Source organism: Anopheles merus, chromosome X (genome assembly GCF_017562075.2).
Source record: "Anopheles merus strain MAF chromosome X, AmerM5.1, whole genome shotgun sequence".
Lineage (NCBI taxonomy): Eukaryota > Metazoa > Arthropoda > Insecta > Diptera > Culicidae > Anopheles > Anopheles merus.
The window spans coordinates 10,081,282-10,206,396 of NC_054081.1; the positions used below are offsets into that span (position 1 = coordinate 10,081,282).

General features: G+C 47.0%; 1 long non-coding RNA gene and 1 pseudogene across 1 annotated transcript; both read left to right on the plus strand.

Moving 5' to 3' along the window:
* Nucleotides 1-686: 686 nt before the first annotated feature.
* On the plus strand, nucleotides 687-8,806 carry LOC121589847 (annotated as a pseudogene).
* Nucleotides 8,807-43,267: 34,461 nt separating this feature from the next.
* Nucleotides 43,268-120,383, plus strand: LOC121597325. The gene is made up of 3 exons (XR_006005403.1): nucleotides 43,268-43,376; nucleotides 45,621-47,795; nucleotides 119,722-120,383. It is a non-coding gene; the product is annotated as an uncharacterized LOC121597325 (long non-coding RNA).
* Nucleotides 120,384-125,115: the final 4,732 nt, after the last annotated feature.

Here is a 125,115-nt window from a genome sequence, read left to right on the forward strand (position 1 = left end):
TCTCGCTCTCTCGCTCTTGTCGGGCAGTTGGGAGAGTACGTTGTCGTGTTTACACCCTGTACAAAAAAAACCCCAAACCAACCCAAGGAAAAAAAAAAGAAATAAACTCCCAACGCCGGTTCGTTGTTTCGTGCAGGTCAGGATCGAAAACCACGCACGCATTAACATGCTACTGCACTCGCCGCCCGATGCCACTCGCCACCGTGCTCGGCACCCCATTTTCCGGCCGCCGGGTGTCCCCAAAAGGTTTGACATAAAGGTTTTGCAAACAAAAAAAAAAAACAAAAAAACGGCAGAACACGCAGCCGAATGTCTAACCGAAGCACGGATGGAGCCAAAACAACTGCAGGCTAGAGAAGAAAATGCGCGAGCTAGAGAATGAAGAGAATGATAAGGGAAGAGCAAGAGTGTGTGTGTGTGAGAGAGAGAGAGAGAGAGAGAGTAAGGTAGAGAAAGTAAAAAGGACCAAAAAAAAGAATAATTGAAGCAAAGCAATAAACAGCCGAACGCTCACGTTTCAGTCGCACCAGACACCAGACCGCAGGCCTGCAGACACGCACGCATACACACACGTACACACTCACACACACATACACTTGTAAAGCACACGATGGAGCCAAATGAGGTGGCTATGGAGTAGTATCTGGCCCCGAAAAAAAAGGAATAAAACCCATTAACAAAAAAAAAAAGAAAGAACACGAGTAAAACACAGAAGGAAATGCCTTCAGTCTTTCTCTTTCTCGCTTCCTTCCTGGAGTATTTGCATCCTTGTTTTTTTTTTGGTCCAATTTTCTTTTTCTGTTCTTTCCCCCCCTTCTCTCTCTCTCTCTCTCTTTTTCTCGTTTCGTCTCTTGTCTCGAGTGGGCTTAGTATTTTTTCGCCCCGCTTGACGGAAAAGCCAGGCTTTTTTCCTCCCTTTTCCCTCCAGTGACGAGCATATGTGTGTGTGTGTGTGTGTGTGTGTGTGCACAACAACAACAAAAATGAATGGCAACGACGCCGCCGCCGCCGTCCAGCCACCCAAACACCTTCATGCTCGGGGCGGCCCGCCCCAAGGACCCGAAAAAAGCGCCCAGACGAAATTATTGATTTGTGCGTTCGCATCGTTACAACGCGCGCACCCGCACCCGAGTGCAACGAACGGAAAATTCACAACCCACCCGGATCCCCCTCCACATGGGGGGGCTCTTGTATCCCCATTCTTGCCTGTGGGAGGGGGGGGGTGTTCTTTTTGGCCCCTTTTTTTGCTGTTGTTGGCTGGTTGGGGGGCGAAAAGGATCCCCCGTTCGCTCGCAGCACGGGAAAAAAGCCAAACACCCAAAAATGTTTCTGCCTTCAGGCGGCGTGGGCGGGAGGCAGCAAATACGTTGTAAAAATGCGTCTGGACCCTTCCAGCACACTGCCTCCCCACACCTCCCACACACGTTTGGGAGGGGGAGAAGTATTTTTGGAACCGCTCGTTGGACTTTGGACAACGCCAACGTGTCCCCGGCGAAGGACCCAAGCGACCTGTGCGAGGGGTAGGAGAAGGGAAGGGTTCGTCTGACTGTAACGTATGTGGGGGAGGGGGGGGAGGGGTGACGGCAGGAAGCACAAGTGGTTACGCCGGGCTGTTGTTGTGTCTGGGAGGCCTGCAACGGGGCAAGTGTGTGCGACCTAGACGAGGATCCAAGTTTTTCGTGTTTTTGTGTGTGTGTGTGTTTTTTTTTTGCGTTTAGTAGGATTGGGCTGAGGATTTTGTTGCGTTTAAAACTGAGAGTGAGAAAGAGAGGGAGAGAGAGAGAGAGAGCGAAATGGAGAGTGTAAGCGAGATGGTTAAAGGTGGAGCGTAGTAACGAGACTTCTGGGTGGGCCTGGGCCAGTGTCCGATGCAGCCAGACAGGCCGGTGACCCTCTAGACTTTTGTTCGGTGCTGGGCGATACTTTCCTCCCGGCCCCAGCCGCACCGCGCATTGCATGCCGATGCGCAATTCCGATCCAAGCGGCAGCTAATCGGTAGGATTCGATCTGCCCTCCGGGGGAGCAGCAAGAGGGGATGGAATGGGTGGAAGGGTAAGCGTGACCACGCATCAATTGCGATTTTTTTTCCCCCTTCTTTCTGTTTTTGCTCGTCTGAGTCGGCAGTTTGTAGGAGTGGAAATTGGAAAGTTTGGCGCAAGAATTGGATAACAGCATTTTGGGGTAAGAACATGCCAGAGACTGAGGTCACTCAACGGGTGATAGAAATGATGCCTTGGACTTGGTTTAAACAGCGTGTTTTCTATTATTAAACAAACCAAAAATGGGGGTATCTGTCACAAAAAGTAAGGTTACTGTCACGAACTATTTGCAGACTTATCGAGGACTTGAATTCTGGAAAGTAAAGTTTGCATGGAGGTAGTGCCATTGAAATCTTAGGTGACGTATCTACGAATGTTTTGAAGCGTCTATTTGTATCTTTCCCTTTCTCTCTCTAACTGTCAGAGAGTGAGCTCTTAAATCCATATAAGACATCTGTCAAACGTATAGAACAAAAACTGATCCTGAGAGCTGTCAAAACATAGTCATCTGTCAATAATAATCAGTTCAGTTGTCTACCAAGTAGCTGTCTATCGTCTATAAAATAATATGACAATCATGGCTCTGATTGTGGCTCTGTTAACTTAACAGAAGAAGAAGAAGAAGTCTATCATGTTACAAGTTGTAGTGCACACAAAAATGCATACCATTGCACAACCTTCAACCCAGCCACATAAACCAAGCCCGCAAAATTTCTCAATTTCTCAATTTCCATTTTCATTAACACGCAATAAACACGACCTAGCAGCATTCCATTGCCGACAATTTAATCCTGGGCATCCAAAACCCCTGGGGAGACATTATTCTAAGTAAATGACATGCATTGATGACAGCTGTCAAGATGAAGCAAATTTCACAATTCTCACAACGCACCAATCTATCTATCCATGAGATTCGCTACTCAGTAATACCTTAACCTGGTGATATAGGTTTGACGAAGAGCCTAAGAGCAACAGAAAGATGGCACCACGAAAAGTAGATTTCCAAATCTGCTCTAGACCGACACAAAGAAACCTCTGATAATATCGCCAAACCAACATAGCAGGACTACACTATAGCCCCAAAGAAGAAGTTGTAGAAGAAGAAATAGAAGAAAAATAAGAAGGAGAATAAGAAGAAGAAGAAGAAGAAAAATAATAAAAAGAACAAGAAAGAGAAAAATAAGAAATAAACAAGAATAAGAACAATAAGAATAAGAAGAAGAAAAACAAGAACAATAACAATAATAACAAAAACAAGAAGAAGAACAAGAAGATTTATAAGGAGAAAAAGAATAAGAAGAATATGAAGAAGAAAAAGAAGATCAAGAAGGAGAAAAATAATAAGAAGAATATGAAGAAGAAAAAGAAGAAGAAAAAGAAGAAGAGAAAGAAGAAGAAGAAGAAGAAGAAGAAGAAGACGAAGACGAAGACGAAGAAGAAGAAGAAGAAGAAGAAGAAGAAGAAGAAGAAGAAGAAGAAGAAGACGAAGACGAAACGAAGAAGAAGAAGAAGAAGAAGAAGAAAAAGAAGAAGAAAAAGAAGAAGAAGAAGAAGAAGTAGAAGAAGAAGAAGAAGAAGAAGACGACGAAGACGAAGACGAAGAAGAAGAAGAAGAAGAAGAAGACGAATAAGAAGAATGAGAAGAAGAATGATAAGAAGAAAAAAAGAAGGAGGAGAAGAAGTAAGTAAACATTTGACGCCCAATTGAAATGCTGACGCCTCTCTGAAGTTCGTTAAATTGTAACAAAACAAATGAAACCCCTTAATTTGATCCGTTTGCTTCATCGAGTTTGAAATTTTGTTCGTGCCTTCATTTACTAAAGTAGTTATACTTTCTCTTCTAATATTATGTTTCTATTTCTTCCAAATTAATCAATGTTTGCCTCCACTTGAACGGTGTTCAAAAGCAGCTTAACATTGGTTATTTGAACTCGCAAACGGTGTATCTTTGCTGCAGGGCGTTGCTTACTTGCCGCTGTCGAGCAGTGGCACCCAAAACTGCTCCAGACGGCCGCCCGCCAATAAAAACCTAAGCAGCCTAGCTCATCCTTCAGCCGCAGCTCTTGCGTCGGGAGCCGGGAGCTTAAAAATATCATTGATTGCAGCCTCATAAACACATGAACCCGTGGCGGCCACCGAGGCTGTCTGGAGCAGGATGCGATAAACTGAGCGAGCGAGCCTTTTTTGTTCACAGGCAATCATCATCGCCACCATCATCCGGGCCGGTTGAACAACCTTCTTCCGCTCCGGCGTCCTCACGCCCGAAAAAGGGTCAATAAAAATCGCCCCCCCCCGCCTTTCTGCTTCTCCCTGCTTGCTAAATCCGGTGGGCCGTGTGCCAAAGCGCTGGATCGAAGGATCTGCGTTGGCAGGGACGGCATTTGCGGCGCGGTTAATCTGTCTCGCCCGAGCAACCGCGAACGCGAACTTCGTCAGCTTTCGCACGAAAAAAAAAGAAAAAGTCAACAGCCAACCCTCCCTCCCCCTCCCCCCTCGTCCACCCAGTGCGCCCGTGTGGCGTGCGTCCTGTCGCGGGCGAAATAAAACGGGATCCGAACCCCGCCAGCCCGCTTCCGACTGACTGACTGGCCTGGCTGACTGAGGTGTGACTGACCTCCGTTGAACCAGGCCCGGTTGGTACGGTTCAGCGGCTAGGGCTCGAAACACGCTGCACAGAGAAGTTCAGAAACCCAAAGTTCAGGCCTGAAAAGTGCAACAACAGAAAAAAGGAAACACACAGACACACACACAAACACATTGCCAAGACATCCACCTGGCACGCGCGTTAGCGCCGGTTAGGGAGAAGTTGGAGCAAAGGAGTTGAAGCCGACAAAAAGCATCGCTGTGTGTGTGGGGGTTTTTTTTTAAGGGTGGGGGAGGCAGCACATTTTCGGCAATGCTCTGCCAGCCTGTGAATGAAACATCCGATGCACGAGAAACGATAGAGAGAGAGAGAGTTATATATGAAGCAAATAGATGGAGAGAAAATGAGCGAACCAAGCCATCAGACGTATTATTATATATTTATCCGGCAAGGCGAAACGAAGCGTTATTTCGACCCACCGGGGAAGATGAAGCCGGCAAAGGACAAAGGTCCTTTTTGTGGAGGGCTTGGGGGGAGGGGAGGTGGGTGAATTTCTGGCCCGGACATGGGTAGGACGTTTTTGGTCCATGCGTTCGGCGCCGGATCAACAGCCTCCAGCAGCTACTGGAAAGGACGGCTGTTGGAGAATGGGGAAGTCGTACGCATCCTTATCGATCTTGGGACGAACGTCCTTACACACACTTGCACTCACAGAGGATACGGCACCAGTAAAACAGAGAGCGAGAGAGAGGGAGCGAAGGTGCAAGGAACCCATTACAACCGAAACTCTCGACCTGCCGTGAACTGTAACAAGCTCGTCCGGAGGTGTTGCTAGAGTTTGGAAATTCGGAATTTTTCGGAAAACAACTTCCAAAAACAGCTCAAATCGAACGATCGCATCCAGATTCGCACTGCACTGGTCAGCAACGCCACTGACAGCTGTCACAACTTGGTGCCCGTGGAGTGGCCGGTGCTTTTCCACAGACTTGTCAAACTTGGACGGCGCTGCCTTGGGAAGCCGCCAAGCGACCAACTTCAGAACATTTTACCCCGACCTAGCACAACGGTGCCCGCGGTCGGTATCGCACGATTTACGCCGCTCTCCCACTCGCTCTCTCTCTCCCTCCTTGCGATTCAGACACCGCTCGTCTCGCCATGCCGTTGCCCCAAAACGGCAACACGAAAGCAGCGCCTGCCCGCCGAGGATGTGAACGGAAAAAAGGCGCGTAGACGCATACTTTGTTGCACGAACGGCGTTCGTTGTCCTGGCTTTTGTTGTTTTCCCGCTCGCTCTCACACACACACACACACACACACACATTCTCGTTCGCTCTCTCGCTCGTGGACGCAGGAACAATCATCTTAAAGGCGAGTCTGGGGCCTTGGGAGGATGCGTGCTTTGCGTTTCTTTGGTCGCGTTTTGTGTGTGTGTGTTTTATGCCTTTTTCGGAGTGGGGGGAGGGATTGTGGCTGTCTGGGATTTTGTTCGTTGTTTTGTTTATGTTTTTTTTAGTTGTTGATGATAGGCGTACGCGAATGCATGCCTGATGCTGATGCCAGACGGGTGGCTTGAGCCGAACGTCGTTTATGACCGGGCGGGCGGGCGGCTGTGGTTTGGCCCCGGTTAAGCCAGCAGGTTCATCGAACCGAGCGATTGGCCATTATTACCGTGCGCCGGGAAATATTCACACGGGCGGCACGGGGTAAGGTAGAACAAAACAACATGCGAAGTGGCTGCCGGCAAGATAAGCGAAACGGCTCCTACTATTTCCAACGCTGCCGAAGACGACGACGACCGAGCGACGATATGAGCTCGAGGCAGTCGCCCGGGCCTCGTAAAGCAGCTTTTTTTTATTGGATGGCTCCTGAAATGGTCTGGCTTTATTTATTTATTTTTTAACTTCATCCTAGACTGCGGAACATGTTTGGGAAAAGATAATTTGGTACATTTATTTAACAAGACATCAATCCCCTTCAAAGGTCTTCAAATGTAATTGTTGGAGTGTTGGAATGCTAAATGGAGTGTTGTATCTCTATCACAACTTCTTATATCTCGTTCAGGACAGTTAGTTCATCATTGAGATACCAAGAATTAGTCATCAAGATACCGATTTTAGTCCTGTAAAAATAAGCATTGAGTTAAATTTGCAGAAGTATGTTTTCTTGAAGCCTAACATTTATAAAATGTGTTTATTTTGACTCAGTGTACATCGAAATAGTAATAAATTTGAAAAATTGAAAAGTGCTTCTCAAGGTACCAATTATGGCTGTTGTGTTCCTATCAATACGCCATAGCTGCACCAATTGTATCTGCAAGCCAATTCTCGAGAATGTTTTACTCCAAAAATCTTTTTGTGACATTTTTTTAACTCAAAACATGCAACAATAAGTTCACTATAGGTAAATACAGACATTGCCGCCAAATGTTGGCTTTAAGGTATCGATTTGAGTAAGTATATGACATGGTAAGCCAAGACACAGGGGCTGCGCAACTAAATTTTCAAGATCCCCTTTACTCTTAAGTAGTGGTCTTCAACCTGAGGTCCATGGCGTTAGTAGATGTGGTCTGTGATAGATTTAATTTTTGAAAAAGAAAAGCTTATTACTTTACACCTCGCGCTTTTTTGCCCCTCAATCAATATAAAATTTTCAACAGGCATATCTAGAATAAGATAAAAAACATATTTTTGTTCAAAAACTTTGTTGGCTCTACAAAATGTATGCCCTCAGTGGATTAATGTTCAACCCAACTCGTGGTCCGCGATCCGGAAAAGGTTGGAGAGCACTGCTCTAAAGAGTACGCCGCAATCAATGGCCCCGAAACCCAATAAAAGGAGGCACTAATGACGACCCCTTGAGAGACCTAAAACTAAAACCAAACCAATACTGGTCCTGACTCCAAAACATTACCTAGCCTGGTTCAAGAATGCCTGTCCTGTACTTGGTCCTGATCTCGTACCGATCCTGAAATAGCTCCAAACGATATTCCGATCCTGGAACTGTACATAGACCTATTCCGGATACGGAACGAGACATGAATCCAGCCCGAGCCGGGAACCGATAAAATTCCATTTCCAGTCGAAAACCCATACCTAGTAGTACATGTGCAGCTTAGGAATTAGCATTGGAATTCAGCGTAGGAAATAGCGTGGGTTTTTAAATAGATTTTGTATAGTGATATTCTACTGATAACACAAGGTGTGTCCGTGCTTATCAGTATATCAGTATGGAAGCTGTTACGTCAGCTTTCAGACACGAGACGCAGAGGACGCGCACAAATCAGGATGGTCGGTTTGAGTCTCTTTAAATGAAGAATTGTCCAAGTATCATGAAGAGCGGGTAACTTACCCTACTTAGGCAACAACCATAGCGCACTTGGCTATACGAATATAGCATAATGGGGCCCTTCACGATTTTAGTCAACTTTTTGTATGGAGTTTGTTGGCACGATATAGGCCACATGTAATTTGACAGGCTAATTGGGATATTTACAGATATTTACAAACATCGAGCTGTCATGTCCCATGAACTCGAATAGGTAGAAAGAATGGCAGCAGATGGCGCCACAGTAAAACAACAGATAAGGATAAAAATATGAGACAGATATATGACCAAGATTAGGACCAATTAGCATAACGTTCGGCAGCGGTCACTAAAAGGGTCAACCAAGTTCATTGCCAAACAGCTGAGCCAGAACAGGGCGCCATCGCGAAACGCAGTGAGTCGCAAATTAGAAAACGGATAGGCAACACCAATTTTAAAACTACGCTGCGAACATCACCAAATGTGAAAGCTAGTTTGTGAATTTTGTCATCCTATCTTTTTTTAAAACTCAAATATAGATTGCTACTCCCGTAGCAACAGAGTTTGACTGTTGGAGTCAGCCTCCATCGTGTAAACACTCCATACAAAACCACACACAAAACTAACCTGCAATTTTCAGTCTAGATTATTAACCTCAAAGCTAGAATTAGATTCGGGTACCTGCTCGAAAAATGTAAAAACCACGCTGTTGTTTACATTTATCCCAAGGTGCATTGAAGAGATCTGGTGATGGAATCCAGAATCAAAGTGTATGTAGTCCAGGTGGTCTCATAGCATGTTTTTTATAACCAAATTTGTATATCTCTTTTTGACAGGATGGGTGAAAGCTTTGGCTCAAACAGGCTTTCTGGAGGCTTGACAAATACACAAAACACTCTTAAAATCTTCATTCAGAAACAGAAGCGATAAAAATCAGCCTTCTAAATTCTAAATTCTAAATTCTATACATTGCAAACAGCTGACAGGCTGAAATTTCAGCCTACGAACTTAAAACGAAAAGGGCCCTAATGACAGATATTTACAACGTACATTATCGGTTTTATTTGCAAAAGAGCAGCGAGAAACCCGACCAAAAAGACAGTTGTAAACAAAGCATCCACGGTATACTTGCAATAATTGGTATGCATCAATGCTTAGGTGTATCAGTAATAGACTAGCGGAGAAGGCACTTTTTCGATTATTTGGTTGTAAATTATAGGATTACTTCAAAACAAAATTATCGCTAGATAATTTAAACCTCTCCTTTCCTACATTGCTGCTCTTAGCAACCATCTTGCCAAAACACATTTTAAAAGAATGATATCTAACAAACGGCAGGGGTCCGCACGGATCTTATGAAGCTCAACATTTAAATACTTTATTTAAAATAAGTCCATTCGTGGTTTCAGAGCGCAAATCTGAAAATATTGTTACCGAGAGCGTTATAATTGATGCTACAGCCACAATTGCTACATTTACCCTATTCGGCTTCCGCGAAAGTCAAACGCTTCTTTCGGCAGATTCCTTGAGAAAATGTCTTGTGTCTTTTGTCGATGAAGGACATTTTAAAGACTTACCAAAACATCTAAAAATAAGACACTTTCATACTGCTAACATTCTAACAAGTGACGGTTACTGTCCCGCCCAGGCCGCCCTTTGGTACGGTGCTAGCGCACCTGCCTCGCAACGGCACGTTTATGACGCTCGAATCAACGTATGCAAAGCACTGTTTTACAGCCACTTACAGCTGATTGAACGTTTTACGGCAGGGACTCGCACACTAAACCGACACTATTGTTTTAATGCCATTGGCAGCGATTAAACGTTTACGGGCAAGGAAGCGAAATCGAACACTCCCCCACCCACCCACACACACACACACATGTTTAATACCATTTCCAGCATATTACCGTTGCTTTATTGGTCAATTTAAATGCGCTTCGTTGAATGCGTGTTTCTTCTGCTTTGGTTTTAGCAGCGAGCGAAAGGAAGCAAAAAACAACTCCCAAAACGCAGCAACATTTAAAAAAAAGCCCCACACGCATGAATGATGTGCGGCGCGTGCACGCTGGCGCTAATGCAGTTCGGTGCTGCAATTTGCAATGCTGCCCTCCCCCTCCCTTTCCACAAACCGCTCCACTGCTTCGTGCGTTCGATTTTCGGTTCGCCGCTGGACACGTTTGCGCTTCATTTGGCCGTGCGCGACCCCAACAACGCGGTGCAAGGACGAAAGGCGGCATGGAGGCTACGGGTAGGATGGTGCACCAACAAAAAAAGGGAGAACAGGCAGCAACACCAAAAAATAACATGAAATAAAACACACACACAGGATGAGCTGGATTGCGCAACATGCATCCGTTGCCGGGGCCGTAAAAATTCCTTCCGTTTTCTTTTCGTGTGTTTTTTTTTTGTTCGCCTGTTTCCTTGTCCGCTCGTGTGTGTGTGTGTGTGTGTGTGTGTGTGTGTGTGTGGTGTGTGTGTGTGTGTATGTGCGAGGGGTTTTCGGTACCTTTATTTTGGGGTTCACGTTTGCCCATTACGCAACCGGGATGGGGGCGAAGAAGCAAAAAAAAACCGAGAATGCATCATACCGCGCTTGGTGCATCGGACCGTGTGCGATGGGCGGTTTTGTTTTTTGTTTTTTGTTTTGTTTTTTTTTTTCTTTTTCGCTGTGCTTCTTGTCCGTTTGATCGTCTTGTTCGATGCACATTTTACTGCACCTACTTGCTGTTTCGGTGTTTGATGGCTCTTCCAACCAGATGGTGTCGTCTTCCAACCCGGTCCAGTGTTGCCCGGTTCGGTTTTGTTTGGCGTGCGTTCTTTTTCCTTTTTTTTTGTTTTGTTGCTGATGTGGTGGTGCTGTTGTTGTTACATTTCAAACGTCAGACCACGTGCCACGGTTGGCAGTGCCCTACAACAGGTATGGAGTACTGTTGGACAAGGGGTGGGAGAGAGAAAAAACGCGCCTTTCTGGTCGCTCAAAGCCTTTGACTGCTTATTTTAATGTGCTGTAACAAATGGTTTGTTTTTCATCAGGTTCTTTTGCAAATGACTGCAAAAAGCAGTCAAATAATAGTCTTTTACATTAATTTGCTGCAGCTAGATGCATTCGGTTTTAGAAGAAATGCCCTTCAACGACTTGTACTGGGTTTGAATTCAAAAAACGGCCTTAAAACATCATAATGTAGGATAGATCACTTTTATGTCATGCTAAAACAGCTTCAACGATTAACCGCATGTCATATGTTAGATATGTTAGATATAGATAACAACATTTTTACACATGAAAAATATTGCAAATCCTTTACGTTTAGGTTTGGGAAAGGAGCAGCTTTCAACGACAAGATTGCACAAACATACTTTTGTGATTTTCAAAGTAAATCGTGTTTTAAAAAGGTTAAAATTAATTTCTTATTTAGATAATTAGTTCAATGTTCAAGGGAGTTATGTCAACAAATATAACCAAAAAAAAGTAAAAAATATCAATTGTGCTTTCCTCAATACTACACGCTGTAAAATGACTTATTATAGCTAACGTTTAAAGATCAAGATGCTATTTGCCCTACTTTGGAAGTTACATGACATTTTGTTAGCATCAGTTTGTAAGAAGTCATATATAAGAGGCAATATTACTTATTGTAATAGTATTCATCATGAAGGGATAACAAGGAACACAGTGAATCTGAATAGTAGGAATGTAAATTGTGAACTTACATAACTGCACTCATATCCATAAGAATTCGAATATGAATTTGTCAAAATATTCGTCTTAGGAAGGACTTACAACAACTGAAAAACATTTTGTCATTATTTTATTTTTTCAATGCATGGATCTTTACAATTATATTCTACTCTACGAAAAGGAAAGCAAATTCACTGTACCAGCACAAGGAAGCTGTTGGAAAAGCGATAAACTATCAAAATTCAACTCATAATGTTAATAATTTGTAGGCACAGGTAGAATAGGAAACATTTTAGATAGAAAATATGAGGATCTATTAACAACCTTATTTTCATTCGGATGTTTGTGTGGGTTGACTCCACTGTGCAATGATAGTTACAACGGTAAGTTAACCCTAATCAAACGTTGAAGGAGTTTTTACAAAAATAATAATACAAATAAAAGTAAGATTAAAAATAATAATAAAAATAGATTGAAATGAAACAAGCTAGATTTAAAAATATATAAGAAATGAAAAAAAACATAAAATAAGATGGGGTAAGTGTACCAAATATGGCTATAATATGTCATCAAGATACCGATTTTACGCCTGTAAAAATAAATATTGGGTGAAATTTCAAACTTCTTTATGTTTTTATGTAGCCTGCAACGTGTAGAACACGAGGATATTTTTTATTTTCATTCATTGCTTATCAAAATACTAGAAAATTTCAATTCAAAATTGCATCTTAAGGTACCGATTAAGGCTATAGTGTTCCTAGCAATTCGCCATAGCTATACCAATTGTGGCTGTATTCTAAAACTCGTGGATATAAACACTAAAAACTACTTTGTGATATTGTTTTAACTGAAATCAAGTAATAATAAGTTCACTGCACCAATATAAGTGTGTAATCACCATTAAATACGTAAAATTAACATTTGAAAATATCCGTTTTCTATCACTGGTTGTATTGATATCCACGCTCAATTAATCGCACAATTGTTGAGGCTAATCCTAAAGAAATTACACACATAAGTTCTGATGACACCGTGCTTGGACACACACCTGACAATCCTGCATATCACCTGGAAGCTACACCGAAACCAGCTACCGGTTCAGCGCGATACGAAGAAAAGCACAAATCAGGGTGGTCTATTTGAGTTTGTTTAAATGAAGAATCGTAGCCATAGGTCAACTATCTTCTGGCCAAGATACTTCCGGGCAAGACTAGCACTAACTATTGATAAGGGAAGAACAAGGGCGTATTTGGCAATAAGGCGACACGAGCGGCTTCAGATTTCACTTTCTTCGTATGAAAGTCATGCAAGACTGCATTATTTTGGTGAAACAGATACGATACGACAATTGTCAACAAAGCATCCATAGCGTACTGCGATATTTGGTACACTGAAGGTTAGTTGTACCAATAATGGACGTACAGGAAAAAGGCATATTTTCGATGAAATGTTGAAATGTTGATAGATTTTGATGTGTAGTCGTTACATAACTAATATTTTGCACCAAAATGATGGGTTTGAGATAAAATTATGGTTGGGTGCTTGAAAATCGCTAATATCCTACAGTGCTGCTCTTGGCAAAATGGTAAGAGATACCAAAAATCTTGGCAACACATTTTAAAAGGGTGATATTTAACAAACGGAAGTGACCAACATGAAACTAATGAAGCACAAATGTGTTAAAATGTTCATAATTGAAATAAAAAAATCCTTCCGTGGTTTTAGAATGCAAAAAAGGCTGTTTTAGAGCGAAAATAGTGTTCGTTATAACCATAATTGGTGCTATAACCACAATTGATACACTTACCCTAAATAAAAAATAAAATAGAATAAGATTAACAAAACTGAATAAAATTAAATAAAAAAAGAAAATCAAACAAAATCAAATGAAGTACAAAAAATAAACATATAATTAAATAAAATAAATAAAACAAAACAAAATTAATTACACAAAAATGAAAATATAATAAAATAAAAGAAAAGAAAATAAAATAAAAATAATTTACTACAAGGCCCTTTTTTTTTAATCCGATGTAACAAACCTTACTCATGGAAGTTTAAAAACGATAATTTGCTCGAGTATTCCTACACAACACACCTATAAGCTACCAAGCGATTCGTGCTCGTCCAAGGATGAGCAAAATTGTCAAAAATAAAATTATTTCAAATGACAAACGACCACTGGTTACATTTCATTTCGTAGCAAAACGACCAACAAGATAATACAATAACGAGCGAACAATCGCTAATTAAAACGATACATTCGTTCAGATTAATGTATCCTTATGAGTCGATGCTATGTTTCTTCCAATCCCATAATTCAAGAAAAATTTTAACATTAATATAACTAACGTTAATAGCTTCTTTTTGTATTGCTTGCATTGTGTAATTGAATTTGCGCAGCGGATACGCAACGGCCCAACACTATGAGCTATTCTTTTTTGTTTTTTTTTTTTGTTTTCTTCCTCTTTTTCTGCAAACCTTCAAACGCTTCAAACGCTCTGCGGGTTGCGCCCTTTTCAGCGAGCCTTAGAAAAGGGGGAGATCAGCGGGAGGGAGGGGGGGGGGAGAAACAAATTTCAGCAAAAGCAGCCCAAAATGCAACGAACTGCAACGCTAACGGCAAATGGCAATAGTTTGAAAAGCCGTAACAAACAAACCAAACGAGGATAAGAAAAAAATACAAGAAACCAGCTTGAATGGAAATAAAACAAAACCCACTCCTCCCTTTAACAAAAAAATAAAAAACAAAAAAAAAGTACGCAGATAAAACGATGCAGATAAATAGAAGGAACCCCTGTTTTTTTTTCTTTTTTGGGTAGATTTTCGGGAGTGCTGTCGTGGTTGTTGTTGCTGCTGTTGCTGCTGCTACTGCTGTTGCTACATAACCTTTGGCCGAAAAAGTTCATCGACCTCGGGGGAGGGCACACACACACACACACACATGGTGCAGCCAACTGACCAAGCCATTGCACCCCTGCACGGGAAACCCGGGTGACTGATGCCCTCCCGAAACCAAACGGACAAGGATGGAGAGGGGTGGAGGGGGGGGGGGCAATAAAACACTCATGCTAACACGCCCCCTCCCCCCCCCCCCCATACTCCCCCTCTACGAATTGCAACCCCTTTTTCTTTCACCGCTTCTTTCTGCCTCGTCTTCCGCTTCCTCGGGTTGCGGGAAAATGCTTTCGCGAGCTCGCGCCATACCTTTAACCCGTGTAATGCATGCGTTTCTTCTTGCATTTTCGGGTGGACCAAATGGTGTGGCGATAGAACGAAATCGCTCACACCCACACACACACTCACACACACCTCTAGAGCCTGGGAAGAGCTAGTTAGGGGCACGCGTACGCCTCCCGATGGGCTTTGACGAGACTTGGCGAGCATGAGAAAAGGCGCTCGACAACAACGAAAAAACAAACATACACAAAAAGGAAGATGAAGTAGAACCCCCCCCCCCCCCCCCCACCAAGCAACAACAACAACTGACCAACTGTTTGTTGTGTCGATTTGTTTTGTCTTAGGCGTGTGTGTTGCAATTTCTTGTGTTGCTTTCGCTCGTTTCTTCCTTTGCTCCTGCTAAAAAAATTCGGTTCGGGTGCTTCCTCACTTGTGCTGCGCCGCTCTGTGTGTGTGTGTCACAAGCAAGGAGTTGATGTGCATTTGTCCCAGCACATGGAAGGCACGGCTCCGGTCAATGAACTGGTGAGCGGTGAGCAAAACATTCCGCTTAACGTTTGACGTTTTGATTAATTTATCTTTTTTTAAATATTTTATTACTTTCGTACACAATGATGAATAAGGACAACTGTACGCGAAGGCAGCAATTTATTCAAAAATAATTTTAAAAAACGACGCCAAACAAGATCCTGCTCCTTACACTAGGTCAGGGACTGTAAGGCGGCCGCACGGTGTCCGTGGGCCGTGAACCTGACCTCAGCGAACAATTCGGCTGCGCGAGCGGCCCAAAGCACGCGGGAGGCTGCGTCGTCCGTGGCTAACATGCGAACGAAGCGCGCTTGGGGAGAACGAGAAGAAAATGCGCAAAAAGCGCAGAGCCACCCCATAAAATCGAACCCTGCGGTTAGGCTTGTTGTAAGGAACCGGTATGTGGATGGGGGGGGGGGGGGGATGCTCGAAGATGCCGAAATGCTCTCGGGCGCCCCATCGTTCGCGATGCAGGCGATGGGGTCATAAAAATTGAAAGTAAAAATAATAAGGAAACCCTCGGCTCGTTCTCTCTCTCCCGCTTCCAGTTCTTCCTTTTTTCTCCGAAAGGAACGCAGCCCGTACGCCCTGAAGCGCTTAGCAAAGGGGTGAAGGGGGGGGGGGGGGGGTGGAGGAGGAGGGAGGGGACAAATTGCAAAGACGAAGGAGGGGGATGGGGTGCATTGAAATTATGCATTTCTTTTGCAGCTTTTGCAAGACGCGGGTCAGAAACTGTACTGAAACTGTTTACTGCTGCTGCTGCCGGGGAGAATGTGGTTTGCGTTGTGAAAAAGGCAGTTTATCTTTTTCCGGGCTCTTCAGTAGTTCCTGTTTTGCTTTTTCCTAACCTTTTTAGCGCTCTTATGGTTAAGAATAATACATGGTTGCTTTGGTATAAGAACTCGGTTTTAGGACGAGCAACAAAAAAACGCCTCATTCGGGGTACTCAGTGACTTTGATGATTTCACTGCGATTGATTTAATCATCTCAAAAGTGAGTAGTGTGTCAAGCTTGTTGGGACTGTTCAGCTGTATTTGGTCAAATCGTACATTAAGCTCTCGGCTTCCAAGGAACATTTTAAATCTTATCATAGTTTGCACAATGATGTTACGGTTATTACCATTAAGTCTTTCCTTTTTATTAAAATGTCTTGTACGATCTAGTTAAACTTCAATAAAACCTGCCTGAGACAGAAAGGGCCCAACTGCAGATCTCTGTTTAAGACTACTAGTTGAAACCATTGCTAGACTTTTAAGATGTGAAACATCAAAATCTACTATCAAAATTCTACCGCCTATTGATTATGGGATATGCTTTTGGGACGAAAATGATAACGTCATAATAACGTCTGAGAATGATTACAAACTGATGTCTCCAAATTTGTTTGTTGAAATCACTCCCGTATAAGCAAAAATTAAAGGCAAGCTTTTGTTATAAATATTTGTTATTAATAATTTATAATAAATTGAAAGATTGCAAAGCTATTAGATGCATCATTTTAGCTTCCATAATATTACGGTTTTAAATGCAGATTTGTTTGAAAGGCTATTGCAAGGCTGTGGCTTTAAGAAGCACTTGAGCAGACTTACAGCTTTAAAGAGTCTCCACGTGTAGTCTCTGAAATACGCGTTTCCTGATAAACGTAGATTCGCGATTTTTACCGAATTTTTTTTTTGAACAATTATACTTATTGGACACCTAATCAGCTATAAACAAAACTATCCTTTCCGTTAAACTTTCGAAATCATTTAAAAGTGACAAAATGCGCTGTTTTTTAGAAATCGTATTTAATAATTGATGCAGTGAATTAAATTACCCTTTTCAACCAAAACAGCACGAAATGTGACTATATCATGATAAAAAACCACGATGTATGACCTGCTCGGAAATTAGACATACTCGGCATTTCCAGGTTAGCGTTAATGTTGTTGTTGTTGTTTTAATATTTAAAGAGGTTTTGGACCTTTTGAGTAACTTGGCCCTTTCTATCATGTTGTGTCAGACTATTCTAAAATATTCCAATCTACAACTTGATTATCTTACAGGGTTTTCCAGGAGTTCCCATAGCTGTGGGACACTTTATTAACTCTTTCTTACGTGAAATGAACTTAATGTAATGGGAATTGGACTCTCTAGCACCCTTGTTGGACAAATGCAATAGAAAATTGCATGGATCCTGTTCAACAGGTGTGCCATAGAGTCAAATTTCCAACACATGAAGTTCCAATAGGAAAGAGTCAAAGAAGTGTCCCACAACTATGAGAACCACTGCAAAACCCTGTATACTTTTGTGTCATATAATTGTTAAATTAAGTTTTATAAATGGGTTCTTTTTTAAAATGGTTATTAGTTTTGTTTAATTCTTTGTGGTTCTCGGATAGAATTTCATCAATATTAAGATTCAGATTACAGGCTTCCTTTAAATTGTTGTATCCGTTGCACTCTGTTAGTATATGTCGGACTGGGATGTGTGTTCGGCAGAATTGCAGAGTGCTGACTGATTCTTATGACTGTGAGTTAGTTTGTGACTGTGAGTTAGTTTGGTATGAGCAATTTGCAGTCTTGATGTTACTTGTTGATAATTATTGTTATGAAGATTTGGCAATGGCTTGATGGTTAATTTGATGGCATGTAGTTCGTTAGATAATTCTTTTTGTCCAGTTTTTGCCAAGAGTGTTATTCTGGAAATTGTGCACTTTTATCGTTTGAGGTTCTACCATCGTTTGCAAGCTTATCAACTTGTTCGTTTCCTGAGATGCCTACATGGCTCGGAATCCAGCATAATGTAATATGGCAGATTACTTCTATAGAAATAATGTGTGGGTCTTTTGTACGTCCATGTTCCAACGGGGGCAGAACGCTTGCAAGTTAGCGTTAATGGCAACCTGTACGTTATGGTCCGAGTCCCCATTATGAGGTCTTAAAATGCGTTTCAATTGATGTTGATGCCCTAGTTTCAAATGAAAAGCCTAAAGACGTGCCTAAGAATACGTTTAAAAGTTGATTAAAGCCAGCTCATCAAAACCCCAGTTTTAATTTTTAGACGTTTAATGTCTTTAAAGACTGTTTAATATCTTCGAACGACATGTCAAAACTATGTGGCTCATCATAATGAAGCGATTTTCAAGATAAGTTTAATTGTAAAAAGAACAGGTAATGTTTCTTGAGAGCTGATATGTTTAAATAAACAGGTATTCTTGGAAATCAACTCTGCGTGTTATACCTAGTACATCATCCTTCAAAGCTGACGTACGTGGAACAAAGAAACGCGTACGTTTAAGGATATCAGCCAGTTAGCTGCCGGAAATCTCCAAAGTGTGTTCGTTATTTGACTCAGTAATTAGTTACCAATAGAGCCTAGCGCTCTATCTTCATATACGGGATTCAACGTTGTTGAATCTTCTCTAAAAAATAATATAGTTGGTATACCCGTATGTGTTATTAATTAATTGTGCTAACGTTATATGCGTTCTTCTGATGTGTCTGCCTGCAAGGTCCTAGCGTGCATGCCAATTTCCAATGAAAATATTCGTAGAGGTGTCGACCAATTCACAAAAAAGGCTCTAGTTTTAGCACACGAAATGTGTGTGACTGTAAGGACATAACGTGCGCAGGAGAGCTGGTTTGCTTTATATTAGAATTTGAATATGTAACTTTGGCGTCTGCTAAAGTTTTTGCATCAGCAAGACTAGCGTCGATCTCCAGATAGAGTCTTTAGACGGCAAGTTGCACAGGCCAAATATTTATAGCAAAAAATCATGCTGACGAGATTGATTAATTGTAAGTGTTTGATATTAGAATTGAATTGTTGAATAAATACAACAAAAATGATAAAGTCTATGCACTTATTCTTACGAGATACGAACTCAAGGCGCTTGTTGCTTATTGGGCAGCTGCCTTTAACAACTATGCCGTTGAGATCATTCTCAAGTGCAACACTTGAAGACGACGACATTCTGTTAATTCAAGCCACATAAAATACATCAGCAATTGAGATAGAGGTAACATCATTTCAATCTACCTAACAGGCCTAAGGCCTAATATATTCTTCACAATTTCGAGACTATTTCCCCTACAGCAGCAGCTGACAGAAACTGTAATTCAATAAGAGGACCTTTTATTTTAACCTTAAAAAAAATCAAAAACATTTAACCATCGGTGCGCGATGGAGTTTGTTTTGTGCTGTACAGTGGTTGGTTTGCTCGCGTTTTTTTTTTTGCCGCAGCAGCCAACCACGAAAAAAAAGAACGAACGAAACAGTCGTGGTGGTGGAGTTGTTGCGGAACCGCGACATGGGCCCCCAGATTGAAACCGAACACTATCGCGCCCGCGCAAATCGCATCGACCCCGGGACGCATCGGTGGTTCTGTGCACGCTGCCCGGTGCGCCAAAGCGATCGTCGTGATCGATCGGTCGTGAACCGTAGGCTCCGTAGTTTTCGATTCCACCCGTTCAGCATGTGCAACAGCAGCAGCAGCAGCAGCCGCATCGCAGCTTAGCGGGCTCCGGTGCTTTATGCTGCCCCGGAGGAGTTGAAGGCGCGCGCGCGCGCGAGTGCACACACGAAGAATAGGACAAATATTGCAAAATCCTTTCTCTCTCTCTCTCTGCCCGGTACGGAACGAAACAATCCATTTACCTTCCAGCGCCCGGAGTGCTGCACATCTTTGCCCACCACCCTCCACGGTTGCATCCCTCGCGCAAGTGGTTAGTCAATGTTCTATATTTCGGTTTGGGGCCTGTTGGGCTGGCGGAAGGCCTTTTTTTGTTGTTTGGTTTAAATATACTTTTCCCTATCTGTTTTTGCTTCCTCCTCTCACAAGAAGGAGTGTGCGAGAGGGGGGAGGGGAGGGCAGAGAGCGTGTACGCGTTGCAAACATGCGCAAAAACATGATCCAAGCCGATTTTGCTGGACCAGGACGCCTTGCGGGAGGCTGTGAAAAGTGAACAGCCCAAGCCGGTGAAGGTGAAAAATCGAGCAAAGTACGGCGGACACACGCGGGCCATTTTTGCCCTCCTCCTTTGCCTCCTGCCCTCCCAACCCTCCCCATCCCACCCTTTTCTGGGTACGAAACAAAAGCAGAGCATCTTCAACGAGGTGGCTGCGTGATTTTCTTTTACCAAGCTTCCCAGCGCGTGTCCTGGCTCACGTTGCGTCCTCGCTTTTATTAATCGTTCGGCTATGATGAAAACTAGTGGAGCTAGTGGGATGGGATGGGAGAAAGACCTACCTATAACCTAGAGACAGTGGAGCGGCGATTGGGGCAAGGGGTTCGGAAGTGTATATGTAACGAAGCGATGCGTTTTGGTTGGATCGTGTTCGGGCGCCCGGTACGAATCCACGGGCCCGCCCGCAACAAACCCTTTTCAGCACCTTTTTTTCCCCCGTCTTTGCTCCCCCTTCCCCTCCGCACACCGCTATTGCACGACTACCACGTCCCCACGGTACAGCTAGCGGAATCCCCACCGCCCTCCCGCCATGCGAATCACGATCGACCGCCCTCAGAGTCTTCGGGGTGTTCGGGGCGTCGATTTTCCCAACCACGGCTCGGCTGGGGTTGCCGACGGGCCGCACGAAACGAAAGTCCTCCCCGTCGGACGATTAATCCCCTAACCCCTGCACCACTCCACAGGAGGAAAACAACCGCGCAAGGGTAACAACTGTTTACCCGGGTAGCGGACGGGCGCAACGGCAAACGATGCCCAAAGGGGTCTTAAAGGGAGAAAATCTATGGCAGCGGAAGGAAGGAGGGAGTCGGAGGGGGAAGAAGAAGAAACCCATGAAAACCCCGCGCCCCATTTGCACGGAAGGTCAACCGAAAGGTGGATCGGCGGGCGTCGTTCCGGGGCCGTGGAACACACGCGCAGCCGTGGCCGTCGCGAGTTTGATCGCGATCTTAATCAAAAATCGTTTATCCCGTTGCGGGGCATAGTACGCGCCCGTTCTGCCCGGTGGGCCCGGTAGGAGGAGGGGGGGAGGAGGTAGGGTACGGGAAGATCCACCGTACGTTCCGGTCAACGTTCGCCGTTTGCTACGTGGACATTATTCGATAGAAAAGAGCACTAACACTTAAATACGCAATATGGCAACAAATAATAGTTTGGAATTATTATTTTTTAAGTTTCCAAGACACAATTTTATGGTGAAGAACTATCTTTCAATATTACCTTACATTATGAAGAATTGAACGGTCTTTAAGGTTGATTTTAAGCGTTTCAGGCCTACGAAACGCCTTAATTGATGCGCCTAGATTTCGCTCTTATATGCATTTTATCGATCTGTTTGCAATCTACGCTATAGCCGAAGCGGCAACGAACTGATGCTAGATTGCTCATGACTTTGGCGGAATGGGTTCAAATCTGAAATCTATGCGCGGGGTATTTAAAGCGTGTGGAAACCAGATAAATGAGACCACAGCTTTGCCCAAACACTTTTCAAAATTCATTCGATGTCATAGGGCGAAACAGGAGATTGCTTCTTTCGTTGAATTTAATTCAATTATTGGAGAAAAGGACTCATGGAAAAAATTAGTAATTGTTCCAAATCCTTAAGTGCGAGAATAGTTTTCGTCCCCGTTAATGTGATCCATGTGCTGGAGAACATTTTAGTAATAATAATCAAAGATCAGTTCACTCTTTACACTGATACCCATGAGCTTCTGGTTCGGGATCAATCAGGCTATAGTTCCCTATATTCACTTCTTTACACTCTTGTTTCTTAAACCTGGTACTTAAACCTGGTGCATATTCGTTAGTGGCTGTGTCTTCTTTGGTCGAACGAGAGCATTTGAAACGATTTCCAGACTCGTTTACTGCTGCTGGCATTAAAACGTTACCGAATTGGGGGGATTGAGCTCAAAATGGTTTAAACATAACCTAACAGAAAAGACCTCAGAGAAAATTGTTTGGGAACACTTTGGGTGTTTCACAAGGTAGTATCCTTGGTCTAATTTTATGTATTATGTGTATAAACGACTTCCAACATGTGTTTCAGCTTTGTAAGATTATTTTATTTGCAGGCAGTATTGTGTATCGCTGATAATAATGTAGAACAAGCAGTTTTTTAATTTGATCTGTAAACCTTAGGTATGTGATGGAAGTAGAAGAAGCTAGCGTAAAGCTTTTTAGCGTTCAACAAAACTAAGAATTTCATATCAGACCTTTATTTACAAACTTTTAAGCAGGGCTTTTGTATGTGGATCGTACTGGATGGCAATAATAGAAGATTTGTTTTGCGAACAATTGAGAAAGCTAGATAATATCCTGTTTGGGTCAGTTTAACTTCAAGTTAGCCGGCTATCTTTTAAGGACCACGTTAAACATTTCTCTATAGTAAAATTCTAGTAAAGGCTAATCAGCGTTACTCTCCAGCGGTAGCTTGGATGATTTTTGTTCAGTTTACATCCATACAATGGCAATCGCTTTGGTTATGGAAAACGCAACGCCGACTTGGTTTTGAGTGTTTCGAGGTGCAAGGAAAGAACGATACAAGTGACAGTCAGAATTCTCTAGTTGCACGTGATTTTTCTTTTGCATGATTTTTCGGGATTTTTTTTATATATTGGCCTTAATTTTTAGCGCCCCCTTAGAAAAAAAAACGTGTCAAAATTTCATTCGATAATCCGCACTCGATTCAAATACGGATTACCGTGCGTGAACTGTATATGAAAATGTCGCGGACACATTTGTACAAAAAAGTAACTATCTTTTAAGGGTAACATACCGCTCATACCGGTAATCACAGGCTTTCGATACTTATTAAGTATAACGCAGCCAGATAGTTAATCTTTGCTTAGGGCGACAGTCCATTCGAGGCTTGAACCCAAGATGGACATGTTTTTAAAAAATTTCAGTAATTTTTTGTAACGAAAAACGTGCCAACTAAAAAGCACAAATTCAACAGTTGGCAGGGAATCGATGCTCAACCAGTGAGCTCAGACGTTGTATGGGATTGGAATCAGTTCCAGCACCAGAACGATTTCTGAAAACAGGGACAGGGTTCTGGATTAGTCCCAGGATCGGTATGAATTTTGAATCGGTATGTTTTAATGCATCCCTTGGAACTAAATGTCACCTGGCATTTGCATTGCCTTTTCAAAAATCCTTAGCACGCACCCTAAAGTTATTAAACACACTCAAAACTATCTTACATAACCCTGTAACTGGGCTAAATTAACTAGTTTTATCAAAAAACAATTCGTATACTAGGCGTTATGTAGCGAGCTGCTAATGACTTTGAAGTTCCGTCTAGATGTGAAATTTCTGTATTTTGTGCAATTATTCGTCCAAGTCCTTCGCTCCAGGAATATACAATAGACAGTCTAACATAGTCCCATGTCGCTGAATGTCCCTTCGTAGCGTGTCAGGTGTTCCTTATTTAAAGGAACTCCACTACAGCATAGGAGTATGATGGCACCGTGCCTATTGGTACAAAAACTTTTTTGTGGTTTTATTGCAGCCCTCGGTACCTTGAAGTATTCTAAGACCCAGAGCATAATAATAATGGTTAAGGTTTGAGATTAAGCAGGGACTCTGCGTATGGACTCTAGATGATGAATTTGGTAATCTGCGTAGTGTCCTCTACCCGTCGATCAAGACGGATGGATGTCAAAAGCGTATACATTAAGCACAACTTATCCGGAAAGTAGGACCACGGTATTTGGATGGATACTCGGCAAACCAGACTATGCATATGGACAAGCAGTCGATAATGATTTTTATCACCAGCCGTATCAGCTGAGCGAGATATTGGTATCTTCGGATCGCTGGCTGTACGGAGGAAGCTTTAGTCTATCTTCTGTAACAGAACATAGGGGATGTGAATCCATAAAGGCTTTTGTTGCAAAAATCTGCAAATATTTGCAAAAATCGTTTCAACAAAACTTGAACATTGACGCACTGTAAAAAGATGAAAAACAAAAGATAAGTCTGTGGTACAGGCAAGCGATCGTGCGCTTCTGCTGTTTTGTGCCAGCTCCGCTGCAAAACCCTAGATCTCGGATCGATCTCGGGAGCTGCTTAGGTTCGCGTTGCAAGAATGTACGCCACACAATTATCGAACGCTCTCGCCCACACCCCAACTCCATTATGCAAGTGGAACGTGGAATCGAACCCGACCGATCGGAGCAGTGCAAGCGAATTAAGCAATAGGCAGGCGGGCCCTCTGCGCCTTCCTGCTGCCTACCCCGCTGCCACAAAAATGTCAGATGCTCCCGTCGCGATGCACCCTGGGAAGATTAGCACCCGCCCCGCTTGTGAGCACGGGTAGTATCGTTGGTCGGGGAAGCGATGCCACCGGGCAGCGCGATGCATCGCGATGCACGAAATTCGCGAAAAATCGTGGTGCGCAGCACAGCACACCTTCACGCCGCACAGGCAGGCAGCGTGATATTTGCCCAAGCCGCCTTCCCCACTCCTCCAACCCGCTCCCCTTGCACGCACGTCGTTCAAAGCCGGGAAGGGTGCCGCAGCATCTCTGCCAGTTGCTGCTTCGCACGAAGGCAGAAAAGCAGCAACCGGGCAGACTGAGACCCAGAGAAGGGGACCTCTGCGGGCATTGCAGGGCCCATAGACCTCCTTCGTGATTACGCCAATCAGACGCCAATTCGCCTCGCAGCGTGCCACACTACCACCACCATCGCCACTGCCAGCTGCTGTCGTGGCCGTTTGCAATTTGCTCCGGACATGCGAAAAATCGCGGACGAGTGCGCGCGCGCGCGCGCTCGCTCGGCTTATTATCGCGCGTGCAGTGCAGAGTCGTAGGCGTGGGTACCTCCAGTTGCTTCCCTGGCGAGGTCCTGCAGCCCACCGCGGACACTTGTTTAAATATTGTGCGGACCCGCCGCCAGTACGGTGAAGTTTTCCTTGCAGCGCTGCGCTGCTAAACGCTATAATTTTCTACGACCTGCGCAAAGGGCGTCCAATTTTGTGATTTTGTGTCCGGCAACACGGCGCGTGTACGCAACGCGATGGACAAGGCAGCTGACGGTACGGCACCGGTTGGCAAGTCCCAAGGTTCCGACACCGACGCCATTAACCTTTCGCCCGGTTTGATGCCCCGATGCCCGTCGGCGCATCTAATCTATCGTAGCTGGGCCGAGCCGAAACCGATCGAGGCCCCCGAACTATGTCCGAAGTAATTGGACAATCTGGACGGGATCTGATTTCCGCCCGAACGATTGCGTTGTTCGCTTGCTAAGGGAGGGGAAAAGCATTAGCAAAGGGGCTTTCTTCGATGGGATTCGATTTAGATCGAGAGGGCGGGAATGGTTTTGGGCACAAAGACCTCCCTAACGGCTGTCAAGCGGATGCGAATGGCGTGTGCGAATGTAACAGCAAACCAGCCAAGGCGTCGTCCATCAATTACGTAACAGTAAAATTAAAATTGCGCCAAACCGTTTTGGAGGGAAAACTTCAAAAACATGAATTTGACGCGCCTACTTTGTTGGAAAAAAAATATATAAACACCATCGAGACCACTGCAATTCCCTATATTGTTTACAAAGAAGGACTAGATGAATAATACTCGGAGCAAATGACCATGGCGCTACAATTAAATCTATGGTCTGAGCATTTTGATTTTAACAAAACTAGTGATACCTTTAAACGTAATTTATCTTTAATTTTTAACTTTGGAGACGGCATAACCTGATAGCGGTACAAATAAGGAAGACGTAATAAAGGAGTAAGTAAGTAATATTGTATAATTTGAATTTTCTCAGCAAATTTGAGTATGACAGATACAGAAATAAAGAGAATGCTGTTTGTTCAGAAACGAAGAGGGTTTGGAAGGAATTGGATTGAAGTTCTCCTTTTTTTTGTGTTACAGTTGAAATTCGTGGTGATTTCTTCAAATCTCGCCTCGAAGTCAGCCGGAGTGGTCCAGTATGTGCCGAAGTCGTCTGGAGTTGGAGTCATCTGGAGTTGGTAGGAGTCGCCCGAACTTGGATTCGTCCGGAGTCGTCCGGAGTCGTCCGGAGTCGTTTGGAGTCATTCGGAGTCGTCCAAAATTGTCAAGAGTAATCCAAAGTCATTCGGCGTCATCCGCAGTCGGCTTGAGTAGCACAGACTCGTTTTCGTCCGGAGTAGCCTCTAGTCGTCTTGAGACATCCGGAATTGAAGTCATCTAGAGTTGTCTGGAGTCGGCAGGAAGTGTCCAGAGTCGTTTGAAGTCGCCCGTTATCGTCTGGAGTCGTTCGAAGTCATCCGGCGTCATCCGAAGTTTATTGAAGTCGCACGAAGGCGTGTTCGTCCGGAGTCGCCTAGAGTCGTCTGGAGTCATTCGGAGTCGTCCAGAGTCGTCAGGAGTAATACGAAGTCATCCGGCGTTATCCGTAGTCGGCTTGAGTCGCACAGACTCGTTTTCGTCCGGTGTCGCCTAGAGTCGTCTGAAGTCGTCCGGAGTCAGAGTCGTCCGTAGTCATCTAGAATCTTCTGGAGTCGGCAGAAAGTGTCCAGAGTCATCCGAAGTCGTCCGTTATTATCTGAAGTCGTCCAGGGTCATCCAGCGTGATCCGAAGTCAACTGGAGTCACACAAACTCGTTTTCGTTCGGAGTCGCATAGAGTCGTCTGAAGTTATCCGGAGTCGGAGTCGCCCAAAGTCGTCTAGAGTTGTCGGCAGGAGTTGTCCGGAGTCGTCCAAAGTCGTCAGGAGTCATCCGAAGTTATTCGGCGTCATCCGTAGACTGCAGTCGCTGTGACTCGTTTGCGTCCGGAGTCACCTGGAGTCGTTGAGTCATTAGGATTCGTCTAGAGTTGTTTACAGTTGGCAAGAGGTGTCTGGAGTCATCCGGTGTTCCCCGGAGTCGTAGTCGGCCGAAGGCATTGCATTTCCGACTCCAATTCCTGCAGACACCGGTCGACTCTAATCGTTACTCTTAGAAAGAAAGACCTGTTTGCGTAGCTACCCCCTATCAGTGTTACGTAATTGATAGATGACGCCTAATTACTAAGTAGTAAAATAATATAACCGATCCTTTTTTTTACGAGAAGTATTTAAAAGTTTAAAATTTAAAAAAAAATGTGTAGTTGCTTACATTGAATGAAAAATTGAAGTTTAAACAATGACGTTTACAAAACTGGTTCCCTAAAACTAAACAAAAACTAAAAACTAATGCGCCTCAAACAGTGCCATAAAAACGGCTCATACGCTCATCACATCCGTCCGGGCAAACGTCTGATAACATCCTTAATTTTGTTCGTTTTCTACACCCTCCCCCACTCCACCCCCAACCGGCCCCCATTGACCAGCAAATCCCGGGCAGAATTCAACGATCAATTATACCGAATCGTGCACACCGAAAGGCACGGATGCGAGAAAATAATCCTTCCCGAGCGTGTGGATCGTATGGGATGGAAGGCTTTGGATAGGAACTGGAAAGGGGAGAGAAAAAAAACACACACACACATTTGCCGATACTCGCTAGCGTTTTTCTTTTAGTATGTATATATCTCTCTCTCCCTCCCAATAGCGTCCTCCACCTTCGCCAAGGAAGCGAAACATGCAAATCACCATTAGAAGAACGGTAGCCATTTTCTAGCGAGCCTCCAGGTTGGGACACCATCCCCCCGGGGGGGGGGGGAGTACGAGTACGGGGAGTAGAGCCTTTCATTTCACCGTTCTACTTGACCAGCTAGTGGTGGTGGTGGAGGGGGGAAGGGGGAAGGGAGAGGGCTAGTGAATGTGTCCATGGTCCCGGATTTTTTAATTGACGACGTTCGGAATGTACGCTTCACTTCGCAAATCGAATTCGATCCGTTTTGGCATTTTCCTATGCTTTATTTTTTGCTACCGCTGCTTTGTCTACTCTCGTCTTTGCATTCTGGAACGTTCGCTCCTTGCCACGGATGCCGGATACGGTTCTGCCCGCTCTCGGGCAAGAGAATCCAAAGCAAGCAAACCAAACAAAAAAAAAGAGTAAAATGAATGAATGACTGAAGCAAGGAGATTAGAGACTGGGAAGGCGTGTATGTAACGACTCCTAGAGCCCTCGGGACTCGCGAACTCGGTAGCGGGAGAGGCTCGGTCGGAGGACTCGCGTGTTTCGGGAAAAGCAAGCGACGAACCGGGGACGGGGTGAAGAAGAAAAAAAAACAACGAAACAAACGGTTCGATCAGCACAAGGATACCGACCGACCGGCTTTCGAGACGGACCCGGACCGGATGTGTTTATTTTTCTTCCCTTTTTTTTTGGTTATAGGTTGTCCTCTCTTCTACTCGCGCTGTCGCTCTTTCTCTATCTTTGTATAACGTCCTCGTCGAGGTGGAGGTGGGAAAAAGCTTTCCAACAATCCTACACCCTTTCGTACGCGCCGGTTACCACTGCCGGCATTGAGAGGGCAGGGATGGAGGGTGGGGCCGCTGCTCGTTAGAAAGGAAATTCTAGCGGTGTGCAGTGGCGAGGTCCGAAGTCCTTCAAATGAAACAAAATTGAACGCGAACGAACGTGCAGTAAAGAGACCAACACACACACACAGACAGACACGTCTTCACGCCGTCCATAGAACATGGTGCGCGGTGGGAAGGGGGAATGGCAGTGGAGGCTCACGGAGCGTTTCGTTTACGGTGTGCGCCCATGCAAACTCGCATGCAGGATATTGATGAAGAATTTGTAATTAAAAATATGGCAAAACAGAGCCAAATCGACAGCTCGAGAATATCCACACACACATACACACACAAACACACATACACACACACATACAGGCTGCACATACAGGAGCTCTGGTTGGCCCGGGAATCTTTCCGAAACTGCACGAGCAAGGCGGGCGGCAGCGGGAACCGGGTCCAGAGATGTCCCGGAAATTTCCCTACAAGATCTCGCTCCCCGGAGCACAGTCCAGGCTTTGTCCTCCCCCGCCCACCACCCACAGCTTCAATTAAACCCGGAGAAGCATTTGCAATCGATCGAACTCGCCGGGTCCAGCGCACATACGGACTGGCCGGGCCGAACCTTGGCAGCTTGGTGAGCCACGTGTGCACATACGCGCATCCAGGCCCTCGTTGGTTGCGCCTTTTTTTTTTGTTTCCTTTAGCTCTTCGCTTTGGTTTGCATTCCTGTCATCGGCGAAAGTGGACTCTGCTCGACTTCCTGTGCTCGAGACCATACGTTGATCGAATAGAAGGCACAACCTCCCACACACTAGAATACAAACGAGCACCCGGGAATATCCCGGGTCTGAGATGACGTTTGGAATTACTTGTCAGAAATAGTGTCCTGCCCCACAATGCCTGCATGCTTGCCCCCCCCCCCCGTTTCCTTTGCTTTGCAGACGGTTTAATCGAATTCTGAATCGAATTCGTCCCATCCCACTTTTTTTTTGGATGTGTGCTAGGCATTCTCTTACCGGTTTGCCAGGAATTTTAGGAATAATCACACGGTCCGAGTGTCCGAATCCAATTCGAATTGCAAGTGGATCTGGGCCTGGAGGGAATCGGAACCGCACGGGGCGGGCTCTTTTGGAGGTGGAAATGTCCACTTTTCTTTGATAACACCGGTACATCAAAGAGGTTGTTTCTCCGTATGTATCAGGCTCCTCAATACGGAAGCCAAGGCAAAGACTTTGGAATTGGATTAGCTTTCGAGGGCGAGCTGCTTGCTGCAGTGTCATCAAATGCATGGCTGCGCTGGTGTGTTGTGTTTTGTATCGAAAGTGTACACTCATCTTCAAGTGCATCGATTGAGCGCTCGTCTGCATGGGAAGATGCGAGCTTTCATTAGGATCTTTTCACTAATCAAGCTCAGAGCACTGGCTAGAAGTTCGATCTGGTGGAAATTTGGAGAAAATGTCAATACGTAACCAACCACCACCAGCCCGAACCATTCCCGAGGGTCAATGCGTAGTCTTCGAAATGAAACAGAAAACAAAACAAAAACAAAACTGCTCAGCTATGCTTGCATGTACTGCGAAGCGCATTCTCCAGCCCTCTTATGTATCTGTCAACCAACGGGAACGCCGTGACCACCATTGGTCCACCTGCACAGTGCAGCGCTGGCCCCAAAACAATGCCTCACCGTCCATGCACCGACCATCAACAACAAAAACGTACAATTCTCCAAAGAATGCGTCCACTCGGATGACCATCACAAAAAAGGGCATATGCACATACACACACACACACACACACATGTGATGGTGGACGAGTGATAATTTATTCGCAACGCAGAACCTACCAATAGCGATCGAGCTGCAGGACCAAAACCCGAGCCGCGACCAGACGGCATCCCTGCATTCGCACATGCACCCAGAGATTTCCAGATTGGCCGAGCGCGCAACGGCCAGCAGCAAAAAACCTTCGATTGCACTTTTTTCCACAACGCAGCGTGCCATTTTTGCGTGTCCTTTAGATGCTCCTGTGTGTGTGTGTATGTGTTGCGTTTTTTCTTGTTTCATTTGTTTGTGAAGTGAGTGAGCGACCGTTCTTTCGGTTTTTTTTTTTTGCTGCCACTGTTGTTCTTCCTTACCTTTGCAGTTTCGGGCGGTATGTGCATGCATGCACATACCGGAAGCTGTATTGCCCGGCCCGGCGTGCCACAGTGCGCTTGTGTGTGCTTGGGACGATGACCGGGCGCAGGCCGGTGGTGTGAGGCACGGTTTTGCTACCCGCTTCGCTGCCTGGGCCATCGCCGGCCCGAACCAATCTTGCCGATCCGCCAATCAAGTCGAGCCCTGGGTGGTGGAAGGAGTGGTTTTGCTCGCGAGCCCGTCAGTGCGCCTGCATGTGTGCACCGGATATTGCCTCCCGACCGGTCGGCACGAATCGAACATCTCACCCGCCCCCCGCCGCATCCTGTGCACCACCGCCCGAAAGGTTACCTAAACGCAGAAGCACTGCACAGCACTGCAGCAAAATTCTGCGAAATTCCGTGAGGAGCAGGGACACACGCGGGTGTTAAAAACAAACACCCACACACGTACACGTGTATGCTGAAAACCGGGGATTACGTACGGTGCATCCAATGAGGGCGAAAAAGGGAGGCAGGAAGAGGTAGCAGGAGTGCCCGATGGATTTGGCATTTCTGTTGACGGCGATGTCCCGGGATGCTATTGATGTCCTCTGCTCTGCGCTGATGCTGCTACGGTCGTCCTGTTCAAAGAGGATTGGATCCGTCGGGCCGGACAAATGCTACCAGGCATGTACACACACACACACACACATGCACATGGGATGGTGCATGTACCCGGTTTACTCGCTGATGGACACCGCTCGGATGGCCTGAAAAGTTGCAACAACAAAAAAAAAACACCCCTGAAACGCAGCAAGCCCATTCCCCGGGAGTTCCCGGAACGGTCGTGGACGGGGTCCGGTCCGGCTTTTGGCGTTCCGCGTTCTAGCGAACGACCGAACAACCATGTACCGTCGAGCCCGGGAGCAATCGAGCAGGAGAAACGGCGCGAACGAAACAAGCAAACAAAACAAAAAAACGCACCACAAACACACGAACGATCCTGCACGGTTGTCCACGGTAGTATCACAATGGGCGCACGTGACGGTCATCGGTGGCCAGGATATGGACGCTTTTGGAGCAGGGAGTTTTACTTTGATGCTCTTCACGTCCAAATCTAAGTTTTGGAGCATCGGCTCGTATGTTCCTGCTAGCAAGAAGGGCAGGTATTTTCTGATGAATAGAAACGTTTACTTGGCTGCGGAGTTGTAGCATTTGCCCTAAACGAAAATAGATACGAATCGGAAATACATAGCAAGAATTCGTAATTAACCAATGGAAAAGATCAATTCTCATAGGAATCTAGAATCTAGAATCTAGTTGTCAAAAGATAAGTTCTCAGAAATGTGGGTGATTCTTCGAAAATGTATCTTGAACTCTCAACTACTTATTTATTTCAAGAATTACAAATAGAGAGGATATTGATTACAGGAATTTGCAGGATTTAATCTTCATTACAGCAACTCTAACATCTGAATTTAAAAATCATGCTCTAATAGGACTGGGCTCATGGGCCTTTCAAACTTCCATGAGTTTTCTGCAAATCGTAAAACCTTTAATCGTTGAAATGCTTGCTTCTTTGAAGATTCCACATCCGAGATCTTTGGAAGACGCATCGTTCAAAAAACCTAGTCATCTTCTAAATTCCGATAGGGGTTGTTTGTGTATTATCAAGAACTCTTCCAAAGTTGTGAATTCCAATTAGATTCTCTCAACTTACAAAACCATGAGATTAGGTAAAAACGCCCTTTGGTGATCAATTTTTATCTGTACAATCTATCTGAAAAGCTTCATGTTTGGCGTCATTATTTAGTGGTAAATTCCGGCCGGAAGAATTTACCGTACGCACCTTGAATTTCGTAAAACTGTACCTCCACATCCTCATCCTAGCACGAACCCAAACCGTAAGCAGTGCACGAAGGAAATTAGTTTTGCTGCTGGACCTGCAATTGCAGATTGTTGGCGCGCCTTTTGCCGCCCTCTACGTCGTACCGTTCTGCAACAGCTCCAGCGCCAGCATAATAACCTCGCGGATGGTTAACGGTCGTCGCTTTAGAGCGCGCCCTTAAAATCCATCGGTACCGGCTTTTTTATGGCGCACCGTATTGCTCTGTATCGTCCCACTCCACCCTGTTCCGATTTATTGCGGCGCGTCCCCTGATACCACGTAACCGAACGCAACAGTTTTACGGGTACGTGTGTGTGTGTGTGGCGGGAGGAAGAATTCGCTTTTTACAACAATCATTTGTGTTAATAAGGAAGTGTGACCTCGCGCAGCCCGAAGGATGAAAGTGAATGCAATCGCTGGGTAAAATTGCGCTCCAGCAATTCTTATTTTTTATGGGTTTTTTTTGTTCCTTTTTGTTTTCTTTTTTTAAGTTTTCATTGCTTTCCTTCCTGTCGTACGCGTGTAGCGTATCAGCGGGTGCACGCTGCCTAATTGCTGTGCAATACTACACGGTCCTGACTGCGCTGGTGTCCAGTGCGCGAGGGCAGAAGGGCAGCCATCGGCTCCGTTCCGTAACCTATTAAATGATTAATTTCTTATGAAGTTTAAATCTTACGATTTTATGGATTTATAAAGGCTAATAAATATATTCATATAATAATGTGACACGCTAGATGGGTTTGTTGCTTAACCGCGCGCTCTCTGCCAAGTGAATTCTCGAGTGAATTCCGTTGCGGACAATATTGTTCCATTGTGGTAGCGAACCGCACAGTGCTTAGTTTTTTGTTGGCTATCCATTTTTCAGGATTTCTTCCTAAACCCCCCTCCCCCTTCCCCTTCCCCTGTAATGAAGAGGCCGAGAGGGGGGCAACGAAGTCCTTTGCCCAAAAACCGTACGAGGATTAGAAAATCAACGGACGATACCGATAGCATCGGACGGACGCAACGTCAACAACGGTGCGCAGTGCAGTGAAACAAAAACAAGGAAAAAGAAAGCACAACAACACACACACGTCGAACAATCCGTACGAAAGCCCACTTACAGCGCACTGTCCAGCCCCCGTGGGGATGGAGAGGATGGAGTTGGTTGGAACATGTCGTTTATTTTCTTTACGTTACATTACGTGTGTGTATTTCCCTCACTCGGGTTTTTTTTTCTTTTTGCTTTTGCAACGTTGCAGCATCTTCCAACCGTTGAGCAAGCATGTATGTGTGTTTGTGTGTGTATTTGCGTTAGAGACAGAAGAGTTTTCCAATTTACCTTCACAACCGGCCCCACCTCACGCACGTTCGCACGATGAGCGGGGAAAAGGGAAAAACCCGGGGTTGATATTTTCCGCCCGATATGTGGGAGTTTAATGGGAGCGGGGGCGGGGGGGGGGGTGCACGAGGTGGAGCTCAAAATCAATCGAAATGCAGCGCCCGCTAGAACGGAGTTTTTTTGTGCGAGCGGTTCGGCCGACCGGTACGTCGCGAGGATTTCGGTCTATCATGCAGCTGCATACAGTGCGGGACATAATTTTAGTAGCGCTTAAAGTTTTGTTTTTTAATACTCAATATTATTTTTACGAGTTTGTTCAAGAGGGCAATTATTTCAAATCTTTTTCAGAAGTTTTAACTTTCCTTTAGAACCGCAGAACCATATTCCCGTGATTGCAGCCAAGCCTGTGGCTGGTTCCGGTTCGATTGGTTGATTTTAGTAAGGAGCACGCAAAAATCTCGTAAAAAACGCAACACTTTTTGTGCTGTTTTATCTTCTTTTTTTTGCATATAAAAAGGTTTCCTTTTGAAGTTTATAAATGTACTGACACATCATCACCCGAGATGTGGGAAAGAAAAGATGATTATCGCTATACAAATAGATCTAAAATTTCTACGCTATTTCCTACGCTTTCACAAGTTCTGCGGCATTGTTTGTCAAGCGGCAGAATCAGCTACTAGATCGGTATTGTATCGATTCCAGACCTGGACTAGTTTCTAGGTTTTAGGACTAGGTTTAAGTTTTGTTTCGAATCTATATTTTTGGATTAGTTCTGTTTTGATTCTTTGCTCCGGGACTTTTTTTTTCTTTATTTTTATAGAGACTTTGAGCCGATTGGCTTCTTTCGCCTCTTAGTCTCCAGGACTGGTATGCCCAGTTCAATGAAGGGTTTTCCGAGTCACTTTCTAATGTAAACATTTATATTCACCCTGTGCAAAATGTTATTCCACACAGATCTGACATTTCATTTCCATCATCATAATTTTTAATTTCTTAGGCATGATGTTCAACACGACTCAAACTGGATTTTGAGTTTGGCAGCTCTTTGTTATGTGTTGAAAATCATGTGTTGAATCTGAAATTTCAAGTAGAAGCAAATACACCATTTGACAGCTGTTGAAAAACATCTTGGATGCGGTGAATAATTATGTGCACATTTGAAAGTGACTTGGAAAACCCTGTGAAAGAAATGGGTTCATGATCAGTTGCAGGACCGGAAAAGGGGTTTATGCCCACTTCAAGTATTGATATGGGTCAATGACCAGTTCCAGGATCGGTACGGGTTCATGGACAGTTCATAGACCGGTATCGGCTCATGATCAGTTCCTGCATCGATATGGGTTCAGAAAAAGTGCTAGGACCGGTACGGGTTCATTACTAGTTCGAGGACTGGTATGAGTTTTGTTCCAATTCCAGGCTCGGTATGCGTTCTATATCAGTACCAGGATCAGTATGGCTTCTGCACCAGTTCCAGGACCGGTACAGGTTCAGCATCAATTCCAGGACTAATTTGGGTCTATGCCTAGTTCCAGGACTGGTATGGGTTCTTGGCCAGTTCCAGAAACGATCAGGGATCATAATTAGTTCCAGTACCAGTATGGGTTCACCACCAGTTCCAGGACCGGTATACGTTTTGGATCAATTCCAGGACTGGTATGGCTTCTGCATCAGTTCCAGGACTGGTTAAGGTTCTGCATCAGTTCCAGGACCGATATGGGTCTATGCCCAGTTACAGGAGTGGCATGGGTTCGTGACCAGTTCCAGGAACGATATGGGATCATGTCCAGTTCCTGGATCGGTATGTGTTCTATATTAGTGCCAGAACCGGCATAAGTCCAAAAACGGATCCAGGACCGGTATAGGTTCATGATCAGTTCCAGGACCGGCATGGGTGTTGCACCAGTTCCACGACCGGTATAGGTTCAGCATCAGTTCCAGGACCGGTATGGGTCTATGCCTAGTTCCAGGACCGGCATGGATTCTTGACCAGATCCAGAAACGCTATGGGATCATGATTAGTTCCAGAACCAGTATGTGTTGATGACCACTTCCAAGACCACCCAAATTAACTAGTCAAAACAAAACCTATGCCCGGCCAAACAATCCTTTAGTGCGGCAAATGTTTTGTCATGCACTGTAAATGAGTGAAATTCGTTCCGTGCGGCTACCGAAATCATTCCCGGTGGCTAGTAAAAGCAAAAAAAAAAACAAGGAAAAAGATAAAAAGCAAAAAAAGGACAAAACCAAAGCGTATGTGAACGTGTGTGTGTTTGTGTGTGCTTGTATGCTTGCTTTTTTTGTCTAATGCCGCTGCTTCACTAGCTCCTACATCCTTGCATGAGCGCTTTTTTTCTGTAGTCTTCCTTTACTTTGCTCCCGATTGCTCTCGATCACGAACCTCCTCCGCCCTCCCCCCCCCCCCTTCTTTCTGCACAATGTATTCGTTCTGGCGATGGTTGTAAGGTTGGCGCACAGCACGAAAAAGAAGAAGAAGAAGAAGACGAGCGCCCAGAGCTCCCCAAAGTGCATTTCAGAGAACGAAGCATGCAACAAACAAGAAGCATTGGCGCTGGACTGTATGTGTGTGTTCTAGCATGTACAAGGGTGGCTGTGGGTGGGTTGAGCTGGCGAAACGAACACGTCCGATTGTGCCCCCGGTGCCCGGTGCAATCGGCCACGCAGTGACACGGGAAGGGATCGACGGGTCAGTTCGTTTGACGTGTTTTTCTTGCGCCTTTTCTGCCTTTTCTGTCGTCCCTGGCTCCTGTTGGTTTCGGCCGTGCTGGGGCTTAATTCATTTCGCTTTATCTACGACGACGGCCAAGTGTGTGTGTTTGTCAGCAGCTACACCAACAACAAGAAACACACATACAGGGCGATGTGGTGCGGTGTGCGGCCTGTTTGTGTGCTGCAATTGGATCGTTTGGCGTTTGGCCCGAGCACGCTGGGGCGGATTTTGGTTGGTCCTTTCGGGCGTTCGGGTCGAGTAGGCGTTGTTGCATTGCGATGCACCGATTGCTGCGATCGGGTTCCCCACCCCCTCGTCCCTCCCAGCGCCGCTCGTGGCCGAGCTCATGCGTGTCCTTTTTCGGACGCGGGCGGGTTAATCTCAGCACACGGTTGGCGCTTCCACTCGCAAGGGGTGCCGTGTGTCCCGTGGCAGTGGTTCTGTCCCACTCGTACCTGGGCTGAACCGAGCCGGGGGTGTCCTTTTTTCCCGTTTTCGTATCGACACAGGCCTCCTTATCCTACGCCAAACGGCCCCATGCAACCGTGTGCTTTGCCCGTTTCAGCGCGGCCTAGCAAAACCGGACTGGTGGGACTTGTGGTGCACTTTTTTAAGGCATAATTTCCTTACAGCAATATAAACCAGGTAATTCATAAAACACTCTAAATCAATCGGAATGCGAATTACAATAAAACGCATTAAAAAGTGTTAAGCACAAAGCACAGCACAACGAAAACAGCTTGCTAATTTGCTTGCGCGACCGCCGTAATATAAAAAAAAGATAAGTGTTGCGGCAAGCAACGCGCACTACAGCCCCCCCCTCCCCCCCTGTCCTGTTAAGTCCGCTTTACTGCCCCTGCGCTGTAATAATACCAGCTCGCCCCTTTAATCCACCTTAATTACGCCGCCGCACCCGATTGGACGCGTGCAAACGTAACCGCATTTTTAATATTTGACATTGACAGCTCCATAAAACGGAATTGCACCCCTTGCAGGTGCAGGTTGAGAGCGAAAGAGAGAGAGAGAGAGAGAGAGAGAGAGAGAGAGAGAGAGAGAGAGAGAAACTATAATCCTCAATAAAACAAGCAAGTACGCATGATCAATTTTAATGCCACTTGGCACATTTATTGCGTGGCAGGTTCGTTGTTTTTTTTTGAAGTAAAAAAATAATATAACCCCATAAAGCCATTAATAGAGAGTCACCAATATGGTGCATTGCTTGAAAGAGAGTGCATTGGTTGAAAAAAATAAAAATAAAAATCAAAACATTCTGTTCCATGGGTTTTTAATTTTCCCATACTTGCATGCATAACCTTATTCCCCATTTTCCCCGGTTCGGTTTTTTTTTTTTTTTACATTCTCTGCACTTACACTCACTTACATCCTTTTAACAGCTCTTTACTCCCAGTGCTTCACCCGCTAATCACGCGCAGCGAGTGCATTAGCAAGCTCCTTCTGCACCTTCGCTGCTGCTGCTGGCTGCTGGCTACCAAATGCCAATGCTCATCCATCATTTCGAAGCTTGGCGAAGCGCACCCCTTGCCAGCACGGCGCGACACAACAAACGGAGCGCAGCGACACACAGCGGAGACAGCGGAAAGGGATCCAAGTCCTTCCTCCGCTCCGTCCGGGTCTGGAAGGGAAAGCTAATCGGCGATCGTTCCGGGGGCTGGTTGAAGGAAGGCGTTTTTCTTTTACATTTTCCGCCCCGTCCTGGTTGTGGCGTAGGAGCTGGACGGTAGGGAAAACTAACGACGGGGAAGGGGTAAGTGCGAAGGAGTGGGAAGGTGTGGATTGTATGTGTGTGTGTGGGTCCGCTTAAGCTCAGGCCAAGGTTCATTTGTCAGCGTCAAAAAGTGACGCAAAGGAAAGGCCTGGCGGAGCAACAACAACAAAAACGCACACACACACATTAAGGGGCGAGGGGGGGGAGGGGGGCAGTGTTGGGCGGGCATGGTGAGGTGGTGGGAGAGGGGGGAAGCTGACGTACGATTTTAGTTCCGTCACCCAGTCGCTCGGCGCTATTGTTTTGCTGAGGCCGCCCTGGTGCCGTGACCAGGATGCGCCCTGCTGGTGGAAGCTAAATTTTACCGCACAGCAGAGTTGACTGCAACCCAGAGTGAAGGGAGGGGAGGTGGGTGGGGGAGTGCTTCACCCGCATTAGAGTTTTGTTGCATTTTCCCCTCCACCACCTGGCTCCTCCTCCTTCTCTTCTTCAAAAAGGGAAAGAAAATGTGACAAATGAACGCGCCTGTTTTTTTTGCTTCTCCTGTGTTTTTTTTTCTTTTTTTTTTTTGGTTTTTCTCTCGCTCTCGTCGGAGTTTTTGGGCACCGATCGTCGTGCCGGGGTGGGAGCCGCACAAGGGATCAGTGGAAGCTGCCAAAATGCATAGCCATCCATCTTCCCGGACGGGCGCGCACACACCGACACCGAGGGGAGCCCGCGGTTCGCTTTCCGGGGCCGCTGCGATGGCCTTTAAAAGCCATCAATCCACATTCGACGATGAAAGGCGGTGCGGGGACGAGGCGGTGCAGGGATCCAGACGAGAGAAGGCAAGTGCACCAGGACACCGGCCCGGTCAGTGATGCAGCGCGACGCCGTTAGTCGACGAAAATCCTAAACAATCTCATCATCGTCGTCGTCGTCGTCGGCAGTAGTAGCATCCTTTTTGCACCGAAAAAAAAAGACAGAGAGAGGAGTATAGAGGCAGAGGTATACACACAAACTAATACCCACACACACATACAAACACACCAAGCGAGAGCGTCATTGCGATGCATTAGCAGAATTCATCATCATCACATTCTTGGGAGGCAGTTTTAAAGTGAAGGTGACGCATCGGGTGAAGGGGATGCGAACTGCTGGGGACAGGGGTTGCATTTCGCTGGTAGTTGTAGTTGCCTTTAGCACCACAGTCTCTGTGTGTGTGTGTGTGTGTGTGTGTGTGTGTGTGTGTGTGTGTGTATGTATTTAGGGATTTTTTTCATTCCTCCTCCTTTAGTTCATCCCGCTTGATTCATTTCACGTCCCTTCGGCTAAACGTCATTTATCAAAACTTCCGGGGAGCTCCCGTGCTTCTTGTTACATTTTCTTGATTCCCGCGGCACACACACACACCACCGCCACTCGGTACGATCAAGCCAACATTTTGTGTTGCCATTCGTTGCTTACTTACGAGAATTTTTTTTCCCAGTAGCTGACAGTGGATGGCGATCCCGTGTATTACTTCAGGGTGCACTTTTACTTCAACCACTCGGATTACCCCCGGATCGAATGGAGCTTTTAAGGGTGTGCTGCCCAAATCTCGTTGAACACACACACACACATGCACACTTAGTAATTGGATGGATGGAGCAACGTATGCGCTGATGTTGGTTTTAATGTGGGGTACCGTAATGGCAACTGCTGAGTCGTCGATTTGCCTCGATTGGCTGGGAGCCTAGCCTAGGCTGGTCAACAACATTAATATCGGGACTGTTTCCATAACCGAAATTACGTCTTCAAAAAATAGTTTTTAAAAGCATTTACTTTAGCTACAGACTGTTCTGCTTTCTCGTAGCTCGACTTGTTTTCCTGGGTTCAGAGAGGTCTTACGGTACCTGTGCGCTAGAAGTCATCTGAATTATCCAGAATTTAGAGTGTTATGTAAATGTCTTAAAATATGCTTGTAGATACAGTACAATAGATGCCTGTAAGAATATCCCGAAGGTTCCTAGAATATATCAAAAAGTTGTAAGTCGTTATTTTGGAGTGGCATCTTTCAAAACATCCTTAACTTCCATACAAGTCAAATAAACAACTAATTTCCTGGTAATTCTTCGGTAGATCTTTACGTATCAGGAACATCCAACACGTAGAATAAGAGATAGTAGTTGGCTGAGTTATATCGCTAGAGGAAAACAACCAGGATTGTGATTTGGTAATTGAAGTTATTATGGACGGAGCCGGTCTCGTAGTATAATCGTCAACTCGTACGACATAACAACATGCCCGTCATGGGTTCGAGCCCCAAATGGACCGTGCCGCCATACGTAGGAATTACTATCCTGCGGGGGGGGGGGGGGGTTATCAACAAGTCACTGAAAGCCAAGCCCACACGTGGGGTACAGGCAGGCCTTGATCGACAACGGTTGTTGAGCCAAAAAGAAGAAGAAGAAGAAGAAGAAGAAGAAGAAGAAGAAGAAGAAGAAGAAGAAGAAGAAGAAGAAGAAGAAGAAGAAGAAGAAGAAGAAGAAGAAGAAGAAGAATTGAAGTTATTCGAATCAGTCAGAGTGCTTAAACAAAAAATACATTGAAAATGTCATATAGCAATCATGCCTGAATTAATATTCCAAAGGTCCTCCGAAAATCTGAAGAAGTCACAAGTTGATTTTTTATTAGGTCGCATCTTTTAGAACTTACTGAACTTCCTTAGCAGTCAAAAAGCAACTAATTGCTATGTAGAATTGATACTTTTTAATTAATTCTTAGGTAGATCTTTCGGTCCCAAAATATAGGCTTGAAAACTAAAAGATGTATCAGTAAGTATCCAAAATGTAAAATAAGAGATGGCAGTCTGCTCTTTGCGGCGCTTCTATAGTGTAGACGACAACTCTAACGACTTAATAATATCCCCGTCATGGGTTCAAACCTCATATGGACTCAGTATCCCCATACGTAGGACTGACTAACCTGCTGTTGGTAATTAATAAGTAACAGATATTACACCTGTTACTCCCACCAGTGGTACGAGGTAGACCAATGAAAAAGAAGAAGAAGAAGAATAAGAAGAAGAAGAAGTGATCTCGAATACTTCCAGATACCAAAAACTAGCATTTGGAGAGATTTGGTAATTAAAGTCATCCGAATTATCCAGAATTCTTTACAATTGTCTTGAAAATGTTATACAGAACTCATGCCTATAGGAATATCCCGAATATCGGAAGAAGTCGTAAAGTTCTTGGAGCACTTATCAGAAGACACTGCACTTAACTTTTGACAGGAATTGTAAGACGTTGAGATAAGCATTTCAGAATCTCTGATGATTTTGGACATTGGGGAAAATGACAGAAATTCCATTAAAAAAAACCCGAGCTTTTAGTACATAACGGACGGCACATAGAACCTTCCGCCGAAGATCCCCGCTTTCCCGCAAGCTTATCGGTTTCCTTCGATCGGAAAACATACACACACACACACACACCACACACACACACACAGCCCAGGACGTCCGACAGGATACCAAACCCCCCCCCCCCGCATTGCTCACAAATCGCCTACAAAACAACAACAAGGAGAAGCAAAAAATAAAGGCACAAGCCCTCACTACCTCTAATTGGCGTCCGAAAGCGCGTTTCGGACCAACCGGCACACACAAACAGCACCCCAACAAAAACTCCAACGCAAACCGTATGCTACGGCTGCCGTTGCCTTTGCGGTGTGCTTTTCCATTAGCGGGAGCTTTTTTCGTGTGTGCGGGTGTTGAGGGAGAGCGGGGGGATTTTTCCCCCGCAAAACACGGTGACAGTGAGCGCGAGCGAGACGCAGGTTGGGCCCGGTCCCCAAAACGGGCGAAAATTGGTCGATCGGCGAGGGAATGGGTGATCGTGAGGGACAGGCCCCAAAACTGACCAGCGTACCAGCGTGCGAGAACGAGCCAGCAACAGAGCGTGTGTGTGTGTGTGTGTTGAGTGCGTGCGGCCAGAGGTGGGGATTGGCGCGCACACACACACCGCGGTCACTCAACCCGGTCGTTGCCGAATGGCAAAAGCTCGCACAAAAGAGGGGAAAAAGAGTGCCCGTTCGTGTGAGTTCCTCCTCCATAACGCTTGACCGTAAGAATGAGAGAGAGAGAGAGAGGGAGCGTTTTCGCTATTATCGCTGTTTCACTCAAACGCCCCTGCGCTCAAAGGCATCGTTTCTCGCTCCCTCTCTCTCTCTCTCTCTTTCTCTCACGCACACGATGCGGTGAGTGCGCTCACACACGTTCCTTCCCTCCTCTTCCGCAACATCAGTGCAGTCCGTTGTTTGCGCGCGCGAAACCCTTTCCTCACTCCTCCCACCTCCTCCACGCCACTCCTTCCTTACCCTCATCATTGTGAGTGCGCGAGTGCATGTGTACGCGTGTTTTACGTGTGCGTTTTTTTTTGCGTCAGTTTTTTGTTGCCGTTGTTTGCTGCTGCTGTTCGGCCGCTCAGCTCTCCCGCTGTCCCGCTCTGTCTGCCGTGCGTGCGTGTACTGTGGGGGTCACTCACTAGAGCCGTGCATATGTGTGCGAGCGCGCACGCTGCGTGTGCGACGACGGGCTCATGCTTTCCCCCCCCCCCCCCGCGCTACGAGTTCTACCAACCGCACTCTACCTCTCTCTCTCTCGCTCTTTCTCTCTCTCTCTCTCTCTCTCTCCTGCCGCCTACTGCTTCGGTACGGTTTCGGTTTCGCTCGACGCTTTTTGCTCGGTGCGCGCTGCGGTTGCGTCTCGCACACACACTCACATACACACATACACACACGGGCGAGCGCGCGCGCGAGGTTTTCGCACAGATCAGTGCAGTTCGGGCAGGCAGCGCGCTAACGGAAAGAACAGTCACAATAGAAACGCCACCAGCAGCGGACGCAGCGCCACACACGCATTTTACTCCATTAGCAGTCTGGGGGCCGCTCGGGAAACACAGTTGCGAGCCAGCAGGCCAACAAACCGTACGTATCTTATCCTCAGCCTTCTCGTCGACCGCCTCCCCCCCCCCTATAACAAGCCGTCGTGCGTGCGTGCGTGTGATTATTTGTGCGTGCTTGTGCGGCCCAAACGCGGAAAAAATTTGTCACGCCGGAAAAACCGTTGCAACTTGTGTTTGAAAAAAAAATAAGAAAAAAATTCGCAGGAAAATGTCCGCTTTTTTCCCAAACCTTTATAAACAGCCGCCACGGCAGTGTGAGGTTGAAGCGTTTTTTTTTTGTTTTTTTGAAGTGCAATTTTGTAAAAAAAAAAATTATCTATTTTGCTGTAAATAATGCAACCCGTGACGCAATCGTAACACGTTGGTGCACCGGAAGTGCAATCACTAAACTGCTCGCTGACATCTCCGCTACAATGTGACTGTGTGTGTGTGTTTGTGTCTTACAAAGGATAACATTTGCAGCGCATCAAAGCCTTCGACATTTTTTTCCAATCAAACCACCACCACCACCACCACCACCACTGCAGGAGCTGCAAGCAAAAAACACAAAAAACCAAACACACAATCAGCGTTGGTGGGTGGGTCGTCGTCTTGGAGGGGGAGGGGGGTCTCTTAGTCCTCTGCCTCCCTCTGGTAGCGACCAGCAAGGATGTTGTGTTGTGTGTGTGTAGTGTTGTTACAACGACTGTCTAGTGGCCAGCGCTGGCAGCGGAGCGAATCGAACGGTGGAGCGGTCTCCGGACAGTGTCCTCAATTGCATGGATTCAATTTTTGTGTTTTAATTCACGTTTTATTGTTGTTTTGTATGCCTGCAAAATTCACAAACATTTGCAATCAAAAGAAACACACCGAGCCAGCACATTACAAATGAACTGTTTCTATTCATTCTTATCCGCATTTGAGTGTTTTTTTTTGTTGAATGGTAATAAAAGTGTTTCAATTAGTCCAGTGTAAAGATCAGCAGAGAAAAAAGAGACACTGCACAAGTGCAACGGACCGCCCTTAAGAGATGTGTGCCCCGGGAAGCATCAAACAATCAACCGCCCAAAAACACTCTACCCTCAGCAAGCAATTGGAAAAAAAAGCCGTCACCAAGGACAATGCACTTCGATTGATTAGCATTTTTTGTTTTGTTTCAAAAACAATGCACTGCTGTGCACGGGCCTGCAGGAGCATTGAATAGCAACTCAAGAAAAAAAAATCGCCATCAAACAAATGCTCAGAGTTTTGTGTGTCAAAGATTTAATGATTTTTTGGTTTTGTTGCATTTTTGTGGTCAACGACAATTTTTCTGCCACAATCGTTTCGATCGTCCCGACAAACAACTTGATCGCGCGCGCGCGTGTGTGTGTGTGTGTGTGTGTGTGTGTGTGTGTGTGTGTGTGTTTTTTTTTTCTGCTGTTGTGCACGCATCATAACGCACCTGCACGCACACGGTAGGTTCGTGGAAAATTTTCATTTTGTCCACTGCACGTTCGTCACTTGTTGACTGACTTTTTGGGGATTTTTTTTTTTACATATTTTTGGCCCGTTTTGTCTTGCGTTGCTAGTGATACGGCACACACGAGCCTTGCCGGCAGAGGTTCCTTGTAACCGGCGGCCAGGCAGCCGCTGACTGCTTCGCGTAGCCTTTTTTTCACCACAACAGTCTTTTTTGACATTCAGGCCATCAGCAGGGCACATTTTTAATTGGAAAACATTTTTTTCACACACCATCCCGCTTCTTATTCTTCTTCTTCTTCTTCTTCTTCTTCTCTATCATCTTGCTGTGCTGTATTTGGGTCATACTGTTTTTTTTATTCGTTCTGCAAAATTCTTAAGTGCGAAGAGCGAAGGTTCGCTGTCTGTGTCGGTGGCAAAACGTAGAAAAAATGACACATTCCCGAAGCAAACACAGGAATTCTGTTGTTCTATTGTCCTCCCAGCATCTAGAATTGAGTGTGTAGATTGTTCCCCCCCCCTTTTTTTTTTGGTGCAACCGTCATCCTCCACGCCCGTGTGTGTTTTTGGGAGAATATAAGAAGGACATTGCACCTCCAAACGGCCATCAGTGTTGTCTCGAACGATCGCGTGTGTGCAGCTGAAAGCGACGGTTTTGTGGGGAGTTTGCTAGAAGAAGCCTAGCGAATTTTGCGTTGTGCTCAAAGTTGGTGAAGAAAGACTTTATTTAATTCCTATTAGAAAAAAAAAACACTAAGCGAGGAACCGGAATTTTCAATATTAATTTTCTATTGTTTTTTTTCTCTCTCTCCCTCTCTGCTTGCAGGAAGTAAAGGAGAAGAAGCAAAAGAAGAACAAATCTTATACAAAACAAAAAAAATAATTATATAGGACGTGTCTCTCCGTGCGTGCGATTTTCAACCATTTTCCACACACACAATCTCGCAAATCCCCTCACAGCACAAGGATATATTAAGCTTCTAGTGTGTGTGTGTGCGTGTATGTGACACGGTTTTGATGTTACTCACTCTTTCCCGCGCACAACAACAACAGCAACAGCAACAACAACACATGTCCCTGGCGTGTTTTGCCAAGCGTTAGCCGCGTGGTGGTGCTGCTACTTAGAAGAAGGCGCAAAAGCAAGAACAAGATTGTGTGTGCGTGCGTACGTGTGTCTGTGTGTGTGTGTGAGAGAGAGTGTTTTTACAAAATAATACAAATAAAACCACACAGCGCAGCACGAGCCAGAGCAGTCCAGCATCAATCACAAATCGCAGGCAACAAACACAACTCAAGAAGGAAGATCACCCCGGCAGGATCAGCAGCACACCTCCTGCGTGCGTGCGCGTGTGCACATGTGTGGGCTGCCCGCTGCACGATCGTCTGCCGTGTCCAGCAGCGCGTACAGTGTGAGCGGCGGCAGCATCAGCACCAAGCCGACGGCCAGGAAGACCACATTGGCGTCGCTGGTGGCGTCGGCGGTGGTGGTGGCGGCGGCAGCAGCCGTGAGCAACAGCTCGCTGGCGTAAGAGCTGCAGCAGCAGCAGCAGCAGGTGAAGGACGGGGCCATGTTTGAAGATGGTAGCCACCGTCCACGCGCGCACCGGGCCAAGATCGTCAACCTTTGTAGCGACGCGTAAGCAAGTGTATCGTCCCTCCGGGTAGCACCAACGTGTGTGTGTGTGTGTATGTGTGTGTGCGCGCGCGCGTGTGTGTGTGTACCAGCAGCGCACCATCCCGCGTCGTAGCCACACACCCCCCTCCCGCCCGCCGCCCACGGGGTGCGAACGGTTGTTCCGTTTGGTTTTGTTTTGTTTTTGTTTTGCTTGCCGAGCAGACGACGAACCTCCCCGCCCAAACCTTCCAGCCGCTTTTTTGGACAGTGGAAATTGTGTGTGCGTGTGTGCGTGTGTGTGTCAGTGGCAGTGTGCAGAAAGTGTGTGTTTCACTGTGATCGGATCCAGCCTAGCGCCGCCACCACCGCCCCAGGAATAGCAGCAAAGCCATCCCCCCGCCTTCTCCCCACGACGGTCCCGGCGTCCGCGGGAGGATCGGGTGGATCTCAAAGGAATCTACTCCTCCAACTTCGGCTGTGTGAGTGTGTGTGTGTTAGAACAGTAACCGCGTGCAAAACCGCGTGCTTGTGTGTTGCCAACTGTATCAGGATCCTTCAATCAATCAAAGCAAAAAGGGAGGAAATCGATAAAATACCCCAGCTACTCCTCCCCCGCAACACCAACCTCCTCCCGCGATCGCGTCCGTGTCCTCCCGGATGCGTGTTTCCGTGCGTGTGTGCGTCTAGTAAGCCCAAGTGGACAACAGTGTGTGTGTGCGCGTTTGAAAAAAAGTTTTAATTTTGTGGCGTTGAAAAAAAAAAGCAAAAAAACTGAACCTCTTGCCATCCTGCCCCTCGCCGTGGCCACCGACTGTGTGTGTCTGTGTGTGTGCGTGTGTGTGTGAATATCCTCCGGAAGTCTCCTCAGTCCTAATCACACGCCCGACAGAGTGAGAGAGAGAGAGAGACTACGACCTACACACAATCAACCCCGAAGCGGAACAGCGCATCAGCCTCCTGCTCCTCCTGCTCCTCCACCCCTTTCTCTGTGTCTGTGATTGTGTGCGTGTGCGCGTGTGTGTGTGTGTTTGCGTTCAATCAAGTATCTAAGCGCCCGCACAGCCCACCCACCCCGCCACCTTCTTCCTCCTCAATAAACCAACCCCCCCCCTCCACACTTTCGTTCGCGGTGCGTGTGTGTGTGTGTGTGTGTGTTGGCCGTGCCGTCTCCGCGGACACCTTCGCAGCCTCCTCCTCACTCCTCCCCCTCCTCCACTTCGCCCCGCTCAGCCTTCTCTCCTCATCGGCGACCGATCGACGCACGACCATCAAGCCGCGCTCGCCCAGGCTGGTACGCGGCGCGTCCGGCTTTGCCCACAATCAACCGACCGTTATATATGGAGTGCTGGACGGGTAACGCCCGCTTGGCGAAATTCTTCGATTAAGGTAAGTTCGTTTTTTTTTCTAGCTCCTTTGGGGAAGGATCGGAGTTAGAGGGCCGTGTTTTGGTTTTTGCTCTCGTTCTGGATGTTAAGGAACAGCTTTCAACCAGTTGATACACTCTGTTTGCGTTTAAATAGATCTTTTTTCGTTATCTCTCCGGGACGGTCCCGTGGTACAGTCGTCAGCTCGTACGACGTATCAGAGCATGCCCGTTGTGAGTTCTAGCCTAGAATGAATCCTCCTCCTCCCCGTTGCCCCAGGACTTGACTGTAACCGGCGGCTGTGTTGTAATTGAATAAGGTCTCTCGAAAGCCTGTACACTACATTCTTTGTATATCTATGTATTCTTTAATAAATCATATACAGGCGTCTCTCCCGAGTTACGACCTCCTCGAGTTACGAAGATTCCGCAGATACGACGATTTTGACAGTTAAAAGTTGTCATTGAGACGAAATTGAAATTGTTTTGAATATCTGTATCGAACATTGTATTTAAATAAAATACACGATTTCATAGCTTCCGACTCTTCAATTTCAATTTTTCGGTCCCAAATACAGTCGTATCTCGGAGGACACCTGTATAGATATGAAGCAACTATGTGCAACCACAGAGAGGACAGACATATTAGAATTAAAAAATGAATTGAAATTTAAGGAAATATATAGGCCAAACGCGTATGTCCGCGTAGGGGAGACTACCCCAAATTCTTCTATAGAAGACGCTTTTGCACTCCACTCTGTAATGAACTCCCCATCACTCAATCGCTCACTTACGGAGGGAAGAATTCAAAGGGAAAACAGAAAACTATCCAAGGTTTGGCATGGAGCGGCTCAAGTCGAGGATGAGTTTTCCTTTCCCGATCGATCCGATTTTCGATTCAGTTCCCGGAAGTCTTACGCCAGCAGCAACTCTGTTTCGAAAGAAGACCTCCAGCTCTGAGCTATACTGAGGTGGTTGAATCGCCCCAAAAAGAGTCACACGAACGAGTGAAGCGCTTTCTTCGCTTGTCCACTGGAGCATTGATCCTGCTATTGGGTGTGTGTATGTGTGTCAATTTCGTTCTAGAGGGTTGGGAGTGATAAACAGAGCCAAACGGAGCTGAGAAGAGTTCTTAAACTTGTGTGTGTGTGTGTGTGTGTGTGGTAAGGGAACGACGGCTCTAAAGCTCCATATTAGCTGTCAGATTTGTGCACACTCTGCTTGCCGAGAAGAATGCAAGGATCTTCTCCTTGTCTCTGACGCTGTACTTTACACACACACACACACACACACATACACACAGACATAGCTCTCCATTGGATTAGGTCCACGTCCTCGCACAAAACCAACCATGATCCCGGTTCTTCCGACGGCATTTTCTCACTCACCGCAAGCGCACCCTCCCAAGGGTGCGCGGGACACAATGCAAATTCGTGCAAGGATACGCAACGACGTGCGTGTGTGTGTGTGTGTTTTGATCCAAGATGGACACGGGTCCTCGGGACGGCCTCCATCGCTCCCCACATTCCCACTCCCTTCTCACTCAGTCGCTCGTTTTTGCGGGCAGGACGAGGATGATCGTGCTTTCTAGCAAAAGTCTATCGATGGGTTCCTGTGCGTGTGTGTATGTACGTGTGTGTGTGCAATATGTATGGAGGCGTGGCTTAAATCGCACAAACACATATACACACACCATGGGCCCACATTACCGCCCTCCATTAGCGGTGGTGGCTCGTGCTGTGTGATAAAGGGCCGCGTCGGCCGCCATTTTTTCTTCCCTCTTTCCAGTCCGCCTCTATCTCTGTCTAGCTTTGCACCGTTTTACAAGAGAGGTCTTGCGGGGAGGGGTTTTTTTGTTGTTGTTGTTGTTTTGGTTTTGTTGTGCCGTTGCCGTTTTCCAACTTTTGTATTTCCCCCCCCGGCAGAGTCGCGCGGTGCTGTGTTCTTCATTTTTTTTCTCTATTTCTTACTCTCCTGTTGGGTTTTACTGGGGGTAAAGCCTTCCACCGACTTGGAGGGGCAGCCCGTGTTTCCGCTGTCGCTCCGTATCTCACTCTCTTTCCCCTCCCCGCCGGACAAGTTGTCTCGCTTTGCCGCTTTTCCCTGCAATTGTGCATCCTACCGGGGGAGCAGTGCATCATCCTCTGGATGACTTGCTGTCTGTGTGTGTGTGTGTTGTGGGCACTCATTTCACGACGTAGTCTTCGGGACCTGCACTCTTACACCGCAGCGGGGAAGGTGGAGGACTTTCGCCGACGGGGGGAGCTTCGGGCAAAAGGCCACGATGACCATCCACTGCCCACCTCCAGTGGCAGTGTGTATGCGTGCTCCGAATTGGATCAGGCGCCCAAGGTACATCCATCGCAAGTTGTCTACGAACTTTGGATTTCGGGAAACTTCCCAGGATTTTTGTTGGGGAGGCGGAAAGGGTGGAATAGTGTGCGGTAAAATCATCCGATAGTTCATAACCATCTTCCTGCTTCTTCACACGGAGGCAAGATCCCAGATATCGACAGCAGGTGTTGGTGGTTCGGGTGGCGCGAAGTCCAGCAACTTTCGGGATGTCCCCATCCCTGCTCCTGGTGCGTCGGCGTGGTACTTCCCTGCGCTCCACGGTGCGCTATCGTGCTATCTCGCCCAGGTTCTATCCCTCTCTTTGTTTGTGAGCGTGTCTGGTAGGGGGGGGGGGGGGGGGGGGATTTGCTACGAAAGGGAGAAGGCTAGGCGTGCGCCAGCAAGTAGTGCATTTTTCCTTCGTCTAAGGTTTTGCAGCAACGCTGCAGCAGAACCTTTGTTGATGTTTGTTGTTGTTGGGTGTTGCTGCAGGTCCTCCTTTCTCCAGTGTGCGTGTACGTGTGTGTGTGTGGTTGGTATTTCGGCCATGTTTTTTGTTTTGTTTTTGGTCGTTGTTTTTTGTTCGGTGTTGCACTACTTTTTTTTTGGGACAAAGAGAACCAACCAACGCCCGTGTGGCCCAACCACCTCGCCCTGTGTGTGTGTGTGTGTGTGTGTGTGTGTGTGTGTGTGTTGGCTTTGTTACGTGTGCGTGCTTGTGGTCCTCAACAACGCTCCGCCGATTGGTCAGTTCGCTTCTTCGGGTGTTTTCCTCCCGTTTGATGGCTTCTCCGCATCGAAGGAAAAAATACACACACACACAGGATCTCAACGAAAAGGGGATTTTTGGGAACCGAAAGCGAGAGAGCACCAAGCTGTGTGTGTGTGTGAGAGAGAGCGAAAGAAAGACGGTGGGGGGCGGATTCTAGCGTCGGGAAATGTGAGAGGACCTCCCCAAAACTGTCTTGGCTGCGGTTGGCTTTTGTTGTCCACCGCAAGAGTTGTGTTAAGGGGGAGGGGGATAGCGGAGATGTCCAGAGGGATGAGGGGGAGGTGGAATTTCGATCCAGAGGAGATCTTGCGCTATCGATTGTTGAAGTGGAGATTTGTGTGCATAAGAGGTTCGTTGTAGACTACAAAAGGTTGCGCGGGCCTGCGGGAGAGTTCCGACAACACCTGGCAGGAATGGTCTGGAATGCTCTTCTTGCTGTGCGTGTGCCTGTATTTGGATGCACAAAGTTCCACCTTTTTTTTTGTTGTTGTTACCGTCAAGCAACGAAGAAGCGCAGCGTCGGCTCCCAAGATGCGCCAGAAAACGTCCAACTGAGCTAGAAAACAAGTGGCCTGGGGATGTGTTTGTGTTGGAGGGGAATGGGGGGGGGGGACGTTTTGCGAAAATTTCGCGCGGAAAAATTATTAGCACAACGATAAAAATAACATCTCCTTCAAGTCGAGAAATCTTGGGAGGGCCCATGTGTGTTGTGTGTGTCAACCGTCTCGGGCCTCCGCTGTCCCACTCGTTACCTTCCCTCCAATGCACGCCACATCTCGAATCCTTGGGTTTTGGGTGGTGCAAAAAGAGAGAGAGATAGACACATGGTGTCAATTAGCGCATCTTTGTGTGTGGAGCACCTAGCACAGGCTTAGGCATGTCTGTGTGTGAAGTGGCCAAGTTTTTGCGGGAAATGCGCGTACACCAACAACAACCCATCTTCCTGGAGCGTTTGGGTCGGTAAAAATACTCGCGCACACATATAGTACCACGACCTTGGTCACCGTCCAGCCATCATCCTGTGCGTCCTGTGCGTCAGCATACAGCTGCAGCTTACTTCTTTTTTAGTACAAACAGGTGTGTTGGCGTGCATACTCCGGCACGGGAAACCTCCGAGAAATGTGTCACACGCTGCGATCGCCCAGAGAGACACACTCCCCCAGGTGGTGTGTTGAGGGGTTTTTTTTGCTGAGCCGCAGGTCGTACAAACTCGCGACCCAAAATAGATTTGCAAAAATTGCTGCTCCTCATTGCGCAGAGAGAATGGGGCACAAGAAAGGCAGGGGGGGGGGACCTGCTCGTGTTTGCAAATCATCTGTCCGTTCGCTCCTCCATCTCTCTCCCCCGTCCTCCGACCCCCACCATCATTGCAATGTGATTTCGCAAACGCAACCGTTTTGCGCGAAATTATTAGATGTAAATGTCCTCGCGTCATTGCGTGCGCGGGTGCGTGGTCACACCGTGCTCATGGTGTGTGACCCAATTTGCTGAGGGGCAAGAGTGAGGGGTTTTTGGGAGCGATGCATGCAGCACTGGGAGACGTGTGTGTGTGTGTGTGTGTGTGTGTGTGTGTGTGTGTGTGTGTGTGTGTGTGTGTGCGTGCATGCGTATATTAGGTAATGACCCGCAGAGCACTCTCTGGTCTGGTCTTCTTTCCGTATTAATAGAACTTTTCGCCACTCTGGCGTGCGCTTGACTGTGTGTGTCTTACCGCGGGAGGTAAGGTTGTTTGCATTTGCTGGTGCAGTGTAGCCGGACACCCCGACAACCATTTATGGAGGGAGAGAGACGAATCCAAGAATCCAAGATCCCAACATCTTGAAGTTCCTAATTCCTGGAACAGAATGGGACTGGAAGAAGTCTCCAGTTGTGTGGATTGTGAAGGCTCCGATGCTTGCTTCTAGAGATCTCTCATCTTCTCTCTCTCTCTCTCTCTCTCTCTCTCTCTCTCTCTTTCTCTCTCATTGATTTCTTGATAAGTGATGGGAAAAAATAAGTTTTCTTCAGAATCGATTCCGGCTAGGTCCGAACCGAAATTCGAAGTCGTCTCCGAAATTGGCTTTAGAAGAGGAATCAATTCCAGAATCGGAATTGATTCCGAACACGGAATCGGAATCGGGCAGCTCCGGTTCCGAGCTCCCACCGCTAATCTTGATGCGGCGTATCAGTCAGCCTCTACCGCCTCTGCTGCTCCAAGGCATCTCCAATGGTCCTCCTTCCTCCTAGCACGCCGCCGACTTGGCGCAGATGAAGGGCTTGTTAGTTGGGCGCGTTGCGCGTTGCGCCCCATATCGCGGCCTAGCAATGCAACACAAAAACTGCATACGACTACGTGCTGGGATTTCACCTATCTCCACATATATGTGTGTGTTTTTGCATGGACGTGGGCAAATTTGCTGGGCATTTGTTGCGAGATTCCCTGCTGCTTCGAGGTGCAGCGATTAGATAAGATTAGACGAGCTCCTCCTCCGATCCCCGCCTTCCCACCCATCCTTTCTGTGTTTGCTGGGGGAGGGTGGTAGAGAAAAAAAAGATTAGCGAAAACGGTGTGTTACAACAACACTCTGCCCTTGGTTGGGGGGGACCTCACGTAGTAACAAGCGCTACATGGGTGCGAGAATTCGCCCTTTTCTTCTCTTTGTGTTTGTGTGTGTGTGTATGTGTTTTAAGATGGTTTTTGCCAGCGATGGACAAAACTAGTCCACAGGGGGAGAAACAAGGGGTTGCTGCTCCCCGGGGGCTAGTTGAGCAATCGTCCGATAGTGCTAAACTTAGTGTGTTTTGCGGTTCCGCTTGCGCCGCAGTGTTGGAGGGGTGTAGATCATCTACTTGGCCGAGGAGAGGCTGGCTTAACAAATGATATTATTAAGGAGCGAGCCGGCCCCGGGGCGCAGAAGTCAGCTGAAGCGATTCGATTCACAAAGAAGAATTGCTGAGGCTCTACGATGCACGCCCACCGCACGTGAGGGACGGCTTAGTAGCCACTCGAACGCGGGAGGAGGAGTACCTGCCCACCTGATAACAAGGTTCAAACTCATCTGTTGTGTCCCCAATGTGTGTGTGTGTGTGTGTGTGTGCATGTACCCGAGTGACATCACACGACCAACCGGGAGAGTCACCAAGAGGTTGTCGGAGACGAGGCACTCGGCACGCTGCAGAATGCAAACAGAAATGCAAACATTATTTGGAGATTTGCGGAGCCCACCGGACGAAGATGACAGCTCAACCGGGGGGATAATAGTGTGGAAGCAGAACATTCCACTTGGCAAAATGCACACGTAACGCGCGCGCAATGGAAGATACGCAGGCACAGAGTGGGAGCTGGAATTTGGTTTATTTTTGTATGCTCCCGACATCTCCTACTGCCCGCGCTGTGTGCGAAAAGGGTTGTTAGATGCAGCGCAGCGTTGTTGCACATCAAAGATCTCGCCCCACCAAGATAAGGAGAGATCTTGGTGCACGTATTGGTGCATCAGTGCGAAACGAGACTCGTAGATTTTAGGCACGTACGTGCGGCTCATATGGGGTTTTTTTTGTGGTTGTGCCTGTTCTAGTTGGTACCCAGCAGAAGTAGTAACATCTTTCCATTAGAGCTATCGTATCATCTTTGGACCTTTGTAGAATTGTAGGAGACTTCTGTGGGTCGTCACGCCACTGCAAAATTGCACATTCTCTGCTAGCAACCAACATTTTGTTTTTTGGTCCTTTGAACCGGATTTTCTTTGAAGCGCACGTGCTCCATTGCCTGGGTATACGTAATTTTATGTGGGACACACATCTGCTCGTATCTTCAAAGGGTGTGTGTCCATTGCCTCCTCCAGCTCTACAGCTTCCTGTTTTGTGTCCGACGCGTGTGTGTGTGTTGACACACCTGTTAGATGTCCGGTCGGAGCGGTCATGTCGCTAGACCTGTTCGATCTGCGTTACAAGTGTGCTAATCCCGAGCGGATGGTAGGCAGACGGCCTTTGATCTTTAAATCCAGCAGGTTTCAGCCAACAATACGTACAGTTGTTCGATTGCAACTATGCTGCGCGCGTCCCCTTAGCAACTACGGCTCCCAATGCGTCTGCTGCGCATGCGTAAAGTGTGCGTGCCGAAAGGGGGGCAGTGGATGCGAAGCCATGCGTAGAAGCAAAGTAAGTCAGTAAGGCAGTAACGCATCATCTCTCGTCAACGTTCAGTCCCGAAAAAAAAAAAAACAGGGAAGAAGACGAGAGCAACAGTGCCGGTTGGGTTGTACTTTTTCTTCCTCCCTGCTGGCTACATTTTTTCGGGTTCAATCACGCCTCGTGATGCCTCTCCAACCCGCCGCACGGTTGAAAGCGAAAGCGAATGTGCCGGGAATGAAGGAAGAGTGTTGTGCCGACGTACTCCTCTGTCCCTATATTCTTCTGTGCTTGTTCGCACTCTCTCTATCGCTCTCTCTCTCCGTACTCGTTTACTCTTGCTCGTACAGACGCGACGTAAACGGGTTACGCACATGCGTGTATGAATGAACTCGACTGTTCGAAAGCGAGAGAGAGAGAGACAGAGCGGGAGTAAGCAGTGCGTACGTGCGTGAGAGAGCGAGCGAGCGTGGAATTGATAGTGACCTTGAACGAGAAACCAATATTTGAGGGGCCGGTTTTGGAATTGGAGCCGTCTCGTGCCTCTCCGTGTTCCGAGGCGAGTTGCACGGGTGACTTCTGAAGGAGGAAGAGAAACCAGAACCTGTCCTGTTGCGTCACACACGCAGCTTCGCCTGATGGATTCGTTTCGGTACGTGTTTGACGGCGTTGTGGGCAAAGTATTGAAATGCATTTTTTTTAATTCCAACGAACTAGGAAAAGAAGGGAAAGAACTGCACTGATACTGTCAACCAATTAGCTGTTAGAACTGTCAGATGGTGGGACAGAATGGTAATGTGTTGTGCTGACATCTCTACACCTTGCCGGCTAGAAGATGAAGCTCTGTTGAGTGCGTCCCTCTTGTTTAATGCTTTGCTAAGCGCCGGTGTTCACCATAAAACATTCTTCACAGCGTATACATTGAACTAACGCGTGTTGAGGAGTCTTAGTTCTAAATTCAAACACACTCAAATCGAACCAAACCGGCAAAAAGCGGGATGAATAAAATTTCGCAAAAATGGCGGAAATAGAATGATCGAATACACATCGCAAGGGCACCACTGCTGGACGCCACGCCGCTCCATGGCCTCGAGCTTTGTCAAAAATCGATTGTTCTTTTTTCGTCTCTCCACACCTTGCCGCCCAACCCTTTGTTTTGTGTGTTTCATTCTATCACGCAAATGCTTGTAAGAGAGATAGAGAGCGAGAGAGCAATGCAAACCATCTCAACTGGTGACACGCACGGTGGACGACAGACGAACACTTCCCGTCGTACACTTGACAGATGATAGATCTTTCCGCTCTTTGACGCTATCTCTCTCTCTCTCTCTCTCTCGCTCTCTTGTTAGATTTAGCTTAGCGAGAGTAATAAGAGCTGTATTAGAAGTAGCGCTCCACAGTGTCGTTGCAAAAAAAATTGCACACCTCGTTGACCTTCTCGTTAGCTTCTCTCTCTCTCTCTCTCTCTTACCCTCTCTCGTTCGTACACACACACACACACACACACACACACACACACACACACACACACCACACACAACACACACACCAACACACACACACACATGCACAAGCTCGCTTGCTCTGTCGATCACAGTTTTTGCAAAAATGATAGCGAGGCGGCATACGCAATGCCACACTCGGGGCATTAGGTTTCGGCAAGACCATTCTCCGGTGCGGCGGAGTGAGTTGTGAGCGCGATCGTGTAGATTGTTTCTCTCTTTCTCTCCCTCTCCCTTTCTGTTAGCGCAGTCCGGACACGCACTCGGGTTTGGTTGAAAGTGTTTATTTGCATTCGATTCCGTTCCTACAGCCCGGAAATTGGACTGTTTCTGAGGTTCCGAGGATGATTGTGGGTTAACATTTTCGTACTTAAAGCTGTGATATGGCACATTGTTGGAGCGTACGGAGTGTCGCAGCACGGGCACGGGGAAATTAAAATCAATTGGACGAGCGAAGCGGAGAGATCCGTCATCCGTCAACTACCAACACTGCATGCAAAATGGTAGTAGAACTGGCATGTAGACAAATGGCAGCGTTTTCGTATCCGATCTCCTCCTCCCCCGGAGCGTTCGCTCCGAAATCGATCGTGAGAATCGTGAGGGAGCGCACCCAGTGGGCAGTTTCGGGCAAATGTCAGGATATTTTTGAGGAATTATTGGTTTTTATAACGTTTGATCATGTGTGTAATGATAGTGGAGTACAGTTTGGAGTGTAGTTAATATATTAGTCATGTACAAAACTAGAACATACATCTCCTCAAGCGAAATAGTATATATCGTTTTGATTCAAATCAAGAGCAGCTTTCAACTCCGGACATTCAACATTTTTTAATATATTTTTTTCCATATCCAGTTCCTGGCTGTACTAATATTTGATTTTATATAATTGCAATGATGTACTAGAATTACTTAAAATTGTATCTGACCGGTACCAGGCCCTGATGACACAATAAATAAATATGTTCTGTCGGTCAGTTCACCGCCGGACCTATTCTTAGTGTATTCAAACCAACTCCAAAGCAATTTCTTCGATAAATCCCATTGATCTGGCCCAGATGTGATCCAGAGATGTCCAGAAGATCGTCGCGCAGCAGTACTTCGACTGCAGGCACCTGTTATGTGAACATTATTGCCGAATCTTTTGAGGTTGTCTGGAATTAGAAACACGTGCTCGAAACTGTCCGCAATATGAATTAAAGTATCGTTGCAATTTCATGCTTTTTTTGGATTCTTGCTTAAGATAAGTGAGTTAAGCAGTTATGATTAAATTTGAAGTAAGAAAATATTAGATGCGAAAAATGCCTCCAATGTCCGTATTTGGAATCAATTAATCTGTACAGGGATATGATATGATTTCTTGCAATTATCGATATTAAATATTGTGCTTAATTTCGGAACCTACAAGATCCCTTGGAGTTCTGCTCCAACAACCCACCCGCCTTTGACTGCATAGATATTCCAACCTATCGACAGATGCTGTCCACAAAAATTTGAATCATTTCTTAGCGTTGCCTCAGTCACTGCTATAGGCGTTAACCGAAAAGGGCCATCCCAAAATGGAGACGCCTAATTGCTGTTTCTGGCTAAAAGTGGCTGAACCAAACAGTAAAAATTTTAGGATAAAATTCTTCACACAATGTTGTTGTAGATTAAAAGCTTCGTTTTGTTGTGTTCTTCAAATCACACGATTTTGCGCGATCTTTTTTTGGCGGCAAAGTATCAAAGCTCAAATTAACACCTAATGAACGTATTTTTTTTTTTATAATGTATTCCTAGGGATTTTTTAGGAACAATTAAGTTTATTAGTTTATCTTTCCACAACTGTGCTTTTTCCATTTAGGTTTCGCATTGGATTTTATCCAATCAGAAAAACGAAGAAAATTTGAATTTCGCATAAACAACGACCCATTTCTCTCCTATTTTCGGGAATTGTTTCTAACTGAGACTTCGAGCCGTCATATTTTGAGTTTGACTTAGAGTTTAATCCTACCAACAGAAAAACCTTAGTGCAGTTTTAAGCAAGACCAAATTGTGCGTATTTTTTTTTTATTTCATCCCGGCAAATGTCCACTGTGTGTGTGTGTCCCCGCCATAGGAGTCGGAGGATTTGCTATTAGCAACAGCGGCGTGACCCGGACCGCGGGACCGGCATTTTATTGTGCGATGCTTCCCGCTGACAGCGTTCAACAACCCCGTATTGTGGGGGGGGGGGGGAGCATGGCAACGAGAGAGATATGATCACCGTCCTCTCCTCCCCCTACTAACGGTCGCTTGTTTTCGGATGGCGGGCCAGCCGTTTTGTGCAAAATTTGCAACCATGTGGACACACAGCGAGAAAGAGAGAGGGTGTGTGTGTGTGTGCGGTGCTCTCGCATTGAACGCACTCTTTGCTGCTCCGCTGGCTGTATGCGTGCGTCTAACGATTCACGCAGCCGGCTAGAGCGCGCGCGCGCAAACACTTTTGCAGCGTGTGTAAGAGCGCGAGAGAGAGAAAGCGTCCGTCTCTGTTTTTGGAGGTCATTCGTGTGTTCCTTCCCTATAGGGGGGGGGGGGGGGGGGGGGGGGGGGGGGGGGGGGGGGGAGGGTGGACCCAAGAAGCGAGAAGAAGGTACAGCCAGCGGCGCGAGAGGGAGGTGGCCGTGACGTTGGTCCGCCAAAAAGGTTTTTCCGTGTCGCGGGCCCAGGAAAGAGGGGCGGTGGCGAGCCGGCGGGGTTTGCGAATTTCAGCTCGCATACATCCACACGCTCATCCTCCCCCTTCCTTGGGTGGGTCCGATCAGGGGGCTTTTTGTTGTTGTTGTTGTTGTTGGTCCGATTACGCAGCGCGCAAGAGCTTTGTGTTATTTTATTTTTGCAAATTCCGCGCTCCTCCTTCACTTCCTTTCCGCGCCTTCCGTTGTTGCGCTTCCAAATGCGTGCCGATTCTATCTCGCTCGCATTACGACACAGCTTTTTGTGTTTGTGTGTGTGTTTTATCTCACTTTTCGCACTCACTCGCACACGGCTCTGTGTTGCGGTCGCATTCTCGCAAATGTGCAAAAATTGTGTGTGTGTTTTTTTTTGGTTGCTATACGCCGGGCCACTGGTTTAGGGATACTTCTAACCTCGCTTCTTCTTTTTTTTCTGTTGCAAACCACACATTCCCCGCCCTTCTTCCTCTTTGCCTTCGCTTCGGGTTGGTTGGCTGGTTCGTTGTGTGTCGTTTTTCTCCCGCGGCGACCGATTAGAGTTATTGCAGCTGGAATGAATTAGATTACGTTTGGTCGTCGTCCCCCATTCTCTTCCTCCCGGTTTGACGCGGACAGAGACACTCGCACACCGAAGCCATAGCACAGCACCTGCGTGTTCTTGGTGTGTCACGTTCGCATCCTCCCCCCCCCCCCCCCCTGCGTCGCTGTCAAGGTGTGTGTGTGTGTGTGTGTGGTGCACCTTTTTTATATGACGCGTGCGCGCGCGTCTACCAGCCAGGCACAGGGGCATTAAAGTGTATCTCCAATGACCTCGCTTACATCTTGGGAGCCGCTGCGTCGGCCCAGGTGAACGGTTTGTGTAGAACCCTCCCTCTCCCCCTGTGCTCTTTTCCTCTCGCTAGCTCATGTTTCAAGCTCTGGAAAGAATTGATTGGCTCCTATACGCCATAACTGTCTACTTTAGGTCATTCCAGTGAAATTACATTAGAATTGTCGCTTATGGTTTGGTTGGCTCATCGATTACGCACTACTTGGGACACGTCGGATGTAGTGGTGGGCTGTTTGGAGCGCACCCCTAGACTCTGGTCCGACTCCGGCTATTGTTCGTCCGACTCCGGTGAAATCGGAATCACTAGTTCCGTCCGGAGTAGGACGATTCTGGACGACTCTGGACGATTCTGGACGACTCTGGACGATTCTTGACGGCTACAGACGAATCCGGTCGACTCTGGATGACTCTGGATGACTCCGGACAACTTCGGATGACTCCGGACAACTTCGGAAGACTCCGGACAACTTCATATCACTCCCGACAACTTCGGATGACATTGGAAAACTCTAGATGATTCCAGGCAACTTCGGATGACTACGGACGACTCTGGATGATTGCGTACGACTTCAGACGACTCCGGACGACTTCGTACGACTCAGAACAACTCTGGACGTCTGCGGATGACTCCGGATGACTCTCTGGATGACTCTGGATAACTCCTGATGATTCCAGATGACTCCGGATGACGCTGGACGACTCCAGACAACTCCAGGCGACTCCTGACGACTCCGGATGACTCCAGACGATTGTTCCGGATGACTCCGAAATGTTCGGATGTGTCCTTGAGAACCTTACTGCGCCTGCAAACGTTCCAACTCTTGCCATTGCGTGGGTTGTGGGTGCGTTTGCAAATTTTTCGTTTCCCCTCTCGTTTGCGTTAGTTTTTGCAAATGTAAGTAAAAGTAAAAAAAAAATGTAATCCAACATGCTCTCCCGCGAAAAAAGACCTTTATTTCTTACAAACCTTGCAAGTCTCTGCCCCGCGCTTCCGCGAACGGCTTTTGTGGGGAGTGATTTTTTTTTTTGCTACGCATTTGTGTGCGTACGTGCGTTTTTTTTCTTCTTTCTTTTGTGATTCCAAGTCTTCCAAGCGACGAACGGCGCCCCGCTCGCTCACCGGTTTCTAAGCGCTTCTTCCGCGTTGCGCATGGAACACGGTCGCTTCTGTGGATGCGTTTTTTCTTCCTCTTCTTGCGGTGCGTGTGCGCGTGTGTGTGCGCATAATGTCTAAATGCCCCCACCCCACTCCATCATCATCTTACCCTTACGGTCGCGGCCGTGTGCGTGGTTGTGTGTGTCGCGGTTTTTTTTTTTCTTTGCGTGATTGCGATTTTTTTTGTTCCGCTCGTTTCACTCTCTCTCTCAAACACACAGACACACTCGCTCTTGGTGTGACCACGGTCTCTGCGTGTGCTTTTCTTCTTCCGTTCCTATTCGTGCGCTACGCGGCTGCTTCTTCTTGTTCCTCTCGGTGCGTCTGGGAGAGCGCGTAATCGCGAGTTTGCGAATTTTTGCGAATTTTGTGCGTTTCGCTGCGCCGCGCTGGTACGGTTCAAGGTTTCTTTTTCGTGTGTGTGTGTGTGTGTGTGTGTGTGCTCGTGTTAGCTGTGGTGAAGCGGGGTAGTATGGCTGGGACACTGGAGGGAGCGCGCAGGGGAGGGCTTTTGCTAAGCGCGCGGACGATTGTTGTGTGCGCGGGGCGGGCAGACTGCCAAATTATCAACCTTCGGTCCGGTCCGGTTCTCGGGCCCGTTGTTGGCGTGCCTCTGCGTAACTTCCCGGGCCGATTTTCGGCTGCCGTCGCGCGCTGTTCCGGCGGTTGAGAATGAAAACCTTTTTATTTGATTTTTTTCTTGTTGTCTTTTTTCCAACTGGATTATTGTTTCTATTTGACATTTTATAGTGCAATTTCGCGTTTGTCTAAATTGTGTCACCACAGCTTTTTCAAACAATCTTGCTCTTGTATGCGAACGTTTTTAATATTTATTTTCTCTCTCTCTCTCTCTTCTTTTTTTTGTCCCTCCAACAGGTAAGTCGCTGCACAATCCGCCACGAACCATTATAGAACGCCAGCTCCCTTTAGTGTGGGTAAGCCAGCAAGCCCTTGACAAACGAACGAACGAACGAAAAAAAAAAACAAGCCAAAGAAATCCCAACCATTCGCCAAAAATTGTGCCAAAATCACCAAACCCCAGGGATAGCAGAGGGAAGGAGGGCTAGCAGCGGAAGCGCGCGCACACCAGGTAGAGGAATTCAAATGTTTCAAGGTCTGTCGCGGACCCCGAACCTTGCGGAGCCGAAAAGAGTGAGAGAGAGAGAGAAGGGGGAGGGGGGGATTTATTTTTGGCAGTCGCATGTCTATGCATGTGTGCGTGCGTGTGTGTGAGTAAATGCACACACGCATGTGAATAAAAGCGGGTTCATCGTAGCCTCCCCACTCCAGCATCCCTTTCAGTACAGGATATCAAAACCTAATGCCCAACAGCTCCCTAACACCCAGTGCCTGCTGCTGCTGGGCTGCGTTAAAAGGGGCTGTGAGTGCGAGGCAGAAAAAAAAAGGGTGAAGCATTGCCGAACAAAAGGGAAAGGGAATTGGGTAAGAAGAAAAACAATTAGGCAAACCAAAAAAAAAAAAACTACAACCACAAATAGAAAGAAGAAAAAGAGGAAAAAACGGGAAACATTAGCAAAGAAGAACCTAAAACAGAAAGAAAAACGGAGCAGCACAAGGAAGGGAACACGCAAACTAAATAAGGACGATCTCTCTCTCTCTCTAACTGCCCAGAGAACCGGTTGCCATCTGTCTTGAGATTAGGTTTCGCACAAATTTAGCTACACGTATTTGTGTGTGTGTGTGTGTGTGTGTGGTGTGTGTGTGTGTGTGTGTGTGTGTGTGTGTGTGTATGTGTGTGTGTGTGTGTGTGTTTGTGTGTGTGTTGTGTGTGTGTGTGTGTGTGTGTGTGTGTGTGTGTGTGTGTTGTGTGTGTGTGTGTGTGTGTGTGTGTGGTGTGGGTGTGTGTGTGTGTGTGTGTGTTGTGTGTGGTGGTGTGTGTGTGTGTGTGAGCGTTTTTTCGATGTAATTCTTCTATGCTTCCCCCGAAAAAGAAGCACTATTCGCACACCGAATCTAAGGTCCTCCTCCTGCTGGCACTGGATGTTGAAATCGAACAATTTGTCGCCGAAGGGGATGTTGTTGGAGGTGTGTTGCATCACCAAGCAAGAACGCCAACGCCACCACACCCTACGCTAAAAAAAGAAGGTAAACGGTTTCCAGCGCACACATAACCACACCAGCGCTCTTATCGCTCCCCGTCGTTCGTTCGTTCGTTCGGCTTCCCAAGGCCATGTACGCACATTTCTGCGTGTGTGGTTCAATTGTGCGTGCATGAACGAGAAGAAGATCGCACCAGGCGGACACACACACACACACACACGAAGCTCTCGCTGTTATGGTGCGTGCTATCTCGCCGCGGCTAACCTAATGCGCCCGAAATGTGTCGCGCAAAGTTTGGCCTTGACCAACATTTGGCCCCCGCGTGGACGATACACGCGGCCGGTGAAGGGAAGGAAGGGGAGGATGGCGGATGATTATCATTCCAAGCACAGACACACACATCCGTGTAAAAAGTGCGTGTTGTGTACGCACTATCATCCATCCGCCTCGCTTCGGCATTCGGCAAACTCGCGTCGCTGGATCGCAGATGTGACGCTGAACGTTTGGATTTGAATTTCAAATGCTCCGAATCTGGATGGCTGAAGATGGCAACCTTTCTGCTCATGTTAGTGATATGGAGTGGTTTTTGGATGAGAGAGGCCTCCTAAAAACTACTTAGTTTCCCAAGCGTGGTTTGCGCAGGGTTCGAGCACTTTTCGAGCCCACTCTTTAGAACAGCGAGTACTTGTCGAGCTCGTTCAGCCTTGCTATACCTTGCCTAGAGTCATTCGGATGTTCTCGTATGCTTCTAGAATGACCTCTACGACGTTGCAGTAGATTTTGAAGATCTCGGGTTTTTTTTTTTTTGGGTGTAAATTGGTTTGAATTCTTCCTATGCTAAATAATTATTACTACCGCCGACGTTCGAGCAGTGTCTCCTATGGCCAGGGAACGCACGTAATTGCTTCTGTGAGTGTCTGTGTTGTACGTGCGTGCGTGCATGCTTTTGGTGTGCGCCGTCCGAGCGGAACGTAGCGTGTCCTCTGCTGCTGCTGCGCCAGTGGTTTTGGGGCCCTCTCTGGAGCGCAATGTGTGTCTGTGTCGTGATGATTTGGCTGCGCCGCCGACCTTAGAGACAGAATTTGCACGGAAGAGCGAAAGAGACGAAAAAGAGAAAGAGAGAGAGCAAGTGCGTCATCCACGCGTGTGTTAGTGTACGGCGATAAGTAGCCACGAGGTTGTGGCACCGAAGCAGCAGCAGCAAGGGGATGGGGTATTTTTTCGGCGTTTGCGAATATGTGGATGCGAAAAGTGAAATAACCTTGACACATTAAAAAAAAACGGGGCGCCCGCTTGCGCGCGCGCTCGATAATAGTCTCTCTCTCTCTCTCTCGCTCTTGTCTGGTGCGCCCGGGGGGGTTCGTCGTGCGCATCGCCCTTTTTTTTAAGGCAAAGTTATCGCCCGGCTTCCTCCAGGTTCTGCGGAAATCGGCAGTTTGGCGATTTGTTCGGCAGCAATTGGAGGGGGAGTGTGATGTGAGGAGTGTGACTCTGCTGGAGCATTGAGCGCGGGAAGATCTTCAGGAAATCGTGATATGGTAGCGATGTAAATGTCGTTAAAGCACCGTAAATCCGTAGACTGTGCAGCACTGCTCAAGGTTTCAGGGCTGGACAGCAATGGAGATACAACAAACATTTTTGGATAACATCAATGACAATTGAGTAGATGCGGGGTTTCAATTCTTCTATTAAAAATCACACAAAATTGAATTCTTGATGCATCCTGCATCCTGTGATACTAGTTTGGTGGAAAAGATGGTTCGAGCTTTTTACAAACACTTGTTGGGAACATTTGAAGTTGCGTTTCATCTGACTATTGCTAGTTCGAACTGCGGCTAAATTGAAATCACCAATTCCGCCCGAAATTGGAGTCGTCTGGAGTCGTCTGGAGTCGTCTGGAGTCGTCTGGAGTCGTCTGGAGTCGTCTGGAGTCGTCTGGAGTAGTCTGGAGTCGTCTGGAGTCGTCCGGAGTTGTCTGGAGTCGTCTGGAGTCGTCTGGAGTCGTCTGGAGTCGTCTGGAGTCGTCTGGAGTCGTCTGGAGTCGTCTGGAGTCGTCTAGAGTCGTCTGGAGTCGTCCGAAGTCGTTCACAGTCAGAGTCATCTAGAGTAGGAGTCGCCCGTAGACACTTAATTTTGTGCTGTTTTTTAATTATTTATTCCGTCGACTCTGAATCTGGCTTACTCCGGCTAATTCCGAATGACTCCGGACGACTTGAGCTCCGGACGACTCTAGACGACTCCGAATGATTCCGGATCACGTGGTACGACTCCGGAATACTCCGGATGACTCCGAATAACTCCCGACGACTCCGGATGACTTTGGATGACTCCCGACGACTCCGGATGACTTCGGATGAATCTGACGCCTTATGAGCATTTCCGGGCAACTCCAATTTCAAAGAGCTTAGACAATGCGGGACGCGTACGCCTACCTTCCTGAGTCGGTCCTTAAATTTTCGAAGTCGGATCGGAGTCAACTCCGGATGTTTGTCAACTTTACCCGTCACTAGTTCTCTGATACGTTTACGACGTTACATCTTTACTGTTTTTAAGCAATATCTCAATATTCCATAGAACTTAAGAGGTTGTTAGAAATATTGGTTACAACCTACAATGCTCGGTGATGGAGCAGCAATGTCCTTTTGCTGTCGCAACAGAGCAAAAAAAAAAAAAACAACCGAAATCGATGTAATAACGATCATCGTTTGCCGAAACGACCGGCTCCGAATCCAATCAATGTGTCAAGGTTAAAACAAAATAAAAGCGAAAAAAAAAGCAACCCACAACACAACTCTCACATTAGTAACAGGTCTATCTCTTTTCGCACCGCGCACCGTTTGGTCAGTGTTTATTATTCAACCAACAGCCTGCCACAGTGCGTTCTGTTTTCTCGCCCGCCCAAACCACCCTCCTTCCCGCTCGCAACACGGTATTGGGGAGTGATTTCCACGAGGTTTTCTCCACCATTCTTGGTAGAATAGGACAGAGCGAAGGAAAGAAAACAAAAAACTCCAAAACGAAACATGCCAAAGGTCGTGTCATGGCACGCATCGATACTGCCAGACAGGCCAGACCCGCCAGACGACGGGGAAAAGTAAATTAAACAGTGAAACGCAACCCTCAAAAAAAAAAACACGTCCCTCCGACTAGGAAATTCACGACCCAGTGGGGAAGGGATAGGAGCGATCGGTGACCGGCGCCAAATCATATGGCATTTGTTTACACACGCCACTCACGCACCACGCATCTTCTCGCGACCGTGTCTCACACGCCCCCCCCCCCCTCCCCTCGGGCCTGTCTACTATATTCCGCCACCCGGCACCACCACCTTGCCCTTCAGCTCTCTCTCTCTCTCTCTGCTTCTTTATCATTTTGTTTGTCCTTTTGTTTGTCACTCAAGTGCACGTTCAAGTGAGTGCCCACGCGGTCTGTCGGCTTTGGTTCGGGTTTGTTTTTATTTTTGCCTACGCGCATTTTTTTATTTCGTTTCTCTCTCTTTCCCTCTCCCACCCTTGTATCTCTGTCGCTTTCTCTTACGCACAAACGACTCTGTCAGCTGTTGTTATAATTCGCACGCATTGAGCTCTAGCGTGCGTGTGTGTGTGGGTGTGTGAGTAGATCTGTTTCATTGCACTGTTTTTCGGATGGCCGGCGAGAACCACCCAACCTCCCCTAAACCAATTTGATTTTTTGGGAATAAATTTCCGCGCGCGTGTGTGTGTTTATTGTTGTTTTCTTTCATTCCCGCACACGCACCTTTGATGCGTAGCACTCACGCATGTTACTCCGCGCGATCTCACCACTCACACGCTCCTCTCGCTCCACAGCGGTGAGACAGCGGTGCGTGAGTGCTGCGGCCGATTGCGTCCGTGCGTGTGAGTGGTACGCACGTGCGTGTGAGTGTCCCAAAAGTTTTTGGGCCCTGTGTTTTCCCCTCTTCACCGGCGTTTTCGTGGTGGGTGTCCGGGCGAAAAGTTTTGGAAATGCGTATCGTGCTCGAACACAGATTTCGCCGCTCCCCAAAGTGAGACGAAATGTCGCTTACGCACATTTTCGGCGTGCGTACCGGCGGGTTGCAGCCATTCAGGGGCAAGAGGACATTCGAGAAATAGATAAATCAACGTTCAAGGTGACAGTTTGTAATTTTTTTCTTTTTCCCTTTTCCAGTGGAAATGTTATCCTAGGCAAGGTGGGAAATAAATCCTCCAAAAATCTTTGTACTTTTCACCAAGAACAAACTTGTGATGTTGAATCCTGCCTCTACTCCAACACTGATTTGTACAACTGTCAAAGCTCGGACCGCATGTTTGAAGTTCGAGTTTCGCCCGAAAGCTCTCGGAATGTTAGATTTTGTTTTTGGTTTTGCGATTAGATCACACAGAAAGGGGAACATTTGCCCGAACCAGTCAGTCCCACCTGTTGTTGTTGCGGCCGAAGGCCCTACACCGAAACTGAAGCTTTTTTTTCTCTCCAGATGAGTTACCTGCTGCTTGTGTGCGTGCACTCGAGCTGGGTTGAAACATTTTTGCAATAAAATGTAGCATACAATACATTCCACAAAGTATTGGAGGTATTTTTTAAACATGAAATCTTATCTTAGGATGTTGTGAAGTGTGAAGAGAAATTATTAAAATGTATTTTTTTTTAAACTAACATTGTCAACATCAACAATATCCTTTATCTATATTTCTTCGTTTTTGTGTGTGTGTTTCTGTTTTTGTTTTAATGATATGCACGGGAGTTGATGGACGTCTGCGGTTACATTAGCGCGGCGTCACAACATTACAACACCCGCGCCTCCCCAACAACTCCTCCCAGATGATAGGTCCTTGCTGTCAGACATCAGTTAACTTCTCTGCTTACTGTCATCTATTTACTGTCCTTCTCTCTCTCTCTCTCTCTCCTCTTCTCTCTCTCTCTTCTCTCTCCTCTCTCTCTGTCATACACTCGCCGCCGTCTGGTGGTTCCGGACATGTCTCTTCCCCCGGCCACCTGTCTAGACGGTTCTCCAGCTCTCGTCTCGGAGGCACTCTTCCTGCATGATGGTGATGGCCGTGTAGCTCATCAAAGGAACAGGAACACACACACACGTACACGTACACACGCACACACATGCCAAAAAAGGCACGAAATGGTTTATCCTTCCATTTGATCAGGACGACAAACCGGTGGTAAAATGCAGGCTGGCGAGGGGAGGAACGCATTTATGTTCACCTGCTACGAAAAGGCACGCACACACACACACTCAGGGACAAAACTGAATCCTGGTGGTGATGGTGGTGGTGCTCACGCACTCTCGAGAGTCATTCAACTTTCGTGCGCGCGGCCCCATCGTACTTTTGGGGGTAGGGGTGAGGTGGCTTCAATGTAGACAAATAATAGATGTCACTGCCGGGGGTGAGGGTGGGGCTGTGGTTGTGGGAGAGTATCAAAAACCGTCCCAGACAGAGACCAGCCGCCGGTCGCACGCAGAAAACCGGACGCGGGAACAAAAAGGGCTAGGAGGGGGATGGATGGGTTCGGGGACTGCCAGACGCACAGTCGAAACCTCGGGACCTGTGGAATCTCTCACCCTGCTCTGGGCTGGCGGGGGAGGGTGGTATGTTGGTGGGGGTCGTCGGCTCGAGAAAATTGTGTGTGACAATATTTTTGCCTTATTATCCGCCGCTGCCCTTGATTTTAGGATATCTAGCGAGGCGTGTGTGTGAGAGAGTCGTTTCGTGTCTGAGTGGAGTCGGTTTTGCTCGTGTGTTTGTTTCTAGCGCGCGAGTTACATGTTACGTCTGCTCCGTCTGGAGGATGTTACAGAGAGAGAGATAAAGAGAAGAATTGTAGAATTGTTATTGTAATGATTACTGTTTAAGAATAATGCTTCCTTCCGTTAACCATTTATTTTGCCAAGTTAGAAATTCGAATCCGAAAATCCTCTCCAACTTTTGAAGTACTTCAAACTAATTACATTTTTCAAAGGATAAGATATTCACTATAAGAGTTAGTGTTTAAAAGGAGCTTAAGCCTAAACCAAAGTCCTTTTTTGTTTTTTTCTCTCTCTCTTTTTCTCTTGTTCCTGAATTTCTTCATATTTGTGAGGTTGCTTAGAAATTCGTTTCAACTCGAAAACTGATATCTTCTGGGTATCTTCTCGATGTCCTCTGGATATCGTCTGGATATGTTTTTGATGTCCTCTGGATAGCCTTTTGATATCTTTGTACATCTTCTGGATGTCTATTCAGGGTATCTTCAGAATGTCTTCTGGATATCTCCCGGATATCTTCCCTGGATGTCCTCTGGATAGCTTCTGGATGTATTTGGATATCTCCTGGATGCCTACTGCGTATCTTCAGAATGTCCTCCAGATATCTCCTGGATATCTTCCCTGGATTATTGTATTGGTATCTTCTGTTCAGCCTTCTAAAACATCTTCCGCTAAATCTAACGCTGTACCGACCAAGAGGTAATACCAGCGGTACCTCAAAGTGGTTGCCGCTACTCAAATCTTGTGCAAGGAACCTCTCACCGTCAGATTACGGCCAAAAACAAAAAAAAAACGTAAACCAGAGCGCATTAGTAACTTCGTTGGTGGTCCACGGGCTGGCTGTGTGCATCGTTGGTGGTCTGCTCCCCCTCCTCCTACCTCCCCCCTCCCCCCGTCACTGTGTCAATGACATGCAGACTTACACACACATACACACACACACACACACACACACACACACACACACACACACACACACACACACACTCATAAAGATTACAGCATCGCTGAAATGCTGTCTTATGTATGTATATATATATAATATCCTTCCAAGATTTTAGTCCTGACTCGTACACACAGACTCTCTCATCTCTCTCTCTCTCTCTCTCTCTCTCTCTCTCTCTCTCTCTCTCTCTCTCGCTTTATTGCTTTCCATGTGTCTGGTGTCGATGACACTTTTGGCGGTCGTCGACGCCGTCCCCGTTGCCACCATTTCTTGCTGGTGGGGGCCTGTATGACCAGAAGGGGGCGGTGTAAGCAGCAGTGGTAAGATTCGCTCAAGTATGGCTGGTGCGTCCTGGCCCCCACCGTACCAACCAACCACTCCACAACCACAGGCTAGGAGGACCACTGTGCTTTGTGTGTGTGTGTGTGTGTGCGTGTGTGCGGAGCAGTAAAAGAAGTTTTATCTGTCCTGTCTGGAAGGAGGGGGAAACGGACGGGGAACGTCGACGACGCCACATCGTGAACGAGACACGGGGCAGGGCGGGTGAATGACAGACTTTCCATTTCGTCTGCACTTTCTTTTAGCCTCCCGCCCCCCCCCCCCCCGATTCTCCCTTTGCTGGATCACACACACAAACACACGCAATCAGCCACGACAGCGTCGTCGTTCCTGTTTTTTTTCTTCTTCGGATTTTCGTCCACTTGCTCTGTTGTTATTGTTGTTGTTGTTGTTGTTGCTGTTGGTTTGTTTCTTCTTCCTTGGCATTGTTGCAGGGTTGCTTTTTGTTTGCAGCGTCTGCATTTGCTATTCGCTGCCATAAAACACACACACACACACCACCAGGACGAAGTAATCATAAATCCCCCCCCCCCCCCCCCCAACAACAACACCACCCACGGTTGGCAAACTCTCGAAGACGACGGAGCGAGGATATGTGTGTCCATTTGTCCTCGAGTTTGGCCTTTGTATCCTTTTTTTTTGTTTGTTTCCGTTTTGTCCTTTCAATGTCTCCTTTGTGTGCACGCACCCCTCACCATCACCCCTTCACAAACTCCCCAGAAACACACACACACACACACGCACACACAGCGTTGTGTATAATAAGGTGTGATAAAGTAGGGACAGAAAGTAGGGATGGGGGTTGGTACACGCTTACACGCACTGTCTAGCCAGTTTCCCCCCCTCCCCCTCCCCCTTCCAGATTTCACCCCCTTGTTGTTGCGCCATCCGCCCCGGCTTTTGGTTTTATTTCGTACGCAGTTTTATGCCGTTTCATGTTTCACTTTTTGAGGTTAGGGGTGCCAAGGGAGCAGCAAGGGGGAAGGCGCCAGGGCAAGAAGTGTGCACAGCTTTGAACTTGACTTCGAGTGAACCCTTTGCTTGGTACCGTATCGCTGACACTTGCGCTCTCTCTCTCTCTATCTCTCTCTCTCTCTCTCTCTCTTTTTTTTCTCTTTTTTTTGGTTCGAATTTGTCGTCAGCATTCGCTTCGACGGCGGCAAACCTCCAAAACAACACCCTAAAATACACACACACACGCACAACCACAACCATTTCTACCTTGCCTTGCCCTACGCCACCCAGCCATGACCTTCTCAAGTGTCTCGGACGAACAGCAACAGCAACAACAACGAAAAGACGGCTAGACGGCCAGACGGCGTCGTCTCCAAAATTGAAACTGCTGAATGGGAATAGGCTGGGCTGCTGAGGGGGAGGGGGGGGGGGTGGTTTTTTGCTCTTTATTTTTGTTTGTTTGTTCTTTTATTACACTACTTACCGTAAATGAGTTGCGTGCATGCGTGCGTGCGTGCGTGTGCGTGTGCGTACAATGCGTCTAGCCTTCTCCAGTGCGCTTCCTTTCACCTTCCGCCAGTGCCGACGCAGTCACTGGAGCGCACCCATTGCGTGCCGACGCTTTTCGGCGGGGGGAGGGTTTTGTGATTGGTCCCTTCTATTTTATTGCACGCACTCTAGTGATGCAGCACTATTGCCGGTACCGGCCAGGCAGCCTTTTCGTACTTTCGTAAGAAACGGGAAACAATTTTCCTGCCAAATGTGCACAAGTCGTCAATGCCAAGTTGAACCTGGGGGAGAGAGAGAGAAAAAAAAACGGCAAAATAACTCTTGCGCATTTTTTAAAAGAATAAGCGTATTAAATTACATTGCAGAAGGCAACAGTTACTGTGTAGAAAAGGGAAAGTTCGTTTCTCTGGGTAAAGGTTTGTTCCTTAGGAATTTGTGTTGAATTGTTGCCAAATCTGAAGTAAAAGAAGGCCTAAATTCAGAACAATTATAACAATTACAACGACAGCTGGTCAGGTCTGGTCCACTGTGCCATTATGACCCTTGATAATGGAAGAAATTCATTGGTTTTGGCATAATATGGATTGATTGATTGATTTATTTCTCATCATGGTAATATGATTCATGGCAATTTTAAAGAAGATTCGATTTTTCTACTCCCCCGAACCTTGTAATGGACTGTAATTTTAACGTTAATAATTATGAAAAATATCCATATAGCACCACTGATTGCACCTGATTGAAAATGAAACTAGATGGCCGAATGCTAAGCAGGTCTCGTGGTACAGTCGTCAACTCGAACGCCTTTAACTACGCGCCCGTCATGGGTTCAAGCCCCGAATGAACAGTGTGTCGCCTTTCGTGTAAGACTCATTTTCCTGCTATGTCAGGGGAATCAATAAGTCACTGAGAGCCAAGCACACACAAGTAGAGTGGTGACGGGCAGGCCTTGCCCCGACAACGGTTGTTGAGCCAAAAAGAAGAAGCAGACCGAATGGTTTCTGAGCAAGCCTTTTTAGGCCGGGGCAGGTCTGCGTTAGTAAACTGCTTGAAATACTCTGACCAGAACCACTCGATTTGAGTTTAGTAGCGTTAAAATTCGGACAACTCAACGAAAATCGATTGCATACTATTTATGGTTTCTTGAATATTTTGGTTGGTGTTTGTGGTGGTGTGTAAGAGCCACCCCGTTAAAGGTAACTTCCCGAGTGACTGATTTGCTCGAAATTATTTTTGCATATCTGCTCCACTAGTACTCGATACGCCTTTAATTGTGGATTTGTGTATGATCAAGTGGGCCGGTCCGGTGGTACAGTCGTCAACTCGTACGATGTAACAACAACATGCCCGTCATGGGTTCAAGTCCCGAATAGACCGTGCCCCCATACGTAGGACTGACTATCCTGCTATGGTAACAATAAGTCACTGAAAACCAAGCCCAATTCACTAGTTAGTGGGTACAACGGAGGCCTTTGGCTGGCAGTGGTTGTTGTGTCAAAAAGAAGAAGAAGAAGTATGATCAAGTGTGCCCAAGTGACATTTGCTCGAAATTATTTTTCCATACCTGCTCGACTACTACTCGATACGCCTTAAATAGTGGATTTGTGTGTGATCAAGTTTGTTGAAAGCGCCAAAATTTGGTGAGTTCGTACATTAGACTTTCTTCTATCGATGGACGATGCCGTCGAGCTCATTTTACATTAGTAGCTTTGATTTTTTTAAATGAAAAATAAAAGCAAATTTTGTGTGACGTTATTTTATACAAAATCGATATTATTTAAGTATAAAATGGCTACATGACCAACTATAATGATACGAAACATCATTTCCGAGCGAATCTAGTAGAAAACAACGCAAAAACCGCATCACAGTTGATTGAAAAGGCATTTTTTCTAAATTGCAGTTTAAGGGAAGTTGAAGGCTCCTGTTTAAGGGAATTTGCTCGAATTCCCGAATATTCGTGCTCGAAAATGTCAATTGGGATAGAATTATCCTTACAAGACTTAGTAGCTTAGGAAATTCGAGCACAATTAGTATTTTTTGCCGATTATATTTAAATATTGCTTATTGTTTGTTAAGCATAATGAAATCAGATGAAACTGGAATTTATTTTTTTGCTGGAATAAAAACACATAAAAATAAATAAATTAAAAAACAAACACATATATAAATTGATTTTAATGCTTACTCGAATACTGCTCGAACGTTCTATGCGAACTGCTCGATTACAGGAGTGAAAAAGCTGCTCGCCTGTGTCAAAATTGCTTCATTTTATTTATTTTATTTTATTTTTTATCAAATTAAATAAATCAAAAGTGGGAAAACCCTCAAGAATCACAGTAAACGGGAAAAATAATAACAAAAAAACGAGACATAGAGTAAGTGATAAGAGTAAATTGTTTTTTTTTTCTTTTTTTTTTTTTGTTGCAATCACAGGTTGTGTGTTTGTGTTTATGTTTAGCTGTTTCTGTGGCCGTGCTGCGACTGCAGTTCATTATCAGTAAAGTGTTTTGATATGTGCATACGCTTCTCTCTCTCTCTCTCTCTCTCTCTCTCTCTCTCTCTCTCTCTCTCTCACTATCTCTTTCTCTCCTTCTCTCTCTGTATTTGTGTTTCTAAGCAAGTCAAAACGAAAAGAAAAACACTCCCCGAACAGATAGTTTAGCGGTGCTAGAGCTAGAGGAAGAAGGCCGGCCAAGGAAAGGGGTTTAAAGTTTGCTTTTCATTATCAAAGTCAGGGCCAGCCCAACGCACACACACACACACACATACACGCATCTAGTGTTTGTGTGAGAAGTCAAATAACATGCAGTCAAAGGGAAAGAATCAAACACACACCCTCGCAGCCGACACCGGATGGATTATCTCATTCGGCAAATCTCTCAACACATTCTTCTGGTGGGCACTCTCGCTGTGTCGGCGGCTTTCTTTCACTGTTCACTTGACACCCAAGCATTTCGTGCGTAAGGCCGCGTTAGGAAAGTGTTAGTTTTTGCGATCTTTTCGCGAACAATGCGCCTGCTCACCAGTTCTAAGTAATTAATTTGCTGAATTATGAAACCATTTTTACGGTTGAATTATTTCTTTTTTTTACCTTAATGTTGGTTTGATGCATGCGTTGACCCTTTTTTGATGTTTGCTACACACCCAGCACATGCAGCATCGCAAGGGTTTATGACTTTTCTTACTCACACTGTTTTTTTTTTTCTTACAAAACACATCCCGTAACGGAAAATAGTTTTTATTTTTTAAAGCAATTCAGTGTTTGAAGTTGGGCCCTTCAAAGGTTTGCTTGGAGGAAACCAAACCCACAACAGTACAACAGTACATGCCTTTCTTTCTCCTTTCGGCCCACTGCTGCTGTCGATGGTCTTGGAAAGGCCTTTCCGCTTTTCGGCCAAACAACAAAAACAACCCACGTGGGATCAAAGCGCAGCAGCATAAAGCATGGGAAGAAAAAGGTGCCGACAGTGGGACGCCGGAAGGGAAGAAACACATTCCCTCACGGCACAAGCGTGGAGGGGCACTCTTCCATTCATTGCAGTGGTCACACAAACCGCGCCAGCACACAAGTAGGCACACAAATTGCATTTGCAGTAGGCGCGCGACACCTCCTCTCTCGCCGCATGTGCGTTTGCTTGTGCACGTTTCCGTTTTGTGCGCGAAGCGAGCAGAAGTGTCTTTGCGGTGTGATCTCTTTGCGCGCGTGTGTGTGTGTACGTGAGGAGGCTTGGCAAAAGCAACAAAAAAAAAACCGAGGGGCGATACGGCCACAGCGCAATCACGGCGCTGATGATGATGATGGTGATTGAGCTGTACGTGTGTTTTGCAACGCATGAAATTACCAGCCCGCTCGAAACTCCCCGCACCCCCACCCCCCCACCATCGCACCTGATACGATGGGTAACCGTGCTTTAGAAGCAAAAGAAAAGAGCAAAGAAAAGCAGAAGAAATCAGAAAACGGAAAGCAAAACAAAAAAAAACAACCAAGAGTGTGTGTGTGTGTGTGTGTGTGTGCGTGGTGGAAAAGATTAAGGAAAATGGAACGCGTGCAATAAAAAAAGTAAAAAAAACGACAAAACGACAAAGCGCATAAGAAAAGACAAAAAAAAGACATTACGCGCTGCACAAAACGATGCACCGGGGGAAAGGTGTGGAAAAGTGGGAAGTAAAAGTACGGAAAGAACAAGTACAGAGAGAGAGAGAGAGAGAGAGAGGGAGAGGGAGAGAGAGAGCAAATAAACAAAAAAAAAAGGAAGGAAAAAAAAAGGTGGTTAAGAGAAGAACCAAAAACAACAACGAACAAAGAAGAAGGGAAAAAACGGAAAGAAGGGAAACACACTAATAATAATGATATTAAGTAATGGATGCACAGTAACGAATTAAGGTAAAGCATGCTTCTCTACCCCTCCCCTCCCCCCCCCCCTTCCCGCTGTCCATGTCCGTGTCCTTCTTCCCCCTCCCAACGCGAGGCGAGAGGTGTCTGTGGCGATGCCGGTCCAGTGCACTTTTCTGCTTCGTTTTTCGGGATGCACCCGATTTGCAGTGACTGCTGAAACAGAGCGAGAGAGAGAGAGAAAGGGGCACGGGTGGGAGGGTCTCTTCTACGCCAGATTTTTCAATTATTGCGTGCGCTCGCATTTTCTTCTCCTCCTCCTCGCACGGGTTCTTCGGGTTCAGTCTGCATCGTGCGTGCATCTTGCATACGTTTCTTCTCTGTCTTTTTTTACTTTTTGCTTTAATTCTTTTTTTTTTATTGAACGCAGTTAGTTGCGTGTGCGGTTTTGTGTGTGTGTGTTCGAGGCAAAAACAAAAAAAATGATTCGTCTGTGGTTTTTGTGCTGGCTGCTCAATTGTACATTATTGGATTTGTTGAAAAAAAATATTCGTGTGTTGATTCCAATGTGTTTTTTGCTCTTATTGTGATTTACTTAGGTAAGAAATATTTTATTGAATTCTAATTGTATCGCAATTCTTTCCAATGGAGCTACAAAGCAAGAATATAGCAACCCCGAATACGACCATCTATTTTAGCCATAGAGACGAAAAAAGGCAAAAAGTCGAGTAGTCTTTAATAAAAAAGAATCGGTAATTCGTATCGCGAATGAGACGTTAATTTCACCTGCAATAATAGTATCCCATGAGTTAGCAGACAAAATTAGACACCTTTATCAGTCGTACCTCTAACCATGATGGCCAATGAAGTGAAGCATCTTCGTTTAGAAGCGTGCGCAATCAAAGAACTTCATGCCGTAGCGTTCATGCCATCTACACAACATCTTGGCACAATTAGGCAACAATCGGAGCATCGACAGAAAGCCCAGTTCCGAATGCCCGACGACCTTGGGCGACTTCAGGTTCTAATGGAAACTGAGCGACTAGTCGTTGTATGTTGTCTGCAAAAACTGAGTAGCAATTGCTAGAAATCAAAGGTAGGTCCTAAAAGCATGCCTAATTCGCATATCTTCGATCGTCATGGCGAACATTATGCATAACGGAGGAAAGGTAGCTGCCTATGTCGCCGATTTATAATTGCTAGTAAGCTTGAATGATTACCTTCCAAGGGATGTTTATAGAAAAAGCCTATCTTTTATAGTTTTATATTCTACGTCCAGCTTAAAAGGAACGCAGAAGATGCCCGCGAAAGGTACAACATTTACCAATAAAAAAAAATGTTTGAGTTGCTTTTTTGTGCTCACTTTTGTAAACAAACCCAAAATTTTGACAGCCAGCCAATTTGATTTGGCTCCTCAACATGTTTTTCATTGAATTTCTTCATATCCAGTCTCCGGCCATACCGCTTTTTAATTTTTGCATAATTTCTATGATGTACTAGAGTCAAATAAAAATGTGTCTTGCCCCAAGTAGTGCCTGATGCCACGGTAAATAAATAGTTTCCGTCGGTAAGTTTGATAAAAATAGTGTTTTAACATATTCTGCTCTGAATTTCATTAAAAAGGCGCTTTTTTAAATACTGTCCGGAATTAGAAGCAAATACCTTGATGGCCGTGCAGGGAAGACAATTCGCGTAGCAGTTCCTCGGTTATATGCACCTACGTGTATAAGAAAAAAAGGAAAACCCAAACTTCATTGTAATATTGTCCTGTCGGTCTAGGAGGACACCTCAGAATTGGATGTTCGAAACCTCGCAAGAAGTTACGTTTCTTACAAACCCAAAAAGTGTAGCGTGTGCATATGAATGTGAACATTTTGGACGAAACTTTTGAGGCTATCTGGAATTTGAAACATGAGCGTTCGAAACGGTCCGGAAGATTGATCAAAATATCGTTGCAAATACATGAGTTTTTGCAATGTTTGGAGTAAAAATATTGCAGATCTTTTTTTTTCCTCAAATTAAGAAGGTTTGCTACAGTGAAGTGAATTATGCAGAAAGGTATGGCCAATGACATTTGACTAAGCAAGAAAATATTGCATTCCAATAATGTTTTCAGGTGTCCAAGCAATTCGAAGCAATGCGGTACTAGATTGGGGGTTTTTTTTATATCATTCCAATCGGAATAATGCAAGCTACCGGGCGATACTAATTGGAGTATCTTCTACATTGGATTTTGGTCGTTGGAGGCGATTTGGAGAGGTGTACCATATACTAAAGCAAGCAATTTGTGCCAAAAAAATTGCAGCAGCAAATTGGAAGATTTGCTTTCGGCTCTATTTAAGCTACGGCGGCGAATATTCGCTCAAATGTAAAGACCGGAAAAAGGAACGTAAAAAAACACACACTAACTAAACCCAATGTGCGTTTGATGTGTGTGCGTGTGTGTGTGTGTGTGTGCTCTTGCATTAATTGTCGTTGCGTGACACTAACAAAAAAACACCCCGTGAAGCACACGAGCAGCGACTGTGTGCCCACCACCACATGGGTTTTTGTGATGCAACCGCCAGATCGTTTCGGCGACAGAGAAAGAGAGAGAGAGAGAGCGAGTGTGTGTGTGTCACCCGGTTCTAAACACACACGCTTATCTTATTGGGTGCAGTAGTAGCAGCAAAAGTGCAGCCTCTGACGGTGATATGGTGTTTGAATGTGTGCAGCAGTTAAAAAAAAAAAGAAGAAGAAGCGAATGTAGTTTCGATCGGTCTAACTCTAAAGCTGCGCGCGCACGATAGAAGAAGAGGTGATAAGAGCGCGAGAGCGGTTGTTGGGGGTGCAGAGGATGAGGAGGGGCCTCCCCCCCTCCCCCCCGTGGCACCTCTTTCGCAGAGGAGGAGCATCTAACAACAACAAAAAGGGTTGAACGAGTTGCAAGGAAATGCAAGCGGAGAGCGAGAGAGTGAGAGAGAGAGGGGCAACTGCACACCAAGCGCGCGTGTGTCGTAATCGCGTGTGCACTGTGTGTGTGAGTGTTATGTGTTCGTTGGCCAAGAAGAGGAGCCAAAAGTGGGGGATGGTGGGTGGCTGGCGCTGGGGGGGCGGTTTCTCGCTTGACGACGATTAATTGTCAATGTCAGTGTCAAGTACGCACACGGCCGACCGAGTGCGCCGCTCTTCGTATGCGGGCGCACTGTGTGTGCGCACCGCTGCCAAGCGGTGGGATGAGGAAGGAGGAGGTGGGGAGGGGGGGGGGCGTTTGGTCTTGCAGCCAGCTGCAATCGGCGCAATTGTAACTCGCCGTTTTGCCCTACGTGTCTGTGTGTGTGTGTATTTGCAGCACACACAATATTCATGAGGCCCTTCCCTTCCCCATCCTGTTCCCCCTCCTCTCATAAGTTGGACACGATCCTATGTGCGTGTGTGTTTGCGTGTGACGGAGACGTGGGCGATTTTTTCGGGGGCTGTGGGCGGGGTTGTGGAGGGGCAGGGGGAGGTCGCGCTAGTTTTGCACCCAGAGATGCAAAAGATGCGTCAAGTGTGTGTGTGTGTGTGTGTGTGTGGCCGTTGGAAACAGTGGAGTAACAAAAAAAAAAACAAAAACGCTTTGAATGCGCGCGCACAGTTTTAGTTCTTATCTTCTCTTCCGGTTTATTCACCCCCGGTTTTGGGTTTTTTGTGCGCATAAAGTTAGGCTTAGAAACTACACCCCCCACCCCCCTCCTCCTTTGTATAGTTTTTTTTTTGATAAAAAAGTAATTGCAAAATTGAGTCATGTTTTCGAAAATTCCGCATTTTCGTGCTTGTGCTTCTCCTTGAAACCGCCCCCCCCCCCCCCCCCCCCCACCCGGTTTTTCAAATTGCCCATCGTGACTGCAGGTCACGTAACGTCCCTGGATGACCATGAATTTATCTACAGTTTACCACCACCCCCCCCCCCCCCCATCCCCTCCCCTCCCAGCCACCCTCTTTTTTGCACACACATTTACTCAGCGTTTGGCGCAGACGCGCGGCGGCGCATGCTAGCGGGATGCATCTTCTCTACGCACACACACAAACACGCGCGCGCGCGACACAGATCCAAATCCACCCCCACCCACCCCCCCACTTGCTCACGTTCCATTTTAGTGTCTCCAAATCGTGTGGGTGGATGCAGGGGGCGGTCGCTGTTGCTGTGTGTGCGCTCTCTTACCATGCTCTGTGTGTGTGTGCTTCCGTTAATTTTCATCACACTTTTGCATTCACGGGCCATCACCTTCGTGGCGTTTCTTCCTCACCTCCCCCCCTTCTCGATCGTTGTGGTAAAAGTGGCTTAGATTTCGCTCCAGCTGTGTGTGCGTGTGTGTGGAAAACGCAAATTCCGTTCGGTGTGGGGCATGAAGGATGATGGAGTGCTTGTCGGTCTTGACAGCGGGAAAATAGAAAATTGCACTAAAAATTTAAATTTAACACCCCCTCCCCTTCCCCCGCCCCCTCGGAGGGCTGCATTCCCGTGTCCCCAGAGATGTCGGATGCTTGAGCCGCAAAATATGCATCTCGTTTTTGTTTGTTTGTTTTTTTTTTCTTCTGCATCAAACCTGCCGTAAACCTGTAGTAAAAGGCGGTACGGGAAGGTGGGGCAAAATGGCACTGTTTCAGGATTCGTTGCTGTGTTTAAGTTATGCTGATGGACAATCGATGCGCTAACGACTTAATCATGGGAAGCAAAAATATAGGTTGACGCTTTAAAGGGTTTGCCAGGAGGGGTCACAGCTGTCGGACACTTTATTTACTCTTTCATTAGGTAAAATGAACTTGATATAATCGGAAATGGGCTCTATACCACTCTTGTTGGACAAAACCAATAGGAATTGGTGCCAACGAGTCCAATTTCCAACATAAAGTTCACTTCCTATCAGAAAGAGCCAAGGAAGTGTCCTCCCTGGAAAACCCTGTAATACTCATACCAAATTATTAACACCTTAACAATAACAATGGGACCTTTTCCCATTTACGATCGACAGCCAGAAATTTCAACCTGTCAGCTGTCTGCATTGTACAGCAGTTTTCGAGCAGTTATCAAAGTGGGTATAATACGCAGATGGGCTTATCTAAAGGTGTATGTATTTATGAAGGTTGATTTCATTCGCTTCTGCTGGGTGACATTGCGGGAGACAGCTGTCAATCTGTCCCTGCACACCAATTTGCAGAGTGTACGTCGACCAGGTCTCATAGCCTGGATTTTGATAACCAAATTTGAACGTCACTTTTTGACAGCACGACGGGTCGACGCCTTTTGCTCAAGCAGGCAGGAATACACAAAACGCGCTTAAAATCTTCCATTTTATTCACTAAAAGATCACTAAAAGCGTGAAATATACTGCTAATTGTAGGCTCAATCAAATCCGAACGACTTGACATCCATTTTTGTTTTGATACAACATCTTGGATGAAAAGCAATACGTACTGCTTATGGGCTGCTATGAAAAACGATACGTACCGATGGAAATTAATTTCACACGTTCTGTCAAATGGATCTTTTTTTCGAGCAGGCACTCGAATCTTATTCTAGCTGCTAGGCTAAAAATTGCAGGCTAGTGATGTGTGTGATTTTGTACGAAGTGTTGACATGATTTCAGCCGCCAACTGTCAAACTCCATATAAAAATAGCTGGTTAGTATCGTGAAAGGCCCCATTTAATTAATTTCGTCTTTCATGAAATGTCAAAACATATCACGAATATTTTTAACGTAAGCCGAATGTCACATTTTTCAGCCGAAATATTTGTGATAGATAGTTACTTTGGGTAAAATCAATAATTTTATACACTTAATTACTTATTTGATACAATGCCGATGATAATTTTATAATAAATTTCTAGCAATAATGATATTTATTTTGCATTTTCCAATTGGTGGAGAAAATTGTACCGATTTGACATATGAACTGTCAAAATTAAAAATTCGCGTAACTCACGATAAGACTGTATATTTTAGCGACCTTAGCTTACACCATAGCCTCATAATTTTTACCCAACTGAAGCAATGTAAGAAATTATAAAAAAAAATTTGTTTAGGAAGAACGGTCCAAAAAGGTTGCAGTGCTTAGTAATTATAACTTTAAAAACATTACATTCAATTGAAATTGAATTGACTTTTTTCGCGTAAATCATAGATAATATTTTTTTTCTACAATTATTTGTTTTATTTAAACGAAACCAAAACGAAAACTTATTTTCGAAACGGTCTAAATAACAACGTTTGGAGCAATATTTGTATTTTCTAAATTACCCATTTCTTCGAAAGCTTATGCCATGAAACATTTATGGTGTGCCTCCAGCATTTTTTATTTCCAATAATCAAAAGCCATTTTTAACGTGTTATAAATTTTCCAAAAATACCGGTGACCATTTCGCCCCACCATTCCTTGTAGGCACTTACGCTTGTTTTTTGCTTAATAAGAAAAAAGAACTCTTATTAAATTTCCCGTTCTACCTTTTGCCCAAGGTAAGCAAATACTAAACAACAACTAAAAAACACACACACGCACTCACAAAAGCCCGTTTTGCGTTTTTGCTTATTGGTGCGTCTTTCGTCACGCCGCCGCCGCCGCCGCCGTCGTCGTGTCGTTTCGGTGTTTTATGATCGATTACAGTTACACCTCGGGTTCTCGTGTTCCATTTTTCCAGCACTGTACTGTGTGTGTGTGTGGGTGCGTGTGCATTTTTCTTTAAATTTTATTTGTACTGTTCGCATTAATGGAGCCTCTCACCCCTCGCTGGGCCCTTTCTTATCGCGTGACCCTCCCCCCGGGCTAACGGTAAAAGTGCAATCGATCGACGAATTCTTCCGAGAAAAAAAAACCTCTCCCTCATGAGTGCGCCTCTTACGCTACTTGGAAAGCGTTAGAGGGTAAACGCTGTGGTCTGTGCAAATCAGCAATTTAAGGGTTCTATTTTACCGTTCTCTGGCAGCAGTGTTTGGCGGACAAAGAGGCCGTTGACACAGTGGACAACCTAACATCAAAATTCTGAAGGGCGAAAGAGGCAGTTCAAACTTTTTTGTGGACTCGCTCTGGATGATCGTAAGATGGACTGAGGAATTCATTTCGCACGTTTGTATTTCGGTCCGTGTCTGTTCGCTTGGGCCCTGAAACGGGACAGGACCTTGCCGCCAAAAAACCGCTCATGGAAGGGGATGATCGTGTGGGGGGAGGGGGAGGTGAGCTAGTTGCTCACTATAAATAAACCTTCAATACCGCTGCCAAAAACCATTCCCAGTGCCGTGTGATGGCCGCACTGTAGCGTCTAGTGCATTTAGATGTTTGTTTTTGGAATGGCAATTTTCAACTTCCCAAAACCTTTTGTATGGTCCTGGTGCGCTGCGCTGCTGCAGGTGTACTGCACCCAGGAATCCCATCAAGAAGTGCCGCGACGGTGGGAACTGAACCAGAAGGGACCTTATAATTAGACGCGTGTTGATTCATCTCCAAACACACAGAACACACAACAAACATTGGAAAACATTACTTGGAGATTTGCACGTTGGAGTTTTGGAAATGTCACCTTCTTTTAGAGACCGCATTCTACCCCGCGATAGCAGTTGTCTGCGACTCGGTGCTCTTCTTCTTCGCCCTCGGTTGCGTAACGACACGGCCGTTGCATCATCAGCTGAGACGGCGAAGGTCCATCAATTCCAATACGCCGCGTGCCCTACCTCCACCGTGTGCGCGCGAAACCCCTAGAGAGGAGAGACGTGGCCCGCAGTGTGTGTGTAGGGTGCACATTATCGCGCATACACACAGGTTCTGCATCTGCTGGGACTGGGCCGAGAAGGGACGCGCGCAAAGGGAACGACACAATCGAACACCAACACTGCACTCGGGAGAGCGAGAGCGAGAACTCAACGCAGCGCACCGCGTACACATCATCCCGTACATTCTAGCCGCCGGGGGTTTGGGATGTTGTGTGCCAAAAACGTGGGACTCGCCAGTGTGTGTGCGTGTGTGTGTGTATATGTTTGCTAAATTTGCTGCCGCGGGACACTTTTTTTTGTTGGCCATTGTAAGCAGTAAGTTGGGTGCCAAAATATTGGACAAGAGGCTGTAGATTTTGGTGCGAAATGCGCATCCGTGCGCGGGATATTGCAGACTTCTTCACGATGAGGAGATCTCATGAGCATGGGCAGTAATGTGTAGCAAGATGGAATATCTCTAAACACTTCGGAAGATCTCAGTGCTTTGAGGGTGATCTTGGACATTGACCATGGTTGTGAATATCCAAGATGCAAAGCGAAGACGAACAGTGCTCCCGAATATCCTCTCAAACTCTCCAAGATTTCTTCAAGATTTAATAGGACACTCCCTCAGATGCTTTAGGAACCTCCCAATGTCTGGACGGTGCATCCACGGAGTTCAAACACTGGCTGGGGATCTTGACACCTCTCGAGCTGGACAAAGTTTCGCGAGCAGCTCCTCTAGTCTGGGGACGGTGTGTGTCGTCGTCGTGTACGCGGTGCAGGACGCGATAAGCATTCGCGCCCCGAGACCTGCTTATCTCGCCCGAATGCGCGCGCACACACCGGACTCTACCTCTTTCTCTCTCTCTTGCCTTTTCTAGCCATACACCACACTAGTGGTGTGCTCTCTGGAGCTCATCCACGACTCCGAGTCGACTCAAGGCAGTGTTAATGCGAATCCGACTTCAGAAAAATAGGAACCACTAGTCATCAACTCCGGTCGATTTCGGATGACTTCTCCGCACGACTCCAGACTTCGATTCCGGCCAATTCTAGACAATTCCAAACGGCTTCGGATAACGCTGTACGGCGGGACCACCTTCCGAAGTTTGTTCCAAAACTTTCAGAGTCGGATCGGAGCCGACGCTAGAATTTTGTCAACTGTTACCCATCACTACACCACACCGACATTGCCGCAGATTCGCTGAGTTGCATGTATTCCCATCGATTGGGGTGGGTCCCAACCGAGAACTAGCAACCTTATCGCGAGTTGCACACACGTCGTGTGTGTGTGTGTGTTCTCTCTGCTTGTAAAAAAACCCGTATGAGCATTATATCCTGCAGCGCAACTCCCGAGCGAAACGGAACGGGAAAAGGGCGCGTGTGTTGAGAGCGCGCGATATTGTTGTGCAAATTGTGTGTATTATCGCGCGTACTTGGCTTGCTTGCACGTTGCACGAGGTGTGTGTGTGTGTTCATGTTTTTTTTTGTATTGGCTCATTTAGATCGCGAGCTCTGGAGATCGTTAGAGATCGACTCATTCGTTGTTGTTGTGTTTGGAGCAGGCACATTTTAAACAATATCTATTCCTGGAACTCCCTCTCCCAGGTTTGCTCGAGAGGTCGTTGCACTCACATCGAAGAGGTGGAAGAGCGGTGGAGGAAGGGTAGGATATGCAATCGCTGTCACTGAAGCTTACCAGCAACTGCAACAGAAGATAACACAATCGCTGCGAAGGTGTGGGAGGCCACAGTTGTTGTTTGGGAATGGGTCGTCACCACGGATTTCAATGGCCAAATATTTTTAAGGCACCAACCGCTCTTATCGCTAACCTCGCGGGTAGTATATACGAGACAGCTCTTACCTTTGGTGCTCAAACCTTTCCAGGCTGTTGTTTTTTTCCAGATGTATTGCAAACCTTTTCTTGAAGATGTTACTGGACCGTTTTTGGATATCATATCTGGTTATCTGGATGCATGCCTTTTAGTGCATGATCTCTCAGATGCGACTTCATGGAGTACCTTGGGGTCCCCAATCGTTTTGAAAATCAACTCTTGTTGTCCCTCTTAGGTGCAATATTTATTCCAAAAGCTATTTCTCCTCCTCTGCTTCTCAAGAGCCACCGTAGCTGATGGGATATTCGGCAGATCCAGATCCACAAGTTGTTGGAGATGTTTTTGATGCATATTTCTTCGTACAAAACTCATCTTGGATCGAACTTCCGGAGCTCTGGACCATTTTCTAAGCCTTGGACATTGCCAGTCTAACCGTGCTTGAAAACCATACACAAGCCACCGCAAAGAGGTGCACCGGCACTTCGGCTGAGCGGATGGGCGGAGGCCACAAACCAGTGGATTTCCTTCCGTCCAGACGGACGACGCCAGTTATACCCGCGTACGCACGCAGAACACGCACGGAACCAAACGATGGCACACGGAACTGCTGGCCCTTTGCGCGGAGGGAGGGGAGACTGCCGTAGCAGCACAGCATAATCCAACGTGCGCACAGTGGAACACACAGTGGTTTGTGGAGCGGGAATCATGCGACATGCGTCTGCCCCATGAGCGGTTCCGTATGCAAGCGAAGCCGCCGCGGCTCGCCCGTTTCCGTCGGGCGGTTGGCGCACGCAACAACAAAAGTTGTGGAGTCCGAAAAAAACACATGAGGAAGAGAGAGAGAGAGAGAAAGGAATACTACCCCAATCACTACCCCTGCATCACACCGCCTCCACCACGGTTCTTTGCTTGTCGCTAAAGGACGGTTGGGGAGGTTCGGTCTCTTTACGTGCAATTACGGCACGCGTGCATCTTATGCGCACACGTTGCGTGTGTGCACACATTTGCCTTCTCTTTGCTCCCCCCTCAATCTCTCTCTCTTCCCCCCCCCGTCAATTCCATCCCGTCCCATTCGCTGGCAAACTTTGGCTAATTAGAATGCGTTCCGGCGGCGACTTCCTCATTGCGCTTGCATCGGGTAAAAGGGAGATTGCTTTTTTTTTTTTTTATTTCGGGCTACCCCTTTCCCACTCCCAAATGCGCTCATGATTTGTGAGCCGCACAGAAAACAAACCAAAAAAAAAAAAAACAGAAAGCCGCCTTCATCCGGAAGTGCGCCCTGTGGCGGGTGGCAGTGAGGAGAGAGACGGCTTGTGTGCACCTTCTTCCTCTGCGCTGGCTGCTTTGTTTGAGGCTTGGTTTCATGTGTACGCACGCCATCCAATACTGCATTACTCATCCCCGTACCGAACGTTTCTGGCGAAGCGCAAAACTGCAACAATCAAAACATCAGCAAATAATCTTAAAAAAACACAAACACACAACACACTAAAGTGATTCACTAAGACGGGCCCGTACGTACCAATATGATCGAAAGTCAAATCGGGGAAAACCTGTTCCTTCACATTGCACTTCGAGCGGGAGTTGGGAGATGTTTGCAGCGGGTGCCACCGCATGTGTTGCGGTGGTTATTTTCTTCCTCTCTATTTATATTCCGAGCCTGTCTCTGGATCAACCGAGCAGCAGAGTAGAGATGAATCAAGGAGCGTTGCTGGGGGGGAGCAAAAAGAACGGAAAACAAAACGCTTGGAACGTATGCTGCGTTTCCCGCTGTGCTGCGCACCGCGTCCGCCCGGGCCTGCCGATCTTTGGATTTGGTGCGAGATCTCGCTGGCATTATAAGGCCCTGCACTGCAAACACACTGACACAGATATTTCTGCGCACACGAGAGAGAGAAAGCGCGCGGGATAAAGTGAGGCCAAAAGCAAGTGGCGAGGCGGCGTATAAGTTCTACCACGTCTGCTTTGATCCTTGTTTTTTTATTATTTCGTTTTGTTTTCAACCATGCAATAATTTAACAGCCACGAGAAGCCAGTTGTGAGATTGGGAGGGGGGGGGGGGGGGGGAAAGAAGCCTGTCAAGATACCGGGGCATATCGTTGCGAAATTTTGCGTGCATTTACACTTCTCGCCTCCATTCATTCGTTTATTCCCGCGTGCACGCCAGCCAGCCTCCGCGGCACAAGACAACCCCCAGCAGGAAGGTAATGCAAACAAGCCCCCCCCCGACTCCGAGAAAAATGCGCCAAAAAGAGGATGGAGAGCAAATTTATGTAAACCAACGACGCATATTAAACGGGCCCAAAATGCGCATCAGCTGGTTGGCGCGGCGGCAGCGCAGCAGCTCGTTTTGGATTCCTTTTTTTTTTTTAGCAGCATTTGCTGCATCCAATATTTATTGTGAAAAGCTGGAAGAGCAGATTAATTTCGGGTCCGCTTAATATGACACTCTAGGCATGATGAAAAAAGGAAACACCTGCAGTAGAAGCGGCGCGCGCCGCCCCAGTGTAAACACAGCGGGTGCACAGTGTGCGCCGCAGCACCAATATACTGGTCGCTTATCAGCGTACCATCTGCCGGGCGCTGGCGATAGCGCAAGCGGTAGGCGCGCAGTGGGCGCACGCCGCGCGCTATCGGTGTGTTGTGTGTCGTGTTTGTCCGAGCGCGCATGGGATCAACTCTTGGTGGCGCGCTGTCACTTTTATCGCTCTTAATTATTATTTGCATCAGTGTTAGACCTTCCTATTGTGTTTAACGCTTCTCCTAAATGCGATTTACAAACCACAAAAAACTGTCTGTTAAAGAATGATTGTCGTCAAGGTGTGTGTAAAATTGGAAGTAAATCTTTTCTTCCCCGAATGGATTGTTGTGTGGTGTTTTCCAATATAAAAACTCACACTCTCAGAAGCCTCTCTACATATCATCACCTCCATCAAGTCTTTTCTTTCCGCTGTTTGTGTGCGCAGCACGCCTACACCACAACACTCTTACCCCTTCGGTTGCGTGTTTTGGAGTGTGTGGTGATGATGCTCCTCGCCAAATATGCACATGAAACGCAGCAAAAGCAGTAGCAAGAGCGCGGCCAGCAGCAGCAGGTAGAGACCAAGGTTAAAAATAGAGTAGCAGCGTCCCCGTGAAATTCGCGAAAATTGCAGCGCGCCACACACACACACCTTCATCCCATCGTCGTCTCGTCCCCCAGCGGGCATTTTAAAACGCTCATCTCGTTAAGCGAGAATAATAATGATGGGGGGTAACGTGCATATCATCCTCTCCTTGTGTCGCACACCCGAAAAGTGGGAGATAAATAGCGATAAATGATCTATTCGAAAATCGCGCCCCATCGAGAACCGCGCGGCGTTGAGCAAAATGAGATCATTCTCTTGTATGCATGCATCCAACAAAAAAAAGTGCACCTGTGTGAGGGGTATGCGTGTGTGTGGGTGTGTGGTGCGTTGCGCAAGATTAATTCGTTAGCTTGTGCAGCCAAAGCAAAGCGCGCAGCGAAGAAAACAGCCGCGTAATAATATAATTAACGAACGGGGGGACGGGCGACAAAACAAACCATTCACACACACGCACACACACCTTGTGGTGTGCACACCTCATTACGCATTACGCGGACCCTTTTTTTTGTTGTTTGTTTTCCACCTCCTCTCTGCTCCTTGCCACCGCTTGTGTGTTGTGCAAAATGCAAAAATCAACATTTGCACGCGCGCATCACAACCTCCGCTGCTGCTGCTGCATATCGTGCGTGTACTCGTGGTGATGGTTGTGGTGTGTGTGTGTGTGGCAGTGAACAAAAAAAAAAGGGAATGTGTGATTGTATTTGGAGCGCCCTACAACACCACCAACATCCCTCCGAAACGGTCACGATCGATGCAGAGTGTGCGCGCGCAATAAAGAGTGCGACTTTACCGTTGACATGTTGCGCCTTTTTTTGTTCTCTCTCTCTCTCTCTCCCTCTCTCTCTCTCTCTCTGTTGGTGGTGGAAGTTGGAAGCAGAGCTACCCTCCTACCCCCTCCCACCTTGTGCGAAGGGCCCTTCCTTCCGGTACAGTTTTAAAATCGCAAACCGCGCCAATGGTCTTCGCGTCAACACGCTCTTTTTTGCGTATAAGAGAGAAAGAGAGAGATAATGACAGCGCGTGAATGTGTGAAAAGGAAGGAAGAAGGGATCGTGCAACTAAAGAGCTGCTCCGTCTGTGTGTGTGTGTGTGTGGTGCGAGATGCACACAGAGACACACACACACACACACGTGCAGTGCGCGACCTTGACATTGAACGCGTGTGCGCGACGACGACGACGCTGCCGCCGCATGCGTTTGCGGATTTTGGGTCGTTTCCGCCCCCCCCCCCACCAAGAAGGGGGTTGGGAGAAGGGTGGTGCTTCTTCGCTCGTGTTTCCCCCACACACGCTGTGGCGACTGAGTGGGGTAGCAGTCGGATGCGACTTTTACGTAAGACCCACTGTCCGCGCTCGCTTCCTCTCACACATTCGCTTCCCGTTCTTCGACGTGCGTGCGGCGTTTGAGGTGGTGGTGGTGGTGTATGAGATTGCACACAACGTCCTGTTGTCGCTTGTGCCGTTTTTTTGTTGTTGCTGTTGTTGTTGTTGTTTGGGGACCACACGGAACACTGACACACAACCGCTGCTGCTGCACTAGCGAATTTCGAGCAGTTTGTTGCACCCAGCTCCTTCTCTCTCTCTCTCGCTCTTTCTCTTTTCCCTCTCAGCTGTTTCTGTATTTGTGGGGGAGGGGATTAGTGATGTGTGTGTGTGTGTAGGATGAGCCAATAATCCCGCGTGTACCACACACATACACAGACAGTGTCAGATGTGTACTACTGCGCGCACACGCAATTATCAAACGGAGATCAACAAAACAATTAGCAGCTAATGTCACTTTGACGCATCCCGTGCGGCGCCATCTTCCGTCCGTGGCGAAAAGTGCACCACCTCTTCTTCTTCTTCCTCCTCTTCTTTTTGCAGAGGGGGAATGGGGAGGAAGTGAATTGGAGAATGCACAGCACTCATCATCATCATCTCTACACCGCCCAGGGTCCCACACTTTGCACAGTTGGTGTGTGTTTGTCATTACCATCTGTGTGTGTGTGCGTGTGTGCGTGTGTGTGTGTACTAGTGATGGGAAAAATGAAGATTTCGTCGGAACCGATACTTCGAAGTTTTCTGGAATCGATTTAAGTCCGCACTCGCTAGTGTAAGATCAATTTTTACTAGCGCATCTGGCGGCGGCTGGTGGAAGCTTTTTTTGGTAATAAAGGGAATGCTTGTGCCGGATCTCAAATTTAAGTAGTTTTTTTGCCGTTTTTTGATGCAAAAATGGTTGAAATATTTGCACAAAATATTGATCTATCAATTTCATAGCTTTTACTGCCCAGTTTAAGTAAAAAAAAACATGGAAAAATATCATACTTTCCGAAGCGGTTCCAAATTGCTTGGCAAAATGCTTCGGTTAGCCGTCGCTAGATGCGCTAGTGAAAATCTAAATTACACTAGCGAGTACGGACAATGTACCCCGGCCTGAAGAAAAGGCGTTTGGGTCCAATGAGGCTAAGTATTGATAGCCGCAGAGAATCAAAATTGTAAACGATCCATTCTCATGGAGATTCTTAGACTGATTTCGCTTCTGTAACTTCCTATTTCAATGCAAGAACTGATGCTCGTTCCTGATCTAATTCCATTTCTGGAGTCAATCATAATTCCAGCACCGGAGCAAATTGCGATTCTCAGCTTCGGAATCGGCTCCGTAGTCAATCTCCGGGATCCGAATCGCCTCCGGAATGCTGCTGTCCATTCGGTGACCTTCAGTGTGTTGTTGTTCCCTGTCGAAATATCAATCATTTGCGCGGTGTGTTTGGGTACTATTTTCGGGTGAATTTCGTGCAGTTGCTGCAGGAATACGAATCCAGACGAGTACGTGCGTGCGTGCGTGCCCGGTGTGCGCGCTCATTCCTGCACACCACGCCAACACGTGTGCGTTGCGCGCAGCAGCATGACTGCACGGGGGGTGAGCAGGCATGCACGCAGGAATGAATCAGACGCGCATGACGCATAATTGTAAGAACGTGCCCCGGGGGAGGTAGTGCTTTGTTCGCTGCTTCACTGTGGTGGATTGGTTGGTCGCATTCGATCACATATTGGTCAAAGGCGCCCAGCCAAACAAATCGGACAATAAAGTAGTACCCCCGTAGCACAGCACACCAATTGCCGGTAATTTGAAAGTAATTTAATGGTAAACTAGCAGTCGTTAATTAACCCATTCGAGCAGTTATGACCGATCCTGTTCGGTACGGTTTTTTTTTGTTGTTTAATAACACTCAATTACTGGTGTGCTTTCTGAATCTTTCGTTGCGATTAATTCATTGCAAATCTCTCTAGCGACTTGTGATCCGAATCGAATCTCCAAAGATTCATGAATCTCTAAATAAGCAGTCTTGAATCTCTCAAAACATCATAAGCAGTTACCTTTTGGGCCGACTGCGACCAACGCGGTCATGCTCCCCTATACTGACATTCGAGACTTATTGCGAGCGTCCGCACATGAAGTTCAAACCAGCCGAAGTCGTACAAAATCATGAAAAAGTTTGCTCCCTTGCGTTCTGGCGTCCACCCGACGTTTACCGAGCCGAACCGAATAGTCGTGTACGTTAAACATGTGTGCGTATCAGGTAGCAGCTCTTATGATAATAATAAGTTATATTAATGATAATAATAATAAAAAAATTAATAATAATAATAAATAAACGTTGGTGCCATTTGTACGGAAACTATGAGGCTTGCTACAATTTTATCCGTGTTTAGGATGAAAAGTTGTGTGAAAATAGCATCACTAGTATATTTTCTAGTGTGTTGACAGATTGACAGTTTACGCACGACACGGTTTGACAGTTACGGCTTGACACTTTGGGTAAAAAGACCCAAAAACTGCTTTGCCCACTATTTCAATAAACAAATGCAATAACCAAATACGCAATAAACAAAACAATAAAACAGAAAACAAAACAGTACGGTAAAGAAAACAATTAAACAATACAACACACACCAACAATTGGCTGAAGATGAATAAAAAGTATGTAAAAAAATAATATAAAAATGTAATTGTGTAACAAGAGGAATAAAAAAATCAATAACACATCAATCAATGAGAAATGTTTGTTCCTCAAAACGAAGTAAATTTGGGTTTGTGATATAGAACAATGCCAGCTTCAAGGAACATGTTAAATATTATCATAGCTCGACCGATTTTGGAACGATGATTTCTTTAAGTTTTCCTTTTTTCATTTGAATGTCTTGCATAGACTGAAACTGTGTTAAGACTACGAGTTGAAACCATTTCTAGATATTTCAGATGTGAAGCGCCAATTACTAATCAAAACGCTACATCTTATTGCTTATTGGATATGTTCTTGATGTCTTCCTATCGGTCCGATGAAATCGCTCGTGTATAATAAAAAATCACTGAATCATATTGGAAATACCCATCATATCTATAACAGTGGATTCAATTGGCTTCAAAATCAAAAGGTCTTTACTGATCGCACTTTTAGGCCATTTGTAATGCAATCTGTGTGGCTAAAGGTAGTTTTTAACAGCACATAACTTAATGAAGCATTTGTGAAAACTTACAACTTGAAGAATCTTCACGTACACTTAATCTCCGAGATTCGTTGTACCTGATATGCGAATATTCAGCAACACGCGGTGGTCTTCATTTAACAGTTCTTTCCACAAATTGTACTGACTGATATCTCGGAGACAACCTGTGCAGTACATTCCGAGTTCCCTTTTTTCAATACATAATAGGCTTTTAAAAAGTTGTTCTTAAACCCCAAAGTTCCAATAAAAAGTCTTAAAACGTACTTCAGCAAACAGTTCCATTACATTTAGCCATGATACCGCTAATTTTAGTTTTAGCAGAAAATCTTACAAGCGTCTTCAGATGATCTTGAATGATTTATAACTATAGCATCTTCAAAAGACATGTTCAAACTGTGTGACGTAGCATACTCATAATAAAGCATTCTTTAGACATGTTTAGGCAAGTCTAAAAGCCATAGGAAATAGTTCTCGGGAGTTGTTGACACTCGAGACTTCCGTCCATGGATCTACTTGCCGTTTCGTGACGTCCGTGCTTTATAGAATGCTCGCTCGATGACGATGCTTTTTTATATCTGTCAAATAAGCTTCGCTCGCTCGAACTGCTATCGCCTGCCGGGACTGTGTTCCCCATGTCCGAATTCTTCTACACACATTGCACAACGCTAACTTTTCGCTTTTCCTTTCGCTGTAGTGGTCTGTGTAGGGCGAGGTTGCTTTTTTAAAACACAAAGACAAATTCGTTCGACTGCGAAGCTCTCCTCGGTCGATCGAGCGGTTGAAGCGCCCTACGCGTGTTCTTGCCCTTCTCCCTTCGCCCGCCGTGTGTATCACCACCCGTCGAAGGGCGGCAAACACGCGCGTGTAGGCACTGATTGGCCGACCGCCGCCGCTGCTGATGCTGCTGATGCGTCACACAAATGTGCAACCAAAATAAAATCCACCCGTTTTCTCGTCCCAACCCCGCCTGCATCTCGCACACAAACGGGGTGCAACAGGAAGGACGCATCGGATCGCGAAGCTTTTGCAGTGGGGAAGTGATACACCCACGGTCGGGGGCCGGTAAACTCGGAAGATCGATCAGTCGGTGGACGGTAATCAATCGGTTAGGGTTTACTCCACATTCGCTCGTGCCGCGAACAACGCGCCGACACGCACACACGACACGCCGGCCTCATTATTGATATATTGTAAAAACACGACAACGAGAAGAAGAAGCGTGCGTAAAGGTCCAGGTGGTTGCATTTTTTATGCCGTGCGTGTAACCTCCCGAATCAGCAGGTGCACTTGGTGATGGTGGTCGTGTTTCTGTAGTGTGTGCAGTGAGTGCTGTTTTCCTTTCGGGGTTTCTTATGTTTATCCCACATCTATTCTAATTGCAGTGTATTTGTGTAGGTGTGTGGGCAATTAATAGGTAAATTTGATGTTTTTGTCATGAAAAGAAAGTTACATTTGCTTGGTAAAATGATACGCAAAGTGTGAGTGAATGTGTGCGCAGCAATAGTGCGTCGTTGTAATGTGCAGGAAAAAATACGTTCGGTTAGTGTTGTATTTCGTTGCGTTTTAGAGCCTGTTGGTGACTTGGTCACTTTGAACTACTGAGCATTGAAGTGTGTCACGACGTTTTCCAAAGCGTTTGTTTACGATTTAAATCAAGAAGTCGGTGATTGGTGGTAACGAAAAATGGGCGAAAAATAATGATGTTCCTATGACGACAAAACGTGATTCTTGTGTTAGAGGGAAATGAAAGTATAAATTAGATATTATAAGGAAAACGGAAATCAAACGATAAAGAGCGTTAACACAAACCTTGAAGAGGGATTGCGCATCATCGCGCTCCTAAGTGCGTCCGAACGATAAACAAAAACTAAGAATTCTACGGCAGGTTAGTTTCTATCCCTTTCTCTCTCTCTCTCTCTCTCTCTCTCTCTCTCTCTCTCTCTCTCTCTCTCTCTCTCTCTCTCTCTCTCCCCTTCTCTCATACACACACATATGTTTATTTCATCTCACTTGTGCTATTTGTTGCTATATCGAGTATATCCAGTGCATCATCTTCACTAGTGGTGTGCACTCAGACTCTTTTGTTAGTCCGGTTCCAACACCGGCAAAATGGGAATCACTAGTTCCGCTCGGAGTTTTAGTTGCCCGGCGTCGTTCGAAGTCGTAGTTAACTGGTCGCTGGAATCGGCGAACTTCGGGTGGCTCCGACTCCGGGCGACTTCCTGGGGACATCGATTTTGGGCGACTACGGATGATTTTAATTCCGCCCGATGACTCCGGACGAGTCTTAGACTCTGGACAACTCTGGACGACTTCGGACGACTCCAGATGATTCCAGACGACTCCGGCCGAGTCTCCGACTCTGGACAATACTGGACGACTTCGGACGACTCCAGATGATTCCAGACAACTCCGAAGAATATCGGACAACTCCGGACAACTCCGGCCGAGTCTCCGACTCTGGACGTCTCCGGACGATTCCGGATGACTTCGGACAACTCCAGATGATTCCAGACGACTCCGGCCAAGTCTCCGACTCTGGACAATACCGGACGACTTCGGACAACTCCAGATGATTCCAGACGACTCCGAAGAATTTGTCCAATATTCTTCGGAGTCGTCTGGAATCATCTGGAGTCGGACAACTCCGGCCGAGTCTCCGAGTTTGGACATTTCCAGATATATCCGGACGACTCCGGACGACTTCGGACAACTCCACATGATTCCAAACGACTCCGGCCATGTCTCCGGTTCTCGACAATACCGGACGACTACGAGCGACTCCTGATGATTTCGGACAACTCTAGACGGCGCGGGATGACTCCGGACGTCTCCGATCGATTCCGGACGACTACAGATGATTCTGGAAGATTCCGGATGACTCTGCAAGATTGAAGATGACTCCGACACCGGACGACCCTAGACGACTCTAGACGTCTTGGGGTGACTCCGGATGACTCGAGAAGACTCCGGACGACTCAGGATAACTTCGGAAGAGTCCGGACGAGTCAGGATGACTCCGGAAGACCCCGGACGACTTTTGACTCTGGACAATACCTTACAACTCCTGACGATTTCGGGCGACTTCGGATGATTTCGGACAACTCTAGACGACGCAGAATGACTTCGGACGATTCCAGACAATTCCGGACGATTTCAGAGTATTCTAGAAGACTGTGGATGACTCTGGAAGATCCAAAATGACTCCGACACCAGATGACCCTAGACGACTCTAGACGACTTGGGATGATTCCGGATGACTACGGGTGATTCCGAACGGCTCCAGACGAATCCGAACGGCATAATGCTGGCCCTAACGTCCAGAGTCGGCTTCGAAACATGGGGAGTCAGTTTTGGAGTCAACTCCGGGACGTTTGCCACCATTACCCATCACTAATTTTCATTCTACCAAGGTTACATTGGTCACGATCCGTCTCCCCCTTCACTCTTTGTGCCATATGGTATGCGTTTGTAGCTGTCGGAGCCTCCCCACCCCCACGTACAATTGTCACTGCAGCGTGCGCACAAGTTCTGCCACGGTGGAGGGGGGGGGGGTCAGGTGTTGCTAAAGGGATGAAGCATCTAATTGTCAATTCCAACCATCATCTTTACGCAACATCACACCGCGCTCTATCTGCCGCCCGGGTGTGCACCATCGTGCACGCAGGCAAAGGAAGCAATATTGTTAGTGTTAGTTGAGTCATTGAGGTGATGCTGTGTGACTAACACTGCTAGAAATATAGCGTTGCATGCGCTTTGTTTCGAAACAGGGGCGACACAAAAAAAGGAAAGTTTCATTTCACTGTGAAACACACTGCGTTTTGTTGATTCTTTCGCAAGCAGAAGAAAGCGTTTATTTGGAGTTTCTTTTAATGTATTTGTATGGGAAAAATAATGCGCAAAGCGAAAGCAACCCCCGTGTGTTTGCCGTGGAGTGGTTGGTCGTCGCGCACTCACTCTCTTATCAACGATCAACATCGGTCGTTGTTACGGGCCCCTTCGGCTGCTGCTGCGCTCTGCTAATCTTGTCATCAATCTCCGCGCGCTCCGTGATCATCATCATCATCATCAACATACACACACACACGGGCTCAGGCGGGAAACGCTTGCGCTGCATTTTCGCGCCCTCTCGAGTGCCCTTCGCTACTACGTACCCACCGTCGTCACACCACCGCTGGAGAGAATAGTCCCTTTTACGTGCGCGTGTGTCTACATTCACCATGCACTCAGCACGCATCTCTGGACACACGTTGTGGTCGAGGTCGTTTTTTATTATTATCTCGTTTATGGTTTGCTGAAACGGTTTTTTTTGCTTGCTTGCTTGCTTGCTTGGCTGCATGCTCCTACTAGGGGAGCCCACTCACTCAATCTCAAGGTGATATGGGGGTATTACCGTGCGCGCGCGGAACGTGTGCTCATCTCTAGCGAGCGGTTGGAGTAGCTGCCGAAGCATTTAAAAAAAAGACTCATCTTGTTCCATTTCTGTAGTCGCTCTTACGAGTGTTATTTTTGTCTTAATAATTCTAATTTTAATTTATTTATTTTTTCTCCATTTTTGTTTGCAGGTACGTACACTCGCTTTCTGATTGCAACAGGGGCCAGGCGGCTCCATCGAGATGATGCGGTGTTGAGTACAGTCTTTATGGTCATTTTGTAAGTATTTTAGCTGCGTAGTGAGACGAAGAAGAAGACGATTCTAATCTGTCAATTCAATACAGTACAAAACTAGACAAAAATCGGAACGAAAGTCAATTCCGTTCGTGATAATTAAGTGAAGAAGAGACTAGAAATGTTTTTGAGACAACAAGCTGTGATTTTTTTTTTTTGTAAATTTATTCTATTACTTGACTTGTGTTTCCATCCATTGGAAAATGAAATTGCAAAACCTTTCGAAAAATGATGCATTTTCACCCCGACGCTGCTGTGCCCTCCCCAAAAAGGGGTTAAATTTTCAATGAATGAATCTTTGCTTTTCTTTGGGTTTTGTTTTTTTTTTTCATCCCAATTTATCGACCAAAAGCCCGTAATTGACGCGTTTAACCTACTGCTCCAGTTATCGATCCTCGGGTGTCGTAAGAATGCCGCCGGCAACTCGATACATTGCCGATACACACACACCGACCAAATCAACGATTTAGGTTGATGCCAAAGCGCGCGCCACCAGCTCAAATATGCAGCCGCTTTTTGACCCTTTCGCTTTTTCTCTCTTTCGTTCTCGCTCTCTCTCTCTATCTGTGGGCTGCACTTTTCCCGTCAATTTTCCGGCGGAGCACTTTTCCCCCTCCCAAATGCGAACCCCCCCTCGGGCCCAAAAACGCAGCGACATAAATATTCTTCCGCTGCTGCCATGGGCCGGGAGCCAAAACACATTACGCAACGATATGATCCGTTTGTTGCTTTCCGTTGCCCTTTCTCTCTCTCTATCTCTCTCTCTTTCTCTCTCTTTCTCTCTCACTTTCTCTCTCTCCTTATTCAGATTCACAGAAAAAGAGAGAGAGCGAGAGAGAAAGAGAAAGCGCTCGATTCGATTGCATATTTGCACCCGAATGCATTTTATTAGCCTGATTATACAATGAAGACGACAGGTGGGGGATATAGTGCGCCGGTGGGAGGGAGAGGGAAGGATGAATTGAATGTTTGACACCCGTTATTTCCTACCACCACTGCTATCCTGCTGCCAGCACTACTGTGTGTGTTCGGGTGGGTAGGCATGGAAAGGAAGGGGATACGCTTTGGCCCCGATACTAATGATGGCGGGCTTTTGTGTGTCTCGATCGATATCTCTCGAATTATGATTGTGTGTGTGTGTGTGTGTGGACAAAAAGTGGGTCGAGTGGGCAAGCAGAAGGAGGAGATGTATGTCACTGTGTGCAGACAGAATATGCAGAAAGCAAAAGGGCGGCCAGTGGTGGGTGGCGCGAAAGGATAACGCCTCAGGAAAACAATTAGACTTGTGCGGGGGTGTGTGTGTGTGAGGGTAGTGGTGGTTGCCTTTTGGAGTGGCAAACACGTTGCTTCCGAAGTCTTTCATCTTCCAATCGGTCCTGCCCCGACTGCACATTGCACCCTTGTTAAGGGAGAGCGTGTGCAAGGACGAAGACGCTGCAATCGATTTATTCTTTTCCATTCACGGGCGGTACAGTCGTCAGCCCGAACGGCTTAACACGGGGCATGCCCGTCGAGGGGTTCAAGCCCAGAATGGAGCGTGTCCCCTCCCCATTAGCAACGGCTGACTGCGGCCAGCCGCAATGCTGCTGAATAAGTCTCGAAAGCGTTAGCCATTGTAACGCCAGTTAGAAGAAATAACGCTCTCCAGATGTTGCTGTAACGCATCGTAACATCGATTTTATTTTTTTTAAGTGATGTTCGATTGACTTGCTCTTTGTCTTGAATTTGTAAAACAGCTTTCTCTCAACAGTCGTAAAATGTCACACAACAACGAGCAAGGTGGAAAGTAGAAAGTGTTCTTGTGATTGCGCATCGAAAACGCATTTGCCGTGCCCCGGGGGTAGTTTAATATAACATTAAAACCCACCTCCCAGCTGCTTCCCTCCCGTAGTACCCACGCCGCTGTTGGCACCAAAGTCTGGGTTTTGGGTTTCTCGGTGTGTGTGTGTGTGTTCTGCTGTGTTCTGTGTGCTCCGCTGTGCAAATTGCCACCGAAAAGATGTTGCGAGCCGAACTTGGCAGTTGGACAAGTGGCCTTCGGTCTAGGGCGTTGAGATGATGTGTGTGTGTGTGTGTGTGTTTGTGTGTATGCGTGTGTGCTTGCACAGTCCTATTTTACGAGAAGCGAGATACAGGGAAAGGAAACGGACGGGATGGACGGGGGGTTTTTTTTCTGCGTCTAATTTTATTTCCGCTGCTATTGGTGGCCGGCAAGCGCGGGTAGTGGTGGCAGGTACAGCGCTTGAGAAAGGGAGAAGGCAGCGGGAGTGTTAGTGCGAGCTTCAGGTGCACGCTTGGGGCGCGTGAGCGCGAAAGAGTGCGAAAGAGAGAGTGAAAAAGGGAATCATTTAAATCGCCCTACAAATTACAAATGAGTGAGAGTGACACTCCTCCACCATTGCATCCACCTCAGACACCTCTCAAAGGGATGTTGCAGGGGGGGGGGGGGGGGGGCTTGTAGGGAAAGCAACAACAACAATAGCAACCAAACCTTTCAACAAAGCGAAAGCGAACTTTGCACAAAAATAGGACACGTAGTCACTAACGCGAAGGAGACGCGAGAGTGTGTCGTCGTGCAAGGAAAATGTTCTTCGTCCACGCTTAGCGACATGCCCCAGCATCGCACCGAAAAACTGAAGCCGAACATTCGCGTAGAGCTGCTGCCCGCTTGGTGTGTGTGGGGGGGGGGGGGGGAAGGTGAGTCTCCCATTATTTTGAGCCTGTACGGGACGGGGATGCGCGTACACTTGTAGGGTTGGGTGGGCCCTTGTTGGCAACCGTTCGCTGACTTTCCTTTTTCTTTTCTCTTTTTGTAGTTGTTGGGCGCGCTCCGGGCCTGTGTAAAATTTGGCATGTAAAAAAAAAGGAATAGTTGTGCGCACACATCCATCCCGCACGTGGACCTATATTTAAGCGTCCCGTTTGTTTGAGTGTTTTTTTTTTTTGCGCTCGCTACCTTTATTGCTGGCAAGTTGTTGGGCGGTGTAACAACGCTAACGCCTGCCCTCCTGATGTGAGTGCATCTAATAGGAAAACGACGCAGTTGGATCGGGTTCAGCGCTGGCCACCGTTTGCGTTCGCGCGTTACGACCTTTTGCCCTTTACGTTCCATTCTGGGCGCTTCGACCACAGGGGGTGGTATAGCATTGGGATTGCACGTTGGAAGAGGAGAGGTGCATTGGGATGTTCGGAGTGTATATTGGGATATTCACATCATGTGTTAGGAACTAGCATTGGGATATTCACACCGAGTATGTGTTGGGAAATTCGCAGAATGGCTTGGGTTATTTCCCGAGCGTCTAGGGATATTCGCAGAGTTCATTGGGACATTCGCAGAGTACATTTGGATATTCGATAAGTGTCTTGGAATACACCCAGAGTGTATATTGGGTTATTATTAGAACGCTTTGGGATATTTGTAGAATACATTGGGATATTCGCTGAGTGTATTGGAGTACAGGCTCAGTGCACTGGTATATTCGCATAAAACATTGGGAAATTTGGAGAGTGTTTTGAGATATTCGTAGAATGTTTTGCAATATTTGATGTATGTATTGGGTTATTCCATGCAAGTCACTACTTTCGCAGAGGACATTAGGATACTCGCAGAGTTCATTAACACATTCGCAGAGCTCATTAGGACATTCGCAGAATCTCGTGATCTAACTGCATTTTAGATTAAGATATTCTGGGGAGCACTTTCTGCGTGTATCAAAGCATGCAATGATCTCCACTAAGCTTCTCTGCCTGCCAGTGTTTCATCACCTTCGATTGCTGTTCTGCCTCAGTTCGCAGCCCATTTCTCCCCCAATCTCATAAGTCTATAGAGCCGGCAAAGAAACAAAAAGCACCCCGAGCTCTATATCACTATGAGAGCGCGCAAGTAACATCTTCGCTTACGCTTTCCAGCCAGGCGTGTGCAGCCTCACAATCTGATCTGAATCGAGAGCAGCGTTAGCCTGCAAGCTCAGCGCAAACGAAACGACGTCAGCAGCAGCAGCTTCAGCACTTGTGTGTGCGCTTTGTTTTGTCCGCGACGCAAGCTCAGATCACGTAAACAACACATCCGAGAAGAAATGGCGAGATCGTATGGCCGGTTGGTTGGGCTGCCCTGTCCTCTCTCTCTCTCTCTACCCTTTCACGCCCAGCGTATGTCCGTTTGGGTGTATCGAACGATGATCACGTCTGCTGATGTATGTCACCCACAGCTTCCAACCCAGAGTACACACACGCACGCACCCTTAGTTTGTTTAAAGTTCGTGCTTGGGCCAATTTTCTTGTCGTAAAACCCTTCGCTCTGTGGTGTAAATAATGTAAGCCCTGCTTGCTTCGTTTTGGATGCATTCCTTCTGTTCATTCTCTTATTACTATTTTTTCTTTTTGCTGGCGAAACTGCAACCCCTGCCAAAGGCAGGCCCTGTGTCACGTCCTGCCGACGCTTCTCAGAACAGAGGAGTACCCGCGATCAGTTGCTGAGCCGACGAAATCCTCCCGCTGTGTGTGTGCTGCATGCATGCAGGCCGAGAGTGCGGGAGATGTGTGTTTTGAGTAGCAGCTCAGGAGCCGCCGTTGTTGTGGCGTGTGATGTCAGCTACCAACAGCTCTCCCCCCCCCCCATCCCCAGTGCCTGTTGTGCACCCCTGGGAACAAGGCGCGGGAAACCGCAACGTTGTTGCCCCGAGATTATTCACGCTGACTCATGCGAACTGATGATGCTGGGATTCGATTCGATGCATTTGTTGCATCGCATGCATCCCGGGCATCCGGGGCTTCGGTGGACAGAGAGAGCATACAGCGGGAGGGTTGAGTAGGTGAAGATTACCCCGTATCCCGCATTGCCGTTTCTCAGTGGCTCGTCCGCAAACTCGCCCGCGCCCGAAGGGTTTGGCGCCACGGGTGTCGATTGTTGCGCAGGTGAGCTAATGATGCATTAGCTCGCCCGTGAGTGGGGCAGGTAGTGTGAGGGCGCAGGAGGTCGAACGAGAGCAGGTTGCAGTGCACATCAATTATCTCCCCGGGCCGTCCGTTCCAGCAGGCAAACCCTTTTCTCTTTTTGAGACATCGAGACCACCACCGTGTTGGAGCCTCGCTGCTGGTACGTGCGACCACGGAGGTGTCATTTGGTGCTAATTTAGATCCCCTGTGTCCTGCACCCTCTCCATCCTCTTGAGAGGGAATCATTCACACACACACACACTCGTTTTGCGGAAGCGGGCTAATTGATCTGCGCACTGTGCCGCTTCTTTCGGATGACTCTTGGATTTATCGTTCCTTCCCGCCCCGAAGGAGCTGTCCATCCGCACCGCGTAGACTATTAACTGGCTGACACGTTCCCATCCATCTTCGGTCGGTGCACTCAATCTTGGAGCGGGGGGCACACACCACGACGAAGATAACAGGGTCAGGCTTGTACACAATTCTAATGATCTGCAAATGGAATACGCGCGGTGCCGTTTGCTAGCTTGGACCTTGGGCCAAGGGTTTCGGCTTCACCACCGTCCGTACACATTGTTCGGGGCTCTCGGAGGGGTGGCCGGTGGTGGGTGTATGCCGTATCATTAGCCTCACCCCCCCCCCCCCCCCCTGTCCTGACGCAGTGGTTACGGTGTGGTGCCATTTCGAGCGGGCGCGTTTATCCCTTCAACACCGTTTGACATTCTAGCGCGCAGAAGGGACCCTTCTTCGCATCTCCGTTTTATGCGCTGTTGCGCAAAGGGAAGGAAATTCCTCTGGTTGCTGAAGAATGGGAGAAGATGGGACACATCTCCTCCTTCTCACCCGCCCCGCTAGGTTCGAGATACCTTCGATCATTAATCGTAAGCGTGAGCGCGAGCGCGCGCGCGCGCCTTGCTCTGTTGCCTTGAAGATGCCGAAAGCTTGCAGAAGATGGGTTGCGGGCAATCGACCAAGCACCAGAGTGTGGAGGCAGGAGAAAAGAAGGGACACTGGAAGAGCGCGTGTCGATGAATCCTGGCTTGGCCGCGGCTCTTGAATGCTGACGGTGTGTAATTTAAGCTAATTTACTGTGCGGGCGCGCGCGATTCGCTACGAGACCGAGTGGCGTGAGTAAGTGCGCGCGCACACACACACACGCGTGTTCGAATTGTGGGAAAGTGTGCCCTTCTGCCCCCCCTCATCACTCTATGTGGGGATGGAAAAGCCTGCACGCATCCCGCATCATCCCGGTGGCGGGGAGAGCTGCTCGATTGATATCACCTCGCATTTGCTGCGCGCCCGTCCAGAGGATGAAAGAGCCGAGTCCCCTGTGCGCAAAGATGCTGCACGCGTGGGTGTGTGTGTGTGTGCGTATCTGTGTGTGATAAAAAGCTCCGGACGCCCCCGCGTCCGAGCAATGAAGCTAATTTATAAAGCATGTTGAAAGATCTTGCACGGCGGAAAAAAGGGCCACGCTCGTTTCCCGTTGGATTGGGCGTTGTTAATGGGCAATGGGAGGCACGGCTGAGGCGTGCTGTTTGTTGCGTCGACCTTCCCGATCCAGTGCGGCAGATATTGGCCTTCGTCGGTCGGTAATGCTAGCAGGCGGAGAAGGAAAAAAGAAGCGAGCCCCCCTCCGTAGCCGTTGAAATGTCGTTTAAGATCATCGCGCTCCGATCTCCGATGCTTGCAACACGGAGAGCAGCGCTACCTCGGGAAGGTCTATTAAGATCTCGCAAGCGAGAGACGACACCCTCCACCCCCTTTCCAGGGCCGTCGGAAGGATTAGGTGGAATTTGAGCGTGCAGGCGAGGGACCACTGGCGAAGTGAGATTAAAGATTACACCCAACCAACTTCTAAGACCCACCGTTCGGCTGCTGCTGTTGGCAGGTCGCGGCTATTTTTTCCCCCTCCAACTCCGTTTCGTTGCACTTTCAAGTGAAGGATCGCTGCTGCTGCATTTATGCAGAAAAACTGGCAAGGGTACGCGCTCGAACCAAGGAGAGGAGGAGTCGCCGCGGTGTAAGCAGCAGCAGCGAGATTAGATAAAAGCCTGCGGAGCAGCACTTTGGCGGGAAATGGGGTGGTGCGTAGATTGATGAGATGATTGGATTTTGCCGCTACCACCACACCATCAGCATCATCATCCCCCCCTCCCTCCATCCGGAAGGGTGGGTGCGCGAAAAATGGTTGGAAAAATTGCTTCATCAGGGCGTGCTGCGAACAACACCATAATGCAACAAAACACCTTCTGAAAAGCTTGCGTGTGGTGTGTGGGTGCCTGTGTGGTACCGATTATGCACGCGGTCATCATGGTGTGGTGTGTTGCCAGTGCGAGTAGAGCATAAGAATTAATCCAGTAACTCTATTTATTACCTTTAATCGATTTATCTATATTCGGTTAGGGAATTAAAGACGATGGGATTACTGTTGTATGATAAATCTGTACGATCATGCTGCAAATGTTCAAAGTGCACCGAACCTGTATCGCTTCAAGCGTGTGGTATATCCACTGGCCCGAATGGTTCCATCGATAAAGGGGCGTGTGCAGCGTATGCAACAGGAGTCCGGCTTCAAATCGAATCTCGGGACGGACATCTCCGGAATATTATTCAGAACTTATTTTCAAACAAGGTAGTAGACATAAGCTGCCCATAATAGTGTGTTGTGGTTGTGCTCGTTTAAAAAAAAACTACCTTTGATATATTTCAATGAAAAGTTTCGTGTTTCAACTTTTCAATCAATTTCATGAAATATGAATTTGCAGCTGCCAAAAGTAAAAGCTTGCGCTGTATTATATCTGCGCTCTTCTTGTGTTTTTGAGCACTTTAAAATTTTTAATTAATAATTCAAAATTATTAATGATGGGTTGCATTATTCAGTAGCACTTAAGAACGCTGCAAAGGTATTTTTATTAATATGTCGTGCTCATTTCGATAGGTTAAATAGAAGGTATTTGTAATATTGATAATTTTGTGAAACTATTTTTTTTATTTGCTACCTGCTTAATGATGCTATTTGAATACATCTTATGTGTACTAATTATAGCAAGAAACTATTCATTCAAATGGAAAAAATACAAAAATAAAAGAAAAAAGGTACCCATAAACATGAAAAAAGTTGAGAATTGAACTGACACTATTTGATCCGTAACCAAGAGCGTTGTCATTACCCTATTTGGTTGTGACGATCGAAGGGAAGTAAAACCAACATATAAACAAATTAGTGCGGTGGCAAACTATCTACTCTAGATCAACTGAAGATTGGTAAGATTCGGGAAAGGAAGCCTTTTTCGTGTGCTATAAAAGAGAGCAAAACACAAAAACACTTTGCTCTGAGCATTTTTACTGTCGCTCTGGTATTTGTTTCTGCTCGTGTAAAAATGCATTTAAACCCCTTTAGCGTTATTTTTCCACTCTCTTTCTCACTCTCACTTCGCTCTCTTTCCCTTTACACACTGTCCAAAAAAAAAAAAAAGGAGGAAGCCGGAGAAGGTGGGAAAGCGGGAAATGGCGGGCAGCTCTTATTTATGGTGACCATTTGTTTAATAAATGCGCACACCACTAAAGAGCCCATGCGTGATTGCGTGCGTCCCTTTCAACGACCGGCACCGGTACAATCCCCCTGGAGGGGGGTGGGGGGAAGGTAAAGGAAGGATCCTATTAGATTTCCTGCACCCCCTACCCAAAAGCCCTCTACCGCGCAATCCCGATACTGTTTCGATCGCTTAGTTTTTTGTACTTAGAAGGGTGTTTTTGCACGTTCCCACTCGATCGCACGCGTGCGCCTTTGTGTGTGTGTGTTAGCGGGAAAGGGTAAAGGACAATTAATTTCAACCGTATTAAAATATCTTACCACCCACCCCACCCCATCGCCTGTGGCGAAGGCGGTTGGGGGAAGGGTTCGTTTCTAGTGCAACTCTGTGCAGCAGCAACAGCAAAAACGCACCAGCTTTTCCTTCGCTCCGGTTTCAGCTATGTTATTTTCTCGCTTTTGCAAAGTGGAATGTCTGTGTGTGTGCGTGCCAATAGGGGGTGGTGCGGGTGGTGAATTATTTGGTTGTGAAATCGTACATTTCTTCTCGCCCCGTTCGTCGCTTGTTGCTTCACGCTGTCCCGCGGGTTTTTTTTCTTTATTTTCTTATTTTAATGCTCTGATTTCCTTCCCCGACCCCCCCGACCCTCGACCCCGCGGAACACTCCAATCAGGCACACACACGCATACGTACACACATTCTTTCCACAGGCCCTTCCTGTGTTCCTCGGTCACGAATCTGCGGAACCGCCTGCTCACACATAGGCGCGCGCACACACACTCGCTTGATCGTTTTCGTGCACGCGTGATCAAATTAATGATCGTTTCAACTTCTCGCGCGCACCTCTCTTGAGAAGCGGCCCAGGCTGTGCTGTTTTTTCCCCCTTCTCTCCCCCTCTTCTATTGCCACGGTTGGCCTTCTTGGGCTGGGGTCGGTGTGTCGTACCGTGCACAGAGCGACGCGATGGCTCTTGCTAGTGCCGCGCGGCCACAGCAGCATCCTTCCCCGGTGCGGTGCGGGGCAGCAGCGCACGAGGTAACGAGTAACGAGATATAGTTGCGAAATTAATTTCATCCCCCGTCGTCGCCATCGCCATCGTCGCTGCTGCTGCTGCTGCTGGCTTGCCTAACGAACCTAGCCGCGACTCGGGTGCATTTCCTGATCGATTTCCTCCATCAGTTTGCCCCGCATCTTCCCCTCCCACCCCCTTTTTCCCACCAGGCCTAAATTGTGTGTAGGTGTGTATGCAGGGTAGGTTTCAGACCTCCAGTTCATTCCGTTTTATCTCTCTCTTTCACTGGTGCTTGCTGTGCACGCACGCCGTTTCTCATCGGTTTCACAGTTTCAGCAAATTAGGTGCGCACTCGGCGAGAAACGCCATCCTCTCCGCCTCTTGCTGCCCCACCGTACCTAGGAGTTGGTTGCTGTTTTGCCACCATTTTTCTTCTGCCACCGTAGATCATGATTTTGGGACATTTAGAGACGGAAGCGGAAGGGTATGCAAACGAAGGCAAGGGATAAAAATTAGTCAGCTCTCGGTATCGCACGGTTTGCCCTTATTTGGGAGGGAACGGAAGAAACAGGGACGCACGCAGAGAAGAAAAGGATTGTCACGTAAAATGGGGAAAGCAGGGCACAATGGGCATGCCAAGCAATTTAATGAAAATTCATGTGAAGTTTGCTTTCGGAAACACAATTATTCTATTCCTCTACCAACTCTACCAATTTATTGATTAAAATTACCCCAAAGCCTCAAATTAACGCAATAAAATTAATTTAAAAAAAAAGTTAAATAAAAGTTGTCGTTTCACGATGATTCTATTTTGACACAAGGGACATAATGGGCATATTCAAAACTTTGAAACGTCAAAACACTGGAGCAATATGGGGGCCATATCAGCAGTGCATAGGTGATGGTCAAAGAGCCCGTGTCAAACTTACTTCAAAAATACGCTTAAAAAAGTTAAAACACTTTTTACACGTTTCAATCGACGCCCCTATGCTCCAAGTGAAGCATTTTATATATATTTTGTTATATTTATAAAATACTTCCATGCGTCCTTGCGTGATTACTTAAAGTTTATTTTCGAAGTGGTAACAATTACATCATTTTACTACGACATCTTAGCTCATATATTTCCAGGTTGCTGTTTAAAAACGGAGTACAACATTTACATAGTGCTCATAAAAATAAACTAAGGAATTGATTTAGATTTTTTTGGGATTAATCCTTGAGGTGAAATACAGGGTTTTCCAAGTCAGTTTCGAATGTAAACGTTGTTATTCACCGCGTGCAAGATGTTTATCCACAACAATTGGATAATTCCTTTCGATAATCATAGTTTTTAACTTCATCAGCATGATTTTCAACACGTCTCAAGCTGGATTGAGTCTGACAGTTCTTTGTGATATGTTGAAAATCATGCGTTGAAACTGTAATTTCATTTTGAAGCAAATACAGCATTTGACAGCTGTTGAAAAACATCTTGCAAGCAGTGAAAAACTATGTGCATATTGGAAAGGGGCTTGGAAAACCCTGTAATGCTTTAATAAAGGTTGCCCATTTTTCCTGCTCTCGCTCTCTCTCCTTCTCTCTTTCGCTCTCTCTCTCTCTCTCTCTCTCTCTCTCTCTCTCTCTCTCTCTCTCTCTCTCTCTCTCTCTCTCTCTCTCTCTTGCGCTTGATTTAAATCATGGCTTTTCCACCTTGTAAGAGGTGTGTGTGAGTAACAGGTAATACACAAAACCCCCACCACACAAATCAGGAAGAACATCATTGAAATTGAATCTTGAGTCCTGACAAAGCCACTTGAAAATATTCAAATGTGATAGTTCAAAATTATGGTGATTATATAAGTCCTTGCAAATAGTTTTGTTTTGCTTATTAGACACAACACCATCTACAATTGATGATTATGAAAATTCCTGAGGATTCGTTACATATACAGGGTTTTCCAAGTCACCTTCGAATGTGTGCACATAATTATTCACCGTCTCCAAGATGTTTTTCAACAGCTGCCAAATGGTGTGTATGCTTCAGTTTCAGTTCTCATTCAGTACTTGCTCATGACTTTCAATTTCAGAAATTTCAGTTCTAACACATGATTTTTAACACATCACAAAGACCTGTCAAACTCAATCCAGCATGAGACGTGTTGAAAATCATGCAGTAAAAATAAAAATTGTGATGATGGAAATGAAACATCAGATTAATGTAGATTAACATCTTGCACGCGGTGCATAACAACGTTTACATTGGAGATTGACTTGGAAAACACTGTAAAAGCTTTCTGCGAGCGAATTGTGTGTCCTCTTAAAACTTTAGTCGATCCTGCATTAACGAGGTTTGAACTGATGATATGCCATCCATCATGGGCTTAGTTTTTTCGCCTTGACGAGTGTACCACGGGCCCAGTACGAGTATGTGCAGCAAAAACACTAATATATACAAAACGTGTAAAGACCGTTGCACTGCTTATTTGCATCCATCGTAATGTAATAAAACATTTTAAAAACTGTCAAAATTCATATTGGAGCTCAATATGTGCAATTAAATGTAATATTGAGTTTCCGTACTTCTTTTAAATAAGGTGCACTTCTATTTTCTCTTAAATATTTAGATTTATTTAGTTCAAAACAAAAACTTCTCTGGCCTCTCTCTCTTCCTCCCTGATCGGTTTTACGTTGTGTTTGGTCCACCTTCGATCCACTGCCCGGGTCTGTGCCAACACACAACACCCGCTCTTTCTTGGGCGGGAGCTGCCTGCAGGCGCGGCAGGACCGCTCCCCCTTTTTTGCAACAGCGTGCGCGCCCGCGCGCACGCGTGCCTTTTGCGCTTGGAGATAACGCGCAAAAATTTATTGACCACCTAATCGCGAACGGACACGCTTCCTTCTTTCTTTCTTTTTTTTACGACCGTGGCAGTGGTGGGACACACCAGAGCACACACACACACACACACACACACACACAACACACACACACACACACCACACACACACACACACACACACACACACACACACACACACACACACAACACACACACACACACACACCACACACACACACACACACACACACACACACACACACACACACACACACACACACACACACACACACACACACAACACACACACACACACACACACACACACACACACACACACACACACCACACACACACCACACACACACACACACACCACACACACACACACACACACCACACACACACACACACACAACACACACACACACACACACACACAACACACACACACACAACACACACACACACACACACACACCACACACACACACACACACACACACACACACACACACACACACACACACACACACACACACACACCACACACACACACACACACACACCACACACAACACACACACACACACACACACACACACACACACACACAACCACACACACACACACACACACACACACACACACACACACACACCACACACACACACACACACCACACACACACACACACACACACACACACACACACACACACACCACACACACACCACACACACACAACACACACACACACACACACACACACACACACACACCACACACACACACACACACACACACACACACACACACACACACACACACACACACACACACACACACACACACACACACACACATAGACACTAATCGATCGGTATAGAACTCTCAGGTCTGATTTGCGTACAGCGGCGAAGGCTAAACTTCGAATTTTTCCACCGCGGCCTTATGCAGTGTGTGCGCGTCAGTGCATTTTGTGCTTCCCCCTTTTCCCGTATCGTTGTCCTCCTCCCTTGTTCACCGGGGGGGTGGTTTGCGTGTGAGATGCGTTTCTTTTCCTGGTGTTTGTCCCCCTCCTGCCATTCGGCGGGCACAAAACTTCTTGTCCGCTGCGGCTGCTGTTGCGGCGTGGCTGCGTTCGTGTTTCGGCCAGCAGCAGCATTTTTTCGCCTGCCTTTCGCGCGTTCCTTTACTGCCTTCTTGATCCTCGCGCGCGTGTGTGTGTCTGTACCGCCCGCGTGTTTTATCTATCTTGCGCCGCGCGTAACTTTAGGCGAACTTTTACGGTCCCTGTCCAAGAGTGTGCTGTGTGGTGCGGCCCACAACGACGATCGCTCAACCGCGGATCGTGTGCAAGGGAACGGGAGGGGAGGAGGTTCGGGATGGTGGAGAACGGTAATTTACAAGATTATCACTACGGCTATTATTATATTGCATTATGGGGATTTTCTGTCAGTTTCATTGCGCGCCCATTCGTTGTCGCGCAGCAGCCGCTTGTGTGCGGACCCGTCTGTCCTAGTAGCCATACCCCTGCGAACCCCCTCCCCATTGCATGATTTTCGATCAGTTTGAATGCGGAAAAAGGGGCCTGTTTTTTGTATTTCGTTAGCTACGGTACGAGTTTTCTAAGTTTCGAACCCTTCGGGAATGGGGTTCGTGGCTTGCTGAATCCAAATCGTTGCCAAATTTTCCTGCAATCTGGACAAATTTTTCACCTTAAAAAATCTAATAAAATATTTGCAATTGTAGGAATGCAAATAGATTTTATGTAAAATTGTTTTTTTGCAATAAAAATGCTTGATTATTTAAAATGCGCGCAAGGGTTAAAAAAATTCGAAATGAAAAGGAAGCTGGCGTAAGAAAAGGAATGTGCCACCGGCGGCATCCTTGGAGTGGATGCAGTGGGGGCGCGAGTAAGAAGCGGAGGGAGAAAGGAGATTTGTTTATGTGGCTGCATGATCGCTTAATATAAATAATTCCGCGAACAAGACACAAACGCGCGCTCGCGCGCGCACTCACGCTCATTACCCGCGGGAATGGAATTCTGCGCGTTCGTGCGTCGTTCTTTTTGGCGTTTTTGCCGTTTCTTCCTCCTCTTCACTCCTTCTGTTCGTCACAAGTGGTGCTGGTAGGTAGGGGGGGGGGGGGGAGATTGCTCACGCTCTTTACTGCCCGGTTTGGCCCTTTGTAGGGTAGGTCATGGATGCCACCGCCGCCGTTATCCGCTTTCTTGACGGATCGTGGGCTTTATTTTGCTGTTGTGTTTTTAGCCATCGTCCGCTTTGTTTGGCTGCAGGGTAAAACGGGGCACAAAGAGCACCGTTTTTTAAGCATTATTTCGCCGCAAGTATAAATTAAAAAATCGTCAAATGCATTCTTTGGAGTATTTTTATAAATACTATGTTAGCTTTGTACTCGGTTTTTAATCAGCAACTAAGAAAAATATGAAATAAGATTTCACAGTACAATGATGTATTTTTGCCATTTAAAATAGTCGCAAGGATGCGTAGAGGTTCTACATAATATATTTTTAAAAGACATGGAAATTCTATACAACTTGCCTGGAGAAAATCGAAACGATTAAATGCATATTTTTACTAATCTAACAAAAAATATATGAAAATATTTCAGTTGGAGCTAGTGCTGCAAAATGTAATGAGCATCACGAGATGTTTACCTACGAAAACAATGAACATATCCATGGTAGCTTGATGCTCATTGCTGATACGCAATGAAAGTGCGTCATGACATGCCGCACACGACATGCGAGTGTTTGAGTGAAACCCGATACTCTAACTGACAGGCTTAGCTTAATGCCAGCGCAAGCATAATCATGACTTTTTCTGACTGTGAGCAGTGTTATCAACTGTCACTGTTTCAGTTACCAACACTCATGACTGAAACGAAGCTCAAATCAGCTCACGTACACATTAGTTGGTGGACCTATCACATGATTGGTGACATTTTGTTTAGCACCCAGCTTTTAATCACGCACTTGGTCACGACATTTTCTGTCGGTGATAATCACAACATTCTTGGAATATATTTGGCGTGTGTTCGCAAGCAACAAAATGAGCATTCTTTCTTGCTCTGTCTGCTTTGATTGTATGTGTTTTGTTGGAACCACTCGCACGCACTGCATATCTCCCATGACTGTCGTGATGATCACCAACAGAAAATGTCACGACCCAGTGACTGGCCAATAGTTGGTCGCACACAATGTCACCAAGCATGTGATGGTCACACCAACTATTTGAGTCTCACTTCTCGTGACGCTGACATGATTTTGTTTCAGCCGGAATTTGTCATGAATATGTCAGTGACATTTAGCGGAACTAATCACAGTAAAAAAAAAGTCATGACATAATGACTGACTAAGCGTTGGTCGCTAAAAGGTCACAAAACATGTATTGGTCACACCAATCCATTTGAGTATCACCTCTGATTCAGTCAGTCAGTTTTTTATGACATTGACAGTGACATTTTGCAGCATTGGCTATGACCATTACCTAAGCGTTGCTGCTGTTTTGTTTACATATGCATGTTTTGTCCCGTGTGTCAAAATAGGTATCACGTGAAACATGATACGGTGGTTCGCGTGATAATTCGGCAAATAAAACCTTCGATAAATAGTAGAGTCATAGAATAATAATCAGGAAAAAGTGTCTTTCGAGGCAAAATTCACTTGATATTTTTATTAAATTCTTAGTTTAGCTTAAAAGAGGATTTTGCATTTACAGGGCATTTGAAAGAACGTTGCAATAGGCAGGAACTCAAAAGAACTTTGTTATTCATAATCAAATACACTCAATACAAGCAAATTGCCTACATTCCGGGGGCATTTAAATATAATTTTACAATTAAATCTCATAATTTCTTCTTTTGCAGTATTTCGACAGCTCAAAGCTAGTGAGCGCTTTAAAAAGACGCTTTCGTTAAGCGCGTTGCATACTTTGAGGGGCACATAGCTTTGCAAAATTGAAATTTACTCTACTATGCTCAGAAAACAAAAAGCGGCAACGCGTGGGAGGAGGCACATTATTGCGCAGGATTGCGCAGAGAGAAAGTGCGCGCGAGCCTCCCCAAAAGGGGGGGGGGTGTGTGTGGTGCTGCTGTGGGTGGGAAACAAACAAATGACGCAGCAGCACGCAGGAGTAAAAGGCGCTGCAAAAAGTAAAAAAAAAAGTTTAATACAGAGCAGAGACAGTGAAGGGCGCGCGCACAAATGCCGTTACTCTTCCGGACCGTTCCGAATGCGTATGTGTGTGTGTGTGTGTGTGCGTGTTCATGCTTAAGCACACAGTTAGGGGCAGGCAAGATAAATAAAATAATTAATGAATCTTTTTCCACTCCACCGTTGCCCTCTCTCTCTCTCTCTCTCTCTCTGTTTTGCTCCGGTGTGGGCGAGAAGGGAGAAAACTGCGTAAATGTTGTCGCCGTCACCTGATCCACAGTAACCCACCCCGCTGCTCCCGCCCGACCCCCCCTGCCCGACACATGCTGTTCACGTTTTACGCTTTTTTGTTCTTTCGTGTTTGCTCCGTTGCTGTTTGCTGCTGCTGCAATCGTTGAGATCTTATTTCTTTTTTTTTTTGCATTTCCGTTCCCTTCCGGAAAAGGACGGGGGGTGGTGTATGTAGTGCCCCCGAGCGCGGGGTGCTGAGCACAGCAGCAGCCAACCGCCAGCAGCAGCATCACATTACGGGTAAGGGCCGCCGGCGTGCGTGGGCTGAAACAAAAAAAAATGAAAGAAACGCTCGCTGCTTGCGGGGGGAGGTGCATTTGTGTGTGCGTAAAAAACACGAGCAAACAACGCACAACAGAGGGAGAGAGAGAGAAAATGAAAAAAAGATTAAAAAAAGATAAAAAAAAGGAGAAAGAATGTAGAAATGACTTTGCATAAAAGCCCCTGTCTCTGCTCTGTTTGTGTGCGACATGATGGGACATGGAAGTAGTGGAGCTTATAGAAAGGGTGCACAAGAAAAGAGTAGAACAAATGGCTAAGTTCTACCTAGCTGCTGGTCTTTATAAAGTGACCCAAGTGATGGGTTTTCCAAAATTAAAGTTAAAATTAAACCTTGCAAAAACACAGCTCGCCGCATTTGTTGTTTCCTTCTCGAACGCGTTCGCTTCCACACCATCGCGCTTTGTATTGCACCACGAGTTCCCTTGCTGCTTCCCCCCCACCCACCCCCCCCCCCCTTCCGTGCCATTAGCTTACCAATGCAGCACTGCTTCTAAGCGTGGCGTTGTGGGGCAAAGTTTTAGAAAATGCTGTTCCATGCGCGCTACCGGCGCGCACACTCTTAGGGCCCGCAAGCAGCACCACCGCGCGCCGGCGTGTAATTATATTGGCCCGGGCGCACGCACACGGCATGCGAGAGCGGAAATGATCAGGACCGGCACGCAGCCATCGGTGGCAAAAACGGAAAACGCGGGGGACTTTGCACTTAATTTATATTTATTCGCCCAGCGCGCCCGTCATTAAAGGCCCGCGCGCGCGCGCGCTCACACACGTTTGCGACAGTTTTCTTGCCAGCTTTCCGGGTGTGTGTGTGTGTGTGTGTGTGTGTGTGTGTGTGTGTGTGTGTGTGTGTGTGTTTTGTTGCTGAAGCATGCACTGCGGGGGCGGCAAACGCGTGTGTCGCTGGAACGAGCTTTTTGGGGGTTGGTTAAGGCGAGCGGGGTGAAAGAAATCGCGCACTCACCCTGCTGCGGCGGGAGCTCAAATTAAAATGCGTTCACGGCGGATGACGACTGCTGCCGAGTGAGAGCGCGCGCTTGTGTGTGACCCCCCCCCCCCCCCTTTCCCCACAATCCACCTCCCCAAGCCCCGACCAGCCACTGGACGCTTCTGGGCGGAGGGAAACACTATCGCGCAACGCCCTATGCTGCGCTCACTCATGTTGCGACTAAATTAGTGTGTATCATTACTCACTCGGCTGCGCACTGCGGGTGTGTGCGGGGGGCATATCTAGTGGTGGAGGGGAAATGCTTCTGCATCATCCCCCCTTCCCACGTCCTCCGAACAGTTTTGTCATTATCTCGCGGTTGTTTATGGCGATTTAAATGATCTGCCCATAGAGCACAACCATCTCCATTGGAGCTCAAATCCGACATTCCCGGGGAAAGCTCACGGAGAGGAGTGGTGGTGCTGGTGGTGGTGGTTTTGCACAACTACTAGTTTCATTTCATTCCCCACTCCCCTCCACCCCCACCTTCAAGTGGCTTGACTTGCATTGGAATGTTGGAAACTACATTGCTGCGACCTTTGTTTGGGTTCGTCGGACTTCAGAGAGGATCTCGGAGTACGGACTCCAAAATCCAACCTCGTTCCCAATGGGCAATGGGCAGAGGTGGTGCGTAGGTGTGCGACTCACCCCAACTCCCCACAGCCCTGTCAACACCTTGTGCACCCGCGCCACCACCCCCGCTCATTGTGTTTATTTTCAAGAGAGAGAGCGCACGCGGGCCTGTCGACACCTTCCGTCCCGGGTCTGGTGAGGCGCGTTGTGTGTGTGTGTTTTTTTTTTGTAGTAAGGCGTTGAGTGAAATTCAACGCGTGATCGGATAACGCATCTGCAACATAACCACAACACCGCACACTGCCGCCTTTTCAATGCAATCCCCGAAGGCGGCTGCTGTTGCGCGGGAGAGATCGCTTCCAGCCGATAACATCGCCAGCGGCCGATCTGCGCTTTTTGTGTTGTGCGGGGTCAAGGCGGGGGAAGGGCGTGCGCGCGAGCGTGTGTAGTAACGTCTTCAATTTCGATTCTGATCGCTTATAGAGACACAGACACACATAGAGACACATAAAATCCCTAAAGGTGGTGGTGAAGATTAGTGATGGGTAGCGTTGGCGTAAATCTGGAGTCGTCTTCGATCCTACTCTGGAAATTTCGGAACCGACATCAGAACCTAGGTTATCTAGAGCCGTTCGGAATCGTCTGGAGCCGTCCAGAATCGTCTGGAGTTGTCTGGAGTTGGAGATATCCGAAGTCGGCCAGAGTCGCCTGAATTCATCCGGAGTTGCTCGGAGTCATCTGAAGTCATCCGGAGTTGTTCGGAGTCTTCCGGAGTACACCTGGAGAAGTCTGAAGTCGGAGTCTAGAGTTAGCCGGAGACGGCCGTTGTACTGCTTATGTGATCAGGGTTTTGATGACTCCGGACGGCTTCGGACGACTCTGACTCCGAGCGGAACCAGTGATTCTGATTCTACCGGAGTCGGAATCGGACTACCAACGGCCGGATTAGAATAGGAGTCGTGGGTGTGTTCCAGAGAGCACATCACTAGTTAAGATGCCGAACGGCGCAAAAAGGAACGACCAGAATCCAGAATCTCTGGAATCTTTGACGCGAGGAGTTTGCGTTACGCTTTTTTTGTTGTTGTGTAGATACCACTCCTCACATGCACACACACACACACACACACATACAGAACCATGCATAAGGGCGCTCAATTACAGCAACTGGTTGCGCACATCTCGGCGCGGCGGTTCTCCGTGAGGTGTTCTGTGAAGTTATCCGAAAGAGCGATTCAGATCACCGGTGTGTGTAGGCGTATAGAGGTACGTTTGCTTCAGTGGCAAGTGTGTCTAACCAGGGCATGGAGTGTGTATGTGTGTGTTGATGGTCTAGAATGGAAGAAGTTACTTGAGACCCACGTGTTCCAGCGGTCTCATTTTCCAAAACTTTGACCTGACAGCTACACGAGCTTCCTGTACTCTGTGGCACTGTGGCGCGCAATGTTGTCCGAGCAATCTTGATCCGCTCCCACCCTCCGTCTTACGTGTCCGAGGAAGATATATCAGGTTTTGGATCCAATATCCATCCTCCACGGGTTTGCGGGTGCCGGGAGTGTATTCCGGGCATCTCCAATCTCGAGGATCTTCGCTATTTCGTGAACTGCTGCGCTCGGCGCACCGGTCAAGCGGGGTCACGCTTTTCACGCCCGCTTATCGATCCATCACATACACACGCACATACTCATGTACTCCTCTTTTGAGATCTACGTACAACGCATCCCGCGAGGCTATTCCGCCGACTCGCCGGGAGACTCGAGGTGTGTGGTGAACGCATCCGATAGAGAACAAATAATGTTCAACCCGCCTGCAGGACCTACCTCCTCTCTCTCTCTCTTCAAAAAACTGTTTCAACGCAGAAATGAAGGAAAACTGGAGTGACGAGAAACACCGACGGCGGTGCGGAAGGATGCGGTGAATCGGGTTGAAACCGATGTGTGTGTGTGTGTGGGTGTCCAGAGCAGATCTCCTGCAGAAAACCCGGCGGGGGACTTGAAGTGTGTGTTTGTACCGGCTGTCACGAGCGCATGTTCGCTGTCAGGTTTCCAACGGTTTCGGGGGCCCCGCCGTGTAGCTGGAGGCTCGCGCATGCAGGCGAAGGCGGCGAAAGGTGCGAAGCTGTGGAAAATATCGAACCCGTTCGGAGATGTTGCCGCCGAGGGAGTCGGTACAAGGGAGAACAAGAAATGCATGCCGTCGTCGGCCCACCTTCTTCTGCGCTGGCAAAACAGAAGTGCCTCCGGGGAAATTGAAGGTGGAGAAGCGAAGCAACCGATCCCGAACGATCGACATGTGTGTGCCCGCCATTTTGACAATCGTCAATTAAGTGTGTGTGTGTGTGTGTGTATTTTTTTCTTCTCCAACTTCCAACAAGACACGAACCCTCGCATCATCTCCCACCAATGGCAGGGAAACGTGTAAATGGAAAACACTGCATAAATTATCATCCACCTTTTCGATGCCCGTTGTGTCCAATAGTGTACCGCGCGTCATATCAAGAAGTTGGAGCAAAGCATAGTCAAGATTCATCAAGGGTGTGAGATGCGCTTGGGTCGCGCGTAGGTCAATTAATAGCGCACAGAATGCGGGGCAGCGAATGTTTTAAGGGAATAGGGGCGAGCAGGAGAAGGATAGGATACATACCAGCGCTTGATGAGCTGAGGCGGCGGCGGCGGCGCTTCCTTTACCCGTCAGGTTCGGTCAGGTTTTGTTTTTGTTGTGGGGCTTTAGTGCATTTACTGCAATTAGCATATTGGTTGCAAGACCGCAAGGAAGGAAGGAAGATGCCACAAAACATGCTCCACTGATTGACTGCTGGATGGGATGGGGAGTTGAGATGCTGTCCCTGGTCTCCTTTTTCGGCAACAGGAACGGTAGCCCGCCCGGATGTGCTAATTTTTAAGTCAACAACAAAAGAAGCGGCACAGTTGGAAGAGAATGGAGATTTTGACGCCGCTACTGGTAGTGCCCGGTCCTCCCCGGCCGTATGTATCGACTTTTAATTAACGTATTGGTTGTGTGTATGTGTGTTTTCCCTTCTCTCCACACCTTCGCTGCAGCGACGACGTGGGTGGTGATCTGCTAATTTGCTATTCTCCCAATTATATGCTACTCAGGAATGCTTTGCACAGCTAGCTTGCGTGTTGTACTGCGGTGGTACTAATTTCAACCAATGTTTTTTTTCGTTCTCTCTTTCTCCCTCTCTCTCTCTCAAACAGCAGCGTAAGCTGTCACCGACATGGGCAGTGATCATTACTGCTTGAGGTGGAACAATCATCAATCCAACCTTCTCGGGGTGTTCAGCCAATTGCTCCAGGACGAGAGTCTGGTGGACGTCACACTCGCTTGCTCAGAGGGCGCCTCCATCCGAGCCCACAAGGTAAGTTGCAAACGCGGGGATATCATTTTCAGGGGGTGACTTTCAGGTTTAGGTTTAGGATTTTGTGTGAAGACATAGAACTAGGAGGTGGAATCCATTGTAAGGCTCTAGTTTGACGGCAGACGAGTTCGTTCCGAGTCGTCGAAAATACAAGACATCTAGAGCATTCAAAACTGAAAACATCCCGTGGAATTCCATGGACATCTCCAAGATTTGGGAGTTTCCCGAAGTTGGAGGTTGTTTCATCTTGATCAGATTTAGATCCAAGTCTTCGAAAATACAAGACATCCAGAGCATTCAAAACTGAACTAAAACATCCCATGCAATTTCATGGACATCTCCAGGATTTGGGAGTTTCCCAAAGTTGGAGGTTGTTTCTTCTTAATCAGATTAAGAAGATGTCCAGGTACAGTTGTTTATTGAGATTTTTGCAAGAATTACGGAAATATTCTCACGCTGAAGAATATAGTAGCGCTACCAGTCTACAACTTCATTGTGAGTAGATGTTAGAATTCCCAATTTCAACATTTTCAGAAATATTTGCTTTGATTTTTAGGGTGTATCTGCTTGAAAATGGGAAAATATAAATTCAGAAGGGAGGAGATCCACAAACCACAATTCTTAGTTCTTTTGCTGTCAGCAATATGTTCAGATATCTAGGGAAAGTCTGTAGTCTTCAGAGATACATTTATACCTAAACAAAACATCTCCAAGGAAATTCATGGACATCTCCTGAATTTTGAAGTTTCGAGGATATTTCATCTTGATCAGATTTTGAAGATATGACCAAGTACTCCAAATAGGACATCACCTGCACGATCGTGATATGAAAGTTGTGTCTTGCTGGCTTTTTGTTGAGATTTTTACAGGATTTCGAGAATACTCTAAGGCCGAAGAATATGAAAGACCCTACGGTAGTCTACAACATAATTGACAGTAGATCAGAGTTGCAGATATTATCCTCCAATTTTTGTGCGTTTCAGCAGTTTTTTTATGTTAAACCAATTCAAAGAATTCAACAGAATTAAAAAATTTAAAGATTTGCTTCGTTTTAAGGGTGTTACAGGAGAATTGGCTTGAAAATGAGAATGTTATAAAATCACAAGCTACACAATTGCTACTCCTTCCGCTCAAAGCAGCACATTCGAATGTCTCGGGAAAGTCGGTGGTAATCTTCAGTGATCGGAGTGGGATCTGGGTGAGCTGGGTTAGGCTGACAATTTATTGAGATCTTCCACACTGCTCCGGGGAAGGTCACGCGCGTTCGCCAAAGAACCTTTCCGCCCGCAATAGGATCGTGATGATCGTGCCGAGCCCGTTTTCCTTGTTGTGCAGAAGGGGGAGGGAATGATGATGATCGTGGAAAAATAGAGACAACGAGCCGTAAAATTTGAAACCCGTGTGGAAACCGTTGACCCCTCCGGTGCCTTCCCAGGAATCTGTTACGCCTGCCGTCGTTGTGCGTGGCTTTGATATAGACACACACACACACACACATTTTCCTGCAATTTCAAGCTCGCCCGAGACAGAGTACCAGATGAGGATGATGAGGATGGTGATGATGCGCACACGGTTCCACGAATCTGGACGGGGACGGGGAGGCATCGCGCCCGAATGATCACGATTTGCGCGACTTTTTCCATTTTTTGTGCGCTGCATCGCGTCCGCGGCTCGTGATTTTTCATCGGCTGTGTCTGGTGTGTCCTCACCGGGTCGTCGGGTGTTATCCCCTCCCCTTCCCCTTATGCATTGCCATCATCGGAGCGCATCTCACGATCGGCGGCGGCGGCGGCGAAAAACGGTGAAAGATCAGTGTTGCCCTTTTTCCTTGCACTCATCTCGTGGGCGCCCCGGCACACAACAACACAAAACAAAACACACACACAAAGAGAGAGAGAGATAATCGCATCAATAGTATATTATGCACCCACTACTTGCCCCCCCGTCCTCTCTGTGACTCCTATTCCGCCACTCGAATTTCATCTCCGAGCGCTTTGTGAGCTGTTGTGTCGGTCCTCGGCTGGGTTCAACAAAAGTCCGCCAGGAGCGCGAACCGTGCACGCGGAAGGAAAAGCCGCGAGAACGACTTTTAGAAAAGAAACGGGTTGTTTCTAAGAGGGGGGAGATGAGGGTGAGGTTTGCTTTCCAAGCCCCCTTGATGCGCTTTTTTGTTGCGGGATGCAGCAACATCGCGCAAACAAAGAGCGTGCTGCGAAGAAATGAACTCTTTCCCGCGCACGCCCTATGCACCAGATCGCGAAAACAACCAGAGGCATCAAAGACCCCATAGTGCACACCAAGCCACCCACCCATGACCAAGCCCTGAAGGTAGGTGGGGAATTGGGGAGGAAGGTGCGTTGTGCTGTGATTTCGGACTCGTTTTTTCGCCCTTTCGAGCCCCGGAACTGGGGACGTTTGGGACGCTGGAAGCACGTCCAGAGCAGAGGAAGAGAAGGAACTGTGTGTGTGTGTGTGTGTGTGTGTGTGTGCGTGGGTAAGTGAAGCAATAGAAGCGATAGGGCAAAAACCGGGAACTAGAACACACACACACAAGTTCAAGTGGTGGAGATAAAAGAGAGCGCACAAACAAAACCTGAGGACCTTGGGCTGCTGGAGAGTCAGAAGAGTGTACACATTGGGGGGAGTCTCCATTGGTGCAGGCACACACACATTTTTATTTCCCAGCGCTCGGGAAAAGACCGCCAGATCGGTGTTAGAAATAGCCCGGAACGTGACCTAAAACACGGTACGCGGGGGCACGTCTGTTCGTGTGGGAGTCTCACGCGCTCGGCACCTTTCGCCACACCACCAGCCAGAAGCTAGGAAGTTGTCGCGCGTGAACTCGACACCGGGAATGAGAAGGCGAAAGATGTAAAGGCGTCCTGTGCCTGGCAAATCGTGTCCGCTTCGACGTCAAAAACTTCTTCTTGAAGGTTCTTGCCGATGTAGGTGGACACACTGCGCACTGGAAGAAAGCAATGCAAGATAAAAAAAAACAACGCACGCCTCTCCAGGGGGGAGTTCAGTGTATCTCTTCTTCTGCAGCCAACAGCCTGACGAACACGCCGCGCTATTCTGGTACAGTTTTGATTCCTGCGTGTGCGCTCTTTGTGCTCTGGGAGCTCTTCTGCTTGTGCTGTGTGCGTCTGGGAAAGTCTGGGGATCTGTATGTTGCCCCAGGAAGGCGCTTAGATTGCAGGAGGTGGAAACAGAGCATCAAAATAAAGCACCGCTCTAAATATCTCGCCCTTCTTCCCAGATAACCGTTGCAACAAGTTCGGACGGCGTGTCTCGAACCAATATTCGATGCGAGTGTGGAGGAGGAGCGAGATGCTGGGTGTAGGCGACGGACCGGGCGACTCTTTCCAGCAAAATCGGTAAAGTGCGCTCCGGGGTTAGGGTGCGCTCCGGCATGTTCTCAAATTTCGTCCCCGCGCTCTCCACACCAAGCAGCACTCCCTCGGAGAGTTGAGTTGCGCGCCCGCTCGCACACTCTCATTATCATACACGTAACATCTTTCGCGGTCGTGTTTCTGCTGCGGGGCATCTACGTGGCCCCATCCGTGCAACGCATCTCGCGCACACCTTTGCGCCGCGCGCATTGCAGAGCCTCGGAGGAACTCCCACTCTCGTAAACAAACAACGAGCGCGAAGACAACAAAACGCCAGAGCCAAAGCCTGGAGGGATGGGAAACGGGGTCTGCGCAACCAGCAACAACGCAAAACTGCGTTGTCCAGGGTCAGTGATGGGTTGTTGTTTTTTTTTTAGTGTGTGTGCTGTAGTTTGCTGCGAACAAAACTCCTGCGCCAAGCGTTACCAACCCTACAGAGGACAACGCACGATGTTCCGACATGGGGATGGTGATGCTGCGTATGCTAAGACTCTCCCCGAGCGCTTTGTGTGCAGCGAGCTTTGGAGTTGTCGCAGTTTGGGAGGATGTGCTGTCAGACCTTCCGCCTGTGGTTTTATGACTTAGTTCGAAGCGCTCTCAGCCACTCCAGGTGAGCTCTGCATCTGCTCCCTGCCCCGGTGATGGACAATCTCCACGTGGTCTGGCGCGCTTGAAATTACCCTCGAACATTACCTCGCGGGAAATGATTTATGGCGGTGGTGGTGGTCCCGGGTCCGAGAGGGACCACCTCCCACACGCTTGTGCTAGTGCCTTGAGGTTGATCGTTAAAAACAAACGTTCCCAACACCAGCCAGGATCGTTAATTTGTGCCTCACTGGGAATTTTTTGCTACGGGAAAGGGAAGAGGTTGTGGTGTGGAAGCGCATTGGGACAGTGAAAGCTACTCCATTACTTCATTTGCATTTGCGCCGGGTCCGTTCCGCGTGTGTGTGTGTCTGTGATCATGGATGCTAATTACTCCGGGAAGAGATAAAGCGCCTCCCAAGCGGGGGCTGTCATGTTTCGTTTTTGTTGTTGTTGTTTTTGCTACACACCCTCACACCCCCTTTCTGCCGTACATATTGGGAGTATGGACGCGCACGCCGGTGACTTACCGGAGGCTAAAACATGACTTCGGACTTCATTAAGAAACATGAGCGAACCGGGGCGCGCGCGCGCGCACGTGCTACCGTGTATCCTTCTTTATATTGTCCCTGCTAGCTGCAGGGTAATCTCTGGTCTGTGATGCAGAGTACAGCTTTACGATCGCACTTCAGTGTCCTCTTCTTCCCCCGCATTCGTTCCAGGCCGGCGTGTCCTTCAAGAATGGTAATTGCTTGGTTCGAAGCTGTCTGTCCAACGGACGGGGCGAAGTTTACGTCCTAAAAGAAGTGGTACAGTTGGTCTATCTGAACTGATTGCAGATAGTTATTCGTCGATGTTTGCTCGGGGTGAGAGATAGATAGATAGAGAGAGAGAAAGAGATTCCAATTACCTGATCCGGAACATCTCCTCCGAAACCGGACAGCGTGCTGCCAAACGTGATGCTTTTAATATGACAGAACGTAGAACAAAACAGCGCTTTACACTTCACAACGAGTGGGCGGCCGGGTGGTCTAGTCATCAGATGCACTCGCTTCTACAACGCCGGATGGATTAGATTCCCATGCCAGATAATGATCGTCGTCGTTCCTTTTCAAACAAACAAAAAAACTGTTGTAGTTGTTGGATATACACCAACCACAACCTATAACATAACCTATCTTGTTTTTGAATGCTTTTATTTTTGTCCACTGCTTGCAAGCCATTCATCGGCCTTGAAAGGAAAGAAAGACGCCATC